This window comes from Arvicola amphibius, chromosome 10 (genome assembly GCF_903992535.2).
Source record: "Arvicola amphibius chromosome 10, mArvAmp1.2, whole genome shotgun sequence".
NCBI classification, from domain to species: Eukaryota; Metazoa; Chordata; class Mammalia; order Rodentia; family Cricetidae; genus Arvicola; species Arvicola amphibius.
Genome location: NC_052056.1, coordinates 55,693,025 through 55,837,203, shown reverse-complemented (window position 1 = coordinate 55,837,203; position 144,179 = coordinate 55,693,025). Strand labels below are relative to the sequence as shown.

Here is a 144,179-nt window from a genome sequence, read left to right as displayed (position 1 = left end):
CTAGGTGGCACCATTTATTGTAAGATGTGAAGACGATTTTATATGTAGTGTGAATCGGCGGGCTGTGTCCCACCACCCGGGGCGCCAACCTGTAGAAGGAAGCGGCGGGGCTGCGTCCCGCCACCCGCCGCCGGCTAGCTTTACACCCGAAATAATTACACGGAAACTGTATTCTTTTAAATCACTACCTGGCCCATAGTTTCAGCCTCTTATTGGTTAATTCTCACATCTTCCTTAACCCATATTTAGTCTGTGTAGCACCACGAGGTGTGGCTTACCAGGAGAGATCTTAACCTGCGTCCATCTCGGAGAGGAGCAGCATGGAGTCTCACTATGGCGACTGCCTGAAGCGTCTCCCCAACTCTACTTCCTTGTTCCCACAATTCTGTTCTGTCTACTCCACCTCTCTTAAAGGGCCAAGGCAGTTTTCTTTATTAATTAACCAATGAAAGAAACACAGACAGATAACTCTCCTCCATCATTTCCCCTTTTTCTGTTTAAACAAAAAAGAAAGGCTTCAACTTTAACATAGCAAAATTAACAAAACAGTTATCAAGCAAGTATTACAGTTACAATATTTAAATCTATTTTATCTTTTATCATAACTAAGGAAAGCTATAACTATCTATTTATTCTTCAACTCCATCAAAGACTCCAGAAGGATATAATGCTACCTAAGTAAATAAGAAATAAGTAACTTATAAAACTCTAGAAATGACAGAGATAACTCGCTGCCTGGACAGTCACCCAAAGTTCCTCTGTACCGTTGAGGCATCCATCTTCAGCCTTCAGGCCCATAGTGTCCAGCAGACTTTTTCATGAAGCAGGAAATTCCAAAGACAGTTCAGTCACTTTCTGCTGTGTCCTGCAGAACGTCTCGCAGGCTCTTTCATGAATCAGGAACCCCAAAAGGCCATCTCACCTTTAGGCAAGTTCAGCAGTCCTCTTTCTGTGGGTTCCTGTGTCCAGTTTATGCAACAGTCCAGGCAAGAGCAGTTCTCCATAAGTAGCCTCTTCGATGCCCATCTTCCTCTCGAAGTAGATTGGTGCTGCCAGGAGCAGACGTGTCTCATTGTCATGAAAAACCCTAAATTATTAAAACATTAAATGCCATATTCTGCAGTCTTTGAAAGATATGAAGAATGTCTATCTAACTGAAATATATCTCTACATATCTAGAAAATCTAATAACATGACTACAAGCTTAACTATTATCAATGATTATCCATTAACAACCTATATTTCCTAATTATACATTACAGTTTTTAAAATGAACTACAATCACAATAGCTTAATCAAGATCAGAAATACATATACATATAACAAAATTGACCTTAAAATCTATACCAATGCAAATTCATATCTATATCATCTCCCCCTTTAAATGTAAAAGAACATTTATAAGCAATATTTGGGAAAATGGGCGCAGTTTTTTCTCTCCAAACTGCTTCCTGCTGAATGGGGGCGCTGTTATTTAGGTCTTTTATGGTGTAACCTGTGTGCTAGGTTCATCCCAGTTGGCAGTTGAGTGAAGTAATTTTTTGAAGATGTTCACAGCAACCTTTCAGGAGGGCGTGGTCTATCATACCATATTGGGATAGAAGCAATCCACAGAGTCTCGTCCTCTGTGAAAACAAAAGAAGAAACTCTTTTCCAAAGCATCATGTTCTTAGATCCAAATCCTGAAGTCATACCGTTAAGATGTCCATTCTGGTCTAGCCTGGCAGCCCATATAATGAAATGTCTCTCTGTACTTAGCTCCTTTACAGTCAAAAAAATCAAAGAAAACACAACAAAATACATAATCCAGACTCTCTGTGAATTTTCCATTTTTACGTGGCTTATTTTCACTCTATCACTTTACTTTATTCTGTCTCTTTAAAGACTTTACCCCTTTTTTAAGGCATTAACTTTATTCTCTATATATTTATTTTTTTTCTCTCTCTCAAGCCTACGTACAGTCATCCAACATATGGGGGTCTTATATGTCTGAATCTGTCCTATTGTGAATCTGTAATTTTTTACTATCCAGGAGCATTTCTTAAAATGTTAAGCACTTCTTAAAGACTTAAGTTGCGCCACTTATAGGTAATACGGTACTGCCTGTTTCCAGCCAAGTCTAAACCTTAACTGCGCTGTTATTGTGGTAATTACGATAGATCCTGCCTGAGATCAGCACAGTTCAGCATGGCGGAGCAGAGCCAAAGCCGCTCCTGCCTCAGTCATTTGGTGCCCCTGAGCCGCACACAGTTCCAGGCACACAGCAGTCGACATTGGAGCCGCACTCAGCAGTTTAATTCTGAGACTGAGCGTGCAGCACAGAAACTCTTTTAATCCAAGTCACAGCCGAATCTGAGGCGCAGAGCACCGCGCAGTTTGAAAACACCTCTCTCTCTATGGCGGCAGGAATCCGCAAATGCTGTCCCGCTCGCCTAAGCCTGATTCCGCCATCTGCCCAGGTGCAGGCAGGGAGCAGTGAGCCATTGGCATGGTCTCAGAGAACTTTCTTTCCGATCCCAAGCGGGCAAGGTTTTTAAGTGGATTTAGTGACCACGTTGGAGCGCCAATCTGTAGTGGGAAGCGGCGGGCTGCTTTCCCGCCGCCCAGTTCCCAGCAACCGGCTAGCTTTCCGCCACCCGGCCTCCGGCTAGCTTTACACCCGAAATAATTACACGGAAACTGTATTCTTTTAAATCACTACCTGGCCCATAGTTTCAGCCTCTTATTGGTTAATTCTCACATCTTCCTTAACCCATATTTAGTCTGTGTAGCACCACGAGGTGTGGCTTACCAGGAAAGATCTTAACCTGCGTCGTCCATCTCGGAGAGGAGCAGCATGGAGTCTCACTATGGCGACTGCCTGAAGCGTCTCCCCAACTCTACTTCCTTGTTCCCACAATTCTGTTCTGTCTACTCCACCTCTCTTAAAGGGCCAAGGCAGTTTTCTTTATTAATTAACCAATGAAAGAAACACAGACAGATAACTCTCCTCCATCATTTATAAGGTGATTTTGTTACAAAATACAAACATTTGTTTCAGAAATTAACAATAGCTTATGTTAAAGCAGTTCTATATGCCCATCACATGCAAAACTGTGTTCCAATCCAGAGTCTCCTTCTTTAACAGTCAGTCCAGTGATTCTGCAGATATTCTTTAGAGTCCCCAGAATTAGAGTTGAATCTTGACATTTAAAAAAAATAACATGGACCCAGAATCCTCCCCCCCCCCTTCCTCATCCTCCCGTCTTTGGGGCCACAAAATCCCACAGCTCAGCCTGTTTGGGCTCTGGGGACCTGGAATTGAGTGCACCCAGGCCGGTGGGAGGTCCCCTCCTTCATTTGACTGCCCGGAGCAAGGTAGGCCTTTGTCTGAGAGCTGCTTGGCCTGCAAGGGGACCTGAAAGTCTGCAGGAGGATCCATCGTTCTTTGGGGTGAGTGAGGAGTGAGTGCCCGAACCTCGGCAGCTACCCGGTGAGGGACCACCGACTCTCCACAACTCCCCCTGCCACCAGCACACTTCCTGCTCTTCCTGCAGGGGTTATTCTCCCCGGATACCGCCTCTCTCTCCCTGTCCCTTCCCAGCTCGCACCCAGAATCCTCCCCCCCTCCCCCTGCCTCATCCTCCGGTCTTTGGGGCCACAAAATCCCACAGCTCAGCCTGTTTGGGCTCTGGGGACCTGGAATTGAGTGCACCCAGGCCGGTGGGAGGTCCCCTCCTCCATTTGACTGCCCGGAGCAAGGTAGGCCTTTGTCCGAGAGCTGCTTGGCCTGCAAGGGGACCTGAAAATCTGCAGGAGGATCCATCGTTCTTTGGGGTGAGTGAGGAGTGAGTGCCCGAACCGCGGCAGCTGCCCGGAGAGGGACCACCGACTCTCCACAACCCCCCCTGCCACCAGCACACTTCCTGCTCTTCCTGCAGGGGTTATTCTCCCCGGATACTGCCTCTCTCTCCCTGTCCCTTCCCAGCTTGCACCCAGAATCCTCCCCCCCTCCCCCTGCCTCATCCTCCCGTCTTTGGGGCCACAAAATCCCACAGCTCAGCCTGTTTGGGCTCTGGGGACCTGGAATTGAGTGCACCCAGGCCGGTGGGAGGTCCCCTCCTTCATTTGACTGCCCGGAGCAAGGTAGGCCTTTGTCTGAGAGCTGCTTGGCCTGCAAGGGGACCTGAAAGTCTGCAGGAGGATCCATCGTTCTTTGGGGTGAGTGAGGAGTGAGTGCCCGAACCTCGGCAGCTGCCCGGTGAGGGACCACCGACTCTCCACAACTCCCCCTGCCACCAGCACACTTCCTGCTCTTCCTGCAGGGGTTATTCTCCCCGGATACCGCCTCTCTCTCCCTGTCCCTTCCCAGCTTGCACCCAGAATCTTCCCCCCCTCCCCCTTCCTCATCCTCCCGTCTTTGGGGCCACAAAATCCCACAGCTCAGCCGGTTTGGGCTCTGGGGACCTGGAATTGAGTGCTCCCAGGCCGGTGGGAGGTCCCCTCCTTCATTTGACTGCCCGGAGTAAGGTAGGCCTTTGTCTGAGAGCTGCTTGGCCTGCAAGGGGACCTCACAGTCTGCAGAAGGATCCATCATTCTTTGGGGTGAGTGAGGAGTGAGTGCCCGAACCGCGGCAGCTGCCCGGTGAGGGACCACCGACTCTCCACAACTCCCCCTGCCACCAGCACACTTCCTGCTCTTCCTGCAGGGGTTATTCTCCCCGGATACTGCCTCTCTCTCCCTGTCCCTTCCCAGCTTGCACCCAGAATCCTCCCCCCCTCCCCCTGCCTCATCCTCCCGTCTTTGGGGCCACAAAATCCCACAGCTCAGCCTGTTTGGGCTCTGGGGACCTGGAATTGAGTGCACCCAGGCCGGTGGGAGGTCCCCTCCTGCATTTGACTGCCCGGAGCAAGGTAGGCCTTTGTCTGAGAGCTGCTTGGCCTGCAAGGGGACCTGACAGTCTGCAGGAGGATCCATCATTCTTTGGGGAGGATCCATCATTCTTTGGGGACACCAAACACCTCCGCGCTCCTTTTGAAGGAAGAGATGGGCAGGCGCCAATGCAGGAGCTCCTCCAACAACATGAAAGGCAACATGACATCACCACAAGCCAGACATCCCGAAACAACAAGAATTGAACACCCTACCCCAGAAGATATAGAAGAAACCGACATTAAACAGTACTTTATAAAAATAATAGAGGACCTTAAACAGGAGGTAAAAAACTGCCATAAAGAAATGGAGATGACAAACAAAAAGGTAGACGAAATAAATAAATCTCTCAAAGATACCCAAGAAAAACAAGAAAAACAAGAAAAAGCAATCAAACAGGTAAGGGAAACAGTACAAGACCTGATAAATGAAATGGAGGTATTGAAGAAAACACAATCTGAGGGACGACTGGAAATGGAAACTCTGAGTAAACGAACAGAAACTTCAGAGACAAGTATTTCCAACCGAATACAAGAGATGGAAGAAAGAATCTCGGACTCTGAAGATACTATAGAAGAAATAAACTCACAGATTAAAGAACTAAACAAATCTAACAAATTCTTAACACAAAACATTCAGGAAATCTGGGACACCATGAAAAGACCAAACCTAAGAATAATTGGGGTAGAAGAAGGAGAAGAATTACAACTCAAAGGCCCAGAAAACATATTCAACAAAATTATAGAAGAAAACTTCCCCAACCTAAAGAAGGATGTTCCTATGAAGGTACAAGAAGCCTACAGAACACCAAATAGACTGGATCAAAAGAAAGCATCCCCACGCCATATAATAATCAAAACACAAAACATACAGAATAAAGAACAGATATTAAGAGCTGCAAAGGAAAAAGGTCAAGTAACATATAAAGGGAAACCTATCAGAATTACACCTGATTTCTCAATGGAAACCATGAAAGCCAGAAGAGCTTGGATAGATGTGCTACAGACACTTAGGGAACATGGATGCAAGCCTAGACTATTATACCCAGCAAAGCTTGCATTCACCATTGATGGAGAAAACAAGATATTCCAGGACAAAAACAGATTTAAACAATACGCAGCCACAAATCCAGCCTTGCAGAAAGTAATAGAAGGAAAATCACAAACCAAGGAGTCCAACAACGCCGACAATAACTCAGGCATCTAGCGACCCTTCACCAGCACAACTAGAAGAAGGGAAACACACAAACTCTACTACTAAAAATGACTGAAGTTAACAACCACTGGTCATTAATATCACTTAATATCAATGGACTCAATTCACCTATAAAAAGGCACAGGCTAAGAGACTGGATACGAAAACAGAATCCAACATTTTGCTGTTTACAAGAAACACACCTCAACCACAAAGACAGGCACCTACTCAGAGTAAAGGGTTGGGAAAAGGTTTATCAAGCAAATGGCCCTAAGAAACAAGCGGGTGTGGCCATACTAATTTCCAACAAAGTTGACTTCAAACTAAAATCAATCAGAAGAGATGGAAAGGGACACTTTATACTCATAACAGGAAAAATCCTTCAGAATGAAGTCTCAATCCTGAATATCTATGCCCCTAATATAAAAGCTCCCACTTATGTAAAAGAAACACTTCTAGAACTCAAGGCAGCCATCAAACCACACACACTAATAGTTGGAGACTTCAACACTCCTCTCTCACCAATGGACAGGTCAATCAGACAGAAACCTAACAGAGAATTGAAAGACTTAATGGAGGTAATGAACCAAATGGACTTAACAGACATCTATAGAACATTCCACCCAAATAGGAAAGAATATACCTTCTTCTCTGCGGCTCATGGAACCTTTTCGAAAATTGACCATATACTTGGTAACAAAGCAAACTTCCACAGTTACAAAAAAATATTAGTAACCACCTGTGTCTTATCGGATCACCATGGATTAAAATTAGAATTCAACAACAATGCTACCCCCAGAAGGCCCACAAACTCATGGAAACTGAACAGTCAACTACTGACCCACACCTGGGTCAAGGAAGAAATAAAGAAAGAAATTAAAGTCTTTCTGGAATTTAATGAAAACAAAGACACAACATACTCAAACCTATGGGACACAATGAAAGCAGTGCTAAGAGGAAAGTTCATAGCACTAAGTGCCCACTTAAAGAAAACGGAGAAAGCACTCATTGGTGACTTAACAGCACACCTGAAAGCTCTGGAAAAAAAAGAAGCAGACTCACCTAGGAGAAGTAGAAGACTGGAAATAATCAAACTGAGGGCAGAAATCAACAAAATAGAAACACAGAAAACAATCCAAAGAATCAATGAAACAAGAAGCTGGTTCTTGGAGAAAATCAACAAGATTGACAAACCCTTAGCCAATCTAATCAAACGGCAGAGGGAGAACACGCAAATTAACAAGATCAGAAATGAAAAGGGGGACATAACCACAGACACAGAGGAAATTCAGAAAATCATTAGATCTTACTACAAAAGCCTGTATGCCACAAAATTGGAAAATGTAAAAGAAATGGACAGTTTTTTAGATAAATACCATATACCAAAGTTAAACCAGGACCAGGTAAATGCTCTAAATCGTCCTGTTAGTCGCGAAGAATTAGAAACTGTTATCAGAAACCTCCCTACCAAAAAGAGCCCAGGACCAGATGGTTTCAATGCGGAATTCTACCAGAACTTCCAAGAAGACCTAATACCTATACTCCTTAAGGTATTTCATAATATAGAAACACAAGAGTCACTGCCAAATTCCTTCTATGAAGCTACAGTTACCCTGATACCTAAACCACACAAAGACTCAACCAAGAAAGAGAATTACAGGCCAATCTCACTCATGAACATGGACGCAAAAATTCTCAATAAAATACTGGCAAACCGAATCCAAGAACACATTAGAAAAATTATCCATTACGATCAAGTAGGCTTCATCCCAGAGATGCAGGGCTGGTTCAACATACGAAAATCTATTAATGTAATCCATCATATAAACAAACTGAAGGAAAAAAACCATATGGTCATCTCATTAGATGCTGAAAAAGCATTTGACAAAATTCAGCACCCTTTTATGATAAAGGTCTTGGAGAGATTAGGGATACAAGGGTCATTCCTAAATATAATAAAAGCTATTTACAGCAAACCGACAGCTAACATCAAATTAAACGGAGAGAAACTCAAGGCTATCCCACTAAATTCAGGAACACGACAAGGCTGTCCACTCTCTCCTTATCTCTTCAATATAGTGCTTGAAGTTCTAGCAATAGCAATAAGACAACATAAGGGAATCAAGGGGATTCAATTTGGAAAGGAAGAAGTTAAACTTTCATTATTTGCAGATGATATGATAGTATACATAAGCGACCCCAAAAACTCCACCAAAGAACTCCTACAGCTGATAAACTCCTTCAGTAACGTGGCAGGATACAAGATCAACTCCAAAAAATCAGTCGCCCTCCTATACACAAAGGATAAGGAAGCAGAGAGGGAAATCAGAGAAGTATCACCTTTCACAATAGCCACAAATAGCATAAGATATCTGGGAATATCGCTAACCAAGGAAGTGAAGGATTTATATGACAAGAACTTTAAGTCTTTGAAGAAAGAAATTGAAGAGGATACCAGAAAATGGAAGGATCTCCCCTGCTCGTGGATTGGGAGGATCAACATAGTAAAAATGGCAATTCTACCAAAAGCAATCTATAGATTCAATGCAATCCCAATCAAGGTCCCATTAAAATTCTTCACAGAGATTGAGAAGACAATAATCAACTTTATATGGAAAAACAAGAAACCCAGGATAGCCAAAAAAATCTTATACAATAAAGGTACTTCTGGAGGCATTACCATCCCTGACTTCAAACTCTATTACAGAGCTACAGTATTGAAAACGGCTTGGTATTGGCATAAGAACAGAGAAGTTGACCAATGGAATCGTATAGAAGACCCGGATCTTAAACCACAAACCTATGAACACCTGATTTTTGATAAAGGAGCCAAAAGTACACAATGGAAAAAAGAGGGCATCTTCAACAAATGGTGCTGGCATAACTGGATGTCAACCTGTAGAAGAATGAAAGTAGATCCATATCTATCACCATGCACAAAACTGAAGTCCAAATGGATTAAAGACCTCAATATTAATTTGAACACATTGAGATTGATAGAGGAGAAAGTGGGAAGTACTCTACAACAAATGGGCACAGGGAACCGTTTCCTATGCATAACCCCAGCTGCACAGACTTTAAGGGCAACATTGAATAAATGGGACCTCCTGAAGTTGAGCAGCTTCTGTAAAGCAAAGGACATTGTCACTAAGACACAAAGGCAGCCTACTGACTGGGAAAAGATCTTCACCAACCCTGCAACTGACAAAGGTCTGATCTCTAAAATATATAAGGAACTCAAGAGACTAGACGGTAAAATGCCAATTAACCCAATTAAAAAATGGGGCGCTGAACTGAACAGAGAATTCTCAACAGAAGAAGTTCGAATGGCCAAAAGACACTTAAGGTCATGCTCAACCTCCCTAGCTATCAGGGAAATGCAAATCAAAACAACTTTGAGATATCATCTCACACCTGTCAGATTGGCTAAAATCCAAAACACCAATAATAACCTTTGCTGGAGAGGTTGTGGGGTAAGGGGCACACTCATCCATTGCTGGTGGGAATGCAAACTTGTGCAACCACTTTGGAAAGCAGTGTGGCGGTTTCTCAGGAAATTCGGGATCAACCTACCCCAGGACCCAGCAATTCCACTATTGGGAATCTACCCAAGAGATGCCCAATCATACAACAAAAGCATATGCTCATCTATGTTCATAGCAGCATTATTTGTAATAGCCAGATCCTGGAGACAGCCTAGATGCCCTTCAGTGGAAGAATGGATGAAGAAACTGTGGAATATATACATGCTAGAATACTACTCAGCGGTAAAAAACAATGACATCTTGAACTTTGCAGGCAAATGGATGGAAATAGAAAACACTATTCTGAGTGAGGTAACCCAGACCCATAAAGATGAACATGGGATGTACTCACTCATATTCGGTTTCTAGCCATGATTATAGGACATCGAGCCTATAAGTTTGGGATCCTTGAGAAGATAATAAGAAGGTGAACTCCCAAAAAAGATATAGTAATCCTCCTGGATATTGGAAGTAGACACGATCGCCAGGCAAAATTGGGAACTTGAGGGTTGGGCAAGACTGGGCCAAGGGAAGATGGGGAGAGAAAAGTGTGAAGGGGAGAGCGGGGGGAGCTCGGAGGAATGGGGTGCTTGGGATATAGGAAGGGTGGATATGAGAGCAGGGAAGCATATATCTGAATTTAAGGAGCTACCTGAGGGTTGTCAAGAGACTTGACCCTAGAGGGGTTCCCAGGTTTCCAGGGAGACGCCCCCAGTTAGTTCCTTGGGCAGCTGAGGAGAGGGAGCCTGAAAAGGCCAGTTCCTATAGCCATACTGATGAATTTCTTGCATATCACCATAGAACCTCCACCTGACGATAGATGAAGAAAATGACAGAGCCCCACCTTGGAGCACCGGACTGAGCTCCCAAGGTCCTGATGAGGAGCAGAAGGAGAGAGAACATGAGAAAGAAAGTCAGGACCGTGAGGGAACCTCCAGCTGGCGACAGATGGGGAAGGTGACTGAGCCCCACATTGGAGCACTGGACTGAGCTCCCAAGGTCCCGATGAGGAGCAGAAGGAGCGAGAACATGAGGGAGAAAGTCAGGAACGAGAGGGGTGCGTTCACTCATGGAGACGGTGGGACAGAACTAATGGGAGATCACCAACTCCAGTTGGAATGGGACTGATGGATCATGCGACCAAACCCGTCTCTCTGAGTGTGGCCAACAGCGGGGGCTGACTGAGAAGCAAAGGACAATGGCTCTGGGCTCTGATTCTTCTTCATGGACGGGCTCTGGGGGAGCCTTCTCAGCTTGGTCGATCACCTTCCTGGACCTGGGGGGAGTTGGGAGGACCTTGGTCTTAGCATAGAGTGGGGAACCCTGATGGCTCCTTGGCCTTGAGAGGGAGGGAGGGGAGGTATGGGTGGAGGGGAGGGGAGGGAAGGGGGAGAAGGAGGGGAGAGAAAGGGGAGAAGGAGGGGAGGGAGGGGGGAGGAGGAGGGAAGGAGATGGAAATTTTTAAATATAAAAAAAAATAAACCATGAGGAAAAAAAAAAAAATAACATGTGCTCACGACTTCTTTGCAGGTAGATGGCTCTAGTTGTTTTGTTTGCATTTCCTTCTTGTTAATTCATAGCTCCATTCTTCTCTTAATTGAATTACATGTTGCTGGAAGCTTAATAGCTTCTCTTGAAAACCTAGTAGAGGCATTTGTCAGGCAGCTGTTGGAGCCTGGTGACAATCCTTCATGATGCCTGAATCAGCTATGCTATGCTTCACTACCTTTAAAAGTCTGATGATTTATTCTGAAAAATTGACAATGTCTTCTGCTGCTAATTGCATTACCTGGACATGGCAGCCTTCTGTATATGCAATCTTTCTCATAAGCCTCACAGTGTAATCTGTTTTGAAGACATTTAAGTGACAATTAGAGATCCATATTTCAGAGTAAATTAAATTTCATGTGATGCTACCAATGCAAAGAACTCAAATGAGTTAGGAAACAGACACTTCATACAGAACAGTTCTCAATCCATGGGCCCAAAGCAATAATAACAACAAAACCCCAAAAGAGTAAAACTGTTTTGTGTCTTGTTTCTCTGCTTGTCAGATGAAAAGACAGTTTGGTATTGAAGATAAGACATTGATTTTTAGTGGCACAAACTTGTGAAAAAATTTATCACTGACATGAAGAAAATACAATAACAATATGAATAAAATCTAATACAACACAGTTCATTTGAGAGCACAGAGGTTGAGAGAAGGTAATAAACTCCCCTATGACTACAGCAATGTAGTATGTGGGAGGTGCCGCATTCAGAGGTAGTGATGCTGACTGAAGTATGTGCTTCCTATCACTGCATTCCCTCCTTGCTTCTCACCACTGCATCCCCTCATGTTCCCCAGCACTGCATCCCCTTCATGCATCCCAGTACTGCATCCCCTCCATGCTTCTCATCACTGCATTCTCTCCATGCTTCTCACCACTGCATCCCCTCCATGCTTCTCATTACTGCAGCCCCTCCATGATTATCATCACTACATCCCCTCCGGGATTCTCACCACTGCATCCCTCCTTGCTTCTTCTCATCACTGCATCCCCTCAATGCTTCCCACCACCTCCATCACTTATGCTCTAGGTCTTTATGGTTTGTTAGCTTGGTACTGTCTTTCCAGCCTCTACTTCTATGCCTGCCAAGTTCTATAAGCACAGCATGTACGAGAATGAATCAGGTTAGTGCTGAGTATAATATTTCCAAGTAAAAACGTTTACTTGCCCTAAAATGGAGTAAAGAGAGTGATGATTGCTCTTTAGAAATGTTTCCTGCTCTGTTGAGTTAATGCAAACAGATCACATTCACAGTCAAAAAGAATGTGTTTATTTGAATACACCCACATGTATTTTATACACATATACATGTGCAGATTTAGCAGGAGCAGAGGAGTTTAATGCCATTTAAATAACAGCTTTGGTTTTTAAAAAGTTGAAAATTAGTAAAAATGAATCTCAAAGGGGAGAAAAAAACAGAACAGGAGGAATCACTATTTTTTTCTATTCTCTGACCTTTGGTATATTATTTAGCTAGTGGGTTGCGGTGAGCTTTAATATTTGAAAAAGGTCATGTGAATTGCTGGATTCACATATTGTATTTGAATAATGTAGGCAGCAGCAGTCTAGAGAATTAGTCTGCTTTGACTAGGAAGTTTGATTTGCAGCCTGGCCTCATTTCTTCCTCTGATTTGTTGTTTGACCTGAGGTGAGCCCTCTCCTCCTTGTCTGTCAATGGTGATAATGAGATCTCTTCTTTCTCTATCTAATATAGATATTGTAAAGAACATGATGATCTCCAAGCTGACCTTCCCCTTTCATATGTTACCTCCATATACATCTACTTAAAATTGTTTTCAGTGCTTTAGATTGGACCCAGAGTCTTGTGTAGATTGAAGGATCTCCTCCTGAAATATTTCCAAAGATACATCTTCTTGAAACATGGATTTACATTTTCTTCCCTGTGTAAAATCCCTAAATCTTCCTCACAAAAACCTCAAGCCATTGATGATGCTTCAATATGCTTGGCACTATCCTGCATGCTTTTAATATGAACTGCTAATCTGTATCCCATCCTAAATACAGTTCCTAGCAATCACAAATTTTTAAATATGACAAAAATAAAATATTTAAAAGCACAAATTTAAATGGCTGGTCTAAATTTTTGGTGTTCTTCTTTCTCATTTCTGCTGTCACACACATGCATGCCTGAGTGTACACGTGCGTGCGCGTGCACGTACACACAAACACACATACACTCCAATTGAGAACTTTATAGTTTTATACTATATCTTCTCTGAGCAATACAAGATAGGGCAATGAAAATGGAATATATGAGATGGCCAGCATTTTATCTCCTGGACGTTTTCACCAAATAACTTCATTACATCAAAAAAAAACCCCCAAAACAAAAACCCTTATTCTTTTTAATGTGTATGGATGTTTAGCCTACACGCCTGTCTGTGCATTGTGCATTATGTGTGCTTGGTGCCTACAGAAACCAGAAAAGATCTACTGGAAATGGAGCAAGAGATGATTGTGAGCCATGGTGTGGGTGCTAGGAATTGAACCTGAGTACTCTGGAAGGGAAATCAGTGCTCTTAGCCACTGAGCCAGCTCTCTAGTACTGACATTTGTTTTTATTTTATTTAAAAGATTTCGCATAGTAGGATTATGTTTTTCCCTTCCTCCAGCTCCTCTGAGCCCTGGAGTCTTTGCTGCCACCATTCTAAATTTATTTCTTGGCTCACTGCAATGACCATTGATCTTTTATCCCCATTCTACTGTTACTCCTGTGCAGTTCATTTCCCCTAAGGAAGATTTAAAACATAAATTGTGCCATTTGCTTAGAATGCTGTTCCGGTTCTCATTATATTTAGGACACAATGAGAGGCTCTACCATGACCTTCAGGGCTTTTAGATATACTTGGTTCTGTGACCAGTTTTCAATTCTTTTTGTTTGTTTTTGATAGGAATTCACTATGCAGATCTAGCTGGCTTGAACTTCTATTTCCCTGTCTTAACTTCCTGATTGCTGGGATTATAGGTGTGTACTCCACACTTGAAAATTTCTAGTTCTTATTCTTCCACCCTAGTTCTTCATCCATTTCACTTCAGTCATTGGTGACCTTGTGCTCCTCTGACACACACAACCGGAAACGTGTGCTGTTGGTCTCACTACTGAGTACTTTCTACCGGTAGATCGCCACACTTGTGTCCATTTCCTACCATTTATGTACTAGATGTTAGTGTGAAAGCCACAGGCCAGTATAGACTTACATGATTCATTTTTTTTCCATGTATGGAGGTATTTATCAGGCAGGAGTACTGGAATTCATTTAATAATGCCGTATGCCAATAGGCAATTAGGGCCTGTTTATTCTCCTACAATTGCAAAGATAACAAACAAACAAATAAAAACAACAGTTTGTAACACACATATTAGTATGCTCAAAGGTGGCTACACACAGAAGTGAGCCCTTGAACCAGAATTACTAGATCAAGGAACATGGAACTACCATTTTTTTATACATACTTTTAAGCCAGGTAGCTGTTTTTTTTTAAGTTCATTAATTTTACTATCTGATAATTTCATTCACATGTATGGAGTATTTTGATTATCCTCTCCTCCCTACTGTAGAGAGCTACATTTTTTAAGAGTCTACATTGAGGAGCTTAGAAATCCTCAAGAAGTGGTTGGTTGTCTTAAATGACTTTCCTTAATGCTCTTTCCTAAGCATGGTCTTAGATAGGAAGTTTTATCTTGAACATAGCCTCTCACATTTTCTGTTGCAACTAAAGGATGAGTCACAGGCTTAGCAGAATTGGAATAAAACATTTGAGTTCTACGCACACTAGAGTGTCTGAGTTGTGCTTTTAGTGGCGTGGAAGGGTTTTGGCTTCTACAAAATAACATCATCTGCCTTTTCCATGTTCAAGTGTGTTAGCTCCCAGGTCACCCTCTCCAGAAGTTTCTCCTGGATACACCAAGAAGCTGTTCTTTCCATTCTTTGTCTTTCCTTATGTACTGCCTGCACTATTTATTTGGTCCTTAAAATATGCTATGTTTTAGCATTGGTCATATTCCTCTATCACATGACTAATTGCCCTCACTTGGAAAGTGTGGGTAAAAGACAGCTATGTCCCACTCTTCCACTTCTTAACCCACTACAACAACTCACAGATAGGAATTAATATAAACGGCAAAAATAGTCATGCTACAGAGTTTCTATTTCTGCTGAGAGGATTAGGATCTTTCATAGATCCACCAGACATTCTCTTTTGCCTACAATATCCCAGCACAAATCTACTGACCCAGAGTAGGGTCTGATCTCTGGTGTGGACAGTTTGAAGCCCATATAAATTTCATATGCCTATGACCTGTGACCTTGGCTTTCTTGGATGTTTTCTGACCAAATGAACTAAATATTTTTAGGTCAAAATTTCCATTGCAATTTATTGTTAGGCCATCTCTACGAAAAACCAAACAATAGTCATTGAGGAAAAAAGCACAGAAGATCTGCCAGTGAGAGAGAAATTGAGATTATATGGCCAGTCTCTATGACATCTCAGCTACAATTCTTCCTCTATAGTGAGTTATGTGATACACTCCCATTCACCCCCACCCCCCAACATGTATAATCTCCACTGAAATCAAATTCCTAGATGCAGTCTCCATAGATGTTTTCAAGTCCTGACACACTGGCAGGCCTACACAATTATGTGAGGTGCATGGTGTGAGGAGACTTTTATTTTGATATCTTCTGAATGTTTTGCATATGATAGGCATGAAATTCATTTTACTGACAGGTTATCTTCACAAGACCTCTGAAAAGGCTGCATGGACTTTTTTTTTCTGTTTCTGGGAAGAAAGCATTGAATACTTCTAACTGTTTGAAATGGGGATTGGAAACTAGGTATTGTGAAAAATGACAGGAAAAAAAAGCCCCACTGATTTTGCTTAAATCTTAAATTAGATTTGGCCTTTGATGCTAATCATTACTGTGTTCTCTATTTGCTATGAAAAGAAAACCATCATGTAGAGTGCTTAATACAGATTTGGCCTTGCTAGGTTGTTGTTATGTGTGGTTAGGATTATTTGAATTCTCAAGCTGTTACTGCCTAATGTTTGGCACAGGAGATGTGGTACAGCTGAGATAAAAAGTGGAGGGGAAATTAAAAACAAGCATTGAGTTAATTTAGACTTCACAACCTTTTTCTTTTCGTCTCATTTTAGGTTTGAAAGTTTAGATCTTTAAAAACCTTCCTTCCAGAGTCCATATGACAAACTGATGTCATATTGCTGACTTAAATGTGATGTAAGTAAAGGGATCCTTTCCTAGAGATATACTTATTTCTCTTAATTGCACTTAAGCTAATATCTCATTTATTATATGTAATATTCTTAAGACTCAAATGTACCATGAGATTTATTGACCTTAATATGTGCTTTAAAAAAGTCTTAAGATAAAGTTTTTAAGGATACTCTTGTTTTTGGTAAACATTTATTGCCTTTTTCTTAAATTTTTAAATTTTATATCTGCCCATTAGAAAGTTATTTTGCTCATTCAACTATTTCTGTTATTCACAAATTTACTAGACATTTATTGAACACGAACACTGCCATACAATATGAAACATTTCTTCATTTCATATGGGTTAGAAGCAAATTTTTAACTCTGTGCAAACATTCTTAGAAATCCTTCAGTTTGGACACATCAGTATTTTAGCTAGGGCATCTGCAGTAGTAAATGGAGTGTTCTTAATCCAGGAATTGTGGAAACAGTAGATTATAGCGAAGTTAAGTCAGTAGTCAGGAGGACCAGGATGGCCTTGGTTAGTCAGTGTGATGTAAAGAAAACCCACCCTATGCAGAGTTGTTTGGCTTCACTGGTTTTCCGAAGGCAGTTGTATAATATTTGATGATTTGACAGGCTTCTTTAATTTTCCTTTTCGATGCAAACAAAGAGCAGGGACTTCAACAATGTCAAGCCATTTCTTCGGGTGGGGCTATATGAGTGCAATGTCTTCAGTCTGCACTACTAAAGGTCAAAGCTCTGAGTGCATTTTAATCACGAGACCCACAGTCATCAGAACTCTGACTGTGAGGCGATGGTACAACCAAAGCAATCTTTAAAGATTTAAAGATTTAAACTTTAGCTTAGAAACTTATTAATACCATTAGCGTCCCGTAACTTTGTCATAGTGAACATAAAATAGTCAATCTAGCTTATCCTGATGTATTTTAGCAGGTATTATTGAAGAGGCTGCAATGGGGGGGGGGTGATGGTGGGATACATTGGAAGAATGTTTGGGGCATGCTGGGGACTGTGAAATGCAGTCAGTAAAGCTTAAAAACAGAACGTTTTTCCTGTTTCTTTATATTGGTTTTTCTCAGTCCAGGTAGTTCCTAATGCAGAACACCACTGTGGAACAAGACCTTAAGTCAGAAGATTTCTTTCCAGTGACGGCATGGGAAACTGCAAACGAGCACCCACACTTATAAAAAGTGAAGCCAGAGCTCTTTACTTGTTGCCAGTATATTATTACTTATTCATAGTCAGTGGTAATTTGTGAGGATGATCATCATAATTCTGCAGAAAACTGCCTGCATTTCTGGGTTGCTCTTGAATAATCAAAATCCAGAGCTTCAGGAAGGGTGCTCCTCATTTACAAGGTTAATTCTTCCAATAACAGGGTCTATACTCTCACACACATTTCAGTGCTGAGAATTTATTGCACAAGCCAGAAACTCATTGGCTATGCAGCGTAAATAACCTTATCAGGAATGCAGAGAGAGGATCTGCATTATTGTTCTGTTGGGTCAGAAGGGTAAACACAACAGGAAAATGAGGCGTTTGCCACCAAGTACTCCAACTGATTTATTATACTCTGACTTTTTCATTTTGAGCCTTTTCACGTGCAAATGTTTGGATATTCTACCCTCACCTACGCAGTCATTTCAAAATTTTAAATTCTAGTGGGTGTAGGGACTGTCCCAGAAGATAATTACAGTGGTTGTGGCTGTGTGTGAACCTGCTAAAATGGAGATGAGTAGTTCAGGTAAGAGTGAGTTGAGATGAAATCTGCTTTGCATTTATACTCCAGGGATTTTTATTCAGTTTCAATGCAGCATGAGATGGAGGATATCTCCCTATCAGTATAAAGAAAAATCAGCTGATTTAGGTCTAGGCTGTGGCAGTGGGTCAGAGCCAAGTTTGGGCAGTGTCTTAGTCAGGGTTTCTATTGCTGTGAAGAGACACCATGACCATAGCAACTCTTATAAAGGAAAATATTTAGCTCAGGTGGCTGCTTACAGTTTCAGAGGATCAGTCCACTAAAATCATGGCGGAACATGGTGGTTTGCAGGCAGACATGTTGCTGGAGAAGTAGTTGATAGTCCTATATCTTGACTTGTAGGCTACAGGTGGTCTGATAAACTGGGCATGGCTTGAGCATATAAGAGACCTCAAAGTCCACCTCTACAGTGACACACTTCCTTTCACAAGGCCATACTCATTCCAACAAAGCTACATCTCCTAATAGCGCTACTCCGACTGGGAGCCATTTTCTTTCAAACCATCACAGACAGGCTGTTCTAACTCTTTGGTAATTGCTGGTATTTCCTGTTTAGCTCTAAGTGCATTAATAGAAGAAAGTTGTTTTCTACAAATACTTAGTTCTCCATTGGCCATACATTACGTTTGTAATTAACATGGTCAAATGTGGTAGTCAATGGGACCCCAGGGAATGGCCTTTAAGAATGAACTTCTTGATTACATGCAAATGATGAAGTCAGGTAGCCAACTCTAGCTTGAGATCTCAGAAATCAGTTCTGTTCTGAACTTGAGTGGTGTGGAAGGTCTTTTTGTCTATGTGTTGCTTTTATTGGTTAATGAATAAAGAAACTCACTTGGCCTGTTGATATGATAGAACTTAGGTAGGTGGGGAAAACTGGACTGAATGCTGGAAGAAGGAAGGTGGAAGAGAGACACCATGGAGCCACTGCCTAAGATAGATGTGCTGAAACTTTAGCTGGTAAGTTATAGCCTTGTGGTGACAAACTGATTATTAGAAATGGGTCAGCCAATAAGAAGTTAGAGCTAATGGGCCAAGCAGTGATTTAATTAATACAGTTTCTGCGTGATTATTTCAGGGCTAAGCTAGCTGGGTGGCTGGGAACAAACAAGCAGGCCCCTCCCCCAACACTTGAGGTCACTGACCTTTCTGTATGCCATCTGTCAGCATGGCCTCTTCTACCCAAAGAGAGATCTGTCTCGCCACTTATCTTCTTACTCGCCACTCTATGTCAGCATCTCCTTCCCAGTGGACCTTAACTCACATGCCAGAGAACTCACATCAAAATGGAGAACTCTCTGCATGCCACCATGTTTCCCACCATGGTGATAATGGACTAAATCTCTGAAACTGTAAGCCACCTAAATTAATATTTTCCTTTGTAAAAGTAGCTGTGATCATGGCATCTCCTCACAGCGACTGAAAGTCAAACTAAGACAGCATCGAAATTCGACTTACACTTTCACAACAACCAGCCTACCCAGTTAGCTATCTCCTTAGGTGCCAGTTCATGAATTTTGTCTTTATACTTGAACTGATAGCTGGTTGACAATACTGATAGTTGGAGATCAGCATATTCTATTTAAAAATTAAATATTTATTTGGGAAATTGGATAGTTTTAAGAAAACCCAGACAAAAAGTATTTAGCTGATCTTTAGAAACAATGCTGAGATTGTTATATGCTCTTTTCACTTTTTTGTTTATTTTTCTCCCATATATTACATCCCACCTTCAGTTTCATATCCCTTCCTCCATCCCAATCCATCTCCTCACCATCCAATTCTCCTTTTTTTCCAGGGATAGCAACTCAACAGGGTATATCAAGTTGCAATAAGACTAGGAACCTCCCCTTATATTAAGGTTGGAGAAGGAAACCCAGTAGAAGAGAAAGGGTACCAAAAGCAATCAAAAGTGTCAGAGACAGTCCCTGCTCCCACTGTTACAAGTCCCAGAAGAACACCAAGCTACACAACTGTAACATATATGCAGAGGACCTAGTTCAGACCCATGCAGGCTTCCTGATTGTCAGTTAAGTCTAATTGGGCCCCCATGAGTTCAGGTTTGTTGATTCTGTGGGATTTCTTGTGGTGTCCTTGACTCCCTTGGCTACTTCCTCCTATTCTTCCACAGGATTAACTGAGCTGAACCTAGTGTTAGTCTGTTTACAGTCTTTCTTATAATGTGAATTTACCCACAGAGAAGACTAAAGGACCTTACATGTTAAGTAGCACAACCTGGTCTGTTGACCATATTGGAGATACAACAGCATAATTCACAATTCTTAATTCAGTATGTTATTATAACATGTAATTCCCCCCTCTCTCTCCATCTCTCATTTTTTTAATGCCTAGGTTTTGGTCTTCTGAAGACATGGGTGGGATATTGTAGCTTTTCTTGGGCCAAGTAGTGTCTTCTCTCAGCTATATTTATATCCACCTATTTACTATACATCTCAATTCACATACTATTGTCTTCAGTAGCAGCATATCTGCTTATAGCTTTTAGGATGGGTACTTCCATAAACCCAAATATGTTTCTTTTAGTTACTTTACTTTTAGTAGTTTAATTATATATTGTTTACTTTGCTCGTATGTTCCAGGCAATTTAGATTTTTCCCTGATAAAACTTTTTTTTCTCATTTTTTTTTATTAAAAATTTCCATCTCCTCCCCTCCTCCTCCCCCTTCCCTCCCCTCCCTTCCACCTATACCCCCATTCCGCCCCTCTCCAAGACAAAGAGCCATCAGGGTTCCCTTCACTATGTTAAGTCCAAGGTCCTCCCAGCTCCCCGTAAGTCCAGGAAGGTGAGCAACCAAACTGACAAGGCTCACAGTGAGCCCGTCCATGCTGTAGAGTTCATGCTCATTGCCGTTGTCCTTGGTTTCTCAGTCCTCCTCCACCATCAGCCACATTCAGAGAGTCCGGTTTGGTCCCCTGTTCTGTCAGTGCCATTCCAACTGGACTTGGTGGTCTCCCGTTAGATCTGTCCCACCGTCTCAGTGGGTAAATGCACTCCTCACGGTCCTGACTTCCTTGCTCATAATCTCCCTCCTTTTGCTCCTCATCAGGACCTTGGGAGCTCAATCCGGTGCTTCTATGTGGGGCTCTGTCATTTTCTCCATCCAATGCCAGGTGAAGGTTCTATGGTGATATGCAAGATATTCATGAGTATGGCAATAGGATCTGGACATTTCTGGGATTGCTGGACAAAAAATGGGAACTTGGGGGTGGGGTGGGATGGCGGGATGGGGGGATGGGGAGAGAAAAGTGTGAAGTGGAGGATGGGAAGAGCTTGGGGGAATAGGATGGTTGGGATATAGGAAGGGTGGATATGGGAACAAGGAATTATATATCTTAATCAAGGGAGCCATTCTAGGGTTGGCGGAGACTTGCCTCTAGAGGGGTTCCCAGGTGTCCTGGGAGATGCCCCCAGCTAGTTCCTTGGGCAGCTGAGGAGAGGGTGCCAGAAATGTCCAGATCCTGATAAAACTTTTAAAACTATTTACTCATTCTTAAATGTAGATGATTTTTGTATTGCCAACATAATTTAAAATCTTACCATTTAAAAATATGGTTACTTACTCTAGTTATTCTCTAATTTATCATGACAATTCAGAGCCTAGCTTAGTGAATTGAATTTGCCAATTACTTATGTTTTCAATAAGTTTTTTCTACTTTTACAATAGGATAAGTAACTTGAAGAAATTTGGGAATATTGTCATATCTATAATGCAGTATCAACTCAACCTAAATAGGACGAGTCATTTTTGAAGATATTTTCAAGTGTATGATCCTTAACAAGTCAACCCTGAAGGTTCTGTAGAGTTCATTTTGGGAATAATTCATCTTAAATGCCATTATGGTATGGTCTTAATCAAATTTAAATTGTTCCCAGTACTCAAATGACTGAAATAGAGAATTATTAAGTTACACTATTAAGTTTTCCAGTTGATGTGGGAGGCAGAATTCTGAGAATTTAATTGCGGTTTTGTATGTATAGATCTCTGGGAAGATCCAAAATTGTTTTTGAAAAGTCTTGATCTTGCCTGAGTCAATTGTCTGTTTCTGGGTAGGAAACCACACACATTTTCAGTAGTTATCTGAAAAAAAAACTCATATCTTAGCAACTCTAATCATAAAGAAAAAATATGTCATTAAAATTTTCACTTTAGAAACCTTCACACTGCTTTCCAAAGCGGTTGCACAAGTTTGCATTCCCACCAGCAATGGATGAGTGTACCCCTTACTCCACAACCTCTCCAGCAAAGGCTATCATTGATGTTTTTGATTTTAGCCAATCTGACAGGTGTAAGATGGTATCTCAGCGTTGTTTTGATTTGCATTTCCCTGATTGCTAAGGAGGTTGAGCATGCCCTTAAGTGTCTTTTGGCCATTCGAACTTCTTCTGTTGAGAATTCTCTGTTCAGTTCAGTGCCCCATTTTTTTAATTGGGTTAATTAGCATTTTAAAGTATAGTCTCTTGAGTTCCTTATATATTTTGGAGATCAGACTACCCCAGGACCCAGCACCCAAGAGATGCCCAATCATATTACAAAAGCATTTGTTCAACTATGTTTATAGCAGCATTATTTGTAATAGCCAGAACCTGGAAACAACCTAGATGCCCATCAGTGGAAGAATGGATGAAGAAAGTGTGGAATATATACATATTAGAGTACTACTCAGCGGTAAAAAACAATGACATCTTGAATTTTGCAGGCAAATGGATGGAAATAAAAAACACCATCCTGAGTGAGGTAACCCAGGCCCAAAAAGATGAACATGGGATGTACTCACTCATAATTGGTTTCTAGCCATAAATAAAGGACATCAAGCCTATAATTCGTAAAAAATCCTAGAGAAGCTAAATAAGAAGGTGAATCCAAAGAAAAACATATAGTTATCCTCCTGGATATTGGAAGTAGACAAGATTGCCAGGCAAAAAATGGGAACTTGGGGGTGGGGTGGGATAAGGGGATGGGGGATGGGGAGAGAAAAGTGTGAAGTGGAGGATGGGAAGAGCTTGGGGGAATAGGATGGTTGGGATATAGGAAGGGTGGATATGGGAACAAGGAATTATATATCTTAATTAAGGGAGCCATTCTAGGGTTGGCAGAGACTTGACTCTAGAGGGGTTCCCAGGTGTCCAGGAAGATGCCCCCAGCTAGTTCCTTGGGCAGCTGAGGAGAAGGTACCAGAAATGTCCAGATCCTATTGCCATACTCATGAATATCTTGCATATCACCATAGAACCTTCACCTGGCATTGGATGGAGAAAATGACAGAGCCCCACAGAGGAGCACCGGACTGAGCTCCCAAGGTCCTGATGAGGAGCAAAAGGAGGGAGATCATGAGCAAGAAAGTCAGGACCGTGAGGGGTGCGTTCACCCATTGAGACGGTGGGACAGATCTATCGGGAGACCACCAAGTCCAGTTGGAATGGGACTGACGGAACAGGGGACCAAACCGGACTCTCTGAATGTGGCTGACGGTGGAGGAGGACTGAGAAACCAAGGACAACGGCGATGAGCTTGAACTCTACAGCATGGACGGGCTCACTGTGAGCCTTGTCAGTTTGGTTGCTCACTTTCCTAGACTTAGGGGGAATTGGGAGGATCTTGGACTTAACATAGTGAAGGGAACCCTGATGGCTCTTTGGCTTGGAGAGGGAGGGAGTGGGGGTATGGGTGGAAGGGAGGGGAGGGAAGGGGGAGGAGGAGGGGAGGAGATAGAAATCTTTAATAAAAAATGAGAAAAAAATTTCACTTTAGATAATTGTGAAGGCTGTGATACACCATCTTTCTTGGTGTACTTTCAATTAATGTAATAGATACCATGGCCAAAGCCATCATGGGGATATATGCATTTATTTGGTATATAGGGTGCAATGCATTAAGAGAGAACACAAGGTAGAAACTCAAGGCTGCAACCTGGAGGGAGAAGCTGAAGCAGAGATTACAAATGGAAGCTTGCTTCCCGGTTTGCTTCCTCTAGATTGCTCAACTATTTTTCATATACAGTACAGGGCCATCTTCCTAGAGGTAGCACTGTTTACATTGGGTTAAGAAATACCCCATAGACATGCCACAAGCCAATATGATAGAGGCAATTGAGGCTCCATTTTCCCAGATGTATCATGTTGACAACCAAGATTAGGCCTCACACCATCTTTTAAGAGTTCATCTAAGATAAACATTTTTTTTTCTAAAATTTTTAATCTTTTTACTTTAAGTTGTAGTAGTAGAAAACATAATGTTAGGTTATTCAGAAAAAAGATTTGGCAACTCATTTTTCTATTTACTCAGCTTGTATCTATTACTTCATGTCTGTCTGTCCAGACCTCCAGATCTCTATGATTAACTAGTAGCTAGCTCTGCCCTCAGATTTTTAGGCAAATTGAACAAGCAGGACATAAAAGAAAGTGACTGTTGAACTTTGCTAAGGCAAGGTAGGACAGCTCTTCAGAATAGCTTGCATCACAAAAAAGTCCAGCAGACATGCTAGGCCTGTAGAATGATGTAGATGGATGCCCCAACATTGCAGAGGAACCTTGGGTGACTTTCAAGGTAACCAGATGTTTCTGTCATTTCTCGCATTTTTAAAGTCACTTCCTTGCTTTTATATGTTTCTTGGTATTTTTCCCTTATAGCTTTTTAATATTATTTCTTCATGTTGTACATTTAGTGTTTTGATTGTAATATATCAAAAGGATTTTTTTCTGGTACAGTCTATATAGTGTTATGTATGCTTCATATTCAATAATAGCCATAACCACTTTCTTGATGTTAAGGAAATTTTCTTCTATTTATTTTGCTGAAAATATTTTCTGTGCCATTGACCTAAGTTTATTTCCTTCTTCTATTCCTTATACTTATAAATACTTATATTTGGTCTTATAAATACCAAATACTTATATTTGGTCTTTTCATGATGTTCCACATTTCTGGATAGTTAGTGACAAGGTTTTTTTTTTTTTAGATTTAACATTTCTTTGACTGAGGTATACATTTCTTCTGCTATGTTTTCAATGCCTGAGATTCTCTTCCCATTTCTGTTGATTACATGTACCTATGACGTTCCTATTTGAATCCTAATTTTTTTTTTTTAATTTTCAGATTTCCCTCAGTTTGGTTTTCTTAATTTTATTTCCTCCTTCAGGTTTTGAATTTTTTTTTCATTTTTTCTAATGCTTGCATTTTCATAGATTTCTTTAAGGGATTTATTAATTAATTCCTTTTAATGACTTCAATCATATCCTAAAGGCTATTTTAAGTTTTTTTTTTTTTCTTGTATTGACTATGTCTGAATACTCAGGGCCTACTGTAGTGGGGTTACAGAGCTCTACTGAAGAATATTGCTGTGGTTGTTATTGGTTGCATTTTTATCCTGGAGAGTAAAATTTCTGTTTCTGCTGTCCTCTCTGGATTTTAGGAGAGTATAGTGGTCATGTGGTGCTTGGTAGGCAATTCTTCTGGGATCCTGATAGACGGGGATTCCAAGCAAATATGCTTCAGACGGTGAAACTTGGGAATTGAATTTGGAGAAGAAGATGTGAAGATCTGCAGTTTGCCTGCCTGTTTCCCTGACCAAAGTGATAGTTTACATTTTATACTCAGATAATTTAATTGCGTAGTGTAGAATTGAGCATCTGTACTGAGCAAATGCATGCATTGATTTGCCTTTGGTTTGCTTTTATAATAATACATTATTAAATATTCTATAGCTGTAGTTTTATATTTCTCAAAAGTCTTAAAATTTGTAACTCTACCAAAGTTTGAAGGAAATTAAGAGACGCTAAAAATGTGTATATGTCTTTAAGAGATTTCTAGCTTCTCCTTTCATCTATCCATTGAGAACCCAGGAAAGTTACATCACTCACTTACTTTCTATAGCCCTTAGACTGCTGATGGGCCAAGTGAAATGGCCTTTCAGCAATCTAACACAGGGATTCAGAAATGGTAAAGTCAGGAAGCCACTTAAAGTTTAATTTCCTCTTTATTAAGAATTCTTTTGAAAAAACAAAAGTTGCTTCTTGGCACCTAAAAGCATGCAAGAAACCTGCTGACTGAAAATTGGCCTGGGGACTTTAGCCATGAATGGATTCTTTGTTCATTAAAGGGTTCCTATAAATGTCTGGTTTAAAAAGAGAAGCTGGGATGGGAAGAGTGATCAGAGAATGCCCAACAAATTTCCACCATGCTTTTAAAACATTATAACATTAAATTTCCACAATATTTATTAGAGCATTTCAAATCAATGTTTTGTCATAGTTGCTTATATAAAACTGAAATATTCTTCAGTATATAATTTTCAAGGAACTTTACTTCCTGAAATTTCCCAATACTTGCAAAACCTTCTTTCAAAGTTCTTAGTGTATATATTTATAATCATCATAAAAACAAATGCTTGAAATTTCAAACAACAGAGTATAAAAATTGTTTAATATAGACAAAGTACCTCTAGGCTGAAAAATTAGGATTTAAGGGCAAATATAATTCAATGTCTTCAAAGCTAAAAGTATCTAGAAGAAAGCCTTTGCTCTCCAAGATTAGCAGATGGCATAATTCCCTTTGGACTACATAGGCTCAATTTAATATTGACCTGGAATTATTTATTCAAAGAGGTTCATCTCCTCTAAGGGTTTAATAAGGTGTGACAATAAACTTTGTCATTCAATTTGAACATTAGACATTGTCTAGTATGTTTCAAAAGACTTATTTATGCTTGAACAAAACACTTAACATTCACATTTGACTACTGCTTAAAAGTCTATTTTTACACAGATTTAACTTTTAAAACTGGGCTTGGTGAAACAAATGTGAATTCATGCTCTGTCCTTGGCTGAAGTAAAACAGTGAATACAGGGAAGACCAGAAAAGGATTCCAAAGAAGTTTTGACCAAAAACAATGAGTTGACTCAAATAAAATAATCCCTCATTTGAGCTCAGGAAGCTGAAAATTAGAAACTGTCTTTAAAATTATAGGAGATAAGATACTGGTAGTATGTATAAAATTAGCTTGCTCTATTAGTATACTTATAGAGAGACATCCAATAGGATATAACCAACTGTACATCATTCAATCTATCTACTATCTATATTTTACCCCTATCACTGATTGTTAGAATTAAAACAATGAGCCATTCAATTGTGAAGTACAGGCAGTTCAAAGCCAAATACTAGGCACTACAACCCTGTAATCTAACTATGTTAACACACTGAAAATTAACCATCACACCCATTTGACAAATTTGTTTAGAGAGGCATTGATCTTAGTAGTGGAACCTTCTGACTTTGGACTATACATTTAGATCCTCACAAGTAGTGAAATAAGACTTCAGAGGATTTGAGTTTAACCCAGGAAAAATTGTTGAAAGAGCTAAGGTTATGCTGAAGAAGGGGAATTTGGAGAGGATACAATCAGTGTTTTTAATTTGCCACATTGATGTATAGAGTATTTCACACCATCCCACACATTGGAGTGTGTGTGGGAGTATTAGGGGAGATTGAAGTAACTAGATGGGCTATACTGTTATTAAAATGGTTTTCTAAGTGATTCTATGACTTTTACAATTAAAGAATTGTAAGGATAATTATATAAGTTTTATTTAGCTAACAAGATAGACTGTCATGTTCAGAGTAATACCTTGTCTGACTTTTGCTAAAGTAAAAGTCAAGTTATTTGTTTTTCTGGGCTTATTACAGTTGGTTTATAGCAAGAACAAAGATAAGTGGATAAATAAACATTAATTGAGTAACTGAATAGAATTTTTTGTTCTAGAGTTTACTATAAAGTTTAAAATTGAAACAAAGGCGCAAGTTGATTTATTCTCTGCCCCCCTTAGCAGTAAAACTTCTGAAAATGCATTTATTCATAGACTTAAGTAGTAACCACAAAGGTCTTATGATATTCATAGATTTTCACATCAAGTAAATTAATTTGAAAAAATAATAATTAAATTGTTCTGAGGTACATTTTATGCATTTAATTTGCTCCATTGCAACTTACAGATGCATGGTTAGCTTATATTTTCTTGTTAATTTTCTTCATAAAATAGTGTGTTATAATAATGCTCTTTTTTGGATAATTGTCTCTGTAAAATGTTTTGAATAAATAGTTGCCCTGAAACAAAAATTATGCAGCATTTTCTCTCTCTCTCTCTCTCTCTCTCTCTCTCTCTCTCTCTCTCTCTCTCTCTCTCTCTCACACACACACACACACACACACAGACACAAACTCACAAACACATTACTTTCATTTCTTTAAAGTTGGCCACACAGAAAGAGGTTAAAAAGAAGGAAAATTATAAAGATAACAGAGAAAATTGAGTAACAATATTCCATGCCTGAAAAGACTTTTAGAGATTGAATTCTTTTCCACGTACTTTGCATTTTCATCTATATGTTCTGTATGTCAAGTCATACTTCAAAGTCTAGAAACTCTAAGCTGATTAATTTTGCTCATCATGTTTCATCCTCTTTTCTGTTAATAGTTTCAATTTAATATTCTTCTAGATGTGGAAAAAGTAGCTATAGTATTATGACCAACCCATTAGACAACTGACATCAAGAACTTACTGTTTTGACTTATTTTCCCTTCAAAATGTCACATATTTTACATGATTCAATGGCATACATGAAAGTTTGATGTTGGGCCAATGGAGATTCAGAATAATGAATGCATAAATGGCACCAAAGATCCAGTATTCAGCTCAAGAGACCACCACTGTTAACTAATGGGGCCGTACTCTTCTAAAAGAACGAGAATCTTTAGCAGGAAATCATTCTTTTTTTTCTGGTAAGATGATGACATGGACTTGTCAGATGTTAGAAAAATTTGCAAGGTAGAAACTCAAAAGCCTACTCCAGGCTAACTATGTGCAGATGACTAAAAACACGAGGACATCGTATAAAATGTGATGTGTTCACACACAAGCCTTGAACTGCTTCTTCTTGGGTAATTGGATCTCTGGAAATGCTGGGTGACACATTCCTCCATAACAATCTGTGCAGGAGTGCAGCTACTGCAGCCCTCGGGCAAGCCTCCTGCCATCAGTCAAGCTCCTCTGTGTTCTCTACTGGGACACGATTCTTACTCCCCATGAGATGGGTCCTTATGCAGGCTAACTGTGGAGCCCATATTACGAACTTCCATTACCTTCCAGCCCATGTAGTACATGATAATTCCTCGACTAAGGGAGAAATGAACACTCAGTTTATCTATAGGGTTCAGAATAAATATCCACATTTCCACCCTAAGTACTATAATATGTTAAGATCCTGTTTCTAGGTTAGAAGTTGCTTACAATCTTTGGTTTAAAAAGAATAGGGTTGTCTTATTATGACAACAGAAATAATGATTAGAACCCTTTATTTTCCTAACATAATCCAGTTTGTGACTTTCAGCAAAGAGTCACTGGAAATACGAACCACAATCCCAGCGTGTTTATTAGTAAATGGGGCAATATTGGTGAGTGGATACAGTAAGTGCTCTATAATAGCCATCAGCGCTTCCATTTTCAATTATTTTCAGAAATAAGCATGCTGAAGTAATACAAAAACCAAGGAAAAGCCCTACAAATATGAGGATGATTTAAAAGCTTTCTTAAGCTTATTCAGTATCAGTTACCTAATAAAATTGAGCATGTGTAAATACATATGTGCTAGGAGATAATAATACTGTAGTCACCACAGACACTTCATAGAAAGTGTCTAACATACAGTTGTCCATTTGGGGCAGTGTCTAAAAACAATTGAAAAAGCAAACAGCAGTCGAGGTGTAATGTTAAAAAAGAGCAACCATACACCAGTATTTCCACAAGCTCTTTAAGGTCCACTAATTCAGCAGTTTTTAAATAATGTTTTCTCCATTTGTGATAAAGTAAATGCAATATAATTTTAGTTTTATGTCTGCTTCTTAACTAATCTACAGATTCACACTTTTACCCTGATCTAGAAGGAGAAAGCTAGGTGAGAGGGGCACACCTGCAATCTGAGATCTCAGGAGGATGGCTGCAAGTTCAAGGCTAGCCTGGATGACATAGAGAGACTCTGCTTCAAACAAATATATGGATTCCTTAAAGTAGAAGTACTTTTCAGATTGCTGAGCTGAAAAATCCTTTGTACTTGTGCATGAAGCTTGTTTAGTCACATTTTCAAGTACAGCTAAATGAGTTTTTTTCCTCATTTTTTTTATTAAAAATTTCCATCTCCTCCCCTCCTCCTCCCCCTTCCCTCCCCTCTCCTCCACCCTTGCCCTCACTCCCTCCCTCTCCAGGCCAAGGAGCCATCAGGGTTCCCTACTCTATGTTAAGTCCAAGGTCCTCCCAACTCCCCCCAGGTCCAGGATGGTGAGCAACCAAGCTGACAAGGCCCACACAGAGCCCGTCCACGCCATAGAATCCAATCCCATCGCCATTGTCCTTGGCTTCTCAGTCAGCCTCCACCATCGGCCACATTCAGAGAGTCCGGTTTGGTCGTATGTTCCATCAGTCCCATTCAACTGGAGTTGGTGAACTCCCATTAGTTCCGTCTCCATGGGTGAACGCACCCCTCACGGTCCTGACTTTCTTTCTCATGTTCTCCCTCCTTCTGCTCCACATCAGGACCTTGGGAGCTCAGTCCGGTGCTCCAATGTGGGGCTCTGTCATTTTCTCCATCCCTTGCCAGGTGGAGGTTCTATGGTGGTATGCAAGAAATTCATCAGTATGGCTATAGGATCTGGCCTTTTCCGGCTTCCTCTCCTCAGCTGCCGAAGGAACTAGCTGGGGGCATCCCCCTGGAGACCCGGGAACCCTTCTAGAGTCAAGTCTCTTGACAACCCTCAGATGGCTCCCTTACTTAAGATATATGCTTCCCTGCTCCCACATCCACCCTTCCTATATCCCAAGCATCCCATACTTTGTCCATAATACACAGCCTAAAATCCAGAGACACAGAGCTAATTTAGGAGTTCAGGTGCTACAACTAACGTTATGAGTATCTAAAAAACCTATGGCTCTCCCATTAGTAAAAACACCATTAGATTATGCCTGTAAGATACCAAAATACCAGATGAAAAATATAAATGGGATTAGGCTGAGTGGGTTGTAGAAGTGGGGTTTTTGAACGTAGAGCCTAATGAAAGGGAGGAGAGAAAAAGGAACGACTGAGGGTACGTTCAATGTAAACAAATATATTACTATATAAAGTATTCTTATACAACACTACGACTATGAAAAATATTCTTATACAACACAGTATACTATGTACAATGAATATATCTATAAAACAAACAAACAAAAATCTACTTTAGGGCTGTTGGGCTGAATGTGTTGTCCTAAATGGAAAATTGAAATATGAGCACTTATAAGCTTTTGCATGTAAGTGAACTTGGATCCATTTTAAAGCACAAAAAGAATTTTGAACATGATGGTAAACATTTCATCACACGAAAATGGCGAACTACAAGTCGGTTCTATTTCTAGGTAATACAGCGGTTTATAGTGGAGCCTTGGTAATAGAGCAGTTAATAGTGGAGTTAATAATTGGCTTTAAAGACAAAAATCTAGCTTGATTTTCATACTTAAAAGACATTTATTCTGAGTGATGCAAAGGATGTAAATCTCTTGTAAGTATGACCCATAATTCTAACTTACATAGTCATAGTTTCCTATCATGTGCTGTGTCATGGAGGAATTTGGACTTGCCTTTTCTAGTTGCAGTAGCTCACTCTTTGAAGGTGTAGCCAAATGATTTTTAAAGGATGTTAGGGAAGAAATTGGAGGAGTCTTGTTAAGCCTTCTTGTTCTAAATTCAAACTCTTGTAAGAACTACGGTGCATCATCACTTTCTGATTACGAATCATTAAGTTCTTTTTTGGACAGGATAACGGCTCAACTCTCCACTTCTGATGCTATCAGATGCTGATGAATATTTTATATGAGTAAAATTATTCTCTGGTAGAAGCATATGCATATTATCAGAAAGTACAATTACTCAGACATTTAGCCAAGAAACACAACCTGGAAGACAGGAAATTTCTTTAATTGAGGGCTTAGAGCTTACATATAACTGGAAATTTTTCTTTTAGAATTGTGTGGGATATGTGACATTGTTGTGAACAACATTTTCAAAGGAAAAAAGTAATAAATAATGCCAGCTATTGTATCTCAACCATTTTATCTTTTCCTTGCTGAAAGCCTCTAATGGAATTACTGTCTTTTTAGCTAACCAGTGTGTAGAGTATGTGGGTAGTGGTATTCAATATTTATGAAATGCTTGTTTCTCATAAGACTAAAGGAACTGATTCTTTTTCTAGAGATGACAGAATTTATCAATTGCTGCTTAACCTGTTGTATTTTCATGTTAGGACTTAAAGTGGTAGAGGTCATGGCTGATACATACTCAAAGTAAAACCTGAGATATCTCTTGGAAATACCTGGCTCAAAAACCTCACTGTACAGACAGACATGTAGGAGCCTCCAGAGATGAACAAAAGCTGATTCTTCCTGTCAGCATAATTAGTACAGTGGAGTTGCTATTATTATGTCTATGTGTTTAATAAATTCCAAAATTATAAGGAATCTTATGTCTGTCCATCTGTCTGTATATATATATATATATATATATATATATACATATATATGTATATGTTTGTTTTACAGTGCTAAATATCGAATGAAGGCCTTTGTGTGTAGTAGGCAAGCCCCCGACCATTAAGCTATATCTTCAGCCCTTCAAGGAAGTTTATGTTAATAGAATTTGAAAAAAATCAATAGGTTTCTGCACCTCTCTTTGACTCGTGTAAAAGAATATTAAGCTTGTTTTGAGATCTGACACCCCTTTGTAAAACGGAGCTTAGTGTGGAAAATAGCAAACTCTCTGAACATTAAACAAGAGGTAGAAGGCAGTGTGAGTAGCCTTGGGCTGTTATTCTTCATGGGTTACATTAGCTTTGAAATCACTTACTGTTCAGGGAAAGCCTTGGATTCCGAGGACTGCCTGGGAACTTAAAGTGGCTGAAGGCCTGAGCTTCAATCCCAATTCACAATACCCATAGGCAACTCACCTATAACATGAAGGTAACTGAGAGCTTAAATGTTGTTAACGTTCTCTGAGCCAACTGAATAAAACAAAGTCTTATACAGTTATGGCCCAGTGGCATTACTGGCTGAGTCTTGTGCCTTTTTCAGGAGAGCCATTATTAAGTATAAGCAAAATGCTATAAATCAACACAATGGATTTCATCCTTTTGTCTAGTTATCCCTGAGAATAACAGGACACAAAGTAAAGCTTTGCCATGGCTTCTTTGAAGTGCCTTGAAAGGTATCCCCAAGGCATCTGAGTCTCAGCTCCCCAGTTTTCTTTCCAAAGACAAAGCACAGGAGTAATTTGAATGGAATGCATATTTGACAGCTAGCTGGGTGCAAGGCTGCCAGTGCTGGTGGGGTGGGAATTGTTTGGAGGCCCCTAAACAAAAGCCCAGATTATATAGCTGGTTGAGTGTCTGGCTTCTTCATCACAATTGGGTCCTGTTTGATTTGTTTGCATTGACATTCTCTGAGTCATTATTACCCCAATCAAGCCCATTTTCACAACGATATTCCATAACCTTTTTTCATCGCTACATGAACTGTAGCATTGAAAGGGCCAGGAATCTTTCATGAAACACAACAGGACATTGACAGTCAAACAGATTATCTCCTGATTCAATCCCAGGGCTTACTTCTTACTTTACATTTTTTTTTTTCTGTAGACCTGCAGACTTTCCCTCATCAGGCTGACCAAGGCTGTCTTCACACATACCACTCAAGACTTCTGTACAGAATAAAACAGAGATCAAAAGCAAGTATGGAAAAAAGGACCCCGAGAGTGAAATGAAGGCTGAAATAAGCTCAGGTTTCATGTTGGTGATGATTAGACTCACAAAATCTCAGAACCGTGGAAGCATTTCTACTCGTCTAAAAACCCAGCTTTCTCTTTCATTGAATAGACTTTTCATAATGAGCAACTCTTCTCTCATTTGAAGGTTGGAATCTTTTCTGAAAAAGTTTGGTAGGCATTTGAACACTGTCACATGCAGTGAACCAGGCACATGGAGGACAGTTGACTACGGAACCAGGAACTTGGGTAAGTGCCCAGCACTGAAGCCACTCAAAGTGGCCGCTAATGCTGCCTCTGAGTGAGCATGGAAGACTCGTTCTAATTTAATAATGTTGTCTTTACTCACACAAGACAACCATTAGTAACACTCTCTGAAGTGGTTTTGGTTCTAGTGATCGGGAAAGGTTTGGATTGGGAAACATGTAAAAGTAGCAAAAGAAAATGAAAAAAGATTATTCTGCTTTTCGCTTCAGAAAGGTAGATATAAAATAAGATTTTTTTTGTGTGTGTGCACTGCAGTCTTTTGTGATTATTTTGTTGAAATTTGGAAAAAGACCAACTATTTCCTCAGTTTCTTTAGTTTTTTTTTTTTGCGTTGGGGTGGGGAGTGGGCCTTGAGATCCTAAGTTGTGTAGGATTTTCACACCATACTTTTGGTGTAAACTCTAGTCCCTTTCCATTCCCAGTCTGTTAGAGCCCAGAGATATTCGGGTAGTGGAAGGAAATAGTCAGTTTGTATGGCAGATTTCTTACCAAGGATCCAATGTAAGAGGGAAGCTGGATGGATAAGGGTGGCATCATCTCTAGTTACAAAGATGATATCATAATTGAAAATAATTGTGTCTTGATTTTCTTCTAAATGAATATAATTTTAGCTACCAACTTCACCTTGTTGAGTATTGCCCTGGAATCTCACATGACCTGTGAGAATTTACCCATGACTGACCAGATACCTTTGATTTCCATTTCATGGGAGGCTTTCCTTTCCTGTAGCTTTTTCCGTTTGACACTTGTCAGAACTAGTTTTGTGTGTGTGTGTGTGTGTGTGTGTGTGTGTGTGTGTGTGTGTATTAAAGCTGTGTTACTTCTTGGGTCCATATATTTGAGACAATAATCCTTCTGGGTTTTTTTTTTTTTGTTTCTCTTGTTGAGTTTCATATAATTCACTTTACATGTTCAAGCAAAATCATTTTTAATTGCTGGTTGAAAAGGAAGTTGAATTTACTTAAACTATCAGGAATTTTCTTCATACATAATAAGAAATCTGTCTTAATTTTCTTTTCAGTCACTAATCTTTCCTAGTGTGACAGACTTCAAAACTCTTATTTGAGATATAGCTTCTAGTTCTAAGTGTTTAATGTCCCTAAGTGATTTTTAAAATTCTTATTTACAATTATAATACTTAGCAAAATAGAAAAAATTTGGAAATATGCTGTATGTAATCTTATTTAAGATATTATTCAGAAATGTTTTTAAAATACAGCATTTATTCTTAAAAAGTGCCTAATACAGTAAAAAATTCAGGATAGGTATTCCAGTAAATTGCACACATCAAGACTTTTAAGCTTTATTTTCCCTCTTAAAAAGCACTTATGATACACAAATGACCACTGAATTGTACTGCTGGAAATTTCTATTTTAAAGATAGATTTTGATCACTTGAATCAAGGACAGAAGCTTGGGATAAAATTCATTTAGTTAGGGCATCAAAGCTTAAATAACCAAAGATTCACATTTTTATGACCCTTTCAGTAGCCCAGGCACCATGAGGTTCCTTAGGAGCAGGAGCGCCTGGTAATGTCTGCATCACTCAAAAGACTGTTAGGAATACCCGCTTGTAGCAAAATCCTGTTGTTGGCTAGTTTACCAAATTTATGCATCGTATTTCTGGTTTTAGGTTGGGATGTAAACTAGGTCAAGACTATAAATTAGTGTTGATTTGTTTGCTGTGTTTTGTTTTCATTGCAAAATGGTTTTGCTGGGAAGTAGATGTTGTAACTTTGCCAAGACCCAGCCAGGTTAAGCCTTAAGCTGAGTTCTACAAGCTTAGCATTATTCCTTATTGTGAGGAAGTGTGAAGGTGATGTCAAGTGGGCAGTTAGAGAGCATCCCATGCCCCTTTCTTCAGTGATCAGAAAGAGAGGTTCCTTTAAGTAGCAGCCCAGCCACCTCGCCAGTTCAACACTCCTGTTCCAAATGCCAAATGAAAACCACAGCAAGGCTCATGATCAGGGGCCTTTACCGAGGCTTACAAAAATTAATAGCAAACGAATAAAATGATAAGCATTTAAGTAAATTTTCACACACACACACACACACACTGTATTTAAAAGTTTTGTGTAAATAGTCATACACTAATTGTTTTTGTTATGCCAGTGAAGTCCTCCACAAAACAAAATAGGAAAAGTTTTAATTTTTGTAGCTATCTATCTCAACTACTATCTGTCACTGTAGCTCAAAGGCAGCCATAGAAAATAGTGAATGCAAATAAGCTGTGTTCTAGTAACACTGTATCTGTAGATATCGCATTTGAATGTTATGTAGTTTTTACACTTTTAAATGGGAGATTACTGCTTTTCTTTTCTTTTAAACATTCAAAACTATGGAAGCTCCGACCATGAGTCATACAAAAAGTAGGTTATGGGTAAAATTTGGTCTTAGTTTAGTAAATCTGGTTTCAAACATTAATCGTCTAGAATTCACAAAATGACAAGCTAATATAAAAATTATATAACATTATTCCTGCAAGTTTAAGATATTTTAGAAAAAAATAACACTTAAAATTTGAAGCAAACTAAAAGAATCTCAAAGCTGCTAAGTTTTAAGGACATCAATGCTGAAGGTAGGTCACTTAGCTTAGTGGTTTCTGTTTCCACGTGTCTAAAGAATCCCAACTCTAAAGATCTACTATCTAAGAGATACTTTTATTTTTCATTCACTAAATTAGAGCTGAGAGAGAGAAAAAAAAACTCAGTGGCTTTATTGTTTGCAAAGTTAAAAGTCTATAAAATAAAGCTTACTTGAAGCTTTGGTCGATATTACCCTCATTAACTCTAAAATTGCATCATTCAAAAGAGGAGAAAGAATGAATACCACTTGTTATTTTACCTTAGCACGCAGGGTTTGTTAAATGTTTATCTTAGATGTATCCAGCCATATCCCCAGCCGTGTCTAGCAAAGTATGTTCTTTTGCCATAGGACAGCACGATCTGTATTTCGGGATCTGTATTTTCATATTAAGACATCTTTTATTTAAAAAATATTATGGTTTTGGGAAAAATTCACTGCCAACTTTTCTATTTCAAACACAATTTATGAAAATTTACATATAGTAAGTTATAACCGTTTTGCAAATTTTAGGAATTAATCTAAATTCTAATCTTTTGTAGATTTTTAAATCATTTGTGGAATTTATTTACATTTCAAACTCATATGTATTTGTACTCATGAATTTAAGATCTGATACAAAAGCTCTAAATAGAAATTTCTTTTGAATAAATCTTAAAATTGTTGTATGTGTATAGTCACCGCTGTCTGGAGTCTTTGAGGGTCACAGCTTAAGTGGCCAAGTGTGTCTGGTGTCTCAATTACCTGAACCAAATTACCAATAACACTGACCTGGAAATTCTGAATTAAATGCAGTAAAATTTTAGGACTAGGATTATAGAATAAGATACAGATTTTTTTCAGAACACAGGAAAAGACACTGTCAGATATAGAAAGAGAGGAGGTGTATTGATGGAGAAATGCCCCTAAAGAAGAGTTAGCAGTAAAAAGACTCCTTAAGAGTGGAATAGAGATAGACATTCTTGTGGAAGTGGTGGGAGAGGGCAGGAGTACCTGCTTTCCAGAACTCCATGCAGAGGAAACAAAGTGAGTCAGGATGAAGATACGCAAAACAGCTTCTCACCTCTGGCAGCTGTGAGAACCCTCGAGTAGACAGGATGGCTGGAGGGAAACAGAAACCTGGAGTTGATCAGGTAAGAATTTATTTATTTATTTAGCCAGTTCAGAAAGTCACAGAGTTGGGGGCTTTCTTCCTTTCTTCTGCATTTCTTTTTTCTCTTTCTTTTCTTTCTTTCTTTCTTTCTTTCTTTCTTTCTTTCTTTCTTTCTTTCTTTCTTTCTTTCTTTCTTATTCTTTCTTCCTTCCTTCCTTCTTTCCTTCTTTCTTTCTTTTTTTTTTTTTTTTTTTTTTTTTTGGTTTCTCAAGACAGGGTTTTCCTGTAGCTTTGGAACCTGTCCTGGAACCAGGTCTTGTAGACCAGGCTGGCCTTGAACTTACAGAGATCCACCTGCCTCTACTTCCTGAGTGCTGGGATTAAAGGCGTGCGCCACCACCCCCAGCTCTTCTTCATTTCGTAAAATTATCTAGAGATTTAAAAATTATACTGTGTGTGGTATATGTACACATGTGTAATGACAGTGACATGATGAGCTTTTGTTTTCATGCTGTCCTTAGTACAACATGGCCCAAAATACCATTTAAAAATTTTCGTAGAGAAGAGATCTCAATGTCTACAATTATTTATGTTTGAATTTGTCCTACATGCCAGTAGCCTAGTTAAAATACAACATAATCTGCAGTCTTATCCACAGCCAAACATGGCCATCTCCGTGTTCACTTCTTCCATCTTCCTCCGTGGTCACTTTGCCTGCCATTCAGTTCTTCCACTTAGAGAGCTTAACATACTGGCCCCGCTGTGTCTAGAGCAGGGCTCCTCCTTCAGATCCCCAAAGCCACTGCTGTGAATGAGAAAGGAGCTGACAGTCATGTCTGGAGTTATGTTCTATATTCCCAACTCTGGTTAGTTCTAGACTATACTTTCATCCAGATTCTTAGCTTTTTTTTTTTTTAGAGCCTGTCCTGGAACTAGCTCTTGTAGACCAGGCTAGCCTCGAACTCACAGAGATCCGTCTGCCTCTGCCTCCCGAGTGCTGGGATTAAAGGCGTGCGCCACCACCGCCCGGCTTCTCATCCAGATTCTACTCCTCATAAGCAATGTGAACCTTGACTGTTTTGACTTTGATAACAAAAACGTCAGCTTGACTTCTGTCCCTTTGTGTAACTCAACTAGGGAAAGGATGAAATGCAATTAAGCACACCTGTGTGACATCATTATAAAGGCTATTCTTGCTTAGATCACGTGGGTCTTTATTCATAGATGGCGAGAGCTGAAGGAAGGTGCAGTGTGTCAGAGATGCCGCACAGTGAGCTACTCAGAGATCATTTGCTTTTGAACTTTCATATGAGACGTTTCAAGTACACTACATTGAAGTAACATAATTGTATAATTGTTTATATTTTGCATAATTCTCACAAACTTTTCTTTTGATGACCCATTTTAAAGAGAAATACAGTTGCTACTTAGAAGTCTGGAGTAATAGTTATTTCTTTTTAATAAGACAGTCCTTTTAACTGAATTTTAAGTTTGGTATAGTGGTCATCTTTAGTGACGTAAGAATGAATGATTTTTTTTAATTAAAAATTTCAACTTCCTCCCCTCCTTCCATTTCCCTTCTCCCCCTCCCCCTCCTTCTCCAGTCCAAAGAGCAGTCAGGGTTCCCTGCCCTGTGGGAAGTCCAAGGTCCTCCCCCCTCCATCCAGGTCTAGGAAGGTGAGCATCCAAACAGACTAGGCTCTCCCAAAGCCAGTACATGCAGTAGAATCAAAACCCAGTGCCATTGTCCTTGACTTCTCAGTCAGCCCTCATTGTCAGCCACATTCAGAGAGTATGGTTTGATCACATGCTCCATCAGTCCCAGTCCAGCTGGCCTTGGTGAGCTCCCATTAGATCAGCCTCACCGTCTCAATGGGTGGGCGCATCCCTTGCAGTCCTGACTTCCTTGCTCATGTTCTCCCTCCTTCTGCTCCTCATTTGTACCTTGGGAACTCAGTCCAGTGCTCCAATGTGGGTCTCTGTCTCTATCTCCATCCATTGCCAGATGAAGGCTCTATGGTGATATGCAAGATATTGAATGATTTTTAAAAATTAAAAAATATTGGTAAAATAAAATCAGATGGTGCTAAGTAGGAAGATTAAGTAGAGCAGGAGAGATAGTTGGGTGGGAGAAGGCACTTGTTGCCAACCTTGATAACCTGAGTTGCATCACAGACCTGTGTGGAAGAGAGAGGAACTCACTCCTGGAAACTGTTCTCTGATCTTTGATCGCCATACACATGGCATGACACATTCCCAAGACCCTCACTGGCACCTCTCTCTCTCTCTCCTTCTCTTTCGTAGACATGTGCAGCACACATACACACACACACACACACACACACACACACACACTCTATCTCATACACACGCACACTCATCACACATACAGTCTCTCTGTCATACACATGCATGCATGCACATACATAAACACTGAATAAATGTAACAAAAACATCGAAAGGAAGTGTAAATATTGAGATTTAAATTTCAGATGTTCTCTGATTTCAACATTTATCTGAAATAACTTCCATGTAAAAAGGCACTTGTATACTTGCTCCAACTCACTGCCACTCCCGTGGACCTCATGTTTTCCTCATTATCACTGCATTGCATTTGTGTTAGTGGACTGCTTACAAGCAGCTAAGTCTTGAATTTTAGAAATATTCTGGTCGCTGATTTTTATTCTCTTTATTCAGTTTACTCACAGCAACCATGCATTTAGTCTCTTGCTATCATTTCCTCTGCCTAACAGATAAAGGTGGTCTGTTTGTCTCTCTGGTATTCTTCACAGGGAGGCCACAAAACTTATTATTATCCCCCGTGAAACAACTTAACAAATAATATAAGAACCTAGGCACAATAATGAGAACAGGGCTAAATGTGCATTTTAGGCAAAATAAAGTATTAGCACAAATTACAAGTGGCCTATTTTATTTTGTGAATATTACTTCCTAAAGCCATTTGAGAAAAAGCACCAAAATTGTCATAGCAAGGAGATGTTAAATAAGCTCACACAGCCAATGGCAATGTACTTTCCATATAATTTAAACTTTACTATTTTATTTTATTTTTGTTTGTGGAAGGAAGAGCCAAACTATCCCATAGCGACAGGGTTAATGCTTCCTTTAGCTCTAAGAAAAGTAGGCTGGGGGGCTTCCTCCACATTTTCTTTCTTAGAATGAAAAGTAAATATGAGAGTCTTCTGGGTGAACCATCTACAGCTTCATCAACTGTCACGGTAGGAAGGAAAAAGCAGGTTACCAGAACCTTCTCATGTAGTGGTCTAACCTTGGATAATAGGCATAAGTGATCTTTCTCCTGCATCTGTTAAAGCTTTCTGGGTTTATAAGCTTCTTTTTTTTAGACTGACATCATTCTGTAGCCCCCATTCTTCACACTTAAGGTAATGGATATAAGTCATTCTTGTGACTTTGTCAGATCACACTGAAAATTAGCACAGAAGAGAGGCAAGATCCAAACCCATTGTTATGTTATTAACAAAACTGCGTTAGTAATTATGACATATTATCACATTCTAGGAAATAGATACCATACCTGCCAATATCTGTTAGAAGCTAGGAGAAAGGTATTAGATGCCTAGACTATGTTTTATGATGGTGCGGCATTTTTTTTTTAAAATAAGGAATCTTTCATTGCATCTAGGTCATATAGTCAAAATTAATTTCTCGAATCTTTACTACTGTTAACACAATGATGATGAAGCTAAAATGTTTCCCCTTTGATCCAAAACTTCCTAAGAGCACAAACACATGCTGTCTATACTAATGCCAATCACACCGCATTGGCATTTACTGTTAACCAGTTCAACCACAATTACCACAAACTGCATAAACAGACTTGCCATTATTCTAGTTACTGTGTTCATTACTATATAAATGTAGACATAATTCAGGCTGAACCACTCTTAGTGAGTTTAATTCTAATGTAACTGTCATACACAGTTACATCTACTGTAAAAATTTCAACAATACTTTTAGTTATGTTTGTGTGTTCTATCTCTTCATACACGGATGTCCAAGGGCAATTTGTAATGTTCTGTTTTCTACTATACTGAGTGGGTCTTGGGTTCAAATTCAGGTTGTTAGGTTAGGTGGCAAGTGACTTTGCCTGATCAGCCATCTCTCCTGAACAATATCCATGTGTGTGACACATTTTTATGGCATATGTTGATATATTGGAAAATACATTGCAAGATTTTAAGTATTAATATTCAATCAAATATAAAAATTCTCCACTTTATCCTTCTAAACTTTAAGTTTAAATTTTAATTCTTTTGGAACTTTACAGACATTGATAAATGTTTGTTTCTGCTTGAGTACATCCAGTCCTTTAGTTCTAAACCTTGGACTCCTGAGACCAGCCCTTCCTGACATTCTCAGCTAAACCAGGTTATTCCTTTTGAATTTCTCAAGGAACCTTTTATGTTTCTCCTCCAATATCACCAAATGCATTTACAAACACCTTCTGACCTCGATAGTATGATGCTGACAGAGTCTTTAGTCTGTAAGTGCTGTGGAGGAGAGGACCATGCCTACTTTGTTCTATCATTGCACCTCAAGAACTGCAAGTCTCAAATTTAAATAAATTGTTGAATAATTATTTGTAATAAACAAACAGTGAGCAGATTGACAAAGAAATTTAAATATGTGAAAACAATTTATTACAGAGTTAGTCAAGGATTCACCAAAACATGCACCATTACTTAGTACTGTGGACAAGAATATATTTTTGATTATTGAGAAATCAGTTATAGTCATCTGGAATAACTCATAATATCCTTCTCACTGGCTGAGTCCTTTGCTGTGTCTTCTGGTAAATATTATGTAAATCATCTCTACTAAGAAAGAAATATTTTCATTCTGTAATAGTCATTCTAATAGTCAATTGTCTACTTCATTAGATGGAAGTGATTATGCTAATCAATGAAATTATCATTTTATTATTAATTGGTTATGATTACACTTCATGTAAGAAGGAGGAAGTCAATATACTAGCATAGCACCAAAGCTCCTTCTGAATGATAAAATATACAAATACCCTGCAAAAGAACTTGATGAATTATTAAGAAAAAAAAGTTTTTAAAGTGTTTTAGTTCAATGTGTCAGCTTCCTTACTCCCCTCAAACTAAGGTGCAAGGGTAAATGTTCTAAACTAAACATTGTGCACCAGTTAATCACTAGACGACTAGAGGAACCCCTCAGTAGATAGACAAATGGAGAAGGTGGCAAAAGGAAAGACATGAACCTGCCTGTGTGTCACAGAATACTGGCATAGGTTTTTCTTCTAAGAGCACCATTTAGCTCTCATATTTCCTTGTGGTATATATCAGCATATTCAGAGCCATAAAATTTTGCAATGTGCTCCTGATAGTAACACACATTTCCTTCTTTGTTTGAGGCATTATTCTGAAACTCCATGATGGGTTTTATTTTTCGTTTAGCAAGACAAGGATACATTATGTAAAGAATATATATATATATATATATATATATATATATATATATATATATATATGTGTGTGTGTGTGTGTGTGTGTGTGTGTGTGTGTAAAATAATGGATGTTTCAGTTGAAGGTTTTATATTTTCATTTTCTTTTCCATATATATGTTGCCTCTAGTGTCCAAGCATAATAGAAATAAACAATATAGAGCTTTGGTCTAGACATTCTGTCAAAAACCATCTCTCTTTATTAAAGAACCATGTTCTCCAGCACTCCAGCACTTTCAAAACAGTGATTCTGGAGGGTTTGTAAAAGCATTCTCCCTTCCCCAGCCCCCCCCCCCTGCAGTGGGAAGACTGCAGCAGCAGGATTCATAACTCAGAGACTCAGAGACAGGAGTATACCTGGAAAGCATCGGTGCCCAGGTCCTGATGCTTACTGCTGAGTGAGGAGTAGCCCTCATTTCCACACCTCAAACTTCGACATCTGTTGAAATACACACATTTGTTTTCCTCTCTTTCTCTGGAAACATCACTTTCCAGTTATTTGAAAGTTGTCTGAGATGTTTAGGATGTTCCCTGGGGGAGGAGGCAGGGATAGAAAATGCAGAAACTTGGGGAATGTGCTTCTGGCTGCTATAGACTGCACATCTGTGCAGGACGGCGAGAGCAGGGCAAAGATGATGCCAGAGCACACTGCACAGGTTTTTGAATCGCGTGTGTGTGTATGTGTATGTGTGTGTGTGATGTTTCAGACTTTCAGATTTAGTTTAGTGAAAAAGACACCAATCCTAGACTGTTCCTTATACATTTGAAGAAATTATACTTAGCTTGCATTTTCCATTTTCTTCCTATCTATATAAATGAGCACATACGAAACCCATACAATTCAGAAAGCATGAATTTAGGTAGATTGTTGCACCCATTAGTCTCTGCAAAGCTATTTTTCAAGAGCAGATGAAAGTACTTTCAGTCATATTCTCTGGTCATCCACTGGTCACGGAGGAGGGGCAGGGGTACTTAAGGAGTATTCAAGGTTTCTTTTACCAGGCTCTGCTAGTATCCACCTTTACACATCTGCAAAGGTTAATGCAGCCTTTTAAAATGTCTAGGTTATTCCTAGAGAATAATTTATGAGCTGAAAAGTATTTTTTTTTCTTTTTAAATTTGAGTAGTACTTAAATAGAAAGAAATGAAGTATACGTTATGGGCAGAAAGAACTGGTTGTTTATAATCTGTTCATAGAGATTGATAATAAATCTCTGACTGCTTCATAGACAATTTCAGTACTCCATCCCCACTTCCTCAGTCCTCACTCTTTATCTATTTTTGCCGACATCATTTATCACATACATATTTTATATTGTATTCATAGATTTTCCCCCTGATTTTTTTTTTATTAAAATGTAAGTTCTATGCAGACATTCCCTCCCCCTGTGGCTGTACTTTAGTTCTGTCCTCCCCACATAGTACCAGTTACATGAAAACATTAATTATTTGTTAAATAAATGATAGAAAAATACTGCACCCATCAACTGTACTTTGTGAAAACAAAACTTCCATTTGATTTGGTGCCGTGTGTGTCATTTTGGAATAGGTTGTCACACACTGGCTGGGGGAAGTTTCTAGAGTCTTTGAGCATAGATCCTGTTATAAGCTGGATACTTAGCTTCAGGTTCATTGGTTAACAATTCAAATTCTTCATTTTATTTCCCCAAGAATAAGGAGAATAAATTACCTATTTGTCTAAAAGATATGTATGAAGTGCTTAAAACATTCTGGTATACACTTGACCCTTACAGCTCATTTGTACTTTCACTAAGTTGATTTGCGAGTAAGAATAATATTCTTCATGCTCACCCTGCCTAAATAAAATATAGTTATAAAAATTATCTAGATATTAAGAAATATTTTGACTCAGTCATCTGAATGATTTTGCTCAGAGCATATTTAAGCATTCATTATTAATATAAATTACTTTTTGTGAAGTAGAAGGACATTAATTTTATTTATTGAAAAACTCAATGAAATCAAATTGCAGTATAATCATTGCAAAGGCAAGGATGAATTTTTAATTCTGGATTGACATTTCCTAAATCTGTGACCCTGTATAACTCAATTAAAGTCTTGCAACATGGGTAAAAATTAAATCTATATTAGTAGTTGAATATTAAGCACTGCTCTGTCATTGGCATACACCAAGTCTGTACAAAAAGAAAGTTCAAAATATTATTTTGTAAAATCTAGAGAATGGTGTTTGAGAGAATTATATCAATTTTATGTTTATGAGAGAAATGAAATTTTATTTATCTCACTTTAAATGTAATCCCACGCAAATTAAAAATGCATACATTTGAAAAATTTCCCACTTTAAAAGGAAATTGTAATATGGTAAATATTGATATGTGGGGCAACAAATCATTTAGCAGCAGGCTTCCAATGCGTTGTTAGTACCTATTAGTACCAGTTTGGGAAGTGTCAGGATTTCTTTATTAAATTGACATTTATAACTTCTTTATCTTTTCCTTGGCAAGAAACAGAGTGTTATTATGTATCCTGGATCATCCCTGAATTCATGACAATTTTACTGCTTCGGTCTCTTGATTGCTAGGATAACAAACGCCTACTACATTGTCTGGATTCTAATGTGTTTAAAATTCAGCATTTGTCCATACAATCCTCTTTTCCTCTGCTGCGTTCAGCTTAAGTTTATGACAGTCTTACGTGAGATACAAAAATCCTTTGCATATGAATAGTTTCAAGTTTACTAATATCTAAGCATGTCACTGATATTTATAATTTTAACTGTTAGGCCATTTTACAAACCACTGTTCTTGCCTACGCAGGTATTCTGGTTGTTCTACTTACACGTGGTGGAGAAGAGTGTGGGCTCCTCCGCAGAGTGCCTAGGAAGAGTTCCTTGGAGCCAAAGCCAGACGTAAGACATTCAGGGTATCCCATGGTGGTCTACAGATATCATTCACACCTAAACTTTTTAGTAGCATTAGGACAGAAATAAACCCACGTGTGTAATAAGAAAAGGAGCTGGGAAGCTTGAGCAGACAGGACACCATCCTGTGATGAATGTGAATTAACTTTATTTCAGAGAAAAACAAAAGAAAAAAAGGCACCATGAATCTCCCTTCCTGTTATAGCAAGCAGAGACTCCTATTTCCTTTGCAGTTGGGAATGGTGGAGATAGAATTGAGGATAGGAATTTTGCAATTTTGCAAGTTGAAAGCTTTGTTTTATTTTCTCTTGTGAGGAGACTACAGAGTGCTTTTAGAACTCTTAAAAATGCCACAAACACTGCCAAAATATATATTCACCTATACAGAAGATGTTGCTAATTACATTTTGACACTAAAACTCAGGTGAGTCCACATACCACCAGAAATTGAGCAATGTTATCAACTGTCACTAACCAAGGGGACACGCCTATGTCTGGTGTTGGGGTGGCACAATGTTTAGTTGAGGAGTGCAGGTCTAGTCAGTGTTCTTTTCCTTGGAGATTCAAGTGCCAGAGAGAACTTATAGAGCAGTGTGTGCTGGCCTTGAACTGTAATTTCAAAGCTTTCTGTGCACTCAGAATTTAGCGCTCACAATAAAAGGCTCAAGATCAACATCTTGGCTTTGAAATGACAAACCCAACAAATGGAAGACCCCGAATCCATACTTGCTAACACTCAAAGCAAAAAGCAATGTGTTTTCTATTAGTGGATGCTGCCTCCCACTTCTGCCTCTTCTTCATCAAGTTTGAATCTTCAGGATATGGCTGCAACGTTTGTACAAAAATAAGAAGCATGGTGAGAGGCCTCTTTGGGATAGCCTCAGATTTGATGTATAGCGCGTATTTCACTATGGCTCACGGGCTGATTTAATGAGCAGGAGTATCCATCTATTTTCAGTAATACAGATGTGTCTAATATTTTTATGTTTTTTCACAATGAGAGAAGATTGTCTCCATCAAAGAGACCATATCTATTTTCAAAGTTGCAGTACTAACACTGGATTTGCTTATTCATTCTCAGAGGAAAAGATCTATGAAAGGGTACAATCTTTGAAAATGCAAAGGAAACGGCCACTGCTGATGGATGGAAATGAAAAGGACAGCTCAATCATTTAGTAACTGCTGGTGTGTAGGTAGCACACTCATGCAGCAGGCTTGCTCTCAGGAAACACTGCAGATAATATGGCTTTTCCTTCACTCACTTTTCATGTCAGTTAAACATCCCAAGACTCAGTTTTCCTCTTCTGTACAATAAAGTAATGATCCCAACCTCATCCATTTATTAAGGAATTATAAACGAGAAGGTACAGGCAAATACAATATATAAATGAGAAGGTACAGGTGAACATCTGCCACACCCATGTACAGAGAGCACACTTGGGAAGTTGTGTTTTGTTAAAACAGAAGCTTGATGATGTTTTGTCTAATAAAAATAATCCAACCAGATAAAGTTCCAGTCCGTGGACCTGTCAGACACACTCTTTTTTTTTTTTTTTTTGGAGTAAGCACTATGTGTTAAGAGTTTCCAAAATTTTCTGGGGCTTACTAGGGCTCACAGTTATAAGGCTGTGGCAGCGTAGCATCCCGTTCAGACTGCCCTGCTCCTTTTCCTAGCCATCTTCGAGCCTCTAAAAGAACAGGCTTGTTCTGTTCTATTTTAAGTGTCTGGATGACTAGACCGTGGTGATGTAGATGTGGTCAGCAGAACCCAGAGTGTACAGCAGCCATTCCAGTGAGCCCTTTGTTTATGGAGTGCCCCAAGGGAGTAGAAGTAACCAGATAGACCGTTGTTCTCGCCAAAGTCATGAGGCTTGTGATTGAGGTGTGGTATGATATCGAAGGAAGGATGCTCCTGTTGAATTATGTTTTTCAGTCTATTTTGGAGAGTAAAATTATACCTTCCTTTCCCACATCCTTACCAAAGTGACTCTGATTACCATAAACTTATCGTTCTAAACTGACGATTCAAAAGAGGCACATTTCCTTCCTTATGCTGAAGACTTAATTAATCATATAAGTCATATCTTTAAGGGCAGTTAAAATACTATTTTTACCCCCAAAGTTCAAGCTTTTAAAATGCATCTGACTGAGTAAACATTTATACTTTTGTCTTCTTTGTGCCTTTCATGTGTAGACCCAAACCACTAACTGAAATGATTTTTTTTCAGTGTACAAATGTTACTGTGGGAATAAATTGAACATTTCTGGAAGCCATTTTAACTTCATTAGGCCAATAAAAGCTCATCCAAGAAAACATTATTGAACGTTCAGTCAATGCCCATTTATTTTTTCAAACCCACATTGGCATCTTACAGAACAACTTCCTTTACTTTATCCTAGGAATTTAGTTTTTTATGCAAAGATATTAGTCTTCACATCTCATTAAGGAGCAATCGTTCATTGGAGCAACTATAGTGTTATTCCCACACATACAGCTTCCCTAGTCTTCTGCTTAATTCTTGTGCTTCCTGAGAAAATATTACACAACTCATTGATTCTTGAGACAATGCAATAGTCTAAAATTGCTGCATTGAAAGAAAGATATTTCTGATGTTCTTTGGTCATTGAGAATATTGATAATATTCTCAGAATAGAGCATTGAATGCTTGAATATCCTGGGCTATTTGTGCACGCTGGATATTATTCAGGTACTATTGCCTCTAAATTCATTAGTCTGCTTAAGTGTGCTGTGCGAACTGGCTAGATATTGAGTTGAGTTCATCCCAGTTACAACCGATTTTTTCTTTCCCATATTGCATATGATCTTGTCCTCTTTTAGGAAAAAAAAACATTAGCTTTGTTACCATTTTCAAACTGCAGTCAAGGAATTAAAATTTGAGCCATTGTATACAAAATCTCCATCCTCATTTTTTATGATGACTTTCTATGACCCCCTGGCTTTGTCTGGTGATCTATAAGCTCTTTGTCCAACAAAGGGCTGAGATCTGCCTCAGTCTTTTCATCAAGAAAAAGTGATGGTTGGTGATGCCCACATGTTTGTTATTCTTTTCTAGATTTTACCATGGAACGGATATGGTTGCTGCTCATTCTAGCTGCTAGGGTACGTCCAGGGTCTGCTCAGTTCAACAGTTACAACTGTGATGCCAACCTCCACAGCAGATTTCCTGGTAAGTCTGGCCTTCATCTATTGTCTAATTGATTCTGAGAAGAACAGTTATGTGTGTCTAGCAGTCATTTAAATACATATAGAAAATGAGGTCTGTCTGTCTCTTTACATTGAATGAATATTAACAATTGAAGATGAGATCAAGACAATATTTCTGGATTTTAATTTATATACACATTGACATACAGAGTGGTTATCAAAGTCAATAATATCATAATGACTGCTTGCAAATATAAAAAGTATAGTCAGTGGACAATAAATTGTAAGTCTAATTTTCTTCAATATTTGCCTAAATGATGACATATTTCTCAACTTAATGCAGACTTTTTAGAACTGTCTTTACATGTGAATATATTTATTTGGGAGTCATGTTTATTGAAATAGCTGTGAAATATTATGTGATATTTCTAAAATATTGTTTCAATGAAATGTTTGTAACTATCAAATTGCATAAGTCAATTTTTGAATGAATTTCACAAAACATACCAATATAATAATAGTTGTGAAATTTGTCTTTATTGGTGGACATGTCCTACAGATCAGTAAACTAACACATAATCAGGAGGTACTCTAAACCTTGCATAAGTGTCATTCTTCATTAGCTAGAATTACCTCATCTCCATTCCACATTTACAAAGTAACTATCAGAGAGTTAGAAACTGCTTTCCAAGTTCACCATGTGAACTGCAAGACCTTTGGTCAGCATTTGCCTTCTTCATACTTGCCAAACTTTCAATTTTGGAATATGTGAGAGTAATAAACCAGAATAGAGCAATCAGTAGGTGGCTTCATTTGTTGAAGTGAGACTGGAGTGTGGCCAAATGGTTTCATAAACTCAGACCTCTTATCTGGGAGGCAAGATATAGAGGTCTTTGTGGAATATGTTCAGAGGTGAATCTGTAGAATATGTGAAAGTGAGACTTTAATAGTACCGAGTGTCACAAATAAATTCTCTTTTAAAGTCACCTTTACTTTACAGCTAATCTCCACTTATAAGGGAATGAGTATATACCATGTTTCTCTTTATTGGTCTGGGTTACCTCACTCAGGATGAACTTTTCTAGTTAGACTCATCTGCCTTCAAATTTCCTAATGTCACTGTTTCTAACAGCTGAGTAAAGCTCCATTGTGTAAATGTACCACATTTTCTTTATCCATTCTCCAGTTGAGGGGCATCCAGTTTGTTTCTAAGTTCTGGCTTTTGTAAATAAAGCTGCTATGAACATAGTGGAGCAAGTGTCCTTGTGATATAATTGAGCGTCCAATGGATATATGCTCAAGAAAGATATCACTGAGTCTTGAGGTAGATAGATTTCCAATTTTCTGGAAAACCACTATATTGATTTCCAAAGAGGCTGTACAAGTTTGCACTCCCACCAGCGTAGAGGAGTGTTCTTCTTGCTCTAATCCTATCCAGAATAAGCTGTCACTTCTGCTTTTGTTCTTAGCCATTCTGACAGGTGTAAGATGGAATTTCAAAATCATATTGATTTGAATTTCCCTGATGGCTAAGAATATTGAACATTCATGACGTGGGATTCCCTTCTTTATGCTGTGAATATCATTGGTTAATAAAGGAACTGCTTTGGGCCTATAGCAGAACTATAGGGGAACAGAGCTAGGCAGGAGAAAACTAAATGGAATCCTGGGAGAAAGAAGGGCAGAGTCAGAGAGAAGCCATGGAGCTACCACTGGAGACAGATGCTGAAACCTCAGCCAGTAAGCCATAGCCATGTGGTGATACACAGATTATTAGAAATGTGTTAAATTAAGATGTAAGAGTTAGCTAATAAGAAGCTAGAGCTAATGGGCCAAGCAGTGATCTGATTAATATAGTTTTTGGGTGTTATTTCGGGGCTGAGCAGCCGTGAACAAACAAGCGGCCTCCATTTCAACAAATTGGTACCAACATGACAAATTAAAATCCACTTAAAAACCAGAGAGCTTGAAAAGGAATTCCAGATACAAAAATACAGAGTTTAACACAGTTTTTTGCTGTTTGTTGGCGGTGTGCTGCAGCTTCTTTAACAGAGGTTTTCCTAACTCAGCAGTAGCAAAAACAAACAAACAAACAAACAAACAAACAAAAACACACAAGTCGCAAATGCTGGCTTTCTGGGCTGTGCTGTCAATGAAACCTCTGCCTCTTTCAGGAGACTGAGAATTTAAATATGGTTTGTAAGCAGCATGTTACAAACTGCTTAATGGCTTAACATAGACTGGTTGAATACTTGGAACTGAGGCAATGAGCATGGCTTGCAGATGCAGTGAATGGACTTCCACCATGTTGGATGGTGCGGAGCAAGCTTGAAGTACCATATATACCCTAGTAATGCTGCATCTCAAGTTTATAAGAAGCGCTTAGCATTTTAAGAATTAGTCCTGGTCAGAAAATAATTATAAATATACAATAAAGACAAATTCAGATTGAAAAGACCTCTAAATTGTTCATAGTGTTTAATAAATGTATGTAGGCTTGGGAGAGAGAAGAAAAAGAACATAGACAATTATAAAAAGAAGTAAATGGTTTAAAAAAATAAAGTCTTTAAAGAGACAGAGTAAAGAATAAGCCTTGTAAAGATGGAGAATACACAGAGAATCTGGATTATATATGTTATTGTGTTTTCTTTGAATATTTTGATTTCAGAGAGACATTTGATAGTGGGAACTGCTAAGCCAAGCCAACATATATGTTTTAAAAGTATCTTGAATTCAAAATATGGGTCTAAGGATATGTTGCTTTGGAAAAGAGGTTTTTCTTCTGCTTCCACAGAAGATAAGAACCTGTAGATTGCTTCCAGACTAATGTGGTTTAATGGACCAAGACACCCTGAAATGTTACTGATGTGGAAGAGTCTTCTATTTGTATTGATTTCATTCGTTAATAAAGAAACTGCCTTGGTCCATTTAATAGCCAGCCCTTAGGTGGTTGGAGTAGACAGAACAGGAAGAAGGAAGTGAGGTAGATGGCTCAGACAATTGCCCCACCTCTCCTCTCTGGAACAGTCGCCATGAAGTCAACCACCAGGTCAGACTGCAGTGCCTCTCCTCAGAGAGACAGATGCGATGAAGCTCCCACCCAAGGTGGACATACGCTAGAATCTTTCCTGGTAAGACACCACTCATGGTGTTAAACAGATTATTAGATATGGGTTAGTCAAGATGTGAGTAAGAGGCTGAAACTAATGGGCCAGGCAGTGTTTAAATGAATACTACTGCCCGCAGCTCCTCACTACAGAATGGTGCCCAAGACCACTACTCAACACTACATGTTACCTTGAACACCCCTCAAAAATTACTTCACCCAACTGCTGACTGAGATGAATCTAGCATGCAGGATACACCATGAAAGACCTGATTAACAGCACCCCCCAATCACCAAGAAGTAGTCTAGAGAACTATGCTCATATTCCCAAATATTGTTCATAAATGTTTGTTAATATTTAAAGGGGGATATGCTACAGAAATGGATACTTTACATTGGTATGGATCTTGGTTTTTTGATACAAATTTAAGGTCAATTCTGTTATATGTATTTCTGATCTTGATTAAGGTATTATGTTTGTCCAGCTCACTTAAAAATGTAATGTATAATTAAGAAATATAGGTTAATTGATAATCATCTATAATAGTCAAGCTTGTAGCCATGTTAGTTAGATTTTCTAGATGTACAGAGATATATTTCAGGTGGATAGGCATTCTTCAAACCTTTCTTATTTTTTCCAGTTTATTTATTTTTTATTAAAAATTGCCATCTCCTCCCCTCCTCCTTCCCCTTCCCTCCCCTCCCCTCCACCCACACCCCCACTCCCTCCCTCTTGAGGCCAAACAGCCATCAGGGTTCTCTACACTATGTTGAGTCCAAGGTCCTCCCAACTCCCCCCAGGTCCAGGAAGGTGAGCAACCAAACTGACAAGGCTCACACAGAGCCCATCCATGTTGTAGAGACCAAGCCCATCACCATTGTCCTTGGCTCCTCGGTCAGCCTCCACCATCAGCCACCCTCAGAGAGTCCGATTTGGTCGCATGTTCCATCAGGGAGATCATGAGCAAGGAAGTCAGGACCGTGAGGAGAGCGTTTACCCATTGAGACGGTGGGACAGATCTAATGGGAGACCACCAAGTCCAGTTGGAATGGAACTGATGGAACAGGGGACCAAACCGGGCTCTCTGAATGTGGCTGACGGTGGAGGAGGACTGAGAAACCAAGGACAACGGCAATGAATGTGAACTCTACAGCATGGACGGGCTCACTGTGAGCCTTAACCTTCACCTGGCGATGGATGGAGATAGAGACAGAGCCCCACATTGGAGCACCGGACTGAGCTCCCAAAGTTCTGATGAGGAGCAGATGGAGAGAGATCATGAGAAAGAAAGTCAGAACCATGAGGGATGCGTTCACCCACTGAGACGGCAGGACAGAACTAATGGGAGACCACCAAGTTAAACCTTTCAAAAACTATAGAATGTGGCATTTAAAATGTTTTAAGAATTTAAGACTTCTCATGACAATGAGACACATCTCCTCCTGGCAGCACCAATCTACTTCAGGAGGAATATGGGCATCCAAGAGGCTTCTTATGGAGTTTGCTTGCCATTTGGGCAAAAATAAACCTGCTTTTGCCTGAATGGGTTAGTAACTGGACATGCAGGACCCACAGAGAAGTGACTGCTGAACTTGCCTAAAGGTCAGTTGATCTTTTTTGGGTTCCTGCTTCATGAAAGAGTCTGCCATATGTTCTGCAAAACAGTGAAGAAAGTTACTGACAAATTTCCAATATAGACAGATCTGTCTTTGAAATTTCCTGCTTTGTGGAAAAATCTGCTTGATACTATGGGCATGTAGGCTGAAGATTGGATGCCCCAATGGTACAGAAGAACTTTGGGTGACTGTCTATGCAGTGAGATGTCTTCATCAATATTAGAGGTTTGGGAGTTGCTTATAATGAACTTACTGTTTATTTAGGTAATAGTATATCCTTCTGGAATCTTTGATGCAGTTGAAGAATAGTTACTATTATAATTATCCTTAGTTATAATAAAAGATAAAGTAGATATAAATATTATAACTAATTCTTCCTTGATACATGTTTTGTTATATGTAATTTTACTATATTAAAGTTGAAACTTTAAATTTTTATTTTAACAATTTTTAAGTGTTTCTCTGCCATTTGAGATTCTTTTCTTGAGAATTCTCTGTTTAGATCTGTACTCCATTTTTTAATTGGATTATTTGGTAATTTGATGTCTACCTTCTTGAGTATATTTTGGAGATCAGCCCTCTCTCTGATATGGGGTTGGTGAAGATCTTTTCCTATTCAATGGGCTACCATTTTGTCTTATTGACTGTGTCCTTTGCTTTACATAAACTTTTTAGTTTCATGAGGTCCCATTTATTAATTGTCAATTGTCGTGGCTTGATAACAAAGAGGGCCCAAGCAGGACTCATAGATTTCCCTGGGATGAGGAAATAGAAGAGATTTTCTGGGTAGACTGGGGATAGAGATGGGAACTTGAAAGATCTGATTGGGGGGGGGGGTCATGGAGAGGGAGAGTAATAAAAGAGAAGACTGGGAAGGGAGGTCATTTCTGGGTCAGGTAGAAATGTGATGCAAGGGAATCTACAAGGATAACTCCAGTTAATACTCCTAACAGTACTGGAGATGTAGCCTGGACTGGCCAGCTCCTGTTATTATATTGGTAACTCTTCCAGTTGTCATCAGAGAGCCTTCTTCAGCCATTAACTAATGGAAAAAGATGTAGATGCACAGCCAAACATTAGGCTAAGCTAGGGGGAACTGTTGAAGGGAGGGAAGAAGGATTGTAGGAGCCAGAGTTGTCACGATAAAATGCACATAATCAACTAACTTGTATCATAGTAACTAACAGAGTCTGAAACAACAACCAAATAACCTGCATGAGACTGACCTATGCCCTCTACATATATGGAATAGTTGTGTAATTTGATCTACTTGTGGGACTCCTACCAAGGGGAATAAGGCTGTAATGCTTTGGCTGGCTCTTGGGAACCTACCTATTCTTTATACTGGATTGCCTTGTTCAGCCTTAATACAAGGGAAGATACTTAGTCTAACTGAAACATGATATATCATGCTGTATTTATACCCACTGGAGGCCTGGCCCTTTCTGAATAGAAAAAGAGGAGGAGTAGATAGAGGTGTGGCTGGGCATAGGGGAGAAGAGGAATGAGGGTAAACTGGTCCGGATGTAAAATAAATAAATAAATACATAAATACATAAATAAATAAAGTAAATTAAAACAATCTTTAGGATGGACAATTTCAAATGCACCCATAAGTAAGAAATAGTTTAAAAAATCTCAAGTTGGTCATAGAGATTTATTTACTATGTATGCTTATAATTTTTGTTTCATCTCTCCCTTCCACTCTTCTTTCTAGGCTATTTTAAGTAAACTTATTTTTCATGCTTTGGTATGCATATCTAATGGAAATAAGTTTAAAAATCATTAAACTTTATGCACATATCTAATACACTTAATAATTCCTTGATATGCTTTAATGCTCAGCCAAGTTGCCTCTAATTTGATCATTTGTTCTGTGCTATCAAATCTATAGGATCCTGACACTGAGGGTGCAGCTGCATGCAAGTCAGAGGTGCTGTCAGCATGCTCTTCTTGCAAACCCTATGAACTAATTAGAGCTGCAGTTTTGAGTAAAGCATATTTAATAGTATTTGGTAACAATGTTCTCTGGTATATAGTATAATGGAAATTTTCTTACTCTATTTTTTAGGCAGGATAGAGACCCTGAATCTTTTGTAGCATGGTTTTTGGTAGGTGTGATACAGTCTGTTTTCTTTAATGAAAGACACACTTGGAAACATAAAAGACACAAGTTAGAAGAGACTATGGGCAGAGAGAAAGACTAAGGAGCTACTGGCAGTGGGAGTAATAGGAGGAGACAACATTGTTAAGAGAAATGTTGCTGTTTTGCTCACCAGAGAGTGAGATTGATTTGATTTGGGAGAGTAAGGGAAGGCTAGATGATATTTTGCCCAAAGGCAAATGGTGTGGATGCTGTTAACTAATGTGGAAAATAAAAATACTTCGTGCTTTAAAAAGAAAGTTGGATTTAGAAATAATAGTTTAGGGGAACTTTCTGGAGAATGGATAGTGGCATTGCCTCTCTCCTAGTAGGAGGTACAGACCAGAGTCTTAGAAGGGATATCCAAAGTGAAAACAGTTCTACAAAGTCTGAATCTCTTCTTGGTGTGTGAACAGAAAATGGGGTTGACATAAATATGGAAGGCTTGTCAAAAAGGCGATTGCTAAGATTATTTTTATAGTGAAGGAAAAAGAAGAGTAGCCCTAATCCAGAAATCTAGATGAGGACTCTTTTTAGACCCTGAGTACTGCATCCTCAGAATGGAAAGTCCTCAGATACTGGAAATACTAAGGAAGAGATGAATAATAAAGAAAGTACAGAATGGTATAGGCAGGGGATGCAACCCTGTGAGTGTAAAAGCTGTTTCTTTTATTTAGGAGAGAAAGAGAAATAAAGACACAGAGAAGAACAGAGGCACTGACTACTCCTCAAACTAGGCAGTACTAAGAGACCAGATGGCAAGATAGGGCAGTCTAGACAGGAACTTATTTGGGTGGGTAAAGGGGTTCACTTGTTCTAAAGATTGCTCAGCAGAGACAAACTGGTTGATGTAATTCCATGTTTCTTCTCCTCTTTTTCTCCTTCTCCTTCATTTTCCTTCTCTTTCTCCTTTTACTCTTTCTCTTCCTCCTCCTCCTTCTTTCTCCTCCTCTTCCTTGTTGTGCTTACATTATTTTCCCATTTTAATTTTTTATAAAAATTTCATACACTGTATTCTGATACACACCTTCTCCCAGATCTTTCCCACCCACACAACTCCACACCATTTATTTCTTTCAAAGTAGAATGAAATGTGTTGATTGGTCACAAAGTAACAAGGACAGCAAAAGATCATATTTATCCTATGGTATAAACTAAGGGACTGTAGTAGGAGCTGGGGGCAGGCCTGCTTTTCGTCCTGCCCGACTCCTCCATGACTGGCTAGCTTATGACCTGAAATAACAACACACAAACTGTATTCATTTAAACACTGCCTGGCCCATTAGTATCGGCCTCTTATTAGCTAATTCTCACATATTTTGCTTTAATCCATATCTAATAATTTATGTAGCACCACGAGGTGGTGGCTTACCAGGAAGATTCTAGTGGATGTCCACCTTGGGACGGAGCTTCATTGCATCTGACCCAGAGAGGAGAGGCATGGCGATTGCCCGAGACATCTGCCTCACTTCCTTCTTCCTATTCTGTATACTCCACCCACCTAAATCCTGCCCTATCAAAAAGCCAAGGCAGTTTCTTTATTAACCAATGAGAGTCCTCCATCAAAGGGACTATGCTAAAATCATTCATTTATAGTAGCTGATAGTATCTACTGACCACTTACAGAAAATCATTTTGAGTAATTGTGGGATCCATTATCTCACCCTAAGTACATCATTTTTGTCTCTAAATATGACTGAAATCTGTATTTGCACCATATAAATGAACCTAATTAACATTTATGATTAATAATAAGTGGTTATATGTTCTTGATTTGTTCCAGAGTCCATTATTCCATTAAAAATGACAATCATGTGTTGAGATTATCACTGAAAATAGAATTTCTTGGTCTAAAACTTCTCTGTTACTACAGAGTAAAGAAGAAAACATCTTTGGCATTGAATAAGCATTAATCTCAACATGTCATGTGTACCATGTCAATGGCATGGATAGTTCAAAGATTAAAGAATTTCTACCCTCTTACCCAAGTGAAGGAGTCATTCTGTGTATGTTTAGACAAATAACAACTATCCTTGGTATACGACTATGACAACACCATTAATCATATATCCTAACTTTACCTGGTAATTGACTGCTTGTGTTGTTAATCATGTTTATCTAGAAGAAAATTTATCTTCCATACCACTGTAATTGGAGTTGTCTTGCTATTTTGAAGCAAAGTTTACTCTAAAGGTGAACCTTTCCTCCTCACAGTGTCTAGGAGATAGCGATGTTGTTATCTCCCTTGCTAAGTAATGGGATCCCTGGGTCATCAAGGTTAACCAAGTGCTGTCTACTTTTCCTAAATAATCTATATACATTTCAAGGAGGACAGAAAATACAACTCCATGTGATTTAAAGTAAATCCTCTAAGAACAGGGAGGAAGGAGAATTCTCTAAATTTCAACAGAGAGGCCCAATTAAACTTTCTGTTTCAATCTTAAAAATACCAAACAGGCATAGGCATTTCCCCAGATCTTTCAAAATGTACAATCACCCACATATTTATAATTTAAATATTTAAAATTTAAAATTTTAAAATTTAAAATTTATATTAAAGGAACAAAAAAAAAATCTCCAAACCCAAAAAAAGTATAAGCCCCAGGAGAGGCTTTAGGATTTTATGAGTATTACTTCTTATTATGTCTTATTTTGCAGGTTGTTTGTGAAAGAATGGAGTGCACAAATAAAGCTGAACAGTTAATTGCTCATTGCCCTTTGACTTTGCATTTCTTTCCCACATCAGAGTTTCTCTTGGGATCAGCAGGAGCTCCAGGATCTACTCAAGATTCTAAGCAGAGACAGAATGAGAATGAGTTTGGCAAAGGAGAAGGGCTGTCTAAATGCAAAGCAATGTTAATAAAGATAGGAATTATTCTCATCCCATCTGACCTCTGCTGTTTTAGAACATTGGAGCTATTTTCTCTAATTTCCATGGCATTTATTCTTGGGCCAAGATAGCCACCATGGTCCTAATTTGTTTAAATTTAAGGAAATGCCATCTAATTTTAAAAGTAGTGAACTCTTTGCTACCCTAGCTAATGAAAAGGAACAGACTTATGAGCCACTGAGATGATACACATTTCCCAAACTAAACACACAGCTAACTTTTAAATACTGAAAGCTATATTTGGATATATATAGGTGAAGTCTATCTGTAAGAGTGCTGGCCTTTGAGACTGAGAGCTACATTTTGGAGGCAGCCTCTGCTTTCAGAAGGGAGTAGTAGGGCAGGGTTAGAAAAAATTTGTAGTCTTGTGAAAAAGCACAACCAGAGAGACCACTGGGTACTAGAACACCCATGTTCTGATACCATCAAAGGGTGAACTAAATGGTTATGAGAAACCCTGGGCAAATCAGTGTTTCCTAACTTTAAATTTGACATTCCATTTAAAATAACACAAATACCAATACTAGGTTTCATGTTCTGAGTGTTAAGTACAGCCGTATTTGATTTCTCACAATAAACAAGCAAAGTCACTTTTAAACCTCATTTTGTAGTAGGAAAGCAGGATTAGATTTTGTCCAATATTGTCAATTTGGCACTCAATAGTGATATAATGGTAAGGCTCTTTCTTCACTTGTTGAAGCACCTGCTTCAACAAACAAACAAACTTTGGATAGCAATTTTAAAGATGATGCTAGGTTGATGAAGTATACATAAAACTATCTCCTCGTTAAAGAATCAAAAAGCCATATAGTGAGTTTTTTTTTGTTTAGCCTTTCCAGTTAAAGAATTAAAGGGTGATCTACAATAATGAACTCATTTTTGTGTTTGGCTTTGCTTAACGGTTGTATTGTTCCATTCTTGAGGAGACAGTAGTAGAATCGCAATTTCAGGGAACATGTCTGGTCATCCGTGAAGATAAAGAAAGTCATTTCTCCTGTCTTCCTACTTGGGGCAGTGTTTTGGTCATCCATTTGTCAAGGGGATGCCTGCTTCCCGCTTTGCACCTGTGATGATAATTCTTAAGCAGACGAGGCTGAAGGACTGATTCAGGCACTGTATCTGTCACATTCTTATTAATCAACAATGATAAAACATTGTGGAGGAGAAAGCAATTAGTCAGCAAGAGCAGCAACTGAATAATTCAGCATCCAACCCCCTTTAATAGTGAAATATTTACTACATGAAAATTGTACTTCCATTGTCCAAGTAAAACCTGTATCTCCTCACTTTTTGGTTTCCTGCCTTAAAATGTTTATCAGACTCCTCTGGTTCCAAGGTAGAGCAGCAAATGTGATTATAAGTCTTCAAAGTTTGCCTCAGACTCCACATGAATATCTGAGAGCCTAGGAAACAGCAGCTTGTATTTGCTAACGAGAAACAGATGTTGCTATGAAAAATAAGGTGGTGAGAAACCTGTTCAATATAGAGAGGGAACCTGAATCCCTAATCCACTTTAAATTCTTCATCAGCTGCTGGTATTTTGCGTAGATGAAATATCAATACCCCTGAAGGACTTCTTGCTGTTTTAGTACCAAAGCCCGATTCTTGTATAAAAACTTTGTGAAAGGAAATATAACTTTAAAAATGAGTTAAAGAAACACACACATCTGTTCTCTAGGTAATTTGTAAACTCGGTGCAAAAATCCACTGCTTTTATTTTAGAAACAGAAGAAACTATGATGATAGCACAGGTTATTATTGAATATTTATTGCAGTCCAGGAGGTAGGTGATTTCCAGATGAAATTTTCTATGAATCTGAAAGCATTTTATCCTTGTGCAGAAAATATTCTTTCTTCTCCACTCAACTGGCTTTTGTTTATGCTTTCAACTTTGCACCAATACTTCTTTTCAGTGTGTGCACATCAGCCTGTAAATGTAAGTGTAAGATTATGTCTACGTGATCCTTGCATCTGAAGGATATGGAGCCTCTAGCCACTCGCATTGGACCATCCACTGAGTTGCACATCTCCAGCCATTCCAGAGTCTCCATGGGCAGAAAGTTGTTCTTCTCAGTCTCTTCATCACAATGCACTGTCTTTGCTAAAAGCATCACTTTTGTAAAAACCACTCCACTTGGCCCAGTAGTGTTCTGCTGTGGTTTGTGGAATGGGGTATAGATAAGAAAGGGAAACTGGTTCTTTCCTCAGCTGTCTCATGGGTTGTTCCTAGCATATCTTACCAGAGGTAGGCTCAGGCTCAAGACACTCCTATTCTATTTCTTTCAGATTCAAAATCAGATATTTTCTTGGACTAAGAAGGGAGTTAAATACACACACACACACACACACACACACACACACACACACACACACACACATTCTGTAGTGAGGAGCTGCAGGCAGGCCTGCTTTTCATCCTGCCCGGCTCCCGGCTGCCTGGCTAGCTTGTGCCCCAAAATAACAACACACAAACTGTATTCATTTAAACACTGCCTGGCCCATTAGTTTCAGCCTCTTACTCACATCTTGATTAATCCATATCTAATAATCTGTGTAGCAACATGAAGAGGTGCCTTACCCGAAGATTTTAGCATACGTCCATCTTGGGCCGGAGCTTCATCGCGTCTGTCTCAGAGAGGAGAGGCATGGCATCTGCCCCAGAGAGGCGAGGAATGGCGATTGCCTGAGGCATCTGCCTGAGCCATCTACCTCACTTCCTTCTTCCTGTTCTGTCTACTCCACCCACCTAAGGGCTGGCCTATTAAATGGGCCAAGGCAGTTTCTTTATTAACAAATGAAATCAACACAAACAGAAGACTTTCCCACATCATTTCCCCTTTTTCTGTTTAAACAAAAAAAGAAGGCTTTAACTTTAACATAGCAAAACTACATATAAGAAAACACTTATCAAGTAAGAACTATAGTTACAGTATTTATATCTATTTTATCTTTTATCATAACAAAGGAAAACAACTGTAACTATCTATCTATTCTTCAACTCCATCAAAGACTCCAGAAGGATATAATATTACCTAAGTAAATAAGAAGTAAGCAATTTACAAAACTCTAGAAATGACAGAGACATCTCGCTGCCTGTACAGTCATCCAAAAGTTCTTCTGTACTGTTGGGGCATCCATCTTTGGCCTACAGGCCCATAGTTTCCAGTAGACATTTCCATGAGGCAGTTCAGTCAGTATCTGCTGTGTCCTGCAGAATGTGTCACAGACTCTTTCATGAATCAGGAACCCCGAAAGATCATCTCATCTTTAGGCAAGTTCAGCAGTCCTCTCTCTGAGGGTTCTCTGAGTCCAGTTTATGCAACAGTCCAGGCAAGAGCAGTTTCTTGCCCAAATGGCTATCAAACTCCATAAGGAGCCTCTTCGATGCCCATCTTCCTTTTGAAGTAGATTGGTGCTGCCAGAAACAGACGTGTCTCTTTGTCATGGAAAACCCTAAGTTATTAAAACATTTAAAATGCCATATTCTGTAGTTTTTGAAAGATATGAAGAATGCCTATTTAACTTAAATATATATCTATATGTCTAGAAAATCTAACTAACATGACTACAAGTTTTACTATTATTGATGATTATCCATTAGCAACCTATATTTCCTAATTATACGTTACATTTTTAAATGAACTACACAATCATAATACCTTAATCAAGATCAGAAATACATATACATATAACAAAATTGACCTTAAATTTCTATCAATAAGGCAAATTTTATACCAGCGTAAATTATTCATATCTATATCATAACCCCCTTTAAATGTAAAAGAACATTTATAAACTATATCTGGGAATATGGAGGTAGTTATTTCTCTCCAAGCTGCTTCCTGCTTAATGGGGACACTGTTAATCTGATCTTTCATGGTGTAACCTGTGTGCCAGGTTCATCTCAGTCATCAGATGGGTGAAGTAATTTTCTGAAGGTGTTCACAGCAACCTTTCAGGAGGGCATGGTCTATCATACCATATTTGCATAGAAGCAACCCACAGGGTCTCATTTTCTGTAAAAACAAAAGAAGAATCTCTTTTCCAAAGTATCATATCATGTCATATCCAAATTCTGAAGTCAAGGTATTTTCAAAATATCTATGTTGGATTAGTTCAGCAGCATTTGTTAACAAATATCTTTTAGCAGTTTTAGCTCCTTCCTCAGCATTCAAACAATTAAAAGAAAACATAATAGTATACAGCATCAAGATTCTCTGTGTATTTTCCATCTTTGTGCAGCTTTATTTTAATCTCTATTTCGTTTATTTTTACTTTTATTTTTTGAGACAGGTTCTCTGTATATCTTTGTCCTGGAATAACCCTGTAGACCAGGCTGTCCTTGAACTCAGAGATCCTTCCATCTCTGCCTCCCAAGCATTGGGATTAAAGGTGTGTACTACCACTCCCAACTACTTTCTTTCTTCCTTTTTTACCCTAAGAACATTAACCTTTAGACTGCCTATATTTTTAACACATTGTAAACCATTTAGATGTTTTCTTCGACTTTGAATCTTTCTTTTACTCTATATCTCTCTTTTTGTGACCACATGAGTCTTTAATTTACCAAACAATATTGGTAGGACTCAAGCCGTGACATTGGTGGCTAGATCCAGCCCATTCCTTAGTTTTCCAGCCTCATGGCAGAGGTACCGGCTGTAGCCAATTTTATTGTCACAACTCTATGGTGTTTCAAGGTCCCTGCCAGCAAGCAAGCTGCAACAGTGTTAAACAACACTCAAAAGCTCCATAGTCAGGACTGCCTGCTTGAAAGAGTCAGAGTTTGCCCTGGCAGGATGGCCCAGAAAGCTGGCATTTTAAAACAGTGCAACTTTTTTCCTGCTACAGCTGAAAACCGAAAAGCATGCGGTCAGCTTTTCATCAACACTATGTAAGTGTTTCATGGCAGCACCTCTTAAAGGAGCTGTAGGGTTTTGCAGCTAAAGCTGAGTCAGGAAGCCTCTCTTAGATGAGAGTGCTTGCTTGCCTCTTGCAAGCAGAGCCAGACCCCAGAAATTGCTGCTACCAAAAAAACATGCTTTACTCTATTCTTTCCCAAGCTTTCTCAGGCTTTCTGTGGATTCAGTTATCCAGGTGGGTGCCATTCTGTAGTGAGGAGCTGCAGGTAGGCCTGCTTTTCATCCTGCCCGGCTCCCGGCTGCCTGGCTAGCTTGTGCCCCAAAATAACAACACACAAACTGTATTCATTTAAACACTGCCTGGCCCATTAGTTTCAGCCTCTTACTCACATCTTGATCAACCCATATCTAATAATCTGTATAGCACCACGAAGTGGTGCCTTACTGGAAGATTCTAGCATTTGTCCATCTTGGGCTGGAGCTTAATCGCGTCTGTCTCAGAGAGGAGAGGCATGGCATCTGCCCCAGAGAGGTGAGGCATGGCAATTGTTTGAGGCATCTGCCTGAACCAACTACCTCACTCTTTCTTCCTGTTCTGTCTACTCCACCCACCTAAGGGCTGGCCTATTAAATGGGCCAAGGCAGTTTCTTTATTAACGAATGAAATCAACACAAACAGAAGACTCTCCCACATCACACACACACACGCGTGCGTGCGCACACACACGCACACATATAGTTTCTCTCCCTCTTGTTGCTTTTATATTTGAACCTTCCCTCTTGTTCATCTGTGCATCCTGTATCCTACCCATACTCGTTTGGTGGGAATGCTTAGTTTCTCCAAGTAAAATCCTCATAAGAGCTTCTGCCCAATCAAAATAATTAGCCGTATTTTAGCAACAGAATTGACTGAGAGACTTATCACATCAGTATCACCTGGGAGCTTGCGAGAGGTGTGAGCAGTGCAGGCCCCACTTAAAGTCTACTGAAGCAGAATCTGTATTTTAATGAGCTTCCCTGGTAATCCACTTTTTCCATAAAGTATAAGAGGTGACACTTAGAGAACTCATGACTGGTTTTCTGACTTTATATATCAGAAGCCACCATGCCAGTGCCATCTACATCCACAACTGTCTGACACTTGGCTGCTATCAGTCATGACAGGCATCAGAAAATATGTCAATGGAAAGAGTAAATGATTTTAAAATTTCTAGAAAAGAGGTAAGATAACAAGTTAGCATGATTAACACACACTTTAAAAGTAAGTAAAAATACCTGAACAAATAGCAAAACACTATGAATTGCATACTATTTTAAGCTTTTCAATGTGAAGTCAATAAGATTACCAGTGTTCACTGAAAACTCTGAAGGCAGAGCCTTTGTTAGGCAGTTGGTAGAGACAGAATGAAGTACAGACAGTCAGGTGGGTCTGTCTGTCACCATATCTTTTCTTTGAAACCAAGAACTCATGTTACGCAGTTTTAGTAACCATGCATGCTGTTTGTGAAAGATTTACAGCAAAGGTATAACAGAAAAACATTTGCTAATATTACTAGGCACTCTGTGAAGAAAATCTAGAACCTTTGATAAGTTTATAATTTAATGGAAAAGCAAATATCCTCTCACAGATAAGATGAAGGCAGTTTTGTTTTTTTTTAAAGAAACACAGCCTCATTCTTAAAACAGTATGGAGCAGAGCACATGATGAGAACCAGGGATATCGATACTAGGTAGTCACAGCAAAGGACTGCTTGAATATTAATTTGTCTGCTATTAATTTAATTTTTTACTTGATTATTTTCCTGAGTGGTTCCAGCTAGCAGCATAGCTCACTGTTTAAAGTTGACAGTTTATAGTCCCAATTAGCATTTTTGCTCTTTCCCATCTGATATTAATTTACTCTTCTTTCTGATGCCTATTGTCCCGTTTGTCTTGAGTGTCCCATATAGACACCAGCCTTTCAAAAAATAATTCTGTTTTCTTTTATTTTCCCTGAATTCTTTATCTCAAGGAATAATTTCCTCAGCTACCACACCCCCCAAAAAACTGGTTGTGATTGATACTGACTGCTTTTCATGTTGTCACCTAATCAATTTCTTCTGAGCTTTAGACAACTGAAATTATTTCACTTTTTACTGACCGTCTCTTTCAAAACACCCTTACTTGACCAAGGTAGTGTAGTGATGAGCTACGGGCAGGCCTGCTTTTCATCCTGTCCAGCTCCCGCATGGCTAGCTTAACCCCAGAAATAACAACACATAAACTATATTCATATAAACACTGCCTGGCCCATTAGTTTCAGCCTCTTATTAGCTAATTCTCACATCTTGCTTTAATTCATATTTAGTAATGTGTGTAGCACCACGAGGTGGTGTCTTACTAGGAAAGATTCAGCATGTCTGACCTGGTGGCTGTCTCAGAGAGGAGAGGCATGGCATCTGACTAACTTCCCAGCATTCTGTTCTGTCTACTCCACCTATCTAAATCCTACCCTATCAAAAAGCCAAGGCAGTTTCTTTATTAACCAGTGAGAGTCTTCCATCAAGGTAGTTGATAGGTCATGTTTACAAAGTACTTCTATAGCATCAGGCTATTGTTGTAAGGGGCCATTTTCCAAATTTCTCCTTTATTGAATGAATCACAATCCAAAGCTTCTTGAGGCAATGGCACATCCTCAGGCTGGGTGGAGACTGATACCTAATAAGTATATGACAAATATACTTTTGAATGTTTTATTGACATGAGATATGATTTCGTTTGGACACAGTAAGATTAATAACCTCTAGGTTATAACAAAAGTAGTACATGATTTTTAAGTACTAGATTTTATGTATAAGATTTTTATGTACTAAGTAAATTTTTTGTACTAGATCATGGTCTAGAACAAAAGTAGTTCTAGAGCAAAAGTCTGGAACATGCTTTTTAATGTTTTCTGGTTAAAGATACTGAGTGCATTTAATTCAAAGACCTGCTTACATAATCACATAATAGTCATAACATAGTTATCATACCTTACCCTGATGCAAATTTATTGAAGTCATGCAAAGTATAAATGTGCCATCACTCTGCCAACCATCTAACTCCTCATTTATTATTAAATAATGTATTCTGATTGGGAGTTCATAGACTATACTTACCCTATAAATGGGTTAGAGACATGACAGACCTTAGTATACATATGTGAATAATGGTAATACACAACTTCTTTCCCCATGAGTAAAATACTGTTCCTTTAAAATATAATTGTACTTTTGTCTATAGACAGCACTTACTAGCAACATGTTTACAGAATGTTATATATATACTGAATAAGTAGAGCTGTCTTTGCTCTTTTCCTCAACAACCCCACAGTCAATTTATGTCAATTTAGCAACATACAAATGAGGCAACAAATCCTTAGCTTGTGACAACCTGACTCATTTTTATATCATCTTAGTACTTTTGAAAGTTTAATTAATTTATTATTTTACTTATCAATCACAGCCTCCCCTCCCTTTTCTCCTCTACCCCACCCTCAACCTTTAACTTGGAGATCTATATCACCTTTTAGTGCTCTCAGACGACTTAGCTTTGTCAAATTATATTATACTATTATAAGAACCTAGATCAGTACAATTAATGAAATCATTGGTATTCTTGTATCTTCTGATACTGGGATAGAAATATTTTGAAATCATTTCAGCACAGTGATTGATGTTTGCCTAATAACAGAAACATCAAAATGGAGGTCAGCCTTTACTAGGTTTTTAAGTTATAGGATGCTCAAGAGTCGAACATAAGACAGAACATGAAAAATCAGAGTTAGATGGTTGACAAAGTGATGGCATGTTTATACTTTGCATGACTTTAATAAATCTGCATCAGGCTATCGCATGGCCACACTGATAGGTGAATGGAATATGCAATATTGTTCTTATCAGTTTGATTTATTAACATATATTTCATTTTTTAATGAGACACTTAGGCTGTCTACAATCTCCATGAAATACTTTGGCATGTTGACAATGTAACTGCACACAGACTGTGTAAGCATGTCTGTGGGTTAAATGCATTCAGTATTTTTAAACACAAAACATTGAAAGTCATCTCCTAGGGACAATCACTGCTTTGCTCTCATTATTAACTAACTCTTATTGGGTTAATACTCAAGTATCACAGAACAAAATATCATCGATGCCAGTCACTGGCAACTAACACTTCCAAAAAGATTAGTTTTTCAAAACAAGTGTTATTCAATAGCTGGAAAAATATCTATTTGGGAAGTAACTGTCCTTTAGCAACTTGAAGTATACTTTCCTTTCCCTCTCCAAGTTTCCCAAATGGTGAAGTTGAGCTGAATGAATGTCTTTAGTATCTACAAGCAGGAAAATGGGAAAATGTGTTTCTCTGAGGGAGAGTGAAATGTCTTTAGAAAAAGCCAGGATGGATTTGTACAGATCTGCTTTCTTCCCCTGTGAAAGTCCTTTAATTTGTTACTATATCTTCAAGTGGAATCAGTTTGTAGTGAATTCAGCTCGATTGCAGGGTTACAAGGCTTCAGCAGAAAAGCAGAGAGTGGAAACAAGCTTATGTCTGGACCCAAAACCATTTCCATCTGCTCGGTAAATTCTAAGCAGCAATTAATTCTCTCAAACAGAGGTGTGCAAGTTGAAGACTCTGACTGGCTTAAGTCAAGGAAAGGAAATCTGTCTCTTTGAATATGTATATTAATATGTAATTTTTTACATTTATAATATAACAAGTAATATAATCTCACTTGTTCACTGGCCATCAGGCAAACTCTTAATGACCTTATTAAAAGCTAAAGATTCCACTCAACTTTTAGGTAGATATTTTGTCATGGTAAAAAGACAGATCATTTTGTTTACAAAGGTTTCTCAGATCTTAACTGTTCTTGACATATGGCTTCATTTCCTGACATATTTTCTTTGTATTTTAAAAAATGATGGAAATGAGACTGCCTGCATCCTAAACATTCAAAGCATATTTTTTATTCACACTACCCCAGTGGATTTTATTTTACACTCTTTTATTTTACATAGCTAACTCATGCAAAATTAAGCTCAATACCGTCTTCTCCAGAAAGCCAATCTTAATGAGCTCACCTGGTCAACTTTGGCTTTCTCTGCCATTTCACACATGCTGCCCAGCTCTTTTCTGGGTCATGCTATTTTTCCTGCTTTCCAGAATTGATTGATATAAGCAATTCAAAACCCTTAGTAAAGTCTATTGCTCCAATACTTTATATAATAAATTAATTCCTCTCTGGGGTGCATTGGTGGATATAATAGGGTTGGTACCTTCTGTGAGTTCAGTTTATAAGACAAGTATCAAAATTCATGCATAATTTTAATACTATATGACAGCATAAACCAAAAATAACATACTCTGTATTTGGGATAAAGAAAATCTTTGAGAAAAGATATAAAATTTGAGACCTGCTGGGGTGAGTCAGGGTTACTCAGGTACAGCCTGGGTATGGGAAGAGCTTATAGTACCTTGTTGAAGATCAAAGTGTATGTAATAAGATATGCCCATCTTAAGGAATCACTTTGAAATTTTGGCATTTTTAACCTTGGGTACATTTATAGAACCCCAGCTAGATCACTAATCATAACTCCTCCAAACATTCTTTATGCTCCCATGTTAGAAAGTCCTGTCCTAGGGGGTAAACACATTCTGGCATCTGCCACTCAATATATTCTTTTTAAATACCTGAAAAACATTTTGTTTAAGAGATTGGGGGAGCGGTACCACTCTTGGGAGTATACCCAAGGGAAGCCCTATCATATTACAGGGGCGTTTGTTTGACTATGTTTATAGAAGCATTGTTTGTGATGGCCAGAGCCTGGAAATGGTCTAGATGCCCTTCAATTGAAGAATGGATGAAGAAGGTGTGGAATATATACATATTGGAATGCTACTCAGTGGTGAAGACAATGACATCTTGAATTTTGCATGCAAATGGATGGAAATAGAGAACACTATCCTGAGTGAGGTAACCTGGACCCAAGGATATGAATATGGGATGTACTCACTCATAATTGGTTTCTGGCCATAAATAAAGAATATTGAGCCTATAATTCATGATCCTAGAGAGGCTAATTAAGAAGGTGAACCCAAAGAAAAACATATAGTTATCCTCCTGGATATTGGAAGTAGGTAGACAAGAGTGCCAGGCAAAAATTGGGAAGTTGTGGGTAGGGTGGGATGGGGGTAAGGGAAGTTGGGGAGAAAAAAGTGAGAAGGGGAGGATGTGGAGAGCTTGGGGGAATGAGATGGTTGGGATAAAGAAAGGGTGGATATGGGAGCAGGGAAGTTTATATCTTAATTAAGGGAGCCATTTTAGGGTTGGCAAGAAACTTGACCCTAGAGAGATTCCCAGGTGAAGGGGCGTCTTTGATCAGCAGTTATGATTAACCAGACTAGCTTTAATATATATATATATATATTATTTATTTAATATATATATATATATATTATTCAGCTTTAATAAAAGAAAGAAAAGGGAACTTACAAATCCGAGGTTCCAGCGAGGAGAGCACAGGAAAACAAAGAGCAGGCAGGCTGCAGGCCCGCAAGATTTTATAAGTAAATATTAGCTGAAGGGGGACATGCCTTACAAGCAAGGTGATTGGCTGAGCTTCCCCTTCATCTCTCCCTTTTGTCTAAATAAGACAGAACCAAACCAAATACAACTATATACAATAGGAACAAATAATAAATATAAAATTACAAACAACAAATAATATTAAGTAAGAAACATATAACAAAAATTTTACTAAACATTCTATTTCAAGGAGTCTAAATAATGTAGAGGGTAACTACAATTATCTAATCTTCAACCCCATCAAAGATATGAGAAGGGAAGTAATATTACTTAAGCAGCCAGGAAGTACAAACAAGAAACTTCCAAAATGTGCAACAAATGACAGAGACAACTGACTACCTGGGCAGTCACCCAAAGTTTCGTTTTGCAATGTTGAGGCAAACAACTTTGGCTAAGGCCTAACACAACTGCCATAACATTTTTCAAAGGCAAGGAACTTTTTGTAGTTTTTGTCTTGGACAGATAAGGCAATCCTGTTTTATCCACTTTTAGATATTCTGTATCTTTGTCAGTAGTTGAGGTATGGGCTTTTCTTTGCCCAAAGGCCAGTTCTGCCAAGAAGAAGACAAGCTCCCAGTGGAGTGCCTTTGGTGCTCAACGTTCTCTCGGGAGTAGAGCAGTGTTGCCAGGAGTGATTGTGTCTCATAAGTACAAAACTCTAGCTTAGATTAAAGGCCATTTTCTACAGCTCTTCAAAGAGGTTGAAGATTATACTATCTATACTAAATATAATTTCTATGTATCTAAAAAACCTGAATATCCTAAATATAAATATGGCAAACATATATGACTATTGATATATAATTCTTGATACCTATCTAACTTGGAGACTAAGAGAATAAACAAGTGTGCAATAAATGAAGACAATGATCTCAAATGTAAACAATGTCATTAAATAAATAATATAAGAGGTAGAAATGTACATTGCAATATGATAAATATCTCAATATAACAATTGTTTTAAACAGAGGTAGAAGCATACTCATACAATAAATAGAGGTAGAGGCATACTCACATACAATGTTCAATATACAAGAATCAACACCAATGCAATTTTCTAAAAAGAATAATTCACAAATACCAATTATTCCATCAAACCAGTTAATCTCTCCCTTTTTTGTTTTCAATAAACACCCCTGAGTCCATATAATACCTCCCCCATCCCCTCAACCCTATACCAACTACAAAATGATGTTCCTAAACCTGAGGGCAAACTCTGTTGGGAGAGGGGGCGTCATCCTCTAAGATTGCTTCCAGCTGACATGGGGGCGACGTTCTTCTCAGGGGGTCCTGTGAAAGCAAATAATGGTAAAAGTCCCAGATTAACATTTGGTCGAGAAAATTGTAGCTAGCCTCTGAGTGTTTTGTGGCGGTCCGGCCAGAGTGTTGTCAAAATTGTGCACCAATCGAAACTGTCTTGTGCAGTTGGTACCAAAAAACAGGTCTAAATTTAGTGCTATTAAAACATGACATCATAGTAATAAGGTGAAAATGATGTTGTGGGGCCCCATCTTCATCCTGGAAACTTTAAAGATTACCAAAGGAAAATTTGTTGTTTGTTACAGAAAAGCTAAACATTATCTACAAAAACATATACAGACATATATATATATATACATATATATATATATATAATGTATGTATTCAATGAAAGGTATAATAAAGACAGACACAGATATGAGGAAAGGCAAAGAAAGTTTATCAAGTATCATTATTATTATTATTCTGTCCCATATCATGGCTCCTGACCTGAGACAGAAACTCTGAGATATCTCTTATCAACAGGCTTGGAATTGAAGAGGGACTGAGCCATAGTCCAACTCCAAAACCAGCTCTACATACATATAAATAAAAGCACATTAATGCATATATTTATATATGCATATCTATCTATCTATCATCTATCTATCTATATCATCTATCTCTATCTCTATCTCTATCTTTTTCTCTATCTCTATCTCTATCTCTATCTCTATCTAATCTCTCTCTCTCTCTCTCTCTATATATATATATATACATATATATATATGTAAAAAATGTTTTATACTTAAGAAACCTATTCAGGTTCCGTGTTGATCCATATTGGGTTGTAACTAGTGTTCATCCATCAGTATTTAAATATCCAGGGTCCCTTATGTTCTTTGAAGATGAGTGGTTTCCTGTGGAGATAAGAAAAGAATGTTGCCCCAAACCTATATGTTTTTCTTACCATCAGTATGATCGTCATCCTTGTGAATGAATTATTTTTCTTTTCCAAGGGGCTTCTCCTCTTCAAACCGAACCTTTATTAATATTGATGGCATCCACAATTTTTCCTCTCCTGTGGAGACAAGAGCAAAACCCCTTCCCCAACACAGAACATCACCTGGCTTCCATTGCGAGGTCAGCACATCCTTGAAATAAACTGGTTGATTTAATTCAGCAGACTTTTCCATTATCCAATGTCTTTCTGCAGCTGTTGTCCCCTTCTCATTAGCGTTGAGAAAATTCAAGGATAATAAAGCAGTAGGTAACCTATTTCTAGGGGTATTTTCCACTCCTTTCTGTTTGTTTAACATATCCTTTATAATTCTATTTGATCTTCCTATGACTGCTTGACCTGTAGGATTGTATGGTATACCTGTAACATGCTTAATATTGTAATAAGCAAAAAAAGTTTCATTTTCCTAGAGACATAAGCTGGACCATTATCTGTCTTTATTTGTGTAGGTATACCCATGATGACCATAACTTCTAATAAATGAGTGATTACTGAATCAGCTTTTTCTGAGCTTAAAGCAGTTGCCCATTGAAAACCTGAATAAGTGTAAATGGTGTGGTGTACATATTTTAATTTGCCAAATTCTGCAAAGTGAAACACATCTATCTGCCAGATTTCATTCATTTGAGTGCCCTTTGGATTAGCCCCTGCAGGCAGTGGTGTTTGGTTATAGAAAGAACAAGTAGGGCATTTCTTTACAATCTCCTTAGCTTGTTGCCATGTAATAGAAAACTCTTTCTTCAAACCTTTGCTATTGACATGATGTTTTTTTTATGAAATTCAGAGGCCTGCAGCACACTACCAATCAACAATTGATCAATTTCTGTATTACCTTGTGCTAGAGGACCTGGCAGACCCGTATGGGATTGGATGTGTGTTATATACATAGGGCAAAGCCTGGTCCTGATATGTCTCATACCTGGATAAACAATGAGGTTAGTTCTGTATCATCAGGTATAAATTCAGCAGTTTCAATATGTAAGATAACTCTTTCTGCATATTGTGAGTCAGTAACTATATTAAGAGGTTCTTTAAAATCCCTTAGCACCATAAGAATGGCATATAATTCTGCCTTCTGGACAGAATCATAAGGACTTTGTTCCACCTTACTCAAATCTTCTGATTTGTAACCTGACTTCCCTGGTTTATTAGCATCAGTATAAAATGTACAGGCTCTGGTTATCAGAGCATCATGGATGATTCAAGGAAGAACCCAAAAAGTTCTTTATAAAGTTAAGCCACTTGCTTTTTGGATAGTTGTTATTGATTTCTCCCCAAAAATTAGCACAAGCTCTTTGCCATGGTTCATTATCTTCCCACAACTTTTTTAGTTCATCAGTAGTGCAAGGCACTATAATTTCTGCTGGGTCGATGCCTGCTAGTTGACGAAATCTCAATTTGCCTTTTATAATTAATTCAGAGACTTTTTCCACATAAGTTTTTATTTTCTTACTTGGTTTATATGGTAAAAGGATCCATTCTAAGATAATATCATCTCTCTGCATTAAAATTCCTGTAGGAGAAATTTTGGAAGGCAATATGACAAGAATACAACTGAGCTCTGGATTCACCCTGTCCACATGTGCCTCTTATAATTTCTCCTCAATCATTCTCAGTTCCTTTTCTGCTTCTCTGTTAATTCTCTGGGACTGTTTAAGTCTTTTTCACCATCAAAGGCTTTATTTAAATGAATTATCATATCAGGTGTTATCCCAACAGCCAGTTGTAAGCTGGAAATGTCTCCTAACAACCTTTGAAAGTCATTGAGAGTTCGTAACAGATCTCTCCTAATTTGTGCCTTTTGTGTCTTAATTTTTTGCAAACCTATTTTATAACCTAGATAATTAACAGAATCTCCTCTCTGAATTTTTTCAGGAGCAATCTGCAATCCCCATTTAGGTAAAAGTATTTTTACTTCTTCAAACAGTCTTTCTAAGGTATCCATGTTTGAATCAGATAACAGAATATCATCCATGTAATGATAAATTACAGACTTTGGAAATTGCTTGTGTATTATTTGCAATGGTTGAATTACAAAGTATTGGCACAGAGTGGTAGAGTTCAACATGTCCTGTGGGACGATGGTCCACTGGTATCTCCTTGTAGGTTGAGAGTTATTATAAGTAGGCACTGTGAAGGCAAACTTTTCTCTGTCTTTTTCTTGTAAAGGTATAGTGAAGAAACAATCCTTTAAATCAGTAATTATGAGAGGCCATCCTTTTGGTAATAAAGAGGGCAGAGGAATTCCAGATTGCAGAGAGCCAATAGGTTGAATAATCTTATTGATAGCCCTGAGATCTGTCACCATTCTCCATTTACCAGATTTTTTCTTAACCACAAATACAGGAGAATTCCAAGGGCTGGTAGATTCTTCTATATGTTGAGCATCTAATTGCTCTTGTACCAGCTGTTCTAAAGCCTGCAACTTTTCCTCAGCTAAAGCCCATTTCTTTGTCCATATTGGTTTCTCAGTAAACCATTTTAGAGGCAGGCTGTTGGTATCTCTGAAGGGCCATCAATTGCTTTGCATTCTTGTACAGCCCAAACAGCCAGTTTCCACCTTCTGTAATATCTTTTAATATTTTCCTCAGTAATATAGGCTCTAGAAGCAGCAGGAATGTTAATTTGGGTATTCCATTGCTGCAATAGGACACAGCCCCATAAATTCACTGCAATATTGGCTACATATGGCCCTAATTTTCCTATTTGTCCTTCTGGCCCTATGCATCCAACCCATCTCGTGCTCTGCCTTACTGGAGATAGGGTTCCAATTCGCAGGAACTGAACATTTACGTCCTGAAGAGGCCAATACGGATGCCAAGATTCTGGAGTAATGATACTTACATCTGCACCTGTGTCCAGTAGGCCTGTAATAAAAACGCCATTTACACACACTCTTAACTTTGGTCTTTGTTCATTTATAGAAGTCTGCCAAAATACATGTAACTCATCTTTTAGGCTGTTTTTGCTTTTAACAGCAGGCATGGAGCTTTCTAATTTTCCTTACAAGGCATGTTCTCTGCAGTCACCCAAAATGACTGGACCACATTCGCCATGGGGGCCTGTAAGAGGCCCCCCATTGCGTTTCCCAATGGCAACGGGTTGCCTTGTCTATCTCTTGTTGACCTACACTCATTTGTCCAGTGTCTGCCTTTTCCACATCTCCTACATAAACCTGAAGCTTGAGTCCTCCTACGTCTGTTATTTCTAGAGGAGGCATTATTATTTTATTATTATTATTATTATTATTATTATTATTATTATTATTATTATTATTTCTGGAAATCTGTTGTCTGCAATTCCTTTTTATTTGTTCCATTTTGCCACAATTAAAACATTTGGTAACTTGATGCCTCCTTTTTGCATTAGAAATTGCTTCTTCTACCCGTGCTTCAGTGCCATAGTCAAATGTATCAACATTCATTGTATGCAAGACCCATTCATCCAAGGGCGCTGACCTGATCTTTAAAGACCTCAGGATCCTTTTGCACTCCACATTGGCATTCTCATAAGCCAAAGACTCAATTATTATATGTCTTGCTTCTGGGTCAGATATCCCTATTTGTGCACCTTTAGTTAGTCTTTGTAAAAAAATCACTAAAGGGTTCTCTCTGGCCCTGTTTAACTCTGATATATGATTCCATTCTGTCCTGGGTCTTGAACCCTGTCCCAAGCCTTTAAGGCAGCTGTAGTACATATGGATAAGGTATGTTCATCATAATTAGCTTGTTCTAGAGGATCGGAGAAAAGTCCTTCACCTAGAATTTGATCTAGGGAAATCTCAATTCCCTTCACTCTTTCCTGCTGTTCTAAAAGTCTAGCCTCTTGTCTGAACATGCTTTTCCAATTTAATTGTGATCTGCTCTCTAGAACAGCTGATACTAATTGTACCCAATCGTGGGGTTTTTCCTTGTTGCTTATAGACCAAGTTTTGAGCATCTCTCTAACAAAGGATGAAGGTAGCCCAAAATTCATAATGGCTTGTTTAATTTCTTTGAGATCATTTATATGGACAGCTTCCCATGTATATTCCTTGATGACCTTAGGGGTTTTGGAACCAGTCACCTTTTCTGATGTTATTATTGGAATGTCAGGTAGAACTTTATGGAAATTATCCCGGAGAGTTTTACTCATTGACGGAGTTAAATTTTGCCTTTCTATCATTTGCTCCTGTTCATCAGACTCTATAATTTCCTCAATCTTTTCAAATCTGCTTACCATTGCCTTCTATAAGGCCTGGATCTCCTGTCCAAAATTATGCTCCAAGGCCTTGATGGAGGATTCCAAAATATGAAGTTTGTCCAGTAGAGTTAATATCTCATCCTTGGACAGAAATTTCATGGCATGAATTGTGCCTTCTTGTATGGACAATCTGTCAGCCAATCTGTCATATCCTTTAGACAAAGTCCAATTGTCACATTCAGCAGTTTTAATTCTCTCTGATAATGTTTCAGTTCCTACAGACAGGGACTGAAGTTTACGATCCAAATAAGCTGTTCCCTCCTCCACACCAATGAATATCTCCTCAATATCAGACTGTACCTTTTCTAAATTTTGCTCAGTTGACAGAGTCTTAGTAGACAAAGATCTATTTCCTTTCTTGAGAACTTCATACTCTGTCTTGAGGAGGTTGGTGTCAGTCTGAATTATTTTTGCAAATACCTCAACCGACTTAAAGATGTCACTCAAAACAATTGTGCCCTTTCTTAAGCATTCAACCTCTGCTCTTAAGCATTGACCCTCTGCCCTAAGAATCCTGGTTTCATTCTGTAAGGACTTTATCATTTCTCTATTATCAAACCATGTAAGGAAGAAACCAAAAACGAGACAAATTGCAAGCCTTATAGATATCCAAGTTATGGGAATATCATACGTATCCTGCAATATCTCTAACATAGTATAATTAAATAGGCTGCAGAAGCCTTCAATGGTGATATGGTCAGACATTTTTTTAATTGAAAGAAATTTTACCTGTAATGACCATTGCCTGCCAGTAGGTGGCGGGGTGCACCTGGATCCAAGTGGCCGAAAAAGTCAGAACCGGAAAGGAAATTCTAAAAAATAGAAGCTCACAGACCATGCACTGTGTGGGTTATAGCTGGGTGGGGGAGAGCACTGCCTGATGGGATAAGGTGGCCGCAGGAGCGCGCTCGGCTTGAGTCACGTGCCCTGTGGTCTGTTTGCAGGCCCATGCTCTGGCTTGGTTGTTAAGCCTTACTTCCACGATTGCAGCTCGAGCAGTAACCGCTAGGCGGGAGTGCCAAACAGTCTGCAGTGCCAGCCAAGGAAGCTGGGAAGCTGGTCAGGCATGTGCTGTAATGGCAGTGGAGTCATGCTCATTCAGCGGAGGCTCCACAAGCTCGAACGCTGGGACGCAGACAGTAACTGCTTGTCTCTGGCAGGTCAGGGCCGAGGCCGAACTCAGCCAGGACTTGCGCCACCTGAGGGGTTATCGAGCTCTGCCTGAGTCAGGGGCGCGTGTCCTGTGCTCTGTACAAGCAGGGCTGGGACGGGCTAGTCTGGGAAACTGTGCTGAGATGGAGTGCAGAAGCGTGCAGGTGGCTGCAGGGCAAAATTGCGTGTGGGGTTACCCACTGAAGCAGTCAAAAGCCCAAGGCTGAATCCCTGCCAAGCAGCTTGGGAACCGGAGCTAAAGACTCCCAAATGCCCTGAGTTGGACGCCAAAATGAAGGGGTGTGGTTGATCGGCAGTTATGATTAACCAGACTAGCTTTAATATATATATATAATATTCAGCTTTAATAAAGGAAAGAAAAGGGAACTTACAAATCCAACGTTCCAGCGAGGAGTGCAAGAAAATAAAGAGCAGGCGGGCTGCAGGCCCGCAAGATTTTATAAGTAAATATTAGCCTAAGGGAGACAAGCCTTACAATCAAGGTGATTGGCTGGGCTTCCCCTTCACCCAGGTGTCTAGGGAGATGTCCCCAGCTAGTTCCTTGGACAGCTGAGGAGAGGGAACCTGAAACGGCCCGATCCAATAGCCATACTGATGAATATCTTGCATATCACCATGAAACCTTCATCTGGCAATGGATGGAGATGGAGACAGAGACCCACAGTGGAGCACTGGACTGAGCTCCCAAGGTCCTAATAATGAGCAGAAGGAGGGAGAACATGAACAAGGAAGTCAGGACTGCCAGTGGTGCACCCACCAACTAAGAGGATGGGGCTCATCTAATGGGAGCTCACCTAGGCCTGCTGGACTGGGTCTGAAAAAGCATGGGATAAAACTGGACTCCCTGAACAAGGCGGACAATGAGGGCTGACTGAGAAGCTAAGGACAATGGCACTGGGTTTTGATTCTGCTGCATGTACTGGCTTTGTGGGAGCCTGGCCTTTTTGGATGCTCATCTTCCTGGACCTGGATGGAAGGGGGAGGACCCTGGAATCCCAACAGGGCAGGGAACCCTGACTGCTCTTTGGAATGTAGAGGGAGGGGGACGGAAGGGGAAGGAAATGGGAGGCAGGGAGGAGGCGGAAATTTTTTAATAAAAAAAAAGAAATTGGGGGAATGGGCATGATACAAAGAAGAGAATGTGGAGTGAGGCCAGTGAGAGACCAAGGGTAATCTTGCAGAGCTAGTTAAGGTGTGAACTTTGACCTCTAGGAAATGACTAACTGTTGAGGCTCTAAATAAGTAGTTAGCACAGTTGGATTAAAGTGCTACCAACTACACCAACACAAGAGGGCAAAAGTAGTTCACAGACACTCAATAAATTCTTTTAAATGAACTTTTTTATTGTAGGAAATAGGATCATTTAAAATTATGGTTACTTTTAAATGGTTAATGTTGCTTAAGGCTGTAGAGATATCTCCCAAACTAAGCAGATTTGTTATCATCTGTGTTGGCAAACATATATTAATTTGTTTGATTTTCCCACCTGTGAATGATTGGAATTTTTGTCAAACACCTAGTCCTACTATTTTTATTTTTCTACAACAAAATTTTCTGTTATTGTACATAATTGTAGCAAGTTTAAAATTATTATGAAACATGGTAACTTCCACACTGACTTATTTACTTTCTCAAAATATAGTTCATTTTACTAGCAGAAATGTATAGAAATATTTCAAAAAATCTACTATTGACACTATTTAGAAGATTGAGTTATTTAAAAAAATAATTCTTTGCTAAATATCTTGAATGAGATTTACACATTTCTCAGATGAACACTGATATGGGATGTCCTTCTGTATATATGTTGCTTTTATTGGTTGATAAATAAAGCTTTTTGGGTCAATGACTTAGTTGAATAACTCCAGGCGGTAAATCAGAAGACAGAGAGAGAGAGAGAGAGAGAGAGAGAGAGAGAGAGAGAGAGAGAGAGAGAGTAGGCAGTGTCAAGGGGGTCTGGACAGCCTAGAATGAACAAGCAATCTCCACCAATAAAACAGTCTATATCATATGCCAAAAACTATTTTACTGTATTTAGTTTTTTTCTTAAACAATCAGGGTAATTTCTCAAAGCAGTACAAATGTCTCTTGCTTGTTTCTACATTTTATAAATTGCTTCACATTCTTCATTTTGCTGGGAAACCCTGTTAAAAGTGGTGAACTTGCTGTATTCATTTCCTGCACAGACTTAACAAAGTCTCACCCAGTGAGCAATTTAAAACAATGGACACACGTTGTTGCCCAAGGTGAATTAAAGCCAGAGATGATTATCTCCCAGTTCTGAAGGCCAGAAATTTAGCATCAAGGTGTAGCCACATTCCCATCAAGAGTGTCTGACAAGCACACTGTCCTGTCCCTCTGTGGCCTGGTGATGTTCAGACAGTCTTGGTGTGCCTCAGCTTCCAGACACGTCATTCCACTCTTCTGTCATCAGCCCAAGTTCTTCCTTGATCTTTTTACTGCATCAGCCATATTCAACAAAAGTTCACTTCACTGCAGTGGCCTCATCATCTCTTAATTAATTAAATTTGTAGCAATAGCATTTTCAAATAAAGTCTTGGGATAGGATACTACCCAGTGAAAGTAAAACCTGTCGCTAGGAATTACTTATCCTTGGAACTCTCCTTTTTCTACTCATTTTTCTTTATTATTTGTAGGAGAACGGTTAGAGGCATGACAAGTCTCTCTCTCTCTCTCTCTCTCTCTCTCTCTTTCTCTCTCTCTCTCTCTCTGTGTGTGTGTGTGTGTGTGCTGTGTGTTTATGCATGTGCTCATTTCATGTCTAGAATGCTTCCTGATAAATAACAGAGCCATGGGGAACCATGCAAGCTATGTTTTACTTTTCTATGGCCAGCTAATGCATGCATAATCACTGGCAAAATTTTTCTTTGAGCAAACTGCGCATTTTGCACTCAGTATCAGCACACTATTCAATTTCTTTCTCCAAGATGATTTACTGTAGGCTAAATAAAATGGGCCTGTTCACGATGCCTTCTGTTTCTGTGTGCTGGTAGCATGAGCTACCAAATAGCAATGTGCTGAATAATTTGGTAGATGGCAGGTTTTAGCTGCTTCCTTTCTCTTGAGAAAACACATCATTTGTACTGCTTCACTCTAGACAGGAGATCCGAATAACTCAGTTCCTCTAGTCCTAAATTTCCTCAGTAACCTGATCTTCCCCACTCAATTCTCCTGCCACTCAACAGTGCTAGACCGACATTTCATGTATATCCTCTGAACATCAGGCTCAAGGAAACAGAGGTGACTTATAATATAAAGAAAAACACCAAAAACCAAAAACCAAAAACCAACGAAAACAAAACAAAAAAAAAACCCCAAAACTCCCCTTAAATAACTAAGTCAGTGGTAAGTTTTCATGGCTGTTTTTCTTAATGACCTTTACTAAGATTAAGACTAGAAATGAGTTAGACAGGAGGAGGTGGCAATTAACCAGGCAGCACTCAGTCATCCACCTGCTCTCTCCTGCACTTTTATGACTAACTTTTGCTTTTATGTATTTTTGTTTCAGCTGAAAGAGACATCAGTGTCTACTGTGGAGTGCAGGCCATTACAATGAAGATTAATTTCTGCACAGTCCTTTTTTCGGGTTATTCTGAAACAGATCTGGCACTGAATGGAAGGCATGGGGATTCCCACTGCAGGGGCTTCATCAATAACAACACCTTCCCTGCAGTGGTCATTTTCATCATCAATCTCAGCACCTTGGAGGGCTGTGGAAACAACTTGGTGGTAAGATTCCTTTAAACCCAGTGCTATATCTGAGGTCATAAATAAACACGCTCCCATTTCATGAAATAATCAGGAGCCCAATCGGTCTTCAGGAAGAAATTCCAATAAAGCCAAACAAATCACTTTCTTTTGCCTGTTTGAAGTATGAACTCCCAAATATACAATTCTATCTTCTCATAATGGTTGTGTTGATAGGAGTGGGCCGTGGAGAGGCATGTGCTGGGCTGTGCTACCCTAAGCAGCTCTGTTAGACTGAATTTGATGGACATCTCCAACCACAAGCCATATTCTTTACACTTTATGGATGCAACAGTTTTTGTTCTTATGTGGTGATATAGACCTGATGACCCCACTCAGTAAGAAATATTAAACATAGAATGGGAGACTTGAACTCTTATTTCACATTTACCCTTGACTGGTTGTCGCTGATATTTTGTAAGACAGCTGTGTTTCTTGTGTGAAGTTCTTTATGGTGTGGGACTGCCCTTTGCATTTACAATACTTATCATACCCAATTTTACCCATACAATTCTGGCAGCTCCTCTTTTCAGCTATTTTGATAACCAAATCAGTGTTTTGAGAATTTTTACCTTGTCTGAGAATTTATCATTAATATCATTCATTATTTTATTAATCCACTCAATACCAAAAATAGGAATAAGAAGAAATATACACTCCAGGGAATAAAAATTAATTGAAATTAATAATATGTGGTAAGAGTATTAATCACATTAAGTTTCACCTAGTACTATATTTTATTTAGCTTGCTCAATATCATTTTATCAATAAATCCTAATAAAAGTGGCACAATACACACAATAGCTTAGCACAGTAAAGAAGAAAAAATTGGCTTTCGGTCTTCAAAAAATTATGACCGCGGATTAAAAAGGAATGCTTGATTAGTCTACGAGCATGGTTTCTAAGATTTGGTAGGGGCTAGCAGACAGGAAAGAGATTTATTTAAATCTCCTCCTTTATCTTATCCCAAAGGGCAGTTACAATATTGTGCCTATGACCATTTCCAAGCCTGCAGACTACATATTGTTGACTTTTTTTTTTATTAAAAACGTTTATTCATCTCTCTGAGTTGTGTTCACAGAGGTTATGAAGCAGGCCTAAGGGAGAGGGCGGTTAGTTGATTATTGCATGTTTTGTTTTCTAGTGGAGGGAGCGCAGGTAGGGAACAGTAGAATTTCCCCTCCTCCCACTGTGTTCCAAAGCTTCACTTTCATAGATTGATGTCACTGTTGCCTTGCTGCCTAGAAAATACCTCCAGAGAAAGGGCATGGAAAATGCTATTTTGCACATGTGTGCTCTTCACATTTTAGAAAGCTGCTGAATATGAAGTGTGTGTGTGTGTATGTGTGTGTGTGATATGTGTATGTGTGTGTGTGTGTGTGTGTGTGTGTGTGTATTTTACAGAACTGATATACTTATCTAGTAAGTCAGGCAAATGGTGGAAGGAAGAGAGGCTTTCTTAATTTTCATATTTTACCTTTGGTATCACAGCTTTGGAGACTCCTCAGAGGACATTCCTATGTGAGAAAAAAGTCAATAGACTACTATATCAGTAGGTTGGAATTAAAATGAATGTTCCCTTCCTGTCTATTTTGTCTCAGGCATAAGCAAGATATTTGCCTTTGCCTTGCCCGTGTACTGTTAGGCTCATGCATAAAGTTTATCCTATTACTGAAAATCTAATATTACTTATTACAGTAATATCTCCTAATAATATTTGGTAAATGCTGTGTGATATTTGGCATGGTGAAAAAACAACTGTGTCCTTCCTTGGTCTCAAGAAAATCATAAACGTTATTATTCCAAAGATGATTTTTTTTTCAGTTTTAGCAGTATTGGGAATCTAGTGAAAGCTAAGCAGTGTTAGGAAACACAAAAGTAAGCCACATTCTCTATAACTTCTGGGCGTTCATGGTCTCCTTGAAGTTGGTCTGAGAGTGAGGAACTCCATGATCCACCAAAGAAAACACTGGAAAGAATATTCTTAGTAGATTTGTGCATTGCATTTATTTGTCAAAAAAATTAGTGGTAAGACCCATGCCATGGTGCTGTGGTGAATACACCAATGTAAGGCCGAGGTGGGACCTGTCCACCAGGCGTTCTGAGGCTGGTTGAGGGGATGCAAAGCAAGCAGGCTGCTCTTGTGCTGCAGAGGGAAATCATTGCAGGCATGTAGGCAAGTCAGAGGGTTCTCTGGGGGAAGAGGTGGTGTTCTACATGGGTAACGGTCCTGAGGAGGAGAGAAAGAGAGAGGTAGTAGGAGTATCGAAGGCCAGAGCAAGGAGGGCTTATGCAGGGGCGTTTTATTCATAGTGGAAATCTAAACAGGCTGGTAGAGTGGCTCCGCGGGTCAAACCTGGAGACATGCACTCCAGTGACAGAAACACAGAAAGGTGGGAGGCAAGAATCAATCCCACAAAGTTGTCCTTCGAACACCTTGTGTGCACCATGGCTCTCATGCCGTACGCACACAACAGTAACGTGGCAAAGTCTGAGGCTCCAAAACTAATGCGACAAACAGAGCTAAAACAAATCTTTTAAGACATATTAGAAAAGTTGGGATTTATCAATGAGGCTTTAAAAAGTTAATTGTAGACTTCTACATATGTAATATTTTCTTTCTTATGAAATAAATAGAAGTCAAATGCCTTTGGTACTCATCAAGTTCCATTGACCTTAAAAGATAGTGTCACTTAAAATTTTATAAAGTATTATACTTTCAAATCTATAGCGTGTTATAGCTGAGCCAAAATGAGAAATAGGTGGTCAAAATGTTTTATTTGCATGTAAATTGCATATATGTGCAGATAGAAACATTTAATCATTGAACTTGATTTGATGTCCTAACAGGTGTCCACGCTTCCTGGTGTTGGTGCTTCTGGAAATGCAACCTCAGTACAGATAGGAAATATTTCAGGATATATTGATACTCCAGACCCGCCAACAGTCATCAGCTATCTTCCTGGGCTCCTTTACAAATTTAGTTGTAGTTATCCATTGGAATACCTGGTTAATAACACCCAGCTTGCTTCGTGAGTTCATGTTATATTCTTCTTTTTCATATTTTCTTTATACTTGCTTCTTATTTTTGAGGAACTTGCAGTCAACCTCAAACATTGTAATGGAGTAGAACATTCACTCAACTATCTATCTATCTATCTATCTATCTATCTATCTATCTATCTATCTATCTACCCATCCATCCATCTATCATCTGTCTGTCTGTCTGTCTGTCTGTCTGTCTGTCTGTCTGTCTGTCTGTCATCTACCTACCTGCGTACTTCTCTATCTAGGTATGTATCTATGTATCTATCTATGTATCTATGTATCTATCTATCATCTATCTATCTATCTATCATCTATCTATCTATCTATCTATCTACCCATCCATCCATCTATCATCTGTCTGTCTGTCTGTCTGTCTGTCTGTAATCTACCTACCTGCTTACTTCTCTATCTATGTATGTATCTATGTATCTATGTATGTATGTATGTATGTATGTATGTATGTTTGTATCATCTATCTATCTATCTATCCATCTATCTATCATCTATCTATCTATGTATCTATGTATCTATCTATCTATCTAATCTATCTAATCTATCTATCTTCTATCATCTATTTATTTATCATCTATCTATCTATCTATCATCTATCTATCTATCTATCTATCTATCTATCTATCATCTATCTATCTATCTATCTATCTATCTATCTATCTATCTATCTATCTTCTATCATCTATCTATCATCTATCTATCTATCTATCTATCTATCTATCTATCTATCTATCTATCTATCATCTATCTATCTATCTATCTATCTATCTATCTATCATCTATCATCTATCTATCTGATTATCTAGTATTCTTCTTATTTCCTTTGCTCAAAAGTCATGGGTGCTTATGTAGTTCTGAAGTTTTGCAGTGTTGCCAACACATAGGTTATCATATCTGGTCACTACAATTCTGGGTCCTGCCTGACCCAACTGCCACTTGTTCTTCTGCTGAAGGGTGAAGATGAATGCCATAATGCCGGCCTGAGGAATTCTAGACAAAGGACTAGAGCTATAGGATATAGCCATGGAATTATTGATCATTTCCAAAAATACATACATGAAGAGACAGTATGTCCAAAATATAATGACTTAAATGTTTTTGAAAACTTTGACAAAATGGAATAACTGAATAATGAGTTTCCTCTCTAATTTGATGGCCTGTATTATAAGATTCTAACTATTATTTTATCTTAGTACATGGAGATAAGGAAGTTATTTTTTGTCTCAGGGTTAAAAATACAGAACATTTCCATAGCATATTGGTGGTATGTGATTCTGTCAGAAGCAAAGTTTAGATGTGGCTATGTCAAAAGGATAAAGGTGTGGGAAGAGGCATCCCTCATTCTATCATCACCCGGCATATCTAAGCAATATGTTCATTATTCAATTAATGCTTATTAAATCCCTATTACTTATCATGTACTGTGTATTCTAGCATGGACAAACTCGAATAAATCCCTAACTTCATAGGATGTCTTGTGAAATGGATGACATTCTATGTGCCTCAAATTTAAGTTCTTAGGAAATAAGTTTTCTAGAAAAAAATCTTACATATGTAATTCCAAATAAAAAGATGACTTTATCAATGAGAATATCATAAAAGATAGTCTGTCTTTATTTGAGTTTCCTTGTTTTTTGATAACTTGTCATTTTGATGATTTAAACACTATACCTGTTGAAAGTCTAGTTAAAAGTGTGTCAAGCTAACTCCAGAGTTTATTGTCTACAATCTAACATCTGGGCATAAATAAAACTTTTAATTTAAAATCTCATTAGTGCTTTCCCTCTTCCCAATCGGTTTTAGGTCTTCAGCTGCTATTTCTGTGAGAGAGAACAATGGGACATTTGTCAGCACTTTGAACTTGCTCCTTTATAATGTGAGTTGATGGGTGAAAGACATTATTTTTCCCTTTCACTGTTGTGAGGAGTCATTTATGTGAATAGCTTTTCTATAAAAACCTCCTGAAAGCCACATTAACCCTGCTGTAGCTTGATAACATTTATCCATCTTTACTTTCACTTTCATATATCTTAGTTATAATGGTGTGCTATAAGCTCTGTTAAATTTTCTAAAGGTTGATGATTGAAATTTCATACCAAAAATGTGATTCTGGGATAGTTACCCTCAGAATCCATCTACATTTATTTGTTCTCTCTCTCTCTCTCTCTCTCTCTCTCTCTCTCTCTCTCTCTCTCTCTCTCTCTCTCTCTGTGTCTCTGTGTGTGTGTGTGTGTATGTGTGTGTGTGCGCGCACACACGCATGATCACATGCATGCATGCATGCATGTGCCCATGAGTATGTATGTGTTCATAGTTAAGAGAATATTTGGAGGAATAATGTTTTTATGAGATAATATACACAGTTTGAATGACACTTCTTGGAGGCATCATTGGTGGTGAATGTGTTAATATTTTGAACATGCGTTCTGACTGATGATAGTTCTGTCACGTCTGAAATAATTTGAATTGATGACATAGCATTGTCTAAACTTTTTTTCATGTAAATATTGAGAATGGCAGCAACACGTGAAAAATACATGGATTTCTATTTATAAATGTAACATTAATCCCCCAAATGATATTTTCATGTTGATTAAAATTTTTATTCATACATTTTAAATGCCTGATTTAAATATCAATTTTTCAATCTATCAACCAACATTTTTGTAAATTATGAATCTGATTTTTGCATTATTATTCATGTCATCATAGCACTGAGTTATAATTCATGCAACTGATTTAAAAGTCAGTGCTTTATCCTTTGAATATAATGAGCTATAAATGTTGTAGTAGGACATTTTCCAAAGGCATTTTAAAAATTGTGTTTATAAGTTTGTAGTTTGACACCACAGAGTTCTAAACAACACATTAAAATGTGTTGAACTGAAGATTGCCTTTCTGTCATTTGTAAACTTTCTTCTGCAAAAAGACTCTGCCAATCGACTTGGTTCTGTATATGTAGTAACCATGTACTGATATTTTGCTCAGAGGGTGGCCAGCTATTTTATTGTGTGCAATATTTATAAAAGTAGTTTTATATTATAAGATTTGACTCTATTGAGTTTGGTGTGTAAACTCTTTAAGGCAGAGTTGAGGTGGAACATGTTAGAATCAACAATACTTAATAATGTTACTGAGTGAGACAGAGATGAGAATTTCCATTATTAATACAGTGAAAAATACATCCATATGCCATTCAATGGCATCCTTATTTTCTGTGAAATTAAGCTACTTTTTTCCATTGTAAAAGTAGAAAATCAAACTACAGAAGTATGAATCTCTGTAAATTTCAATTCTGTAGTAGAAGATAATCACTTTATCATATTGTAAATGAAAGAGTGCTAAAAGTTGAATTTTTAGTCAGTTTTCAATAAAATATTAATAATTGAATTATGCCAAGTGGTGGTGGTGCATACTTTTATCCCAGGATTTGGAAGACAGAGGCAGGTGAATCTCTGTGAGTTGAAGGCCAGCCTTGTTTACCAGAGCTAGTTACGGATCAGCTAAGACTGTTACACAGAGAAACCCTGTCTTGAAAAACCAACCAACCAAACAAATAAATAAATACATACATACATACACACATAAATACATAAATAAAATTGAAAATTTAAAGTTCCTTACCAATTACATCTTACAATTCAACCATTTCCAACAGTTTCTTTTGTTTCTTTTATATGTCTTAGTGTGTGGAGTGTTTGTGTGAATGTGTATCTTCTCTATGTGAGAATGCATGTATGTGTACAAAAGCAAATGTGGAGGCCCTAGGTCACTGTCGGTATTCTTCCTGACTTTTCTCTCCTTATTGAGTCAGGATCTCTCAATTGAACCCAATCCTTGTTGATGGGACTAGTCTAGCTAGTCAGCTTGCTCGAGGGATCCCCTCTCTGTGCTTCTAGAGTGCTGGAATCACAAGTGGGCTACCGTGCTCACCTGACATTTCTTTTTTGTCTTTGGAGGAGAAGATTCCTGGTTTTCATGCTGTGTAATAAGATTTTTATTCATTAAGCCCTTTCATACCAGGTTTGAAATTTAATTTTCAATAAACATGCTTACTATTGTTGGAGCAAATTTAGGATTATAGACAATTTGATTTAAAAAACTAGAACATTCCAACACATCTTCATACCCTGTACAAATTTTCCTCTATTATTGTGTCTTCTACTGTTATTGTTTATTTGTTAGAACTAATGAACTGGTTTGGAGACATTCCTGTTAGCCAAGAGTGACCATTTACATTTATTGCACCTTTTGTAGTGTATGTTCTGTGAATCATAGGATACACATCCATTGCTGTCTTGTGTAAATATCACTGCCGCAAACTATTCTAACATTATATTATTTTGTTATATTGCTAAAAATTATGAATTCACATTGTATAAGAAAATGTTGGGATACTTTTATTAATTGATTCCAAATGACATTTATTATTTATTTGGGATATTAATATTTAGTCACCTAATTGTAATTATATTGTAGCATTCAAATTTTAATGTCATTTTATAGCCATTAAGAATTTTTTTCCCCTAGAGAAGTTTTTGTTTGTAAATCCCTAGGCATGCTTTCAAGTTGTTTTACATGCTTACTGCTGAACTCTTTTCTCTGGTTTGTTGTTAGGAGAAAAACAGCTGAACACTGTCTGGAAACAACCCTCTTCCTTCTTTTGTTTTTATGTATAATAGGACACCATCTATGTGCATGGAAAAGCTGTAATTTAAAAAAAATAATTTTTATTGATGATGATTTTTTTAGGTATGAAAGCTATCTATCTATCATCTATCTATCTATCTATCTATCTATCCATCCATCATCTATCTATCTATCATCTATCTATCTATCTATCTATCCATCCATCCATCTTCATCATCATCATCATCATCATCATCATCTATCTATCATCTATCTATCTCTATCTATCTATCTATCTATCTATCTATCTATCTATCTATCTATCTATCATCATCATCATCTATCTATCTGCCTATTGGTTTTTGGAGACAGGATTTCTCTGTGTGTAGCTCTGCCTGTCCTGGAACTTTGTAGATCCTACTGGCCTTGTACTCACAGAGATCCCCTGCCTCTGCTTCCAGCGTGCTGGGATTAACGGCATGTGCCAATTGCGGCCTTCTCTTTGTATAATATAAAAGTAGCTGTTTTCTCCTTTGTGGAAATAGAAAGCAAGGTTGCCTTTTCTGTTTCAACAGTATGCAACTATTACTGTTTGCTGAGTGGTTGAATAAATAGGACCATAATACAGTGAAGAGAAATTTGATGACTCTTGACCCAACCTCAAATGGGTCGTACATCATTTGCAAATGTTTTATGAGCTTATTTCTTTTGAAGAAAGCATTCTTTGGGACAATATTAATGCAAACATAAGATGCAGGAACAAGATAGGTAAAGATGTGGAAATTTACTTAAAGATATCGGAAAAGGAATCCAGAAACATTACAAAAAGAAGTACTACTGTCTGCCATGGCTATAGAAGCCACTGCAGCTAACCACAGAAATATAGAAATTAATTAGAAATTCAGTGCTAAAACTTCCCCAGATGTAGCATGCAGTTTCTTGTATACCTGCAGTTTCAAGAATGGAATATTCCTCCATGGATACAATTCTTTCAGATCCAAACATCCCAATCTTACTGTTTTAATGTTAAAAATTAATTCTAAATATATTGCCTCTTTCCAGTCAGAGAAATGTGATATTCTTCATATTCTTTGGTGACTAAAATTTTAAAATGAATGTTAAAAATGATTTCACCATAAAACAGCAATCTTTTTAGAAATACCAACTCTGGAAAACAAATTTTTTGAAAGCTAAATGATTTGACCACTTAGATTTCTAGGAATTTTTCCCTAGGCATTTTATGTATTTTTTATTTCTATTATCAACTTATAAATGCTACCTTTTAATTTCTAATTTAATGTGCTTTAACCTACAACTATGTGTGTGGGGTGATAGGAATGTTTTATTTAGAATGCTCTAAAATAAGGGAAAGAAAAATTAGTTTTTTAAAATTAATTAATTTTTTTAAAAAATACAAATCCAAATTTCCACTCCCTCCACACATCCTCCCACCCCACCCCCCTCTAATCCTAAGAGATGGCAAGGCCCTGCCCTGTGGAAAGTCCAAGACCCTCCCTACTACATCTAAGCTGAGAAAAGTATACATCCAAAGAGAATAGGATCCCCAAAAGCCAGTACGTGTAGTAGAGATAAATCCAAGTTCCACTGTCAGTGGCCCCTCAGTTTGCTCCAACTGTCAACCATATTCAGAGGGACTAGTTTCATATTCATAGGAACAATCCTATGATTGTTCCTTCCCAGTCCAGCTGGAGTTGGTGAGCTCTCATTAGATCAGGTAAACTGTTTCAGTGGATGAACCCCTCATGGTCTTGACCTCTTTGCTCATATTCTCATTCCTTCTTCTCTTCAACTGGACCTTGGGCGCTCAGTTCAGTACTCCAATGTGGGTCTCTGCCTCTGTTTCCATCTGTTGTTGGATGAAGGTTCTGCAGTGATATTTAAGATAATTATCAATCTGACTACCAGGCAAGGCCAGTTTGGGCACCCTCTCCTCTATTGCTTAGGGTCCTTCCTGGGGGCATTTTTGTGGATTCCTGGGAATTTTTCTAGAGCCAGGTTTTTTGCTAACTCATAATGGCTTCCTCAATCAAGATATCTCTTTCCTTGCTCTCATATATGTCCTTCCTCCAACTCAACTATGCCATTCCCTCAAGTTCTTCTCAACCCCCCCTTCTCTCTTCCTCTTCCCCTTCTTCCCTTCCTTGTACCTGCTCCCCGGCCCCCATGCTCCAAATTTTGTCAGGTGATCTTTTCTGTTTCCAATGTCCAGGTGGGTATATATGTTTTTCTTGGGTTCACCTTATTACTTAGCTTCTCTAGGATCATGAACTATATGTTCAATGTTCTTTATTTATGGCTAGTATCCACTTCAGAGTGGGTAAATACCATATTCATTTTGGGGGGTCTGGTTACCTCACTCAGGATAGTGTTTTCTAATGCCAAACATTTGCATGCAAAATTCAAGATGTAATTTTTTGTTTGTTTGTTTTTTCCACTGAGTAGTACTGTAACATGTAAATATGCCACACTTTCTTTATCCATTCTTCAGTTGAGGGGAATCTAGGTTGTTTCCAGGTTCTGGCTGTTATAAATAATGGTGCTATGAGCATAGTTGAACAAATCCTTTGTAGTATGATTGAGCATCTTTTGGATATATGCCCAAGAGTGGTATTGCTGGATCCTGAGGTAGGTTGACTCCCAATTTTCTAAGAAACCGTCATATTGATTTCCAAAGTAGTTGTACAAGTTTACGTTCCCACCAGCAATTGATGAGTGTTCCCTTTATTCGACACCCTCTCCAACATAAGCTATCATTAGTGTTTTTGATTTTAGCCATTCTGACAGGTGTAAGATGGTATCTCAAAGTTGTTTTGATTTGCATTTCCCTGCTATCTAAGGAAGTAGAACATTTCCTAAAGTATCTTTTGGCCATTTGAAATTCTTTTGTTGACTTTCTTGCTCATGTTCTCCCTCCTTCTGCTCCTCATCAGGACCTTGGGAGCTCAGTCCAGTGCTCCAATGTGGGTCTCTGTCTCTATCTCCATCCATCACCAGATGAAGGTTCTATGGTAATATGCAAGATAATCATCAGTGTGGCTATAGGACAAGGCCAGTTCAGGCACCCTTTCCTCTGCTGCCCAATAAACAAGCTGGGGATATCTCCTTAGACACCTGGGAACCCGTCTAGAGTCCAGACTCTTGCCAACCCTAAAATGGCTCCTGTAATTAAGATATATACTTCCCTGCTCCCCCAACCACCCCTCCTCCATCCCAACCATTCCATTCCCTCAAGCTTTCCCCATCCTCCCCTTCACCCTTCTCTCCCCTTATCCCCACCTCACCCCCACCCCCGTGCTCCCAACCCCTGCCCGGCAATTTTGTCAATTTCCAATATGCAAGATGTTAACAATATGTTTTTCTTTCGGTTCACCTTCTTATTTAGCTTCTCTAGGATCACAAATTATAGGCTCTATGTCCTTTATTTATGTCTAGAATCCACTTATAAGTGAGTACATACCATATTTTTCTTTTTGGGTTAAAAAAAGAAATTCTTCTGTTGAGAATTCTCTATTTAGTTCTGTACTTCATTTTTTTTTAAATTGGGTTATTTAGAATTTTAAAGTTTAATTTTTTGAGTTCTTTATATATTTTGGAGATCAGTCCTTTGTCTGACATGTGGTTGGTGAAGATCTTTTCCCATTCAATAGGCTGCCTTTTTGTCTTATTGACTGTGTCCTTTGCTTTACAGAAGCTTTTCAGTTTCCGGAAGTCCCATTTACTCATTGTTGCTCTTCTTGTCTGTGCTACTGGGGTTATATTTAGGAAGTGGTCTCCTGTGCCCATGCTTGAAGGCTACTTCCCACTTTCTCCTTTTATCAGGTTCAGTGTGGCTGGATTTATATTGAGGTCTATAATCCATTTGGACTTGAATTAGGTACATGGTGACAGATATGGATCTATTTTCATTCTTCTACATGTTTATACCTAATTATGCCAGAACCATTTGTTGAAGATGCTTTCTTTTTTCCATTGTATGATGTTAGATTCTTTGTCAAAAATCACGTGTTCATAGGTGTGTGTATTGATATCTGGGTCTTCAATTCGATTCCATTGGTCAACATCTCTGTTTTTATGCCAATACCAAATTGTTTTCATTACTGTGGCTCTGTAATAGAGCTTGATGTCAGGGATGATAATGACTCCAGAAGTTCTTTTATTGTATAGGATTGTTTTGGCTATCCTGGGTTTTGTTTTTTGTTTTTCTGTATGAAATTGATTATTGTTCTTTCAAGGTCTGTGAAGAATTGTATTGAGATTTTGATGGGGATTGCATTGAATCTATAGATTGCTTTTGGTAGGATTGCCATTTTTACTATGTTTATCCTTCCTATCCAAGAGCATAGGAGATCTTTCCATTTTCTGGTATCTTCTTCAATTTCTTTTTTAAAGACTTAAAGTTCTTGTTAAATAGGTCTTTCGCTTCCTTGGTTATTGTTACCTCAAGATATTTTATGTTATTTGTGGCTATTGTGAAGGGAGATGTTTCTCTGATTTCCCTCTCAGCTTCTTTACTATTTGTATATAGGAGAGATGTTTTTTTTAGTTGATCTTGTATCCTGCCACATCACTGAAGGTATTTAACAGCTATAGGAGTTCTCTGGTAGAGTTTTTGGGGTCACTTATGTACACAATCATATCATCTGCAAAGAACAAAAGTTTGACTTCTTTTCCAATTTGAATTCCCTTGATCTCTGTATGTTGTCTTGTTGCTACTGCTAAAACTTCAAGAACTATGTTGAAGAGATATGGAAAGAGTGGACAGCCATGTCTTGTTCCTGATTTTAGTGGAATTGCTTTGAGTTTCTCTCCATTTAATTTGATGTTAGCTGTCAGCTTGCTGTATATTTTTTGAAAGCTAAATGATCTGACCACTTAGATTTCCAGGAATTTTTCCCTTGGCATTTTATGTATTTCTTTATTTCTATTATCAACTTATAAATTCAACTTTTAAATTTCTAATTTAATGTGCTTTAACCTATTGCTATGTGTGTAGATAGGAATGTCTTATTTAAAATTGCTCTAAAATAATGTAAAGAAAAATTTGAACAAGACTTTTATAGCAGGCATTTTCACAACTCAGAGACTATTTGCGTCCTTTATCCCTCCTTTTCTGGTTTTAAATTAAAGTTTGGTAATTTTAGATGATCAGAGAAAGAATTCTAGATTAATGAAATATTACAAAAAAGAGCACCTGACACTCCAACAGTGAAATGTTTCAACTGAAACACAATTAATAAAAACGGAAATTTATGACAAATATAAAAAATGGACTCCTAATTTAAATCAACTTACGATTGGAAACTGAATACTAAAAAAAGACTACTAATCACTAACTATTGAAAATAATTTACATGTACTGAACATTGACAACCATATATTGATAAGTTCCATAATTTATCACACATATGGAGCAAAGATGGTGTATGCCCTGAAATAAACTTGTATTTACTAATGGGTTAAAAGAAGTTCTGCCAAGATGAGCATAAAATAAATCCCTTTAGAGTCAGTGATGTCGGTATATGATGATTTGATTGTTCTTTGTTTCTTTATCAGTTCTAAATAGTAAATGTTCTATTGATAGAAAGATAATGACATGTGGATTGTTTATTATTTCATCAATAGGATTCAACCTACAGAGAGCAGTTAATTATCCCAAGTATAGGATTACCTTTGAAAACCAAAGTATTTGCAGCTGTGCAAGCTACTAATCTCGACGGAAGGTAATTGTGCACTCTTATCTTGATTAGCTAAAATACTTAACCTTCCCCAGTCATACTGTTAGCTTATTCATTGTGAAGTATTATTTGAAATATATGGTCATTGCCACAGCATTAAGTCATTCTAGTAAAAATAAATAACAAATTATTACGTCTAAGAGAGCGCTGCTCATTTTATGTCATTAATTGAGAAATAACAAGACTTTTGATAAATAATTGAGAGTAGTGACTGAAGGAGGCCATGTGGAGATCTTCCGGGATGCCAGAATGTTCTCTATTTCTTCCTCAGAAAGACGACTAGCCTAGTATCATTTGATACTCTTGTGGTCTAGGTATGCGTGTTTAAAAATCAGAAAATAAGTGTCGTAAGAATCTGTTCTGAAATTATGTAAGATAGTTCTGTGAGAGAACTCTGAAACAAACAAAACAACCATCTAGAAAATCCACTCAAATTTTCTAGAAAAATATCTAGAAAAATCCTTCTAAACTAAAAGGGATTATATCTTGATACTGCTTAAATAAGAACAAAACAAAAGCAAAGCAAACAAAAGATCTTGTAAGAGAATTCAAATCCCAAAGAACTAATTGAACTCTGTTAATACTATGCAGTACATGATGGTTGATTGGTGGGCATATACCATGCTTTAAATTTGGGATTTTCTTAATATACCCTTGATTGGTATACCCTAGATATGGGGTGCCTCTTCATATTCTCCCTGTCTCTTAACAGTGGATTATGCAGCATGCAATTGTTTAAGATCATTTTACTAAATATAGGAAGCTATTTTAATATTATTGACATTTGCTGTCTATGGTAGTGTTTTTTTTTTTTAAATTTTTCTAATGAACAAATTTGGAATGATGAGATTCATAAACCTTGCTCCAACATGACTCTGGAATAAAGTTATGCACTCACCTCATCACTTTCTTCTAAGAAAGTATCATCAGGAAATCCCACTCCTATGCCAGCTGAGTCAACTTATACACTAAGCTAATATATATGTGTATGTATGTATATATATATACATATATGTGTATATATATATATATATATACAATTACTATATTTATATGATGTTAGAGTAACAGGAATAGAGTAGATGGAATATGGTTCATACTGAAACATATCTGTGTATCAGGGCAGCTCACTTTGTAGTTTTGTTCCTTCAGGCTTTGGCCATCCGCTTGCCTTATCTCCTATTGTTTGTTACAGTACTCTCCATTCCATTTGACAATTGTTGCAGAATTTTAAATATGTAGATTTTAGATAAATTCTTAATAACCAAGAAACTTCTGCAAACAGCAGGTAATGAAAATATGATTCATGTGGTAAGAATTTGGCGAATGCTTACTTTCTTTGGATTAATTACCAATGCTCCAGGTAGGGCTCTGATGCCAGATCATGTTTGCTTCTCTCTGCAGATGGAATGTATTAATGGACTATTGCTACACAACCCCATCTGGGAACCCAAATGATGACACTCGATATGATCTCTTCCTTAGGTAGGTGTCTAAGTCTTGCTCTGAAACTAAAGACCCAGTTATAGATCATTAAAATGGAATGTATAGGACAGGCAAACAAATTATACAGCACTCCTGGGCCTTCTCAATGTATATTCTTACAACTTGAACTTGTAGTATTCAGTACAAAAGTTAACAACAGTCTGTGACACAAAATGCTGATAAGGCTATCATAGAAAGAGAACTGTAACTAAATGACATTCCCTAACCATGTTTTATTCATGTTTAGGAGATATGGGCTATTTCATTGTCTTATGTATAGCAAAGTAAGATTATCATTCTCAATAAAAGATGGGAAACAGGGTAGTATTGCTTATTGGCAGCTACGCCTTTTTATCATATGTCAAAAAGACAGTAAAATTAAAGTAATGGTTGGATAATTTAGATCCCAAAGCACTTTTGTTCATTTATCAGTATTTAATATGAAAGTGCAATATAACCTGCTACTTTTTTTTTCCAGAGCCAATAACTCCAACTTTGTTCTCCAATAGACAGTGATTGAGTGAATGCAATCTATGTCCAGGGAAAGGGGACATTGATCATAAGACCATTCAATCATTCCAGGTCCCTTTCAGCATTTTTATCTGACAACAGAATAGACTTGAGAGTTAAGCAATGTCTTCTAATAATGCTTGTAAAATACAGTTGGCTCAGATCATTGCAGTTATTGACACATGATGGGAGTAACATAGTGGAAAGTAAAGAATGCTTTATTGGCTAATCAACATTAAGGTGGTGTCAGAAGATATGGCCAAACAACTACTTTTAATATATTAGATTGTTGTAAATGTTAATCTCAGCAAAGTTTTGGAGGAAAAAAAATGTCAGTGTGCATGAAGAGGCTTAAAGGAGTTCAATTGTTTGATTTTATTTTTCCAAATTGAAAAGTGTATTTTGAAGTATTTATGATATTCTAGTCTCTATCAGTTTTATTAAAATAGTAAAGCATGGGAGTCAATTGCACATGCAGCAATAAAAAATGACCAAGTGAATGGCAGAGACCAGTAAGCCAGGCAGCTCACTCTGGTGCCACTATCATGTGGTCACTTATTAAATGGAAAAAAAACAGTGATTTTATTTTATTTTTTTTACCTTTTCATCTTCTTGATATTTACTTTTCTGAAAATTAAGAAAGTAACTGTATTAAGAAACAAAATTAAAGAATTGAGATGTTTACTTTTGTATATCCTGAGACTCACTTATCTAAAAGAAAGCACTCACTGAGTATTTCTTCTAAGTGGCAGGATTATGCATCATCTGATATTTGTTTTTCAACATTTCTATAATGATCACAAATTAGTTATATGGAATGTGATCATAATACATGGAATAAATATGGTGGCAACTTCTAAATCATCTCAGGTTTCTTATTGGAAATTTTAGAGGGTAAAATATGAGTGCTTATGTTGGAAAATTATAGAAGCAACTCGAGGGACTGTGGCTGTGAGCCTTCTCAATTGGAGATGTTGGGAGCAGGGCTGAGGTCCAACAGCTGCCAGGGATGAGCAACATCAGAAATGAAGTTGGAGAGACTTTGTACAGATTTCACAGGGGTAGATCTCATTAAGTGAAAAGAAAGGACCTATGAAATACGCAGAACACTTACCTGTAAATGTCCCTCCCTACTTTTGTAGGGCAGTTAATGAATTCTCTGAATTTCTTCAAGCTCAGACATGCAGAGAAAATTCCTCTATAGAACTGCAATGTAGCTAAACACTTCTGTCATTATAAAACAGAAGCATGGAGCCCTTGAACTTATGCAACCGTGAAGAAAGTTGTAACCATTCTACTTTGCTTTAGGAGTCTTTGAAAGTAGCAAATCCAGCTAAATCCTAATACTTCAGATAGGAACCACAGTCAAAGGTAGGTATTTCTTTGCAGTGTTGGAACACACTAAAAGGAAAGAAATTGAAAATGTCAGAAAAAGAGTTTTAAATATAAATTCCTCAGAAAGAAATAGCATAGAACAGAAAGCGCTTGTAACTCAACATCTCAATGCTGATTTTAAAATTATTAAAAGCAAGCTTCAGTGACAATGACTGGATTATAGAAACTTAGAAAAATGAAAATAGAAAAATAGAATGCTGGGTTATGAGGATGTGAAAAGGGAATTGGACAAATTTTAGATGGAAAGGAAGATGTGACTGGAATATTTTCATAGGAGTAGAGCCCCATAGTAATAGAGCAAAGACCACGGAAGACAAACATAATAAATATGGATAAAAAGAAACAACTCTAAAGACAAAAATGGGAAATTGATGAAATGACAGATCTAGGTAGTTAAGGGAATAAAATGCAGGCATTTATGGATATATATGCATTTGTGTGTATTATGTAAAATATACAAATTATATTATAATAAAATTCCTCATAAAGAATCTAAAATAATAGAACATTGTTTAAAACTATAATTTAAGAGTATGTTATTAAGCTGAAAAATAATTAATCACAATGGCTTATTGAAAAGCTATGCACAGTGAAATTTAAGGTTTCCTAAAGTGACAACTAGAAGAAACTGAGGAAGACATAGTCAAATTCCAATAAAAGTTAGAGACTTTATCCCTCAGGAAACTTAACTGAGATCAGAAAATAAAACGCCTCTCAAAGAATAAGATGGAGAGTAATTGAGGAAGGCAACTGCGTTCAACCTCTGAACTCTGTGGGCATGTACATCTATAACCCTCACACACATACCCACACCCATACACACATGCATACACATACATACCCACATACACACACACACACACACCTCCACATCCCACACTCTCCACACCCCCCACACATGCACACATACACATACATACACCCCCACATACACACACATGCACACACATATACATACACACATGTAAGTGTGTATACACATATGTTTTCTCTCTCACACTCACTCATACACACTCATACACAGATACACTCTCACATTTGCACAAAAATTTTTGAGATAATGATTATAATAATATCATAAAACAGAATGTCTTGTCACTGGACAGTCTAAAACTCAGAGCTTATAGCTGAGTTTAAAAATGAAATAAATTAGCAATTTTAAGTACATTAAAGAAAAGATTTGAACAAAAACAACAGTCACAGGCTAATGTGATAAATAAATAAAATGGCTTGCTGATACATAGAAAATGCAAAATGTCAGGTAGAGAATGAGAATGGAAACCAGAGAGCATGGTCCATTCGATCATTAGTTTTTTTTATCACAATGAATGACCAAAGAAATGGATTGTATGTAAATAAGGAATTGACTAAATAAAATTCTAGCATATGTGTACACTAGAACACTATACAATTGTTTAAAAATAATGAGGGTGCTCTTATTCTTACATAGAAAGATCTGCGGAATGAGCTACTAACTTAATAAAAAACATGCATTATATAAAATGGACTAAATAACAGTACATTCTTATTTGAATATACATTTATTTTAATATATCCTGGTAGAAATCAAAATAAATGCAATGATCTTTTCAATATGGTTAACAAGTAGGTGTGGTGTGGTGATGGGAGAGTGATTTAGTGATGTTTATCTTGTATTGTTTGCAACTTTTGAATCCTGGAATAGTATGGTGTTCCTAAAACATGACATTATTCTATGATCAGAAACTGCTCTGCTTGCAGTTTATGATCATGTTACATTTGTCAAAACCACCTGATTTATTTATATTCTTCCCGTTATTTGCAACACTGCCAGCTTCTTTTAGCTTAAATATAATGAGGGTGTCCTTTGTACCACACAGACTGATGTACAAATTTCACTTGATTGGCACTTCCCAATGATGTTCTGTTTTCGCATTCCCTAAACTATAGCTGCGACAAAGATCCTCAGACCACCGTCATCGAAAACGGGAGAAGCCAACGGGGCCGGTTTTCATTTGAAGTGTTCCGATTTGTGAAACACAAGAATCAGAAAATGTCCACTGTCTTCCTGCATTGTCTCACGAAGCTCTGCAGAGCTGATGACTGTCCCCTCCTCATGCCGGTATGTTTATGAGCACTTTTGTTTTAGCTCTCTGAATTAATCTAAGCTGAAAGACTATCAGATCTCAGGAAAGTCATAGGTCAGGGTGAACTATGACTTGATAGTTTATCCAGTAAGGATTTATCGAATGTTTACTGTGGGCCAAGATGAGGATGAAGTGTTGAAGCTATCATGGATTAGAATTCAATTGTTTTATCTTTTAGGATCATGAAAGAATGATTGAAGAACAAAATTAAAATAGTAGTAGCAAAGGCAGCCCTGTGTTGTAGTAAAAGCCAGTGATTGTCATTTGAGAAAGGAGAGGACAGATTGGAGGTATGAACAGAAGAGATGGTCTGGCTTGTAATTCTGAGACTGGACTAACCCCAGCAGAGAAAAGATCAAGTGTGTGAGAGAGTACATACCAAAGGAAACTCACAAGTTGCAGACACATGTACCAGGGTGGCTGGAGCAGAAAGTGAGGGAAACATGAGGAGGGTTCAGCTGGTTCTAGAAGGTAGATTAGCACAAGATGGTTCAAGAATCCATTCAATTAAAAGTTAAAGTCATTGAAAGATCTGGTTCCAGTGGGAGGCAGCTGCCATCAAAATATAGATATAGTGAGTAGAAAATTTTAAAAAAATCAGAACTTTTACTCAAACAGGCTTCCTAGAATTACATTACTATTAACTTGAGGACAAACATTAGTACTTTTTCCAATTTAAATTAGCTTTAATATACATACATACATACATACATACATACATACATACATACATACATATATCCAATCACTACATAAATATGAAGTTATCACCTCATTGATTTCTTTGGTCTTAACTCTGTGCCAGATGGAGGCAAATGCAGAGTTCACATAACTTTGGTTCTGTGCTGACCAACATTTTAGGGAGGAATTTATTAAAGGCTTGAGAGAAATAAACGTGGCAAAGTTTGATAAACACAGCTCGTTTTTAGGAGAGCTGTTGAGCTATGTAAACTAATGAGGCAGTGCACAGTTACAGCAGGGAGGGAATAAGAAATGTGGTCCAAGCCAGAAGAAGAAACACTGTAGCAGTTATATGCAAAGTAATTAAATAAATGCACAGAAGGAAATGTATAAAATTAAACATGTGGTGTATCTTCCAAAAGAATCTGCTTTCCAAATGGCCATAAAGAAACAATTTTGTGCTGGTGTGGAATTTCATTTGTTTCCATTAACACCTCAGATTTGTGGCAACAGAAAAAAGAGAGATGTTGGGAGCAGGACAACTTGGGTTCCTCAGAGCACTTCTGGAAACGCGGTCCTATCTGCTGGTCCCATCATCACTCGCAGCGGTAAGAAAGCCCCCCCCTTTTGTTTGTAGCCGGAGAGGAATCCGAATTGACCAGCTACTTGGCCTCCAAGATCTCCAGGTTTCTAAAGAACACTAGTTAGCGGTGACTCGTGAGCAGTTTTCCACTTACTCAGTGTTTAGGCCAGAGGCAATATGTCTTCACTACATTTTTGTTTCACATGGCTCCCGACCCGTCAGTGCAAATGTTTCCTGTTGTGCCTCCAATTTGCACTTCCTGCTTGTATTCTTGTCATTGTGGCTTACCTGTATGAACTCTATCCATTATTTCCCTTGTTATCTACTTTTTTCTTAAAACTGACCAGCAGGAGGCACTATCGAGCCTGGCCGCCACACAAAAGTAAGATCCCGTAAGAGTGTCCTTGGTGCTGAAGAGCACTTACTGCTCTTGCAGAATACCCACTTGACCCCAGCTCCCATGAAGGTTCACAATCTCCTTTAAAGGCAGATCAGTTATAGGATGCCTCTGGCCTCCAGTGGCACTGGAACATACTTGCACATATATGTGTGCATGTGAGCATATGTACAATTATAAATACAAAGATAGGATCTTAAAAATAAGCAACACTTTTCTTTCTAAAGCTGCACTCACTGGCAGCCTTTCCTTAACCTTCTGCCCAAGAAACACGCTTACTCTTGTGAACGCTCTACATCTTGGTAAAGCATCCTAGCAAATACTGCTGAGTTGCCCACTTTGAGTACCACTTGCCTCATTCCTTTCTTTTGTACCGAGAGAGCACATTCACATTCATACATTTATATGAGCAGATGGACATGGGGTCATACACACATATTCTCATGGATACAAATATTTTCTCCCACACATTTTGCACAAAACTACATGGAAGAGACTAAGGAATATGGATTTCATTCTGTATGAAGCTAGAAGCTTCCAGAATGGACCGGATAAAAGAGGCATATGGTAATTTGAATATGCTAAAACTGAAGCTGGACATACTTGACTCTGGGTCCAGCTTTTATTCTAAAAAAAGCCACGTGACTATTAATGACTGCATTTCTCTGTGCATGCTTAAAAGCCAGAGTTTTAAAGGTAGGTTACAAGATTCTTTACAATGTAGTTGCAGAATGTTCTCAAAAGAATAAAGAGAACAGTTTGGGGTTGGTTTATGTGCTAATAGTGTTTTCTTAATTTTGTGTGGCTGTAAGGCTCTTATTATCTTTCAATTAAATTGCCTTTACCTTTTTGCCAATGTAACCTACCTAATAGTAAAAAAAAAAGTTTGCCTGAAATACATAAATAATTAAGTGAAAGTACTTTAGCCTAAAAGATATATGAAAGTGAGTTAATTACTCACTTCCTTGTGTTTATATAAGCATACTATTATTGAAAAAGAAGCTAATAGGACCTTTAAATAATGCAGAAATATTTTAAATGTAAAACTTCTAACTTGGTATCTATTCTCTGAGGATTTGTCTGGAGGGTTTAAAATGACTGCTTTGCGTTTTGTGAAAGCCCCACATCTTATCTTTATCTAGTTATAAGATATTGCGGGTGGAATTACATTGGAAGGAAATCTAACTCTTAGTTCCAGTAATTAGGAATGCTTCAGGACAGGCAAAACAAAGCTATTTGTATATTATGGAATATTTCTAGAGTTGTTTTCCTATTAACAAAGCACTTTGAAAGAGACATTTGGGTCCATTTTGGATAGATGATTTAGTTGTAACCCTGTTTCCTTCATACCTAGCCCAAGAATTTAAACATCATAAAATTCTGAATATTTTGTTAGGATAAAATAATTTTCAAAAGTCAAAAAAGTAAAACCCTCCAACCCTATTAAAGATAGCAATTCAAGCTTCTAGATGTTACCAGCCCATGTATAGATCTGTAAAATATCTCTTCTTTAAAAAACATTTTCTTAAGTGTGAGTGAAACTCACTCTGTGTGTGTAACACATATGTGTGAGGTCAGAAGAGAACTTTTCCCAGATTTTTCTGGTGCTGGAGTCACAGGCAGTTGTGAGTCACATTTAAGAGGAAACTGCTTGTTCATTTCCTGGCTGCCCAGACCCAAATAGTCACACAGAAACTATGTTAATTACAACACTGGCCGATCTTAAATTAAGCCTTTTCTATTAACCTGTATATCACCAGATGGCTGTGGCCTAACAGTAAGGTTTCAGAATCTTTCTCCTTCAGCAGCTACATAGTGTTTCCCTGACTCCTTCCTTTTCTTTCTGCATTCAGTTTAGTTTTCCCACCTAAATCTATCCTTCCCTGCCATAGGCCAAAGAACCTTCTTTAGTAGCCAATGGTAATATAACATATTTACAGCACATAGAGGGGAGTCCCACATCATTCACGTGATGTGAGTGCTGGGAATCTAACTTAGGTACTTTGGAAGATTAGCTAGCACATTTAACAGATGTGCTATCTCTCTAGTCCCAAAGTATCTATCCTTAAAGAATAAGAAACCAAGTAGAGTGCCTCTGCCATCATGATCAGAGTTCCCTTTTCCTGGCTTGTGAACTCTTTCTTCCTGAAGAATGTCTGACACGTGTGAATTTAGTTTTCTCCACTGATAAAGCCTGGCAGAATCCTTTTCAGATCTTTGAGGCACTTTTGAGTATTTCTCTCTCACTCTACTTCATTTTATTTTGCTATTATTTTGGTAAGTAGTGTAAGTTTAGTCTTTAAAATGGCTTCATAGCCGGGCGGTGGTGGCACACGCCTTTAATCCCAGCACTCGGGAGGTAGAGGCAGGCGGATCGCTGAGTTCGAGGCCAGCCTGGTCTACAAGAGCTAGTTCCAGGAAAGCCTCTAGAAACTACAGGGAAACCCTGTCTCAAAAAACAAACAAACAAACAAACAAACAAAAAAAAAAAAACCAAAAAAAATAAAATGGCTTCATTGTTTACAATTCAATATATCAACATTGTAATAATACAAGATCCACACGCTCTTAAAAATTCCTCAAGATATAGAATGCAAGTTGTGTCTACCCTCGACACTTCCTATGTAAACTTCCTGTTGGGCTTCTTGGCCTGAGCTATTGCTTTTTCTGTGTCTCACTATAGTTTCTTCTTGAGTTGTTTAAAATTTGTCTCTCCAGGTCCAATGATGGGTTTTCAATAAACAAGTCCCATCCAGGCTTGGTTTGCTCTCTCCAAAGTCCTGATCCTTGGAATTTTGCTCAGTTAACTTAGAGAGCCACTGCTTGACCCGAGATGTTGTCTCGTTTGGGTAAAGTCCACTAAGTTGAAAATTCTTAGAAATGCTCCTTTGTTTTGTGTGTTAATAAAATGAAATCTGCTTCGGTTATTTTGTGCTCGATAACATTAATACTTTTGATAGCTGACTTATGAAAATATTCATATTTTTTAAATGTAAAATGAAGAGGCATGGTTGATTGTCAGTTATGATTAACCAGACTAGCTTTAACATATAATATTCAGCTTTAATAAAGGAAAGAAAAGGGAACTTACAAAAGCCAAGTTTCCAGTGAGGAGCACAAGAAAACAAAGAGAAGGTGGGCCACACACCTGCAAGATTTTATAAGTAAATATTAGCCTAAGGGAGACACACCTTACAAATAAGGTGATTGGCTAGGCTTCCCCTTCAGTAAAATTCTGAAAGTTTCTGCAGTGTACTTACTAAACGCTTCCAAATGTTGACTTTTCTAAGGTAGACAATTGCCTGTAGCAAATGATTCTGCTGCAAATGCTGGAAAACAATAGCAATTGTTTTGTTAATGTAAGTTGTTATGAATAATCCAAAGCCAAACTCTTACACAAGTGGAATCATAGTTTTATGGGTAGCTAATAATTCATAAGAGCACACATATTCAGTCTCTACATAAGACAGGCACACTGCTAGAAACTAACCCATGATGTAATCCTTTAAGAATTGTAGAGTTCAGGGCTGGACTATTAGCCTGCATTATACAATGGGAATTTAAAATAGTTCAGTGCTTTTTTAAATGTAAAATAAAGGATTCATTTTACAGCATAGGTAATTAAACATTTTTAAGTTTGCTAGAGATAAGGGAAATATTTATTCTGAATATATTTTCCCAGTGAGTGATGTTTATATTTTCCATTTAGTATAACTTTTTAGATGAGATGGAGACACGTAGTAACAATGTTTGTGCCATTTCTGGCGCAAACAGCTGTGGAACTGCTACTGCTGCCTCCCCTGCGAATCCTCAGACAGCTGTATGTTATTTTGAGGAGCTCACTGAGTTTTTATATTCAAATTTATTTCGTTCCTTTAGGCTTCATGCATTTCTTTTAGCACATATGTACCTATCAACAACAAAACGACAGGAGGGAACACAGAAGTGGATGGTGACCTAACACTCCAGGAAAGCATCTGCTTCCTCTTTGGAGTTAGATAGTATTTTTCTTATTATCATTATTACAACAACACAATAACTTAGAGAATATCAGCAACAACAAACAGAAAGGCAATTCCCCATCAGAATTTATTATTCAAATTTAATTTCAAACTGTGTTCAAACAGTACATGGCTTGATTTCAGCTATCTGACAACAGTACTATGCTTTCATCTCTTCTGCTCTAGAACCTGGAACTAGTGCTTTTATTTGACATGAGGGGTTTGGTCCTAATACACAGGGATGTTTTATCCATAGCAAAGTGTTTATGAATGTATTCAGAATATGTTTTTTTCATTAGTGGGTGGTGATAGAAATACAGATGGTTTGATATTTTTCTATCCTCAGTATTCAGAAAAAAATGTGTGTGTGTGTGTGTCTGTGTGTGTGTCTGTGTATGGGATGGGTATTTAGTAATAGCATTTCTGCCTCATTCTGTACACTTTATAGGAAGGAGCTTTTTGTTGAAAGCAATCATAAAGGACTTAAATATAACTCCTGCAAAAAAAAAAAAGACTGTATTAAAAAGATTCCAGCTCATTCTGTGCAGAGGACATGGATGTCATTTCAATCAATTGCCACAGTCCATTCATCCTTTTTATTTCCATGAGAAAGAAAGTGCCTTTGTACAGATACTGTAAAGAGTGCCCTGAGTAGGTGCCATGTTAGCTTTCAAATCTGTATTTCAGGACCTGACAACAGATCTGTAAATTTTGCTATCAGTCAAGTGTCTGAAAGGAAACAAAATCAGATATTTTATAATATTTTCTCAGAGCTCATGTATAGAAAATATTTTTGATTATGGAAATTAATACTTCAGGCTATAAAATATGTTCTATTCATAGTCAGTTTATATCATTTTAGACAAAAAGGCTCTGAACTAGACTGTTGATTTTAGCATATGTTTCCTTTGCCATAGAGGCAATGACACAGGGAAGTGCCCTCAGCTGTATAATGGAGGTAGCAATGCTGTCTAAACCACAGGGCTATCATGAGGATTAAATGTGACAACACATGAAACAGAGCTTTATGAAGTCTGGTGCTACACAGTTATACATCCATTAATAGTAAAAGTGTATATAATCTGTAGTCAACAGTACAAATCTTATGACTTAACAACCACAAGTACACATGTACATTTTAACATGGGTATGGAATAATCTAGTTGCTGGCTCAAAGGTTAATTTTAACACGATTGCAAATTGGTCTGTAAGAATGGGGAAACTAAGAAAGCGTGCTCATTGCCTCTGTCATGTTCACCAAGGAAAAATGACAATCAACTGCTTCAATCTTCAATTTTGCAGATACAAACAGAACTCCAGCTCAAGCTTAGAAGTCTAGTTGTCCTTTTGTTTAGTTATTAAGAGTGAACTCTTCTTGGATCTCAGAATGATATTTTTGCAGATTATGCTAGGCAAATTGGCAGCTCTTAAAATAGAGTGACACCAAATAATGACTATTTCTCTGTAACAGAATAACAAATGGCAGGTTATAAGTTCATAAAAAATGTAGTAGCTGTTAACAATTTCTGCCCTCACTAACCTGGCAGAGACAAAATGATGAAACAGCGTTGGCAGGAGAGAATACAGTATAATATATTTTGTGATGTTATTTGTAGACTTGAGGATGAAATCTGGTACACAGGGAATAGAAAATGGCAAAACCAAGGTTTACAGACTTTCATTCATGAGTTGTCCATGGAGCTTGGGTGGGGAAGATGAATAGGGATGAAGTTTCAAAGTTAGGGAGTTAGAATTCAGAAAAGCAAGTGTCTGGAGAGACATTTTCACTTTCTTTTTTCTGTTATCTTTCCTCAGATGAGACTCCAACCAACAATTCACAGCTTGGTAAGATAATTAGCAAATAAAAGAGTAATGTTTCAGAATGTTTTGGTGATCTGTTATCAAACTGTATCTTACTAGTATAATAAGCTTCACAAGTTCTTAAATAACAGTTCACAGGGGAATTTTAAACCCATATGTGATGCCTTGGGCAATTTTTATAGCATTTTTAGCTTTTGTTTGTTCTGTTCTGTTCTGTTCTGTTCTGTTCTGTTCTGTTTTGCCTGTTTATGGGATACCACACTTTAACTGATACAATATTTTGGGTCTTTGGTTGAATTATTGTTAATAGATTAGTGCATACTCCAGTGTGGCGCTGTGAGATAGAGGTGGGGGATATTCTGTAGGAGCAAAGTGGAAGGAGGTGAGATAAACACATTTTGAAGACATAACAGTGTGCTTGATTCTTACAGGTTCCTTGAGTGCACCTCCCTTCCAGCTGAATGCCGTCACCAGCTCTCTGATATCAGGAATGGTCATTCTGGGAGTCATGAGTTTCTCCCTCCTTGTGTGCTCACTGGCCCTTCTACACAGAAAGGGATCCAACAGCCTGGTATTGAATGGTGTAAGAAATCCCGTCTTTGAGTGACAATGACTGGTTCTACTCCCAGAAGGAGGCTTCATTGATTACTCCATGAGACTGTGGACAGAATTCCATCTGAGTTGAATACCAGCCACATTGGATATTCTTTTTTTAGCTTAGATATATTTCATGTTGTAGATCATGAGTGTTAAGATAGTGAAAGAATTTTGATGATATTGCTACTGCCACCTGTGTAAGTGACCAACCCTATTTTCCTATCACCAATGGGAACATTGACAATAAATACAAATATTCAGGACTTAGATATTAAAGGATCAGTCATTTCTCACATTATTTGTAATTTCTGTTGATGGTTGACGTAAGAGATAAACGTAAGCACATGGGAAAAAAGAATTTGTTGCATTTTCTGCTAAGCAGTTAAGCCCAATACAATAATATTAACTTGTATATCTGTTCTCAAAATGGAAGTTACTTTTGTTTGATTCCAGATAACTCTAGCTTAAGGTTACATTTTAATGGGGCACCTGAGATTTAACTACTTTTTCTATTGATCTACCTGTGTCATGGGTTGATTTTCATTCCCGATGACATTTGTTTAAAAAGAAAACACCAAACAAAATGAAAAGCACTCTTGGGAAATCTATTTGTAAAACAAATAGTGAAAGTAGTTGTTAATGTCTGAAGGATACAGAGTGTCCCCTAGAAAATTACTTCTTTGAATGTGAATGGTTATGAGGCTCTGGTCCTGACTCCTGTAAGAGCATCAACACAGGCGATTCCTCCTGCCAGGTAAACACTCAGCTTCTAGGTGTCCAGCAGCGAGGCCACTATGGGAAGGTTCTTCTTAATTCAGAAGTCTTTGCCTAAGAAGAAGACACTGTCAACACCATGCATGCATTTCGCACCTGTCAGGGTTTTCTAACAAGCTAGCATCATTTTTAAATCCCAGAACAAAGAGGAAATGCATATGAAGTGAAGTTTGTGGAACACTTTAGGAGCCAACATGAAAAAGTTGTTCCTTTCTCCTAAACATTTCATGACGACACGTGGGGCAATAAATGTCCAAAGGGGCTGTCTTTGTCGGATGTCATTTTTTAGATGTCGTGCTCAGTTGGGAATGAAAAGCACCTTCCCTTAGTACTCAATAGTGAAAGGATTTGATCCTTTAACAGTTCTGAAAAATATTTGTAAAGCCATTTTTAAAGACTACATGTTTAACATAAAAGCAATAAAAAAAAAACACAGTTTTTTAGTGTTCAAATTATTCCACAGCTGAACAAGTAAAAGAATTCAGTGACAGACACCAAAGCCCGGTGTGTAGCTCCTGGTAATACTGTATTAACGTAGACATGTCACTGCTATAATTTGTGACCTGTTATTCAGGACAGATTTTTAATATGCAATATGCAAATCAATATTCAGTTTTAGATTTGATTCAAGGGGAGTATGCACACTGCAAATTAATATAATAATTAAATCAATCACCAAGTTAAAAGACCACCCTTTCTCCAATTTGCTAGAATATTTCAGGAGCAAGTGTTTATATTACAACAATTAGTTAGATAATTACCTCAACTTTTCTATTTCAAGGTGGGAGGCACAAAGTGAAATGGGATGGGGAAAAACAAATCCTGGATAATTTCTTCAATATCAAACAAAAATTAAATCACTTAAAAAGTCAATCTTGTCTTTGATTCTGTGTTAACGTGATTAACGGACCATCACAGTGTATGGCCCTCTGTGTACACAGACAGTACTGAAATGCCATGACAAACCTATCTCAGATGCCAAGGGTAAGTAGGTGTTCAAGTTTAAGCTCTGTGAATCAGGCATTAGATCCCTGAAACTGGTTTGTCTGTTAGAACTCTGCATTTGGATGGCTGGATTGGGTCAGCTTTTGGCCTTTGAGTCCTACACTTCTTTACATAGAGCTGAATAATCCGCAACATTATTTTGGAGACAACTTAAGTCTCATGTTATTTTTTGCTGCCTTTTTATCATGGACAAGAGAAGCAAAGTTATACAGCAATTAGCGAGGTTTGCTTCCTTCAGCTTCCCTGGTAATCCCCGAACTGTAAGTTCTGTTTAGTTACACTGACTTTTTTATTTGGTTATTGTAGTGGGAAGTCCTTACAAACATGTGCAAATGTCTTTTCAATTTTAATACCTCAAACTGCTTTTTTTTTCCCTGAGCTTCAGGGGTAAGTTCTGATGACATGTACAAAATTAATAAAATAATTATAAATGAGTATTTTGAAAATATTACTTGACTATTTAAGATGGCATTTCTTTTCCCTATCTTTTGTATCTTATTTTTTCATGAATGCTGAGAAAAGGTGATTCTAAAATAAGCTTCAACACGGAAGGCAGTGATATCTGTAGACATATGAAGTCTGTCCTAGCAGCAATGAGTTTCCTGGCCACAGGGCTGATTTGTAGTCCTTTAGTAACTTTCAGTGGGGATAGATCTACCCTTTACCTGGAGCTAGAGCACTGACTAAAATGGACTTTAATACTTTGGTCGGTGGAGTAAAAGGTGAAAAGGATGGAAGCTCAGCTTCTGTGTAGTTGCAGATCCAACAGGTTCTGGCTGGCTTCCATCCACCTTAGGGAAGCTGAGGTGGAGATAAACACATTGAAGAGAACTCTTTTTCAGGGCTCAGGAAGAATCCAGTCTTTCTGAGCGCGGCATGAGTTCTTTGGTCCTGAGAATTAGCTTAGGGAGCACCACTGCTTTGAGAGTTCTTGGGGGAAGTACAACATGTAACACCACTTTGGGTAGCCTCAGAGGCAGCCGTCAGAAGCCAGACTAGAGGGACAACCTGCTGTGAAGATATATAAAGCATAGTTCCTTGAATTCTCACAGTACTTGGTGGGAGAGAATTATGAGAGAATGGAGAACCTGAACATAGATATTCTCATTCCATATTTATAAGTAAAAAACCAAACTGACTGTAGACCAGTTGCTTTTGGCAATGAGACTATTCACTTATTTGCAAGTGAGGGAACCTTTAACACAAACATACCAATTTGTACTTTGTACTTTAAGACTTGGTTAGTAAACAAAACAAATACCTGAAAAAGTTGAAATATTCCTCAGAATTCTATAGGAAAGAATAAACACTATCATATTTAGTCCATAAATAATGATGCACAAGAATAGTATTTATATACAAAATAGAAAGTAATATAATTATATAAATATAATAGAAAGTTATATAATATATAGAAGGGAATTGACACATACTTGTGGAGTCTGAAGAAGCACAAAATCTGCTGTATGTATTTGTATGTATGGGAAGGTGAGTCCCAGGGAGACTGACGATAAGGTTGCAATCAGAAAGCCTAAGCCAGATCCAGAAAGAATTAATGTCTCACTTCATGTCAAAGGTAAGAGAGAAATAAAGTCAAAGCTTGGGAGGCAATAAGAAAGGAGATTTTATTCTTGCTTTTTGTTCTCATCAGTCTCTGATATGACTGGACATAGTACATGGTTATAAACAAAAGTCCCTAAAGTCCGGGACATTAGGGAATGGATGCATAAAATATGTTAGAAAATTTGACAAAACTGTTAAAGTCATTTAAAATACTTATTATCTAGATCTAAAGGATCGTGATCCAAAAATCTGAAATTAGTTCTTGGAGGAAACAGTCCTAGAATTGTTGATCACTGTTACCTTTATGCTACAAGATGCAGCCCATCTCTGGCACTGGCTCAGGGTAAATGGAAACCAGATGAAAGATTATATATTTGTGTTTGTGAGCCTGCCTTCCCATGCAGCTTTTGGGGAAACTGTATCAGTCTGCAATTCCAAGTAGTACAAGAGAAATAAAATAGCCTTGACTAATGTACTTTTCTGAAACAGCAAGGAAAGACTTGGTTTGGGCTGGGGTGGGGTTGTGCTCATTTGACATAACTCTTTGAAATCCCTGTTAAGCAATCTTCATTTTTAAACCTATATGAAGAGAAATTGAGAACTGCTTGTAATCTTCAACTCCCCTGTTCTTCACAAATCTGAACATTTCTTTCTTCGCCTCCATTACCAAGGTGACTATCTCAATTTTTACCTTTATTTTCTGTAAAGAAAAGAGCAGCATTGTTGTGGTGTGTAGCTACAGTCAAAAGCTACGGGGCCCATGTTTTCAGTTTCATGAGGAGCAAAGCTGTGTTAGCATTGCACAGACAGCATCCATATCATCTTGATTGTCAGGCTAATCAATTTAACAGCGTTAATTCTGGGAGAGTTAGTGGCTTGAAAATAGCACGCAACTTTGAATCAAGGATGCATAGGTCATGAAGCCATTTCTTCTTTCCTATGTAGCTTTGCCTCTGTGTTTTTAAGTAGTGGAAAATTGACTACCATGAAAATTTACCTTAGAGAAAATATTGTTTTTAGTAATTATTTATTTCTTGGGTATTAGAATCAACTTATTATCTAAAAGCTGTTATTTGTTACCATGGAGGTACAATAGAGTATAAAATAGCTTGCTGTTTTTGAAAGACATTGGGCCTGCTCATTTGAAATTTAAAAGATAAGATCTGTATTTTTAGGTATTTCACCCCAACCACTGAGTACAATATGGAGCAAAGTTGATTAACTCTCTCTCATTAGTGTGTTCTTAAATTTTTAATTCTTTCTAGTTTGTCAAAGGAATATATATAGTCATATATATTTTCATATATATATGATTTTTGTCTTTACAGCTCTAACACAATTTCATTTAAAATATAAAGAACAACATGGTTAAATCAATAGATTGGCATGATTATTTAGTTAATAAACTATTGCAGAGATTTCTAAGATCAAACATTGTGCATTCAGTTGATGTTAAGTTCCCAGTTTTGTCTATGAAGAAATTTGTCTCTCACTACTCCACTGGCTTCCAAACCCATGGACTCCTCTCTCTAGATTGGTATGGCTACCATTTTGTTTGTACTTAGACACTGAATTACTTATTCAAGGTGCTTGAAAATCAAAGTAATTATCTCTATCTATCTATTTTGTCTATTTATATCAGCTTACATATGCATATATGTAGCTTGAATTAGAAAAATAGAGCTGTGGTTTGAGAATAAAAAAGGATTAATCGAGTGTATAACATAGCAGTCCCCATAAACTTACTTCCGTTAAAATCCCGTAAACAGTTTTAAACTTACAGAAAAATGCATGCAACAGGGTTTCTACAATCCTAGAATAGTACATATGCATATTTTGATTTAAATGCTTAGAATATATAGACGCTGGAATTTTCAAGTAAGTTCAAGTCCATTTTGGTTTCTCTTCTGGTCTATTTCTTCCATTTGGTGACCAAAAAGGAATCTATCTTTAAAGACGGTGACTTTCCCTATCAGTACTTATTTACAAGATTTGAATGCTTTCCTGACAATAAAGTGTATCCTGATCACACGGCACGTGTTCTTTCGTACTTTCAGGTTTAACATCAACATCCTGTGGCTGAAATCTCTTCATCTTAGTTCAGATTGCTTTCCTCCTCAGAATGGGAGCTGAACCATCTCACCCTTAGGCAACTCCTCTGAAAGTATGTGACTCCAACTCTGGCTTTCTGGTTCAGTATTGCCAGGTTGTTAGCACGGGAGGAAACATGGGCTTTTTGTTTTTACAAGTTTGCTTTTAAAGTAGTCATTTTCACATCAGTCACATTTTTCATCTTGAAAGATAAAATTTATAAGATGCTTAAACTTAGGTTGTGTTTCCCCAAATTTCCTGACTTCGTGGCTATGAGAGATAAAAGGGCTGTGTGTGGGCTACAGTGTTCTTGAAAGTCTCATCTTTGTGGGTAGCAACAATCCTGTCTTTGGAAGCCTTGGAGCAAAAAACCCCAAACCAAACCAAAAAACCAACCAAGCAACACCCAACCAAACCAACCAACCAAACAAACAAAAAACCTCAAACACTTACTAAGTAAAAGATAATGTCTTTCAACTTGAAAAGATGCCTTTTTAAAATAAAACCTTCCCATTAAAATTAGGTTATAAGTTTCTGTTCTGAATGCCTATTATATGTGTATAGAATTCATTGAGTTGAAAGGTTTTTATGTCTAGTTAACTTGTTATGTGAGGTTTTTATTTACTTGGAAGATTTTAATAATAGAGGTTGGTTGTAAAATTAGAAATAAATTTAAATTTCCAAGTTATATCTTTAATACTACATGGTGACGGCGGTGAAATAGCTCCATAAAATGCAAATGTGATCTCACACTTTATACATATGGTCTTCAGAAAATTATGAACCACAAAGTAATTGCTAAACTTTCTCTATTACATGAATGATAGTTTTAAATCTATATGAAATATGAAAGAGAAAAGTATAACAAAACAGAATACTTACTATTTACAGAATACTTCATGTAGTATATCTTACAGTGATGATTTCATAATAGAAATTTTGCTTGGGAGTAATACAAAGCACATTTTTTTGCATACATTCGAGGGATTATCTATCTTCCAGGTTTAATTCATTAGTTAATTCACCTTTTGGAGTTAAATATTAAGAATTTCCTCTTACCAATTTCTTATTTTTTATTTGGAACAAATATTCTTATATATAACAATACTTGTGAAAGATGAGGATTGACTACGTCTTATTGATTAATGTGATTTTATAGATAGTGTACCACTAATAGATGTCAAATTTACCCCAGTTGGGTTTAGCATGCCGTGGCATTACTATAGATGCTATTGCTGTGTGTTGCAAGACTATGCTTATCTTATTTCATTATAAAATAGGAATATTCCTACTGTCTAGAACTTCATTCTATTGCATAAATTAGTTACAAGATATGATAGGTCCAATATAAAATAGACTTTTTATGTAACTGTCAGAGCTGTTGGGAGAGGCAAATATACATCCTAGAATTTTTTATGAGAGAAAATCTTCCAGAATAAATTTATCTGAGTTGTACACTACCTGTTTAGAATACATGAAGCCCCAGGTTCAATCTTATTGTGAAAATAAAAAGGCAAGAAGAATTTTCTGAGTTTGGCAACATACTGATGAAGATCAAGAAGTTGTTGCTTCCCAAGACACCTGGTAAAATCTCAGTCTACTCCACACAGCCTTCTGGCTGAGCTTCCTTTAGTCCCACTGCTCCTGTAGCCCTTGTTCTATGATTCAAAAATGGAGAAAAGTACAAAAAAGAGACGTGAAGCATGCGTAGATTAAGGAAGGGCTTTGGCCGCTCCTGCAGGGCACTTTCATTATACACTGGGAAAAACCTAATCATGTAGTCAACTGTACCAGCAAGAAGATCTGGGAAATGTGGTCTTTACTGAGCATGTGAAGAGGACCAGCCTATCTGAGGATCCAACTTAAATGCATCATCGTTTACTCATGCCTTTGCAATGTTAGCTGTGTTGCTTTGTATACAAAGATGTTCATTATTGCATTGGTTACAGAAATATTACATAAAACACGTTCTTAAATACAGAATTCTTAGCTTTATCTTCGTTGTAGTATGGTAGTTTTGTGTGATATAATACTAATATAAAAGCCACAGAAAATTCATTACAGAAGACTTGTTAATCAAACTAGAAAACTCTTATGCTGTAATGTAAAAAATGAATAAAAACAGGGTACACACACAAGCATAATATGAGCTCAAACAGAAAAAGACAAGAATGAAGCTGATAGAAACAATTACAACCAAGGGAAATTGTTTTAATACAGTATCTTCTATAGCTCTTAACACTTGAGAAAATGTCCAGGTCATTAAAAGTGGAAATCATTTTTCTTTAGTTGTCTGCTAATCGAAAAACTGGGAAATGTATTCTGTCTGTATTATTATCATAAACATCAGTTTTTAACTTCATTTATGTTCATCTATGGAAAAATTGTACCTAAAAGTGTACAAATCAAGGAATAAAATTTTTGAAATCTTTTTTTTTTCCTGAGAGGTAGTTAAAATTCAATGGTTTTGCTCATCCTCGAACAATTTTAACATTTTACTCAGCACATAAATGATCTGCAATGTACTTCAGATTAAACCATGGCAGCATACTAAGCAGATGCAGGAACTCTGACTCCTTTTGACAGCAATGAAAGAGCTACTTGACTCACTCTTTTTCAGCTATGCAGTTGTTCTCCCCACAACACCAGCATTAGGGTCACACAACCAGGCACACACAGAAAATGAGTTGTGCTCTGGGAAATGGCTGAAAAGCATCATCATCTCTATTATGTCAACACTGAAAATTATGTTTGTCCACACTCTCTGGAGCCATTGGCTGGAATGTGTAGGATCATCATCTCAGCATTTTCCCTCTCAAAAACAACAAAATCCCCCATTCTGGAGATTGCAGCTTTTGTTTGTTTGTTTGTTTAAAAATAATCTGTGTTCCCATTTTCCTTTCGGGCTGAGAGTAGCTGCCTGTAATGAATATTGTTTGTACTTAAAGGCAATATCCAGAATGAGTACAACATCACTGGCTGCTGTTTCTTGAGAAAAATGACATATGATCAAGATACATAAATTCTTTAGATTATACATTCACTTCTATGTGACCCATTTCTTAAGCACATAACTATTTTGTGTGCATTTTCACCTCACTTCATCTTTATATCAATGATAATTGTGCTGTTAATTTGCCATCATCCTTCTACTACCTCTTAGGCAGTTCTCCAATTGGGTATCTAGGATCCCACAGTAAACACAGCTATCATATCTCTCCATAGTAATGCAAGCACCATTCCGGCCAGGCTAAGAGAAAGGTGGTAATGTCAGCTTCTCCACTAACTTCTCTCCATGTTGGGCACTTCCTCAAAATGACAGCCATGTGAAAATAGCTTTATTAGTACCCTACAGTGTTAAAATAGAGCTGAAAAGACAGCATGGCTTTTTAAAATTGTCAGCTGTACAGATCCAAAAAACAATCACATTTTGCCTCAATTCAAAAATCAGCGTTTTTCCCTTCAGATGGGGTAAGAGAATAACAGAGCCAAGGATAGCACAGCAATGTGTTTCGCTTTGACTTTTTAGTCAACATTCTTCAATGTTTAAGTTCTGTGCTAACTCTAAATGGAAGGAGGAAGCAAAGAATGATACACTGCTTTAAATGTAGATGGAGGATAAGATGTTGAGACTGAAATTTAAAAACTATACTAGGACAGATTCATTTCACTCTCACATTTAAATAATGCTCACGTTAAATAATTGTGCCAAAGGACCTGTCAGAGTGAAACAGTCAGCCATCGCTTCGCCCATCTCCATTCTCACAGCTCTAAAAAACTCAAAGCTCACAATAAAGTTATGAAAAATACTTTTTTTTAAAAAAAATCATTTGCAAAACATGAGCAAAACCTTATTTCTGTCTGATTATTGACAGTTAAATGAACAAGTTCTACAATATTGAAGAAGGGAAACATCTTAGATTATGTTGGTTATATAGGACATACTCAAGGTACTTAAAATTAGCGCAATCTACTCTTCATTTACAAAACTATGGACAATATTGTTTTAACTTTCATCTTATTTGACATCGGTGTCTCTGCTTCCTAAGCTCAGGAAAATGTGGGACTCACTGGAATGCATCGGGTCTGCAAATCATGTTTGGAGCTTTCTGGAGGTCTTGATATGCTTGAAGACGAGAAACGGAGCACTTGTTTAAGACACATGGTGTTAACTTCTGATAGATGGCATCAGCTAATGAGTGTTGGTCTGAAGTAAGGAGAAGTGAATAGAAACTCAGGGTCACTTCAGGGCCTGGCTGAGCACTGTGACACACCTGCCATCCCAACATTTGGTTTGCATGAGGACCTCTGCAAACTTGAGGGCAGCCTTGTCTATACAGCAAATTGCAGGTCATCTAGGGATACAGAGAGAATCTCTGTTTCAAATAAAACATTTTCTCCCTTGTACTACAGTATTTAATGATTCTCAGATGTGTGCTCATGACTGGTACCCTTACTACTTACTGTCAGAGTACTGGTCAGAAGTACAACTCAGGAATCCCATACTTTCTTCTTAGTACCCCTTCTAATTGATTCTCCTAGCCTCTAAGGAAGGTAGTCACTTTTCAGGTCAAATTCTTATATTGTCTTCAAAGTATCTTTCATTCTTCATCTAAAGTTATTTGGAGCATGCCTAGAACATTTCTGTGTGATATTTTATGGTGCAAACTGAACATACCCCAAAGTGTTCCTGCCTTTAAGTTAGCCTTTTACATATATGTTTCATGTTACTGAGCAAAACATACCTCTCTATCTTACTTTCTTCATCTGCAACCTTAAACTTAGCATACTCAGGAACACACTTAACCGCACGTCCTTAGGAAGATGTCTATACTTTGCTGTATGAGTACACATAGACTTCTTAATGGGAAATTCTCAGTTTCACTTCCTTTTTGAGGGGAGGGCATTGCTTTTGTAATAACTCCCCTGCTCTCCCTTCTGTTACAACCAATGGATCATTTTCTTCTCTTACCTCTTGGCCGTGCTTATTTTGCCTGTACACACACCAAAATAAGATCCAACTGCATTCACTCACAATTCAATTTTCTGCCAGAACTTCTATAACACTTTCTAAAATAAGAATGACATTAACATCAGAATGTTACAAGGGAGAACCAGAGGCAGTGGCACCATATGTGTCCCCAAGAAGACAGACAAGTACACTGTACGCATTGTCTAAAACTGGAATGATGCCTTCATTATGAAATAAATCCACTCTATTTTGCACAGCATTCTCACCTAATTGATTGCACTAACCTGTGACTTCTTGTATTGATATATATATTATATGTATTTATCATATTGCATTGTATATTTGTACATTGTTTATATTTGGAGGTCATATTGTCCTCATTTATTGCACGGTTGTTTATTGTCTTAGTCTTTAAGTTAGATAGGTATTGAGAATTATATAGATCAGTAGTCATCTATGTTTGTCATTTATAATTAGACTAATCAGGTTCGTTAGATAAATAGAGATTATACTCAGAATAGATAGATAATCTTCAACCTCTTCAAAGAGCTGTAGAAAATGGCCTTTAATTTAACTCAGAGTTCCATGGTAGACAAATAATTTGGTAGTGAGACACAATTGCTCCTGGCAACACCAATCTATTCCCGAGAGAATGTTGAGCACCAAAGACACTCCACGTGGAGCCTTTCTTCTTGGCAGAACTGGCCTTTGGGCAAAGAAATGCCCATACCTCAACCTCTGACAGATACAGAGCATCCATAAATGGATAAAACAGGACTGTCATATCCTGCCAAGACAGGGTAAGATAGTTCTGAAAAGTTTCTTGCCTTTGAAAATGGTATGTCAGTTACGTTAGGCCTTAGCCAAAGTTGGTTGCTTCAACGCTGCAAACGTGACTTTGGGTGATTGTCCAGGTAGCTAGTTGTCTCTGTGATTTGTTACATGTTTTAGAAGTTGTTTGAATGCACTTCCTAATTACTCAGGTAACATTATTTTCCTTCTCAGATCTTCGATGGGGTTGAAGACTATATAAATGTAGTTACTTTCCTCTCATGACTTGGCCAAGTTATTTATTATACAAGACTTAAGCTAGTTGGAATAGGATATTTGTGCTTATTGTATATAATTTCATAGTAGGTTTAGAACTCTCTTACTTAAACAAAAGGGGGAGGTGTTGCGGGAGCTCCTTCTGCTCCTTCAGCCAATAGCCACTGAGATACCAGCCCATTGGGGCGTGGTCTCTCTTTTTAAAAATGCGGCCACTTCCCTCCGCTCGCTCTCTGGCTTCCGGCTCCGCTTCTGACGACTAGGCTCCCTTCCTGATTGCGCAGAGGGCTGTTGTCTGGGACGGTGATCTGTAAGTTTTTTCCCCTTTAAATAAATAACCATTCTATTAATCATAATTCCAAACTGGTGTGGGATTGTTTGTGATTTACACCATCACTCTATGGCTTAGAGACACAAATTTCTACTGAGAGCGAACATTTGTAGCTGTCTAAATTGTGTAGGCTTCACTTCAACCGTACCATATGTGATAGATACGGGTTGTATGATTTAGAACTGGGAATGGTTTGAATCACATTTTTATTATTTGTTAGTTGCATAAACTTGGGTAAGTCAGGAGGCCTCTTTGAATATCTTGTCAATGGTCTTATCCTGAGTGGAAGTTTCACGAGAGCATTTAGGGCTATTGTGAGAACTAAAGCAAATCTATGTAAGTTTAAGACCCAGAGTGTGGTAGATAGCAACCTTACACTTCTTGAACTCCTCTTCTCCTCTTCTCCTCTTACTATTCCACCTTTTCTTTGTCACTATTGTCACTTTATTTAATTTTAGGTGGAATAGAAGCAAGTTCTAAGACCATGAGGCATGGCGTCAGCCTAGCACAGTTTCAGTTCGGACTGAGGCGTGTCTTCTAGTGTCCTTGTGCACACCAAGTGAAAGCACAGCAGTATTTTTACTACTTAACTTTGCCAGGTCTTCTAAGTAGTAATATAAGTTGGTTATCAAGTGACCAGAACATTGCCAGCATCCAATGAAGCTGAGTTACTACTGGTGCCTTCGTTCCTCGAAATATGAAGAACAACTCTGTTGTTACTTAACTTCTCTTCCCTATTTTACTTGTTGTGCTCTTGAACATTGTCCATTGGTGGAAAGAAAACTCACCCATTAATTTATTCACAGAACAAGTATTTTTGTAGATGTACTCTGTGGGAGACCTTGGGCACAGACCTTGATTGGAAGCTAAGATCTGCATTTATAACTTACAAATGCTTGAATCAGGTTCTTAATCTGTAAAATGGAATGATAGTTCCCTTAGGGAGTATTAGCATTCAATAAATAAGATGAGGACGTGAGCAGGATTCCAAATGCTGAAGTGATGAGCTTCAAGTCAGGCTCACTATTGCTCCATCACTACCTCTGCAGATCACATAGGTTTGAAGCTGAGTGATAGTGATAGATTGTCTCCCCATGTGACTGCTCACAATTGCTTTTGCATTTCCCTGACAGACTTTGCACTCTTAATAGAATGAGGTAAGGGGGGAAAGAGCCAATAACCTCACAAATGAGAAAACAAATTAGAAAGAGCACACTCACCAAGGCTTATGCATTTTCGAGTACTTAAACTGACATTTAAGACACCACTTCATTGCCATCTATCACCAAATTATTTGCTGTGAGGATCATTCATATACTTCCAGAACTGCTGTGGTCTGAAGGTTTGTGTCCTGATAAAATTTATGTATTGAAGTCTAATTTTAAAATTAATTTATTATGGTTTGAGTAAGTGATGTCTCCCTTAGACTCTTTATGTTTGAATAGTTGGCCCCCAGCTGGTAGTGCTATTTGGGAAGGTTTTGGAACCTTTAGGAGGAAGAGACTTGTTAGAAAAAGTGCAGCACTAGAGACTGAGTTTGACGTCCTTGTTTGCTTTTGTCAAGGTATTTATCACAGTAACAGAAAAAAAAAGAGAGAAGTGAGATTTGACCAAGTGACTTGGGAAGCAACACCCTGATCTTCATCAGTCTGTTGCCCAAATTGGAAAATTCTTCTTGCCTTTTTTTTTTCATAATAACAATTGAACCTGGGGCTTCATGCATTCTAACTAAGCAGATGCTGCACAACTTCTAAATTCATTATGGAAGATCTTCCGTCATAGAAGAGCCCCAGGGAGTATATGTACCTCTCCCAACAGTGAGAACTAAGGTAGATGGTACTAAAAGCAGGCAGATTGGCTCTCTCTAGACACTGAATTTACAAGTGCCTTGATCTTTGATGCCAGTCTCCACAAATGTGAGAAATATATTTTTTTGCTTATATAACATGCAACTTACAGCATTTTTGTTGTTGTTGTTGTTGTTTTGGTAGACCAAATAAGCTAATACAAAGATTCAATTCTGAAAAATAAGAACTTTTTTTTTATCATCAAGTCGGGACACTTGAGCTCCAATGTTCTGGAGGGTGTGCCAGTATGACCCTGCTCTGAGCTGCCCAGCTGAACCCTGCTCTGAGCTGCCCAGCTGAAGGTACTGCAAAGCCAGTGATGAGAAAACAGATTTGTTTATGTTTCAGGGCTATCTCGTCCATCAAAGGGGACGAGAGGGACTTACAATTGTTTATCTTGCTCTCTCTCTCAGACCCATTGACACTGGCTCTCTTGAAATTATCTGGACCTCTGCATGTCCATCAAACTGAACTCTTCCCCACTGTCACCTGTCACAACTTCATTTCTGACTTACTCACTTTTATGACAACCTGCCTAGCCTTTTCACCTGTCTCTGTTTCTATCATTTGCTGCCCATCTGGAACCAGGAGCTGCAGGTGGAAAGTGTTACGAATGTTACAGTGTTCCTCCTTGGAGCCATCTCTATCACTTATTCCCTTTGGAGGTTTATGCTTGTCTAGATCCGTCTCAGTTTGTGTGAGGTTAGGTTTTGACTTTTAGATAGATGTGTAGTTACCTCCCCAGTGTGGGAGGATTCCTCTCTGCTTCTCTTAAGACTCAGTCTGCTGAGCATGCTCACGACTTCTATCCACTTGAACTAAGTGATTAAGACAGGGAATCCTAGGAAAGAATTCTTTTCAAGCATCTCTAGACAGCAAGTTAAAATACTCTGGTCATCCAAATCATAAAACTTATAAGAGGGCAAGCAAAAATACTGTTAATTAAATGTTTAATCTTTATTATAGCTAGCATATTAATTTTAAGTAGTTTAATTTATGGGATAATACAGCTTTATTTATGTGCCACATGTATACTTTATAGCATAGAATACTCTCTTGTATAATCAATGCATGTAAGATATTTATGCTTATTTTATTGGACTCTGAGCATAATTTTACTATTAAATATATGGAAGAATTTTATGGTTGTTTTTTATAGCATCATTGGCCTAAGCTAGACTTGCTTTTATGCCAAGTCTCTTGTCAAGATCAGGGCTCTCAATTTTAACATGGTTTCTATGGTAAAATACATAAATCCTCTGTCTTTCATGAATATCTGCCTATTCACAGTTTTTAAGGAACTGAAAGGACTGAAGCACAGGGTATCTTCTCCGTGGGTGTATTTTTTGTAATAATGATTTTTCTTGCCATTATGTGTTTACATCATGGACCTTTTAATGTTAGCTAAACACACATTTCCTTGAGAATCAAAATCCTCAGGAAGCTAGGCATGTTAAAAGGGATGTGTGTGTGTGTGTGTGTGTGTGTGTGTGTGTGTATGTGGTGCACATGTTCAGTATGTAGATGTATTATAACTTCTCAAAAAATTCTCAGAAAATAATTTTAATTAGAAGGAAAGTTACTGATATAAAATACAAATTTGATTTTTACCTTTATTTATATAGATTTTAAAAAGGATTTATCTTATTTTTATTTGTATGTGTCTGTGTGTGTGCACTGGTAACAGTGCTGGAGCCTACAGAGGCTAGAGGAGGGTGTGCATTCTATGAGAGTTAGTTACAAGTGGCTGTGAGTCACCAAATATAGATGCTAGGAATTGAACATGGGTTCTCTGAACAACCAGCAAGCACCCTTAACCATTGAGCCCTGGGCTTTTGTCTTTTATTAATAGTGTTTTAATCATTCTCCTATCAATATACTTTAATTCACTGTCATATTCAGAGATCTAGACCTTGTTTGAACAGTGAGGTCTAGAAACTATCTTGGTGTTCCTCTGGTACATGCTAGAACCTGACAGAAATGGATGACGAATTGTACCTTCAATGACATGGGACAGCTGGTGGTTCAATGCAGGAAGCTTTGATAATGGACACAATAGTTGGAATTAGTAAACTACTGGAAAGATTGTTGAGCAAAAGTTAAAACAGCTACTTTCATTTTGGCAAGTCCTAATCTCTCGTCCACTAGAGACCTTGTTAATAACTTCATTATGTTTTGTACAAGCAGATATTATTTTTCTACTTACTGTGTTAAACAGTTTAGTACATATTAAAATATTAATTTTAATTAAAATAGTATAATTACATGTATAATATGTGTATATTGTAATGGGATTTCCTGTATTTGGGTTGGTAATAACATTTTGATCTACATGACCTTAAGTTAAATTAGGAAAGAATGTAAGGTGGTAATTTACTAGCTTCTTACTAACTTTTAAATTACCATGTTACATTTCTTTTCAGGCTCTATATAGTAACAAAACCTGGAATAACAAAATCTCATAAGGAGAAAATATCTAATCAGCTTTGTTATTAAAAGCTTTAAATTTTCTGGCAGTTTTTCTTTATCATTACATAGTGTAAGATGTTCGTCTTTGCAAGTATCATTTTACTACTAATGAAAAGTCATATAAATTTAGAAACTGTTTCATTTTATCCTTGCAACACTAATTTCAATTGAGAGAAGTACAATATTTCACATGCTCACAGAGACACTCTTACAGCCCCATTTTGAGACTGTCAAGGGCTCTGATTTCCATCCTATTTGACCAATTTAAATTGCAATTTAAATGGTTAGATTCTACCATCAGATTTTAATCACCACCAATTCCATCTGAGTGAGGTTCCACAACCCTTTGTAGCAAGTTCATTTTCTTCTTAACCAAAGAGACAGTACGCTTTAAATAGATATTTCCCCTGTTAGTGCTTTCCTGGGAGAGAAACAGTTTTATCACATTCTGTGCTTTATTACCTTTCTTACTCTTGGACAGATATATCATGTAAATAACATGGCATCTGTATAAGGGTTAGACAAGAAGGGAAAAGGGACATGACAGTGTCCATTTTGAAAGACAAAAACTCTTCTTGTTTCTCTAATACTTGTGTTTATATGGCCTTTCCATTTGAACTAGGAGCCCACATTCTCATAAGAATCTAACTGAAGATCTTTCAACATTTCTTTTCTTAGAGTTACTCCAAATGCATCCATTTTGAAACTATCACTGTATAATTAAGTGCAGTAATGATAAAGAGAGAAAAGGAATCTCTGACTGTTATGCTGTGATTTCAGTTGTAGTACAGATGGGTACCACACCCACATTTGCATTCACACAAGAGCACAGTGCACAGAAGGAGCAAGTGCAGTACTCATTCTTATGCTGCTACCACACCTTACGGACAGCTCATTTATTACTCCACATCACCACTGTCCTACTTAGGGCACAGTGACCTTCTAAGTGGTCTCAGTGGCCTCAGACATTTAAATTGGGCTCCAGAATTAGCCCATGGCAGTCTATGCAGCAAAGTTAAAAGTCAGGCACGTTGGAAACATTTTCTTTGACTGTATTCAATAACTTTGGTACAAATATTGCCACATGTGCATGAATGATAAAAGGAAAATGGTTTTCATCACCTAAGCCTTGGGAATTTGTGATGTATCAGTGTCTGGAAGTGAAAGTGACTCTACCATGATGCTCTAGCAAATGGGTAGAAAAACTTCTCAGTATGTGCATATCATCACAATAGATATAATAGAATGTGGCTGCATATCTTCATGCTTCTTTAGGAGGGGTCTACTGTTATTATCATTATCTCTGACCGCTCCTTTATCATAAATTAAAAAAAACAGTGTCTCTTTTGAGCCAAATAATGAATAATCTAAACACTGTCAAATTACACTTCTGGAGAAGCTGTAGGGGAATATTATTTTAAGGTGTGTTGTTTTCGTTTATGCTGCATCTGTTTAAGTCTGTGAAGCTGTGATTCCTTGCCTGTCTAAAACACCCGATTTTCTAATGATGAGCTGAGTGGTCAATAGCGAGGCAAGAGCAAAGAGAAGTGGGGCTGGTAGGCAGAGTACAAAGAGGATAAACAAGGAAGAAGGAGGAATGAGAGAACCGGAGGAGGACATCAGGGACCAGCAGCCATGCAGCCAGTCGCAGAGCAAGAAGGAAAGTAAGATACACAGAAACAAGAAAGATAAAAGCCCAGAGGGAAAGGTAGATGGGACAGCTTAAATTAAGTAAAGCTGGCAAGAAAAAAAGCCAAGCTAAAGCCGAGCACGTGTAACTAAGAATAAACCTTCGTGTGTAATTGATTTGGGAGCTGGGTGGCAGACCCGCAGAAGAGCCTAAAGAGCAAAAACATCACCCAATAAAGACTTGCAGGCCTAGTATTAGAACATAAAAATATAAACAATGTCCTACATGTCTTTACATAAATATGTGAAGATATTCTTGAAGAGTTTGCTTTGATGCACGTTACCAACTCTTATAGAGAGAGGAAACTGCATTTGTGAAGATGTTTGCCTGCTTCCAGATCCACTCAGGTTTTGGTTTTGCCACCTACTAGTTGTGTGACAAACTTCTTTGTATCTTTCAAGGCTCACTTTCCTCACCTGTAACAGAAGAGGAGACAGGGAAGTTGTGGTAAGTATTTTCTTAGGTCATGTGGTGTAAGTTCCCAACACAAGGTCTGCCAGTCTGGCCTCCTGTCAGTGTGTCACTGGTGACTAAGTTGAGCCACTAGGGATGACATTTCTGGTCAATTTCTCAAGTTTGTACCTAATAGCAAACAGGTCCTTTAAGTTAGTCCCCCTAAGGCAATGATTCTCAACCTTCCTAATACTGAGACCCTTTAATACAGTTTCTCATGTGGCGACCCCCAGCCATGAAATTATTTCATTGCTACTTAATAACTGTAATTCCTCTATTATTTTGAATTGTAATATCTGCTATAAAGGAAATTTGATATGTGGCCCCTGTGAAAGAGTCATTTGATCCCCCACCCCCAGAGGTTCACAAACCACAGGTTGAGAACCACTGCTCTAAACGGTGCACATCTAGGTCCTGGTCAAATAAGAAAACAGTTGAGATAATTTTTACAGATTTTAATTTGATAAAAATTTAGTTATTTGTAGCATTCATTGAGTAGTACCAGAACTCTAGTAATTAATTGGCATTTGTAGCTCTAGGCATTGTGAATCCCAATCCATCTTAAACAGCTCTGTAAAACTTGTTAAAGCTATTGTTTTACATTACTTTTTTTGCTAAAACATTTTTATACCCTCTTACTATTAACACGGTATGCCCCCCCCTTTTTAGAACTTTTTCTTCTAATATTGTCTTGATATCTTGCCACCTTTCATTCTTCTGCCCTTTAGAACAATCACCTCACCTAAATGCACTGTAGCTTTTCTTGTTTTGTGGAAGTAGCTAAATATTGACTAAGAAAGTTTCCCTGTCTTCCACATCTCTCTCATTTCTATCTTTATTTGGTTCCGCCATTCTCTTCATCTTTCTGAAGCCTTGATGGTGAGACGCAGATTCTTTCTCGCCTGTTTTCTACGTTCTAAAAGCACATCCATGTTTTCTCCTTTTATCTTGTCAACTTATCCTGAGAGGCTGAGAAGGCAATGTTTGAGCAGTCATTCCTGCTCAGTTCTTCACAGCGCTCTGTGCTGCATCATTCATGAAGACAACACCAGTGCAGGAAAGGAAACACTCTCTTTCTCTGTAATAAATTTGCTAAAACTGACTGTAAGGAAATAAAAGAACAACAGATAGAGGCCAGCTTGATTTTAAACAGTATCCCCAAATCCAAAGGGGAACAGAGGTTGGCTTTGATACTCCCCTGTCTTCTTAATGTTCTTCTCTTAGCCTGTACATCCTTTTGATATTTAGCCAGAGTTCACTATGATAAAAATCTTAGGTAAGGACAGAGGGAAAAAACAAAATTCTGTATGTCAAGGTAGACTCAAATCTTTCTTCTGGAATGTTTTATAGGATCTTTAACAAACCCCATTGTCAATCAGCAACAGTGATGAAGGACACCCATAATGGTTTGACTTTTTTCCCACCTATTGATAAGACCCTGTATTGATTTGATCTGGATGAGTTTGGCATTCAGAGTAGATGAAAATGGTATTTTGTTCGTGACTGTTTTCTTCACGTTTGCAACATACTTTTTCCCTCAATATTTCTTGATTCTCTTTAGTTGCAATTTGTTTTCTTGAGAAGATGTTGAACACTGTAGATTGAAGTAAAAATGCCTGGTGCTCACCATCACCAAGGGGCATAATCAGTAATTAGTGTTTGCCATGTCTGTCAGATGGGTGGTATGGTGAGATCTACTTTGGAAGACTGTAGTACTCATCCTTTTTTCCTGTAAGCAACAATTTACTGTGAAGTACACGAATGATGTAGTTCAGAGGGCAATTTCAAGATCATAATATTGGTGGCTAGATACTATTAGAAAGACCAGATAGTATTAGGAAGAATGTCAAATATTTTATAAAGTAATTGACAGGATAGAGTTTCTTCATTTTAAAATTTAAAACTCAGCCAACATCATCTGATTTTTAAAACAAATGAGTGAAATTTGTCAACAGCTAATGAGTCTCACACCAATGAACAAGAGAAACTAGTCATTTTTACTGTGAGCAAAGTGTGATCTCAATCACTCCTGATTTGAATCTTGATTTAATCATAAAAAATAGATGTGCTGAAGAAAAAAATAGTATATCCATTCTGAAGTTAGTAATTACGCTGAGCAAAACAAGTGCATGTGCTCTTGGCTGATTGCCTGACTAACATACTAAATCAAAGCAGAAGCATGGCAGGAACTGAAGGGCCAGTGTAAAATTTAACTCCCCTTTCTCCCTGGATCCCCTGGGTTCCTAAAACCACCCTATGGAGATGATTTTATTCTCTTGACATCCCTAGTCCTACCTTTCATGTGATCAAGTAGAAGCAAGCAGGAATGCTTTTGTTTCTGTGACTTACAGATTTGGTTTTTGTTTACAGATTTGGTTTGCAAAGATATTCAAATTACTCAGGATTTTCCTTTTTCTTTTTTTTCAAGTTTCCCACTTGATGTAACAGAGCAAACATATCATAGCTACATTGGTATTTGTACTGCATCCACTGTTTCCAACAGATACCGTGTGAAAAAATCGCTGCTAGCTATAAAATGAATAAAATATCAATGCTGAGCTGCAACAGGCACAGCAGATGTAACCATTCTTTCTGTAAACTCTGGCCCACCAACAGGAGCTATGTGAGAAATTGGCCATGAGCTCTCCCAGCCTCATAAACAGGACTCTAATTAGCACACTGATAAATACTTCAGTAACCAGCAGACAGAGTAAGAATCCTGTCGTCTAATTTACACAACCCTCTCACATGCTCTGGCAGGGAATGATAAACAGTACTGCTGATACCAAGGACACATGAAAGAAATAATAACATCAACAAAAATTTTCGTACAAACTAATCTTATTATGCCCCAGTCATGGTTCTCCCAGCAAAGCTGGAAATGTATTGAGTGGATAATTGCAATTTACCAGTACTTCTCTCATGTAGACAATGGAATTGCCCTACTAATATTTGTAGTATAAGTGTGCATGTTGCTCTGTTAGCTCTTCTCTAATTACTGTGATACCCTAGGCTTTTGCAGACTTCAAAATAACTCCATTTTAGATCCGATACCAACAGGTAAGATTTCCTTGATGCATTCGTATTTCCTTTCAAGATGCACAAATAAAATGACTGAGTACATAGGTTTCTTCAGGCACTATAAAGTTTTGATCAGAAGTCAGAAGTCAGGAAGTATTTGAAAACTTGCAACAGATATCAGACCAAGTCCTCTGGAAAACTAGAAGTCATTACACAGTCAAACTGCTATGGATGTCCAATAACAACCTTAAAATTTACCCGCAACTCAGTTTCAGTCTCTTTGTGTATGTAATTCTTTCTCTACAACTGTTCTGACTACTCTTTATATCTTGGGCCATTTTCTGGTTTTTGATTATTCATTGGCATGCTTTCTATTTAGTAAAAAGTCCCTTTTGTTTTTCTTTTCTACTGTATGATGCCTGAACACTCTGTACTTTATACCCAATTTCTTAAAAAAAAAGAATACAATCTGGAAAGCTAAGTATGCTCCAATATAAATTATCTATAAAAATAGAAATTTAACTTTAGGGCTTATGTCACAGGCTATGTATATCATAGTAGGGCTTGATGTCCTGGCACTAATGATGTTTTAAGTTAAATAAACTGGCATAAATGAATTGCAACTGAATTATTTGGAACTATTTATATCACTTATTATCCTTGAATTCTTTGGAACCATTTATATCACTTATTATCCTTGAAATTTGATGAATGACATCAAAGGAATATTTATTGAGAAGGAGGGAAAAACAAGAACAACTTTCAAACATTTTAAAAGTAATGTTAGCACGCTTCTTAAATTTTCTTGAAATTGTTGAAAATGTGACTTTCAAGTAAGGACACTTCTATCTCTTGAAGCAACCAGGGTGTTAAAATTGTCACCCCAAAACTCAGTGCACAGCTGTCAAAATTAGAAAGGTTGCTTGTGAAAGGTTGAGAGGAGAATTCATCTTATCTTTCTGTCTTGCCACTCCATAGGAATTCTGCAGTACATAGTTTAGAAGGTTGCAGATCTTTTATGTAGTGCTGAAGTGAATCCGTGTGTGATCCTATCATCTCACGGTGCTCCCCACCCTGAATTGCTTTAGGAGGAGCAAGTGTAAGCATCCATGAAAACATCACCCCACATCTCTGCTAGATTCCATGTTTGCATTAAAGCTCTCTAAGCAGCTCTCATGCATGCACTCTGGTATTCTATGTTTCACTTGATTATTCCATCACTTACAAGCCCCAATTAACGGATCATGGAATGACCACAGAGTTCACTCAAGATATTGACAAATAACTTAAATAGCTACTTTTCCCCCCTGGATCTGAGTGCCCAAAGTCCAACTTGTTTGCATAATACTAAAATCACTTTATAAGGCCATTTTAAAGTTTTAAGAAACTTAATCTCATCATTAATTACAGCAGTAATTCAAATCACGATTACCATCCTCGGCTTAATTTAAGGACCACATGTAAAGGCCAGGTCTAAGGCAGGAATCGGCAGATGACAGTGAGCATGCCGTGTCTCCTGCGTCCCCATTAATATAGACATTATGATTTATGTGCTTTTGATTGTGATCTTATGATTTTATTTTCCATGTGAATATAACCAGCGCACCACACTAAACAAACCATTTGGGATGCAAGAAATTAAATGAAGTTAAAGAATCCTGGGGTGTAATTAATGTCCACTTAGATACTCCACATTTTAAAGTATCAGGCTTATGCTATACAGTCAGTCTCCACTCCTGTGGCAATTTAGCTTTCTATTAGACTGTTTACTTAATAAACAAATTTGCATTTCCACTGGGCCTGGGGGATATAGTTCCAGAGTAAAGGTAAAAGCACTTTCTAGTTATTTTAGGTGACGCAGACGAGAGTGGGGCTTCATGGTTGGACAAAGGAGGCGTAGTAGAGTTTTGCAGCAAAGAAAAGGGAATATTCTAAATCTGTTCCAGAAGAAAACAAAAAATCTTTGACCCTTCAAATGACCACTCCATTCAGCGTAGAGTTTCAAGTGCTCTCAGAGCCATACTAAACTGGCAACGGTAAATTCCTGGATTCAAATATGTAGTCGATACTCAGGGTCTTGCAATAATCCACACATCTCGGCTTTGCTCCACTTAGCCTTGCATTTTCTGTAAGTTATGGCCAACAATCACCTAATATGTTTAGACTGTCAAACTTTTATGCAATTGGTAATGATCCTTCCAAAATGGTTTTTGTGGCCAATGAAGCTTTCACCCATAAACCATAGATTCAGGAAAGAAATAGGGAATGGCCAAGACATTTTCTGTTTGCATTTGTATTCATTTGTATACAGACCCATAATTCCTAATGGTGCATCCTTTCATTCTCTAAATGTCACTCTTAAATGCTACGGTAATGCATACAGTTCTGAATAACATTAAGACTTTAAAAACCCTCTTGTCCTTGTCATATCTTGGAATTTGATTACGTTGACCACAGACAGCTGGGAACAATAAGATAGGTTTGGAAAATATCAGATCTCAGGGTTAACCCTGTCTCTACTTCTATTCTTACTTGCAGAGCAAGAACACAATAACACACAGTAAGCATAGCACTGCTGATTACAACTTAAGTCAAGAAGTCAATGTTTACCTGTGAAGGCACAGATGTGAGAATGGTTGGTATACCCCAGTTGGAAGGAATCTGTAAAGCAAGAAGGCAACAAGTCAGTATCGATTACTTGGAACCCCAAAGGCAATGCTATAAAACTGGGGCTCATTGTATGATCCCGGTCTTTGGAAGATTAAATTTAGTGTTAGGATCATTCAGCATGAATCTCTGAATACACTTTGAATGGATTGGGTTATGGTTCTGATATTAAGATTAGAAACAATAAGATAGGGCACATATAAGCCATTACTAGATCCCAGCTACTTTGCCAACATTTTTATGAACTAACTTACTGTGTTAGTGAAGCAGTTCTGTAGCTGAACAAAGACACTTGATTTGGAAACCCAGGCAGCAAAAGCAAAAGCTTTTAGACTCTCTTTATGAACATGCACCTAGCTGGGCTGAGTGTCTATTGAAAGGAGAGTCAACTGGTATCTTTCATGAATCAGGAGAGTTTTGTGGACCCAGATAAGACCCAAGAGCAATTATGCTTCTCTTGACATTGACAGAGTTTGACTTGCTATTCAGCCAAGTCCTCTGGGTAAACAGTCTTTTCTCCGTTAATTGTTTTTATTATCTAATTGTTGCTATGACATTGTCATACTGAAGGGCCTCTCCAAGGAACTTTGAGATGAAGAAATTCTAATTGCCCTACCTGCTCTGAGACTTATATTTTAAAGTCAATAAACAGAGTATAGATAAGCATGAAATTGTCAAAGAGGCAGAGAGCCTTCCCAGGCCTGCAAGATTTGATAGCAACTCAATGAAATATGTTAAGACATATTTTTATAAACAAAAATCACATGAATCCATTAAAGGGGGGTTAACAACTTCTAGGACATGTGAAAGGAGAGTTAAGGAGGAAAATAGAGATGTGACCTACACTGGTACAGTCTGGAGAGTGAAGGAGAACTCATAATAATGACAGCCAAGATGTCTCTTTGTCAAGACCATCTTTACATGGTGATGGTGATGTCATTTCATTATCCAAATTTTCAGCTGTATTCTCACCTTTTAGCCTTTTGATTATAGTTGGACATTCCATATATTTTGTCTTTAGAGAGGAAATGTTTGGCTAGAATTGAAGGAATTAAATCAAGTGCATTTTACACTAAAATAAACCAGTTATAACAGGTTTTATTTTCCAGTTTTTGAGTTTAGTATATGTGACTCTATCTCCGAGACAGCTCTCTGTGTTTGCTACCATATAAGGCTTTGTGTCCTCAAGAAACGTTTGAATTAATGTTATTCCAATAAAGCATCTTGGGAAGAGAACAAACTGGCCTGTTGAGGAGAACCCTTCCTCTCTGCAGTAGTCTTGGTTTTGGAATGTTCATTTTACAAACAAATTATCTGGCATTGTGCATCTTACTAGAGGTAAAATGATGGTGAACATGTAGGCTTGACTCTAGAAGAGATAGTGAACTCACAAACACAGAATAACTTTTTTCTGTCCCAAACCTACTGGATCAAGAATGCAAACATTAAGGGAATGTATTCAGGGAGTACACTGGGATGGTGTGGGAGGGGTAGCTATAGAGAAAGAAGCATCTCTGAGTTCATAACCACATTTTGGAAACTGAGTTTGTTATGTGACTCCAGTGAATGAGATTTCATAGGACTTGGGTTTTACCTCTCTCACTGCCTTTGTCCTGAATCTGGAGAATTTGCTAGGTTTCTTGGGCTACATTACACTCCCTTGGAACTGAATGTCTTTCTCACCTTGCTATTTATCACAATTGAACATTAACTTTGCTTTTTCTTATGCTCTGGCCAAAATAGATGCACAGATGTTTTTCTATTTTACCCTAAAGAAGAAGATAATATTCTAAATTCTAAATTCTATTGACAGGCAGTGGTGGTGCAAGCCTTTGATCCCAGCACACGGGAGGCAGAGGCAGGAGGATCTCTGTGAGTTGAAGGCCAGCTTGGTCTACAGAGCAGTTCCAGGACAGGTTCCAAAGCTACCCAGAGAAACCCTGTCTCAAAAAAAATTTCTATCAAGTACTATATTATAAGTTTTCTGTGTGAAAATTTTATTTATATACATATTATATACATATATTCTTTCCTATAGTTATCACATTCACTAATTCATCTTTTTTTGAATAATTATGTTCTTTGAATGGTTGATGTACAAGGCTCACCAGAGCTTTCTTTTAACTGCTTTATTCTAGAAATACTGATAAGCTTTGTATTATCGCTGAATGTAGCTATCCATATAAAGTTACTTAGAAAAACTTGAGGCAACAGGGATTCCTTGGACCTGATAGTGTTGAGATAGATGTTTAAGGGGAAAAATGTGTTTTGCGCAGGTGAAACCAGAAAGGATCAAGGGAAACAAGCTGTGACTGTGGAAGAGAAGATGCTGAATTTGAAGGATGCTGCATCTCTTTCAATAAGCAGGGCTCTGTATTTCGAAAGGTCTCTTTATCTTGCCACACAGCAGTGGTGCACACCTTTAATTCCAACAGCCTTCAATGAGTTTTTGAAAATAAGAGCTCTTGTAAATGGGCTGACATGAGTACATGTTTTAGCGAAATATTAATTAAATAAATGCCTGTTTTAAATGTGCTCCTGTTCTGCTTCAACTGGAAAAGCGGGAGACTGTTGACAAAGCTCTCAAAATGGCAGTAGCCCATGAAGTGCATTACGATGTTATCTGTTTTAGGAAAGTGTTTCTTTTAAAAACAATTGTCATCTTGGTTTCTACAAAATGCGCTGTTCTAGCACTTGATTCTGGGTAATTAATATCAGAAACATTTAGGACTTTGGACTTGAGTTTAATTTTAATAAACAACATCAGCCTAATTGAGAATGACTTTTACTCAAAACCAAATTTCTAATGTAAATGTTGGAAAGAAGACTTTCAAAAACCTGAAGGCATATGCAGGAGTTATGTCTTCATGATGTAGACACAATCTAAACCTGTGGTAGAGATATAATCATATGCATTTTGGAACAGTCATTTGTGAGTAATTGTATAATTCCTAATGCTTCATCTTTTTGTTTTCCCGAAACTGACTTTAAATTCTACTTAATCTGTTTTGTTGGCAGTTTGGGGTGTTGTGTGACACCTACAGAAGAAGTATTTTCTTCAATATTGCCAATATAAGTAACATGTTGTTATATACAAAAATGCTATGAGCAATGCTAATTGAATGGCTGCTGAGGCAACATCAGCATTGCTGATACCATGGCATTATGTATACCAACCTAATCACTCCAGCAGTGTGACACCTCAGTAAGTCTGTGAGCATTAACATGTGGTATCATCAGTTTCGCACTGCTGAGTGTTACAGTATATTTTCACAGACACACAACAATTTAGAAACAGTGCAGATCCAGCATAAAGACATAAAATGTGTCTATCAGTCATCTTTTCCATGATAATGATTCTAGTTTTCAGTCATAGCTTAAAGGACTCTGTAATTTCTGTTTCAAAATTAGAACGCTCCACTTTGATGATTTTGCTTGATTTCATGACGTACAACATGAAGACTGCTACATTAGAAAACATCACTCCACTTCAAATTGTAGCTGGAGTTTTCTTTCCATGATTATTTGTATGAAGAAAATACCTTCAGAGTATTTCCAATGTTCCTTTAGAAACAAATCTAAAATAAAATTTACCAGTCGGTGTTTAGAAACATGAAAGCATTTACACCAGCAACCTTCCCACAACCTTGCTCTCTATAATGAGAGACAGGCATGTACTAGCATAAAAAGATGAATAATTTTTATTGTAATAACACAAAGGATTTATGAGTATCCTGGATCCTGAAACCAAATTTAAAAAGTCAAGGGGTAGGAAAATAGCTTATGGCAGACACACGTTTAACATGCACAGGGAACAGGGATGAAGGTTCACTTTATAGCTCCAAACTGTAAAAAAAAAAAGCAGACAACACCAAACAAAACCACAAAGCAACTGAGTACAGGTTTGTTTTCCTTTTTAAGTATAAATACACAATATCCAGATAGTTTTTACAATACTGACAAATAGACATTATTCAAATGAACATATGCTGTCCACACACAAATAAGAGGAAATATACAACAAATTTTAAATGATGCTAAACAAAGTCCAGCAGTTTAAAGGAATACTTATGAACTCTTTCACTGTGTGGAATGCACTTAAACAGTTTTTAAAATAATAATACATGGCAATCTTTTATTGATCTTGTGCAGACTACAAAAGAGGGGAAGTGATGTTCATATATGTGCTCACTATATATATGGCTTTTAATATTATGCAGGTTTCTTTGGTGAGTTGTACTAGCACTGGCACATACGGAAGCAGAAGGTTCTATATTTTAAAGAGATTAATGCTGTGAACTAGAGACTTTACACAGTTACAGCCACTGACATTTTTCATCACAGTCTGTGCACCTTATATGATTAATATTATTTTATTGAGAAAACATAACTGAGTGACAATAGTGTTTTCATTGAAGGTTCAGGATGAGTAGACCCTAGAATCTAGCCTTGGGACACAACTTTTTTGATTTTTCCTAATCTATTTTTTGAAGCAGGTGGTACAATTCTTTGTTAAATACAGCTCATTTGAATAGACTCCGGGATGCAGTGAGAAGAGCTTTCTAAACACGAGTCTCTGCGTCAGTCTAGGCTCGGTGGACAATGAAACTGTGGGGACATGGGGCCTTGTCCCTTCTCCTGCTGGTCAGAGCAGCATCATACCCAACTCAGCTTCCCTCTTGACTAGTAACTTCACTCTGCCAAGAATATTGCAGGAGGGGCTTGCCTGTGTGGGAGAGCAGGTGTACTTGGACAGTACCTGCTCACCTGTGTTATCCAGAACCTAATGCCTGGCACCAAGACAACATGAGTTCCTGCTCCAAGGAGCCCAAGTTATTAACATATCTGAAGACAGATCCTCACCTCTCTCAACTTAGTAATGTCACAGAGTAGTCTAAGATATGTTAAGAAATTTGTCCCAGAACTTGACACAATGATAGTACCCCCAAACTCCTGGCTTAACATTATACATCTGGTACAGTTTCTAAGTGCTGGTATTTACAAAATGTTTGAAGCCCAAGGATTGTCTGCATTTCCACCATTAATTGTGCTATAAGAGATAAAAACCACCGTCATAGTATATTGGTTGCTGACTAAGCCACTTTGGTGATTAAATTTTGGAAGGAAAAAATGCTTTATAATAAGCTATCTATAATTAAGTAATGTTTTATCCAGGCTAGTAACAGGGACTTTTAATGAGGAAGAAGATTGAGGGAAGGAGGACTTTCTCACATACACAGCAAGCCCATTACAGCCACCATTAGGCATGCGTTCAGCTTCACTTGCCATCAGAATCTAGGAACACATTTAAGGGAGAGGATGGTGTTCATAAAGGTCAGCAGTTGAAAATACTTCCATGCTACAGAATATCCTGATAGCAGCTCTACAGGGAGAGTTTGCAGTCATGGCAGAGGATGAATTTCTGAAGGTTTGTTATTTTAAAAGTCAAGTTCTGGGCAGAATTTTCTTCTAAGCTATACAGTTTCCTCTCTTACATTTAACTCTCTTACAATGGGTTCCCTCTCTCTAGTTAGGGAGCTTGTATGGAGGCCTATCCAGTATTAAAAATTACTGTGGGATGTACACACTTATTTGCCAACTCATATTTCATTATTTGGTATTCAGAATTCTGTGGTTCCAGGAACTGAACCCTTCTTTTAAAATGTCCTAGCTGCTACTCATAGTTTTGAATCATTTTATTGATGATGGTTCATTCTTCCTGAGTGATGTTGACAAAGAGAGGGCACCAGGACCCACAGGGCACAGATGGCTTACTTTCAATGGTATGTAAATGGTTTTCATCTGATGGACTCCGTATGTACTGTGCTCTGCTCTATGACTCATTGCCCATTATTAAAGAATAAAATAAAAGAACCAGTGAATACTGAATCCATTGTGGGTCTTCTAACACTGAGTTGCACAAAGTGAAGAATGGAGAGAAAGATGTTCAAAACATTTGTTCATGTATTTGGTGAAATAGTGTAAAGAAAGCAGGAGATTCCTGCCTGAACCTGAGGGGATGAGTTATTGAGGAGGATTTACAATTGTTTTCTGAAATGGCTTTTAAAGTTGATTAGCATAGTTCAAATTAAAGCATCTACCTTTATCTCACATGGACAATAAATGCTAAATGATCCAGGGTCGAAATTAGAATTTTTTTCACAACCTAAATTCACTGAAATATTTAATTACCAAAGCTCCACTTAATTTTGTGCTGGCAGGAGGCTGAGGAGAGAGATAGAGCTCTTTAGAACAAAAAATCCATCTGCCACCAGTAACAGCCTTTGTGTTTCAAAAGCACCCAGTGGCAACACAGCATTCTTTCTCTGTTCTGGCTTTGTGTTTTAGTTGTTGGGGAAGAAGCACATCTTAAAAAGTTGTCATACTATCAAAATATGATGAGATGAAAATTAAATTGTGTGGGCTTCATGGGGAGATATTAAAAAATATAGTAAGCTCAATGTTGGGCCTTCTAACCTTGACCCCATCTTGTTTATCAAATAGGAATGAATGGATTTTGGAAATGTCTAGCTTTGTAGTAATCATAACTAACAGAAAATGTTAACATCAATAACTTATTGCTGCATAAACAACATTTGAAAAAATCTCTTAGAGACAATATTGTTTGGCTGTTATTCAAATGAGCAGCAACAAATGAGGCATCATGTAGTAATTTTTTTTTTACTCAAATCAAGCTAAATCTCATTAAGAAGCGACTCTACCAGAATGAGCTTCTGCAATTAAAAATAGCTTAGATTAGAAATTATCTATTTGACAAAAGAGCATATTTTATTCGCACTTACTTATTATATGAAACAAAAATCAATTTCCTGCTAAGGGTCCTTCACACATAACTGAAGCAGGTTAGATCTAATTCATGGAAACATTCTTTTTCTCCTGACTAGGAAGTTCTGTCATCAAACAAGAAAGTGCATAAATGGGACATAAATCTAGCTACTTAATAAAAAAATGAGTTTCTCTTCCCTTCTTACTCTCATATTAGGCATGCTCTTCCCACTTCCACTGTATCTGCAATTTGGCTGTCAGTTGTCTAGGAGTCAATTAGAGAAACTATAATTTCATACTGCAGGTCCAATATCAGGACAGAGTGGCTATGGAGTGAATCAAGGACTAGAAAATGAGAAAGTCAATGGAAAAAAATCTGAGTTTTGCTTAATTACCTGTCTACCACTTCTTGTCAGTTACAGGAGTTCTTATGAAATCTGTGTTTTTGACAAGGATTCTTCACTTCCTACCATTTCCATTTGAGCTTGGGAAATGAGATATATTCTTTCATCCATTAATGTCTTAATTTCATACTTAAATTGGCATCTGTTAGAACAATCAGTTGATATTGTATGTATCAGTCTAGTTTTTCTTTTTATTCCCTTTCATTGATCTATATGATGATGAATATGATAAGGTCATCGATTTGATAACTGTGTTTTAAATTTATTACTTAGCTTTGTTTTTAGGATTGTTTTGTTTCTTGTGGGTGATGTGGGATGTTCTTCTGTATATGTATTGGGTTTTTTTGTTACTGAATAAAACTGTTTCAGTCAATCATTTACCAGCCTGTACAATGAAATGTCTCTCTGTAGTTATCTCATTCCAGTCCAAATATTAAAAGAAAGCACAATAATATACATAATCCAGACTCTTAGTGTATTTTTCATCTTTGTGAGACATATTTTACTTTATTACTTTTAAATATTTATTTTATTATTTTTGCTCCTTTAATCTATGGCTGTCTGTACCCTTTCTCCCTGTCTCTTAAGCCCATGTACATTTATCCAACACTGTGATCCATTCAGAGGTCTTCTGTCTGAATCTGTCTTGTTGTATATCTGTAAATATTTTCTGACCAGGAGCATTTTTTAAAAAATGCTAAGTGAGTATGGCTAGGACCAACTCTGTGGCCTTGCCTGTTGGGTCTGCTCCATCCAACATGGTGGAGGTATGTTTATTACCTCCACTAGCCATGCTCACCACCTCAGCTCCAGGGATGCAGCAGGTCTATGTCACCATTAAGCAACTAGTAGCATGCTGTCACAAACCCCATTTAAGTGCAGGATCTCTCGAAAGAGCCAGAGCTCATGCTGCCAGCACAATCCAGGAAGCCAGCTTTTAAAGAAGCCATGCAGTTTTTGCTGATAATGTTGAGTCAGGAAGATTTGTCTTAAAGGAGTTATGCCTCTATTTACTGTCAGCAAACAGAGTCTATTTGGAAAAATGAGGATACCAAGAAACTGTGCTTGGTTCCTGTTTTTATGGTTCTAGAAGTCCCTATTTTTTTTTAAAGAAGATTCTTTTTAGGTTGTATGTGAATCTATGCCCTAGAAGGTGAGTACCATTATGTAAACTGAGTCTGCTTGTTCTTTTCCTGGTCTCCCAGACCAGAATAATCACACAGAAACTATATTAATTACAACACTGCTTGGCCAAGAGTTTGTATTTCAATACCAGTCATAAAATCAATCTTTCAGTGTTTGGGGAAAAATGCTCATTAGGGTTGTGTTTGTGATTATGTTGAATCTATAGATCAATTTACCAAGGCTGGGAGCCTGACTGTATTGACTCCACTAATCCATGATGTACTAGTTCCACTGTGTTACATCTTCTTTCCTTTAAATGGTGTTTTTAAGTTGCAGAAGATTTGGAAAACTTTCATTAACCTAATTCCTAAATGTTTCCTATTAGTGAGAATTACATTCCACACACAAGTGACAACCAGGGGTGTGTTTGCAATAGAATCCCACAAACTCTGTATTGTCAGGATGTCCAGTCCTGAAAAATTAATATACAGACTCGAAATATTCACAAGCACAATCCAAACAGGATTTTTTCTTTTGTAAACACTAAAAAGTTGATTCTAAGATCTATTGAGTTATGATATTATGGGGCCAGCCACCTCATTAGAGAACAGAATATTTCCTAGTCTATCAAGGACTACTCTTGTACTTGCCACCTGCCACTGACTCACACATCTCCATGCAGGACATGATTGTGAGTGGGTATACTTGACTTCTGAAGATTTTTGGAGGACTTTTGTGTCTATGCCATGAAGGCTATTCTAGTAGTTATATTTTCTTACAGTGATACTCTTGTTTCTTTTTTTATTTTTTTATAAATGTTATGTTGACCTCACAGAATAATGTGAAAATGTTTTCTTTGCTATTTTTTCCAACAAAAGCTTGAAACGAAAACTAATATGATTTCTACTATAAATAATTGATAAATTTTACCAATTAAACCACCTGTATATATTTGTTTCATTGCAAATGTATTTCATTTTAAATTAATTCCCTATTTGCTGTAGGAATTCCTGCCACCAGTAGCCTTGGCCACTTGGGTGTGGCCTATTATATTATATATGCTGATGTAAAGCTAGTGTCTGGCCTCTTTTCTGGCTGCTGGATTCAGTTGCTGTCCCCTATTGGAACAGAGGATTGTGATCTGTGAGTCTACTCCTAAATAAATAACCTTTTATTATACTCAATTCTGAGCTAGTGTGGGATTTCTTTTTTAGATTTCTTTTCTTCTTCACGTATTCTGTCAAAGTTATTAAACTAATTGAAATAAAAGTGCTCATGGTATTTTCATCAATTTAATGCCTTATAAGAGCTAAAATGACAACTTTTATTATTAATATTATTACATATATTTATAATGTATTTGTAGCATCTATAGCTATATCTTATTTATATTTATGGTTTTAATTTATATTTTTTTTGTTCTTCCTAGACGGAGACCTACTGAACTTTGGGACGCTCCTGCTTCATTCTCCCAGGTATTGGGATTGCAAGTGTGAATCTCTGGACTTGGCTCTGATGCTTTATTGCTCATAGTTGATAATCTGTAGATTTCTACTTAATAAGTATTATAATAAACTTTTTAGATAAGTAGAGGGGTGGTTCAATGAGTAAAGTGCTTTCCCTGAAAGAAAAAAGTCCAGTGTTTGGAGCTCCAGCACTGATGTAAAAGATAGAGATAATGGCAAGCATCCATAGCTTGTTTCCAGGGGGTAGAGCCCGAAGATCCCAAGGACTCACTGGTCATCCAGTTTAGTCAAAACTGTAAGTACCAGGTTCAGTGGGAGACTCAGTCTTAATAAATAAATAAGGTGAGAGCAATTAGGGAAGTCCCTCAACTTCTGTTATCCTCTGTACCTCCAGGGATGAGTCCCCTACTCTCTCTCTCTCTCTCTCTCTCTCTCTCTCTCTCTCTCTCTCTCTCTCTCACACACACACACACACACACTTGCATACTATATACCAAGAAGTTTTACTTTTAATAATATCTAACAAGAATCTAGCAAGAATTGTTTGAGAACAATTTTACTGCCCAGCATAATCTTTCATGGCATGTACTTTATGTGTACTTGTATATCTGTATATATTACATGTAGTCACATGTACTTGTATGTTATGGATATGTTGCATGTAGTGATTCATAAGTGTGAGAGACAGGTACACAGCTCTACTCAGACAGCTCATCTTTTATGAAGTACTTTTAATTTTTTTTTTACTGAAAGGAAGCATGCAAATTTCAACTATGTTCTTGACTTGTTTTTATTCCCAATAGTTTGTCTGCTTTTGCTTCCTCAATTGTATAATTAATGTGTTTATATTTATTTTCTTGCCACCCTAAATACGTATTTTTTTGCAATGCTATGTGACTGTTGCTAGCATTGCTGTTCTAGCTTTCTTAAACTCAGAATGTATTTGTAATATTTCTTCTTCTTGCTTTTTCCTCCTTTTCCTTTGAGTATGTATGTAGAGAAGGATGCTGTGCACTCATTCTGATTGGTCTACTGTTTTACTAAGTGGCATCTCAGTTTTGATTTAGAATGCTCAGTTTACAGTAAGTATAGTAGAGACTAATGTGACTGGATGGGTGTCTGCCATTTGTTATTCTCTGTTTACCTCTTTACTTTCTAATTTCTGCTATTATTTTACTT

At 37.8% G+C, this 144,179-nt stretch overlaps 1 protein-coding gene across 1 annotated transcript; it reads left to right on the top strand.

The window, feature by feature from the left end:
* The first annotated feature begins 45,499 nt into the window (after window positions 1-45,499).
* Window positions 45,500-109,299, top strand: Zpld1 (zona pellucida like domain containing 1). The gene is made up of 11 exons (XM_038346658.1): window positions 45,500-45,531; window positions 49,487-49,602; window positions 82,010-82,230; window positions 85,099-85,280; window positions 87,112-87,184; window positions 95,581-95,678; window positions 97,098-97,178; window positions 101,013-101,184; window positions 102,390-102,498; window positions 108,687-108,716; window positions 109,124-109,299. Exons 2-11 carry the CDS (start codon window positions 49,497-49,499, stop codon window positions 109,297-109,299), a joined length of 1,248 nt encoding a protein of 415 aa, XP_038202586.1. The 5' UTR covers window positions 45,500-45,531; window positions 49,487-49,496.
* Window positions 109,300-144,179: the final 34,880 nt, after the last annotated feature.

Coding starts and splice junctions, on each gene's coding strand:
- Zpld1 (XM_038346658.1), top strand. CDS start 49,497: ATGGAACGGATATGGTTGCTGCTCATTCTAGCTGCTAGGGTACGTCCA. Junction 87,185..95,580: donor TGAACTTGCTCCTTTATAAT/GTGAGTTGATGG, acceptor TTTCATCAATAG/GATTCAACCTACAGAGAGCA. Junction 97,179..101,012: donor CGATATGATCTCTTCCTTAG/GTAGGTGTCTAA, acceptor CCTAAACTATAG/CTGCGACAAAGATCCTCAGA.